Source organism: Erinaceus europaeus, chromosome X (genome assembly GCF_950295315.1).
Source record: "Erinaceus europaeus chromosome X, mEriEur2.1, whole genome shotgun sequence".
Lineage (NCBI taxonomy): Eukaryota > Metazoa > Chordata > Mammalia > Eulipotyphla > Erinaceidae > Erinaceus > Erinaceus europaeus.
The window spans coordinates 89,120,389-89,258,881 of NC_080185.1; the positions used below are offsets into that span (position 1 = coordinate 89,120,389).

At 48.8% G+C, this 138,493-nt stretch overlaps 7 protein-coding genes and 1 pseudogene across 19 annotated transcripts; 4 read left to right on the forward strand and 4 right to left on the reverse strand.

The window, feature by feature from the left end:
- The first annotated feature begins 4,049 nt into the window (after positions 1 to 4,049).
- Positions 4,050 to 24,476, forward strand: PRICKLE3 (prickle planar cell polarity protein 3). The gene is made up of 9 exons (XM_007529422.3): positions 4,050 to 4,204; positions 5,595 to 5,680; positions 9,008 to 9,191; positions 14,754 to 14,867; positions 16,802 to 16,939; positions 18,700 to 18,903; positions 18,992 to 19,178; positions 20,357 to 20,656; positions 23,779 to 24,476. Exons 1-9 carry the CDS (start codon positions 4,163 to 4,165, stop codon positions 24,363 to 24,365), a joined length of 1,842 nt encoding a protein of 613 aa, XP_007529484.1. The 5' UTR covers positions 4,050 to 4,162; the 3' UTR covers positions 24,366 to 24,476.
- Positions 24,477 to 25,220: 744 nt separating this feature from the next.
- Positions 25,221 to 33,385, reverse strand: PLP2 (proteolipid protein 2). Its single transcript, XM_007529420.3, has 5 exons — positions 33,151 to 33,385; positions 27,191 to 27,343; positions 26,974 to 27,069; positions 25,623 to 25,713; positions 25,221 to 25,478 (listed from the first exon to the last, which is right to left on the reverse strand). Exons 1-5 carry the CDS (start codon positions 33,244 to 33,246, stop codon positions 25,456 to 25,458), a joined length of 459 nt encoding a protein of 152 aa, XP_007529482.1. The 5' UTR covers positions 33,247 to 33,385; the 3' UTR covers positions 25,221 to 25,455.
- A 1,415-nt stretch (positions 33,386 to 34,800) lies between these two features.
- LOC132535957 (U2 spliceosomal RNA) lies at positions 34,801 to 34,907 on the reverse strand (annotated as a pseudogene).
- A 3,591-nt stretch (positions 34,908 to 38,498) lies between these two features.
- MAGIX (MAGI family member, X-linked) lies at positions 38,499 to 44,244 on the reverse strand. Of its 5 annotated transcripts, XM_060183608.1 has the most exons (7): positions 43,910 to 44,048; positions 43,597 to 43,823; positions 43,013 to 43,159; positions 41,406 to 41,488; positions 41,094 to 41,321; positions 40,796 to 40,970; positions 38,499 to 39,007 (listed from the first exon to the last, which is right to left on the reverse strand). In XM_060183608.1, exons 3-7 carry the CDS (start codon positions 43,065 to 43,067, stop codon positions 38,697 to 38,699), a joined length of 852 nt encoding a protein of 283 aa, XP_060039591.1. In that variant the 5' UTR covers positions 43,068 to 43,159; positions 43,597 to 43,823; positions 43,910 to 44,048; the 3' UTR covers positions 38,499 to 38,696. The 5 variants fall into 5 exon arrangements, with proteins under 5 accessions (XP_060039591.1, XP_016046446.1, XP_016046447.1 ...); XM_016190960.2 differs by lacking the exon at positions 43,597 to 43,823 and having other exon boundaries at positions 43,824 to 44,244; XM_016190961.2 differs by lacking the exon at positions 43,597 to 43,823 and having other exon boundaries at positions 43,910 to 44,103.
- A 9,632-nt stretch (positions 44,245 to 53,876) lies between these two features.
- Positions 53,877 to 76,879, forward strand: GPKOW (G-patch domain and KOW motifs). 2 transcript variants are annotated; one of them, XM_016190978.2, is made up of 11 exons: positions 53,877 to 54,080; positions 58,417 to 58,565; positions 58,668 to 58,792; positions 65,192 to 65,301; positions 66,487 to 66,697; positions 67,377 to 67,509; positions 69,067 to 69,190; positions 69,428 to 69,554; positions 70,354 to 70,423; positions 75,586 to 75,671; positions 75,760 to 76,879. In XM_016190978.2, the coding sequence occupies exons 1-11, from the start codon at positions 53,905 to 53,907 to the stop codon at positions 75,892 to 75,894; spliced, it is 1,446 nt and encodes a 481-aa protein (XP_016046464.1). In that variant the 5' UTR covers positions 53,877 to 53,904; the 3' UTR covers positions 75,895 to 76,879. The 2 variants fall into 2 exon arrangements, with proteins under 2 accessions (XP_016046464.1, XP_016046465.1); XM_016190979.2 differs by lacking the exon at positions 75,586 to 75,671.
- A 21,660-nt stretch (positions 76,880 to 98,539) lies between these two features.
- WDR45 (WD repeat domain 45) lies at positions 98,540 to 105,345 on the forward strand. Its single transcript, XM_016190973.2, has 11 exons — positions 98,540 to 98,666; positions 100,453 to 100,524; positions 100,655 to 100,729; positions 100,819 to 100,923; positions 101,956 to 102,061; positions 102,160 to 102,254; positions 102,624 to 102,703; positions 104,059 to 104,267; positions 104,352 to 104,453; positions 104,541 to 104,686; positions 104,856 to 105,345. Exons 2-11 carry the CDS (start codon positions 100,470 to 100,472, stop codon positions 104,963 to 104,965), a joined length of 1,083 nt encoding a protein of 360 aa, XP_016046459.1. The 5' UTR covers positions 98,540 to 98,666; positions 100,453 to 100,469; the 3' UTR covers positions 104,966 to 105,345.
- A 310-nt stretch (positions 105,346 to 105,655) lies between these two features.
- Positions 105,656 to 108,773, forward strand: PRAF2 (PRA1 domain family member 2). 2 transcript variants are annotated; one of them, XM_016190974.2, is made up of 4 exons: positions 105,656 to 105,986; positions 107,421 to 107,638; positions 107,993 to 108,139; positions 108,622 to 108,773. In XM_016190974.2, the coding sequence occupies exons 1-3, from the start codon at positions 105,808 to 105,810 to the stop codon at positions 108,130 to 108,132; spliced, it is 537 nt and encodes a 178-aa protein (XP_016046460.1). In that variant the 5' UTR covers positions 105,656 to 105,807; the 3' UTR covers positions 108,133 to 108,139; positions 108,622 to 108,773. The 2 variants fall into 2 exon arrangements, with proteins under 2 accessions (XP_016046460.1, XP_007529478.1); XM_007529416.3 differs by having other exon boundaries at positions 105,657 to 105,986; positions 107,993 to 108,134.
- Positions 108,774 to 109,783: 1,010 nt separating this feature from the next.
- On the reverse strand, positions 109,784 to 131,674 carry CCDC120 (coiled-coil domain containing 120). 7 transcript variants are annotated; one of them, XM_060183611.1, is made up of 13 exons: positions 131,101 to 131,674; positions 124,024 to 124,172; positions 123,321 to 123,350; positions 121,214 to 121,313; positions 120,981 to 121,071; positions 120,591 to 120,724; positions 118,867 to 119,010; positions 116,782 to 117,076; positions 116,419 to 116,481; positions 116,008 to 116,182; positions 115,774 to 115,872; positions 111,274 to 112,185; positions 109,784 to 110,906 (listed from the first exon to the last, which is right to left on the reverse strand). In XM_060183611.1, exons 5-13 carry the CDS (start codon positions 121,027 to 121,029, stop codon positions 110,792 to 110,794), a joined length of 1,986 nt encoding a protein of 661 aa, XP_060039594.1. In that variant the 5' UTR covers positions 121,030 to 121,071; positions 121,214 to 121,313; positions 123,321 to 123,350; positions 124,024 to 124,172; positions 131,101 to 131,674; the 3' UTR covers positions 109,784 to 110,791. The 7 variants fall into 7 exon arrangements, with proteins under 7 accessions (XP_060039594.1, XP_060039595.1, XP_060039593.1 ...); XM_060183612.1 differs by lacking the exon at positions 123,321 to 123,350 and adding an exon at positions 126,119 to 126,316; XM_060183610.1 differs by lacking the exon at positions 123,321 to 123,350.
- Positions 131,675 to 138,493: the final 6,819 nt, after the last annotated feature.

Below are 138,493 nucleotides of genomic sequence, written 5' to 3' on the forward strand. Positions count from 1 at the left end.
GTGTGTTGCCATTTTGTCTGGCTGTGGCCCCTCCCCCACCCCTCCAGACCCCCACCCATTCATGAGCCTTCCGGTATTGTTTGAAGATTTCCCCCTCTCTAAGAAGAACACATATGATCAATTATCTTTCCTTCAATAAACTCCTCAACAACATAATCCACCGGCTCTGATTTTCCTTTTCCATGTTTCTTTGGGGGGGGCAGGGACAGAGGTCAAGGAGAGGGACAGAGCAACAGAAGAGGGGACCAGTTCCTCAGTTTCCTACTCAAATACTTCCTGTTGGTGGCAGTTTGAGTCCGTTCTAGGTGCCCGCCACCAGTTTTAGTATGTGATGATACACCACTGAATACCTTCAGCCATCACAGTCACAGAGAAATAAATTAAGATTTATTCATGTCCCATCTGCAAGGGGGAAGCTCCACAAGTAGTGGAGTAGGCCTTCAGCTGTCTCTCTATCTCCCCCTTGCCCTCTCAATTTATCTGGGTAGACAGTAATAAATAAATAAAGTTTTAAAAAAATGTATTTCCCCACCTGCGGGGGGGGTCACTTCACAGGTGGTGAAGCGGGTCTGCAGGTGTCTATCTTTCTCTCCCCCTCTCTGTCTTCCCCTCCTCTCTCCATTTCTCTCTGTCCTATCCAACAACGAACGACATCAATAACAGCAACAATAATAACTACAACAATAAAACAAGGGCAACAAGAGGGAATAAATAAATAAAATATTTTTAGAAAGATTTATTTATGAATGAGAGGGAGAGAGAACCAGAGCATCATGTGCAATGCCAGGACTCAAATTCTGGATCTCCTGGTAAAAAAAAATTAATATTTATTTCCCCCACATCACCATAAGCCAGAGCTGAGCAGTGCTCTGGTAAAAAAAAAATAATAATATTTAAATTCTGGATCTCATGTCCAGAGCTTTTTCCACTGTGTCACCTCCAGAGCGCTTCTAGGAAATCTTCCTTCTCCACCTCCCCACCCCACCCCACCCCTGCAACCCTTAAGACCCTTTGGTCTCCCACTTTCTGGAAACCGGGAGGCCTCAGAAGCTGTAAGGTGGGAGGCGGGGTGCCAGGGGGCTGGTTCATGCTCTTTAACCCAGTCCAGCTCTCCCCGGGCAAGGAGGGGCGGGAAGTGACAGGGAGGTGCAGAATGGGCGGTCTCTGGAACCAGTGATGAAAGGCCCCGTCTGACCGTCTGACCGCAGTTACAAAAGGTGCCTAATTAGAACCCAGCCGGGCAGGCGCCCCATTGCTGACTCCTAAGCCTGGGGACCCTCTCCTCCCCACCCCCAGGCACAGCGGCGCCAAAAAACATGAAAAGGAGATCCAGCCCTGTTCAGAGAGACTGAGCTAGAGACAGAAAAGTGAGAGCAGAGGAGGAAGGTTGTTTAAGAACATTTTTAAAAAAATCTTCGGGAGTAGGTTCCAGCGCCGGGCTCCCCACCTGCAGGGGAATCGATTCACAGGCGGTGTAGCAGGTCTGCAGGTGTGTATCTTTCTCTCCCCCTCTGTTTTGCCCTCCTCTCTCCATTTCTCTCTGTCCTATCCAATGACAACAACAACAACAATAATAACCACAACAATGATGGAACAACAAGGGCAACAAAAGGAGAAAAAATGGTCTCCAGGAGCAGTGGTTTCCTGGTTCCAGCAATAACCCTGGGGGCAAAAAAAAAAAAAAAAACTTCACTGCCACCAGGTTATCTCTGTGGCTCTCTGCAGCATGACAACGTGACTATTTTTTTCCTTTAAAAAAAATATGGGGAGGGGGTCGGGCGGTGGCACAGTGGGTTACGCAAAGCACAAGGACCAGCGTTAGGATCCCGGTTCGAGCACCCGGCTCCCCACCTGCAGGGGAGTCGCTTCACTGGCGGTGAAGCAGGTCTGCAGGTGTCTGTCTTTCTCTCCCCTTCTCTGTCTTCCTCTCCTCTCTCCATTTCTCTCTGTCCTATCCAACAATGACAACATCAACAATGGCAATAATAATAACCACAACAAGGGTAACAAAAGGGGGGAAAATGGCCTCCAGGAGCGGTGGATTCATGGTGCAGGCACCAAGCCCAGCAATAACCCTGGAGGAAAAAAAAGAAAAAAAAATATGGGGAGTCGGGCGGTAGCGCAGAGGGTTAAGCGCACATGGCGCAAAGCGCAAGGACTGGCTTAAGGGTCCTGGTTCCAGCCCCCAGCTCCCCACCTGCAAGGAAATCACTTCACAGGCGGTGAAGCAGGTCTGCAGGTGTCTATCTTTCTCTCCCCCCTGTCTTCCCCTCCTCTCTCCATTTCTCTCTGTCCTATCCAACAGTGACGACACCAATAACGACTATGATAAAATAACAAGGGCAACAAAAGGGAATAAATAAATAAATATTAAAAAATATGATAGAGACTGAGGAAAATAAGAAGGGGGCTCTGCAGCCTGCTCCACCACTTGTCAAGATTTCTTCCTGCAGGTGGGGACTGGGAGCTTGAACCCAGGTCCTTGCACTCTATCAGGTAGAGTCTATCAGGTGTGTCACCACCTGATCCAAGAAACCATTTGTCAAGGACCAGGAGTGACATGGAGGAAGGCAGCTGGGGGAAGCTCACACGGTAGAGTAGCATTGTCATGAGCAAGGGCCTGGGTTCGAGCCCCCAGACACCGTGTGGGAGCACCTATACAGGAGAAGTTTCATGAGTGGAGGAGAGGTATTATGGCATCTTCCTCTCTGTCTCACTATCTAGGGGGAGAAAGAGTCCACCTTTGTGGTGACCTCACGAAGAAGCCTTCTTAGGGAAACAACCCTAGTGTAAAGAAAGGAAGGGAGAGAGGAATGGAAGTAGAGAGGGAGAAGAAGAAAGAAAAAGAGAGAGAGAAAGTGACAGGAAGGTAGAAAGGAAGGCCAGGGGGTGGTGCACCTAGTTGAGTATACACATTACAGAGCATAAGGACCCAGGTTCGAGCCACCAGCCCCTACCTATAGGGGGGAAGCTTCAGAAGTGGTGAAGCAGTGCTACAGTTGTCTCTCCCTATTTTCCCTTCAATTTATCTCTGTATCCAAAATAAATAAAAGAAAGGAAGGAATGAAGAGGGAAACCAGTACTTTAATACAGACAGCCTATGGGTTCCAGGAAGGGGGAACAACGGATAGAGCCTTGGGAAAAAGTCTTGGGTTAGGGGCCCGGGCAGTAGTGCAGTGGGTTAAGAGCACGTGGCGTGAAGCGTTGGACTCTCAAGCATGAGGTCCTGAGTTCAATCCCCGGCAGCACATGTACCAGAATGATGTCTGGTTCTTTCTCTCCTCCTATCTTTCTCATGAATAAATAAATAAATTCTTTTAAAAAATCATAGGGGGGGTCGGGCGGTGGCGCAGTGGGTTAGGCGCATGTGGCGCTAAGTGCAGGGACCGGCGTAAGCATCCCGGTTCAAGCCCCCGGCTCCCCACCTGCAGGGGAGTCGCTTCACAGGCGGTGAAGCAGGTCTGCAGGTGTCTATCTTTCTCTCCCCTTCTCTGTCTTCCCCTCCTCTCTCCATTTCTCTCTGTCCTATCCAACAACAAATTGCGTCAACAAGGGCAATAATGATAACCACAACGAGGCTACAACAAGGGCAACAAAAGGGGGAAAAAATGGCCTCCAGGAGCGGTGGATTCATGGTGCAGGCACCGAGCCCAGCAATAACCCTGGAGGAGAAAAAAAGAAAAAAAAATCATAGGGCCAGTGAACTAGCTCCCTTGGGCAGTGAGCTGTTTTGCCATGTGCACAACCCAGGTTGAAGCCGGGCCCTTACTGCATTGAGGGAATCTTCCTGGCTGTCTCTTTCACTTTCTCTCTCTCTGCCTCTCCATCTCTCCAAACAAAAACTTTTTAAAATGACAAATACCCAAGCCGTCAGATGTCCTGTGAGAGGCCACATAGCAGGTTTGGAAGAGGGGCTGCTATGCCATCTGATGCCCAGCTTCTGCCCAGGCCACTTTCGAGGCTGCGTGGCCCTCACCTCAAGGCAGGGGGCGCCTTGGTGAGCAGGCTGGCGAGGGCGGGCCTTACTGGGGCGCGCTCCACCCCAGCTGGTGTCAGGTTTACTGAATCCAGTGTACTCCCGAGCCCGGACGTGGGGGCCTGACGGCAGGGAGGACTCCATTGGCCTAAGCCGGTCCCGGCGTTGACCCTGCCCGGCCGCGCCATGTTCGCGCGTGGGTCCCGGCGGCGCCGTTCCGGGAGGGCGGTGAGTGGGGAAATCAAGGCAGGGCACCGGGATAACCAAGACGCTCTTCGCAGAGCTGCTGGGGACCCATCTATCCGAACTTCCCAGAAATGGGGGGTGGGGGCTGGGATTGCTTCGAAACATGTTGATCTGGTGGCCTTCTCCACACACTTTTATCAGCACCCCAGGACTTGGTGCTCCTTGCCTCGCTTGGGAATTATGGGAGGAGGTTCTGTGAACGCAGGGATTGAGTCTTGGGATCCTGGCTTGAGCAGGAACTCCTGAGCCTCTGAGAACTGAAGAGAGGGACCCCCTTTTATGGAGTGTGAGAATACTAGGGGTAGGGGGTGTCAAAGGATTGAGAGCCAGGTTTCTACTGAACCAGAAAGCTTTGAACTCACTAGCTAGGATGAGTTTCCTTCTCTGCCTCTGGGTGTGTTTTTCCAGGCCCGGTCTGGGATTGCTGGTCTAAAGTAGATCTGGAAGATGAGGGACCTATCTTCTTGGGGTAGGGGCTTCTAATAATAATAATAATAATAACTATTATTATTATTATTATGGCGGCTAAGAGTCCTGACTTCGTGGGTTAGGTTCTATATATCATTTGTTTGTTTATTTTATCACAGTACTGCTCAGCTCTGGCTTATGGTGGTACAGGGGATTGAACTTGGGACCCCAGAGCCTCCGGCATTACAGTCTGTTTGCACAAGCATTGTGCAATCTCCCCAGCTCCCATTATTTATTATTTTGATAGAGACAGAAAGATAGAGAGAGAGAAAATGAAAGAGCTCGTATCACCAAAGCCCCTTTCAAGGCAGAGGGGGCCAAGGCTCATGCACATGGCAAAGCAGTCCACTAGCCAAGTGAGCTATTTCACGAGCCCAAAGTGGGGGTTTCTAAAAGACATCTGAGCTTCAGTTGCTTGGGTCTGAGAAGTTAAAGGGAGTGTGTGTGGGGGGGGGGGCAGGGAGCTGGAGGTGGGAGCTTCTGAAAAGAGGGACAAGTTCCTATGGGTATCCCCACGGGACAGAGGGGCCACTCAGACCCCAATCTGTGCAACTGGGGTGCTGCTGGTGGGCCTCCTGAGTGGAGAAAAGGACGAGAGGTGAGGCCTAAGAGAGCACCCCGAGTTCCAGGGGATGTGTCTGTCTGCAGCCTGGAAAGGAGAGAGAGGCTGGTGGGAACTTAAGACCTGCCCAAGAGGAGAATTCCTTGAAAGGGGGGGGGGTGGCCCAGAGGCCCCTCCTCTAGCTCCTGTACCCCTCCCTCGCACTCCCTGGGCCCTGTCCCAGCCTGCCTAGTGCTGCTCCAGCAGAACAGGCCCCAGCCTGTGATGACAGGCCCAGGAGTGGGACAAGTTGGGCGTTAACTTTTCCGGGGCCTCTCTTGCGTCCACACCCCCACACTTCAGCCTCCGGAGGTAGAGGACCCGGACCGTGGCCAGCCCTGCAACTCCTGCCATGAACAATGCCCGGGCTTCCTGCTGCACGGCTGGAGGTAGGTGACCATGCCAAGGCCTCGCCTTCTTGGGTGCCCCGCCCTCAGAGGTAACGCCCAAGGGTTCCAAGGGTTTTGGCCATAGCTCAAGGCTTATGATTTGCAGAGTGGAGTACAGGGAAGAACAGAGCTCAAGCACATCTTGTTACCATGCACAAGGACCTGTGTTCGACCCCCGGCTCCCCACCTGCAGGGGGACACTTCACATCTGCAGGTGTCTCTATCTCCCCCTTCCCTCTCTGTTTCTTTCTGTCTTATTAAATAAAACTAGAAAAGGGGGGAGGGGGAAAATGGGTGCCAAGAGCGGTGGATTCGAAGTGTGAGCACTGAGCCCTAAGGATAATCTTGGTGGCAAGAAAAATAAAAACCGAAAAAAAATAAAATAATTTAAAAAAGAAAATGAACTTCTAGAGCAGTGGCATAGCTTATGGGGAAAGTGTGCTTCTGTGTCAAGTGCACGGCTCAGGTCCTGATGTTCTGTCAATAGTCAATCTTTTTTTCTTCTTAATATTATTTATTTATTTTCCCTTTTGTTGCACTTGTTTTTTATTGTTGTTGTTATTATTGTCGTTATTGGTGTCGTCGTTGTTGGATAGGACAGAGAGGGAGTCAGGCAGTAGCGCAGCAGGTTACACACATGTGGCGCGAAGCTCAAGGACTGGCTAAGGACAGAGAGAAATGGAGAGAGGAGGGGAAGACAGAGAAGGATAGAGAAAGATAGACACCTGCAGACCTGCTTCACTGCCTGTGAAGCGACTCCCCTGCAGGTGGGGAGCCAAGGAGCTTGAACCGGGATCCTTACATAGGTCCTTGCACTTCACACCACATGAGCTTAACCGGCTGCGCTACTGCCTGACTCCCAATAGTAAATCTTTTTAAAAATTATAGAGTCAGTGAAATAGCTCCCTTGAATAGTGAGCTACTTTGCTATATGAGCAACCCAGGTTCGAGCTTGGCCCCCATCACACTGGAGGAAGATTCAGCGCTGTGATCTCTCTCTCTCTCTCCTTACCTCCAGGGTTATCGCTGGGGCTCTGACGAATCCACTGCTCCTGGTGGCCATTTTTTCCATTTTATTGGGTAGGACGGAGAAATTGAGAAGGGAGGGGAAGATAGAGAGGGGGAGAGAAAGATAGACACCTGCAGACCTGCTTCACCACCTGTACGGCATTGCCCCTGCAGATGGGAAGCCAGGGGCTTGAACCAGGACCCTTGTGCAGGTCCTTGAGCTTTGTACTATGTGCACTTAACCAGGTATGCTGCCACTCGACCCCCCATATCTGTCTCTCTCAGCCTCTGTCTTAAAACAAACTCAAGATGATTCTCAGCAAAACTCCCATTGACCAATTCCCAGAACAGTCCCTCCACCCCACCCCACCCCACCCCAGAAATGGTCTCACCAAACTTCTGAGGCCCATCTCTAGGGAGAACTTCCATCTGTTCGCTAAGTACCCCACAATGACCTTTCTTTTCTTTTTTTTAAATTTCTTTATTGGGGAATTAATGGTTTACATTCGACAGTAAATACAATAGTTTGTACAATGACCTTTTTTTTTAAAGAAATTCTGTTTTTAACTTTATTTATTTATTTATTTATTATTGGATAGAGACAGAGAGAAATTGAGAGAGAAGGGGGAGATAGAGAGGAAAAGAGACAGAGAGACACCTGCAGACCTGCTTCACTGCCTGTGAAGTGACTCCCCTGCAGGTGGGGAGCTGGCGGCTTGAACAGAGATCCTGACCAGTCCTTGCGCTTTGCACCACATGCACTTAACCCAATGCACCACCGCCCGACTCCCACAATGACCTTTCTTATTCAGCTCAGAACTCCTCTCACAGACCCAATGCCCTAGCCTCCCTGACACACACACACACACACACACACACACACACACACACACACACACACACACACACACACATATATATATATATATATATATATATATATATATACACGCTGTGGTTTATGGTGATGCAGGGGATTGAACCTGGGACTCTGGAGCCTCGGGCATGAGAGACTCTTTGCATAATCATTATGCTATCTACGCTCATCTTTTTATTTATTTTATTTATATTTATTTATTCCCTTTTTTGCCCTTGTTTTATTGTTATAGTTGTTATTATCGTCATTGTTGGATAGGACAGAGAGAAATGGAGAGAGGAAGGAAAGACAGAGAGGGGGAGAGAAAGATAGACAGACACCTGCAGACCTGCTTCACCACCTGTGAAGCAACTTCCCTGCAGGTGGGGAGCCGGGGGCTCGAACTGGAATCCTTACTCCAGTCCTTGCACTTTGTGCCACCTGCGCTTAACCTGCTGCACTACTGCCCGACTCCCTCATCTTTTTATTTTATTTTTAAGGAACCTTTTCATTTTAAATACATATTGACTTGTTAATGGATTGGTAGAGAGAGAGAGAGAGAGAGAGAAGAAGGAAATGTGAACCAGAGCACATCATTCTGGCACAGGTAATACTGGTACAGACTCAGAACCTCATGCTTTATCCACTGTGTCACCCACTGGGTGGCACTACCACTCATTCCCACTCATTCCTCTCTCTCTCTCTCTCTCTGTGTTTTTGTTGTTGTTGTCATCATTGGAGCTTCACTGTTCCAGGCCAATTTTTTTTTTCAGATAGAGATGCAGAGAGCAAGACGCCTCGGTACCTAAGCTTCCTTTAGCACAGTCATACCCATCCAAGTGAGCTTTCTTGCCAGTTCCTCCCAGCCGGTGCTCTTAACCCAAGACACTTCACAAAACACCACAGACCAAGGCCTAGCACCCCACCCACCCAGGAGCTCAGGACCTCACCGCAGGCTGGAGCCTGTTGCTGGAGAAAGTTCCCTGGAAGCTGTGTGGTAGTGCACCTGTCACCATATACAAGGACTCGGCTTCAAGCCCCAGATCCCCACCTGCAAGGGGGGGTGGTTAACTTCATGATCAGTGAAGCAGTGCTACAGGTGTCTGTCTCCCAGTTTCTCTCTGTCCTATTAAATAAGAAGAAAGGAAGGTTTCCTGGAGATACAGAGGAAAGGACCAAGCTTCATAACCCCAGCCTCAAACTCAGAACAACACCCTCACTTAGCCAGGAGATGGAAGCTTCTACCCCCCAGCTCCAGAGCTAAAAGTCAGGAGACAGGGACATGGCCTTGAGACCCCACAGCCCTACCCCCAGTTCACCGCCTGCCCTCAGCTTTGAGCCCTGTCCTGGCTCAGAGTCCTTTGTCTTTGTGTCACTATCCCGGGTTGGGGATTTCCCTGGGTTGTGGAAGGGTTAGGGTGGGCAAGCCATAAGTGACACCCCCTCCACACTGGCCCCCATAGGAAGATCTGTCAGCACTGCAAGTGCCCAAGGGAGGAGCATGCTGTTCAGTCGGTGCCCCTGGACCTGGAACGCATCATGTGCCGGCTCATCTCAGACTTCCAACGCCACTCCATCTCTGATGACGACTCCGGCTGCGCCTCTGAGGAGTACGCCTGGGTACCACCCGGTCTCAAGCCAGAACAGGTGACCCCAGGCCACCATCCGCTTTGGGATATGCACATACACACATACATACACAAATAAGCACACACATCCACACATCCACACATGTGCATATGTGTGTACAGGTGGGAAACGACATCCAGGACACTCAGGTATGCAGTCACCACACACAGAGGACCTTAAATGGTCACTGTGCCAGTTCCTTCTCCGATGCTACTCCTTCCCTCGGATCTCAGCCCAGAACTTCAGTCATTCACTCATTCATTCACTGATTCAACAAATCAACAGTCATGGAGCATCAATGTGTGTTAGACACTATGCCAGGGTCAGAAGACACAGTAATGACCCAAACACATGGGTGGTGGTGGGAGGGCTATCTGGTGGCTCACCTGGTCGAGCATACATCCAATCATGCATGGTGAGCTGGGTTCGAGTCCTGGGCAATCATATGGGAGCACCTGCAGGGAATGAAAAAGCTTCAAGAGTGGTAAAGGGATGCTGTGGTGTCTCCTTCTCCTCCTCCTCCTCCTCCTTATTCTCCTTCTCCTTCTTCTCCTTCTCTCTCTCTCTCTCTCTCTCTCCATCTCTCTCTCTCTCTCTCTCTCTCTCTCTCTCTCTCTCGCCTTTTGTCCCCAGGGAAGAAAAAAATGAAAACGACTGCTGGGAGTGGTGGAATAGTGTAGGCACGGAGCCTCATGTGATAACCCCGGTGAATAAACACGCACACTATAATATCCACCCAGATGAAAGTTAGCTTCCCAAAGAGAGCAGCCACAACCAACAAACCTTTAAAAGCATGTCTGACGGCATAGAGGCTATGGAATAAACTGCAGGTAGGATGAGAGTGGAAAAAAAGATATGAGAATTACAAATGAGCTGCCCAGGCAAGCCTCTGTGAGAAGCTGATCTTTCAGGCTTCTTCTTTTTTCTTTTTAAGGAAATGCTTATCTTGTTTCTTTTTCTTAAATATTTTATTTATTTATTAATGAGAAAGATAGGAGGAGAAAGAGAAAGAACCAGACATCACTTTGGTACATGTGCAGCCGGGGAGTGAACTCAGGACCTCCTACTTGAGAATCCAATGCTTTATCCACTGTGCCACCTCCTGGAACACATTATTATTTTTTTTATTTAAGAAAGGAGACATTAACAAAACCGTAGGATAGGAGGGGGTACAACTCCACACAAATTCCGCCACCTGATCTCCATATCCCATCCCCTCCCCTGATAGCTTTCCCATTCTCTATCCCTCTGGGAGTATGGACTCAGGGTCGTTGTGGGTTGCAGAAAGCCTTTATTATTTTTTAAAGATTTATTGATTGCTTGATTGATTTTGCCACCTGGGTTATCGCTGGGGCTCGGTATCTACACAAGAACTCCACAGCTTCAAGAAACCATCCCTCTTCCTCTTTCTTCTCCTTCTTCTCCTTCTTCTCCTTCTCTCTCATTTTTTCTTTTGATAAAGGGTGAGACAGAGAAGGGCAAAGAGAGAGACAGAAAGTAGAGATACGGGGAGTCGGGCTGTAGCGCAGCAGGTCAAGCGCAGTTGGCGCAAAGCACAAGGACCGGCATAAGGATCCCAGTTTCAACCCCGGCTCCCCACCTGCAGGGGAGTCGCTTCACAGGCGGTGAAGCAGGTCTGCAGGTGTCTGTCTTTCTCTCCCCCTCTCTGTCTTCCCCTCCTCTCTCCGTTTCTCTCTGTCCTATCCAACAACGACAACAACAATAATAACTACAACAATAAAACAACAAGGGCAACAAAAGGGAATAAATAAAATATTTAAAAAATTTTTTAAAAAAAGTAGAGATACCTGCATCATTGATCCACTACTTGTAAAGCTCCCCCCATACAGATGAGGACCCAGGTCCTTGCACATGTTAACATCTGTGTGACACCACCTAGCCTCAGATTTATGTATTTACTAACCAGAGCACTGCTCAACTCTGGTTTATGATGGTGCTGGGGAATTGAACTTGGGACCTCGGAACCTCAGGCAGGAAAATCTTTTGCAGAACCTTTATGCTATCTCCTCAGCCCTCTGAATATATTTTGAAAGTGGAGATGAGTGAGTTTACTGTGGGCAAGGGCAAGAGAGAGAGAGAGAAAGGAGTCAAAGTTTCCCCCAGCAGGGAGTCGGGCAGTAGCGTACATGGCACAAAGCGCAAGGACCTGCTTAATGATCCCAGTTCAAGCCCCCGGCTCCCCACCTGCAGGGGAGTTGCTTCACAATTGGTGAAGCAGGTCTGCAGGTGTCTGTCTTTCTCTCCCCCTCTCTGTATTCCCCTCCTCTCTCCATTTCTCTCTGTCCTATCTAACAGTGACGACATCAACAATAATAACTACAACAACAATGAAAAACAAGGACAAGAAAAGGGAAAATAAGTATAAAAAATAGAAATAAAAAAATTAAAAAAACAAAAGTTGCCCCCAGCGATGGAGAGATAACTGATTAGGTAAAGGTCAAGGCAGGAGCTTGTTTGAAGGCTCAGAATGTAAATTTGGTTTGGCTAACTGGAATGAGAGACGCTAGTTAGCCAAATGATTGGCCAAGTTGCGTTAACTCCAGGGAGAGGCAACCAGGCTGGAGGTATGTGACTGGGACATGCGAAAACTATTTATAGTCGCAAGGTTAAATGACTTCCAAGGAAGTGAATGTAGACAGAGGGAGGAGGACCAAGGACGAGTCCCAGGACACTCATACAGAGTGATCAGCTAGATGAGCTTAAACCAAAGGAGAGGGGAGCTGGACGATGGTGCAGTGGGTTCAGCGCACATGGTGGAAAGCCCATGGACCAGCATCAGGATCCGGTTTCATGCTGCTGGATCCCCACCTGCAGGGGGTTCCCTTCACAGGCGGTGAAGCAGGTCTGCAGGTGTCTTTCTCTCCCCCTCTCTGTCTTCCCCTCCTCTCTCCATTTCTCTCTGTCCTATCCAACACGTCAATAACAACAACAATAACTACAACAATAAAACAAGGGCAACAAAAGAGAATAAATAAATCTTTAAAAAAAGGGGACAGAGAAGAAACAGTGGAGGGGCCAGGTGGTTTACCTAGTTGAGTACACGTTACATTGCACAAGGACCTGGGTTCTAGTCCCCAGTCCCCACCTGCAGGGGGATAGCTTTGTGAGTGGTGAAGCAGGGCTGCAGGTGTCAAAAAAAGAGAGAAAGGAAACAGCAGATGAAGCAGGAGGAAGACCAGGACTTAATGGCATTCTGAAAGCTGAAAGGAAAAAAGTGTTCCCTGGAAGTAGAAATGTTCAGCTGTGTTCAGGGATGCAGATGCTAAACCCATCAAACTAAATGACTTAAGCATTGTGGGTAGAATTGGTGACCTTGATGAGAATAGCTCTGGAGGAGAGGCAGGTGGACCGGACTGAATCAGAATGATGGGTGGGGGAGTTGGGTGCAGCGGGTTAAGCACACGTGACACAAAGCGCTAGGACCAGCGGAAGGATCCCGCTTCCCAGCTCCCGACCTACCGGAGAGTCACTTCACAGGCAGTGAAGCAGGTCTGCAGGTGTCTGTCTTTCTCTCCCCCTCTCTGTCTTCCCCTCCTCTCTCCATGTCTCTCTGTCCTATCCAACAACAGCAATAATAACTACAACAACAATAAAAAACAACAAGGTCAACAAAAGGGAAATAAATTATTTTTTTTTAAAAAGAATGATGGGTGGACACATAAACAGACAAATTTTTTCATATTTATTTTTTAAACTTTTATTTGATAAAAGACAGAAATTGAGAGGAGAAGGAGAGAGAGAGACCTATAGCACTGCTTCACCCTGCAAGTGGGGTCCAGGGGCTTGGGCCTGGTCCTTACACATAGTAACATGTACACTTAACCAGGTGTGCCACCACCCAGCCCCTATTTATTTAATTCTTAAAGATCGGTTTGTTGAGAGTCCGGCAGTAGCACAGTGGGTTAAGCACACTTGGCGCGAAGCGCAAGGATCACAGTTCCAGCCCCAGGCTCCCCACCTGTAGGGGAGTCGCTTCACAGGCGGTGAAGCAGGTCTGCAGGTGTCTTATCTTTCTCTCCCGCCTCTGTCTTCCCCTCCTCTCTCCATTTCTCTCTGTCCTATCTAACAATGACATCAATAACAACAACAATAACTACAACAACAATAAAAAACAACAAGGACAACAAAAGGGAAAATAAATATATATAGAAAGAGATCGGTTTGTTTATTAAGAAGAGAGAAGAGAGTAGAAAGAAAACCAAAACATCATCTGGTACATGGCATACCTGGAATTGAACTCAGGACCTCATGACTGGCAGTCTGCATGTGCCGCCAACATGGACTGTGCCACCTCCCAGCTGCAATTATTTTTTTTTACTTTTTATTTTATTATCTTTATTTATTGGGTAGAGATAGCCAGAAATTAATAGGGTGATAGAGGTGCAGAGAGACAGAGAGACATCTGCAGCACTACTTCACCACTTGCAAAGCTTTCTTCCTGCAGATGGGGGCTGGGGGCTCGAACATATATGTGTCCTTGCACATTGTAATATATGTGCTCAACCAGGTGCGCCACTACCCGGCCCCTTTGCAATTATTCTTGATTGATTGATTGACTGAGTGACAGAGTGACAGAGACCACAACATCAAAGCTTCTTCCAGTGCGGCAGCAACCGGGCTTGAACCTGGGCCGTGCACATGGCAAAGCAGCACACTGTCCAAGGGAGCTATTTCTGTGAGCCCACATTACTCTTTTGAGGGATTGTACTCTAAAAGGAATAACACAAATGGGGTGCTGGTGGTCCAGGAGGTGGCACAGTGGATAAAGCACTGGACTCTCGAGCATGAAGTCCTGAGTTCAGTCCCTGGCAGCACATGTACCAGAGTGATGTCAGATTCTCTCTCTCCTATCTTTCTCATTAATAAATAAATAAAATCTTTAGGAAAAAAGTGGGGTGGTTTGTAAGGAGTTGAGTGACTGCATGAGGAAAGTCTGAGCATTTTTTTAAAGGATTTATTGATTGGTGAGAGAGTGTGAACTGGCACAGGCAAGCTAGGGATTGAACTGAGGACCTCGTACTTGGGAGTCCAACCCTTTACCCACTATGCCAACTCCAGGGACCACAACTCTGAGTATGTTTGGGAGCCAGCAGAAATAATCCGACATGTCAGAAAGAAATGGGGGGGGAGCCAAAGTTGCCTTCTGAAGATTTCAGCCTTATTTATTTATTTATTGCCACCACAGTTATCTCTGGAACTCAGTGGTGGCACTGTGAATACACTGCTCCCAGCGGCCATTTTCTCCTTTCTCTCTTTTTTTTTTTTCTATTTTAAGTAATAGGACAGAGAGAGAAAAACTGAGAGGGGAGAGGGAAAGAGTAACCTGCAGCACTACTTCACTGCTTGCGAAGCTTCTCCCCTGCAGGTAGGGGGTCAGGATCTCAAACCCAGGTCCTTGCACATGGTAACGTGCACTCAACCAGGTGCTCCACTGCCCAGTGGACCACCCCCCCCCCGCAATAAATTAATGCGCTCAGGGAAACAGGGCCCTGTCATCCTCCTATGCCCTGATTCAAACTCCCAGTCTCAACCGTTTCCTCCACGTCCTGTGCTATCCAGGTATACCAGTTTTTCAGCTGCCTCCCTGAAGACAAGGTCCCGTATGTCAACAGTCTCGGGGAAAAATACCGGATCAAGCAGTTGCTGCACCAGCTGCCCCCACATGACAGTGAGGTGAGGAGAGGGGGAAGTTTGGGTAGGGGGTACAAGCCTGGAAAACACTGGGAAGCTGAAAAGAGGTGGGCAGGGGTTGGTGAAAAACCCACCTGGTGCGTAGCTTTGCCTTGTACACAATCCAGGTTCAAGCCCGGCCCCACCAAATTGAAGGAAGCAGTGGTGCTGTGTGGTATCTTACACACACTTTCTCCCTCTCCCTCTCCCTCTCCCTCTCCCTCTCCCTCTCCTTCTCCCTCTCCCTTCCCCCTCCCCCCTCCTCTCTCTCTCTCTCTCTCTCTCCCTCTCTCTCAAATAATGGGTCTTAGTGGGGGAACTGAAGGTACTTCAGCATGTAGGCTGAGTGCCTTGTTGCACACTGAGCCCAGATTCCAGCTCTGGGGCCCCTTGGCAGTTCCGTGACACCAGGTATGCGCTAGGACTGTGGTATCTGTCCCCTACTCCTCTTGTCTCTCTATCAAAATGAAAAGGTGGCCTGAGGGAGGCCAGGCAGGTGTACACCCAGTTGAGCGCACATATTACCATGGGCAAGGTCCTGAGTTTGAGACCCCACTCCCCATGTGCAGGGGGGAAGCTTCAAGAGTGGTAAAGCAGATATGGAGGTATCTCTCTTTCTCTCCCTCTCTCTATCTCCCCATCTCTCAATTCCTGTCTGTCCTACCAAAAAGGGGGGGGCATGATAAAATTGCTGTCAAGGATGTCCAGCAATGACCCTGGTGGCAATAAAAATAAAGTAAAATGTGGTCCAGAAGGTGGCACAGTGGATAAGCATTAGTCTCTCAAGCATGAGGTCCTAAATTCATGGTACATGGCAACACATGTACCAGAGTGATGTCTGGCTCTTTGTCTCCTTTCTTGTTAATTAATAAATAAAATCACACACACATACACACACACACACACACACACACACACACATTCCCTTTTGTTGCCCTTGTTTTTTTATTCTTGTTGTTATTGATGTCATCATTGTGGAATAGAACAGAGAGAAATGGAGAGAGGAGGGGAAGACAGAGAAGGGGAGAGAAAGATAGACACCTGCAGACCTGCTTCACCGCCTGTGAAGCGACTCCCCTGCAGGTGGGGAGCCAGGGGCTCGTACCGGGATCCTTATGCCAGTCCTTGCGCTTTGCGTCATGTGCGCTTAACCCGCTGCGCTACCACCCGACCCCCAATAAAATCTTTTTAAAAATAAAATAAAATGTTGACCTAATAGGAAAAATTTCCCACATGTGCGATCCCTCTGATGGAAGGGAAAAAAATAACAGTCTAGGGCTAACAAAATAGCTCACTGGATGGATGGTGTGCTGCTTTGCCACATGCATCTACCAGGTTCAAGTCTGGTCTCCACTGCACCGGAGTAAGCTTCCGTGCTGTGGTCTCCTCTGTCTCTGTCTCTGTGTCTCTCTCTGTTTCTTTATTCCCCCTGCCGAAAAAGTCATCCTGTAGCAGTGAAGTTTGGGTGAAGACAAAACATTAATAATAATAAATGTTCATCAGAGAACAAACAGACATGGTGGCCTCATGAAAATTTGAGGCTTCTATTTCAGAAGACACTGTAGACAAACAAAAGAGACAATATCGGGCAGTGAAATAGCCCACTTGAATTGTGTGCTGCTTTTCCATGTGCGTGGCGCAGGTTCAAGCCTGGACCCCACCACACTCACTGAAAGGAAGTTTGCTGCTATGGTCTCTGTCTCTATCTCTCTCTTTCTCAAATAAATAAATAAATAGGCAGAGGCACTGGAGGCAAAGTGAATTGATCAATCGGGCTAGTCCTTTGCCGTGTGCGGATTTCAGGCAGGGAGTGTCAACTCCTTAGTGCCCTATAGGTTAACTTGTGGAGTGTAGATGGAATTGGGGGGGGGGTGGCAGTCACCAAAGGAGGAACCTGGAAAACCCGCTCCCCTACCCTCCCAACCCCCTCCTCAAAGGCTCAGTACTGCACAGCACTGGAAGAAGAGGAGAAGAAAGAGCTCCGGGCCTTTAGCCAACAGCGGAAGCGGGAGAACCTGGGGCGTGGCACCGTGCGCATCTTCCCAGTGACCATCACGGGGGCCATCTGTGAGGAGGTGAGGTCTGGGTGGCTTTTGCCATTTTTTTTTTAACACCAGAGCACTGCTCAGCTCTGGCTTATGGTGGTGTGTAGGATTGAACCTGGGACTTTGGAGCCTCAGGCATGAGAGTCTGTTTGCATAACCATTATGCTATCTTCCCTGCGCCTGGGTGGCTTCTGAAAGTGGCCAGCACTTTTGCTCGAACCCCAGGGGATATGAGCCTGCCACTGAAAGCCTAGTATCTACATGGTGGATAGAATATGATCCCCACAACCCATAGGGCCTGGCAGGGGCACACCCGGTAGAGTGTACACACTGCCATGTCAAGGACCCAAGTTCAAGTTTCCCTGACTCTCACCTGCAGGGGGGAAGCTTCATGAATGGTGGAGTAGTGCTGCCTATGTCTATCTTCCTCTCTCCCTCAGGGAAAAAATAATAGTGGGGCTAGTCAGTGGCTTACTTGGTTGAGCACACATGTTACCATGTACAAGGACCTGGCTTCATACCCCAACTCCCCACCTGCAGAGGGGAAGCTTCATGAACGATGAATAAGTACAGCAGGTGCCTCTCTGTCTTTACCTATCTCCCCATCCCTCTCAATTTCTCTCTGTCCTATTAAATGAAAAAAAACAAAAAAAAAAAAAGGAAAAGAAAGTGGCCACCCGAGTGGTCCAGGAGGCAGCGCAGTGGATAAAGCATTGGATTCTCAACCATGAAGTCCTGAGTTCGATCCCTGGCAGCACATATATCAGAGTGATGTCTGGTTCTTTCTCTCCTCCTATTATTCTCATGAGTAAATAAATAAATTCTTAAAAAAAAAAAAAAGAAAGAAAGAAAATGGCCACCCAAAATGGTAGAGTCAGGCAAGCTCCAAACGCCAATAATAACACTGGTGGCAAAAAAAAAAAAAAGTCTTTAGTGAAATGGTGTCCCACTTCCTCCAGCCCAAAATAACTCACTTGGATAATGCACTGCTTTGCCATGCACAGAGATTCAAGTCTGCATCCCACTGCACTGGAGGAAGTTCTTGTGCTATGGTGTCTTTCTCTGTCATACTCTCTCCCTCTCCTTTGAATGATTGATTGATGATGAGAGAGAGAGAGAGAGAGAGAGGGGACCAAAGCTTCACTCTGGCACATGCAGTCACAGTATGGAATTTGGGACCTCATGCTTGAGAGTCCAACACCTTATCCACTACACCAACTCCAAGACCACTGTCTACCTCTTTCTTTTCTTTTTTGCCTCCAGGGTTATCGCTGGTTCTCGGTGCCTCCATTGCTCCTGGAGGCTATTTTTTCCCTTTTGTTATCCATGTTGTTTGTCGTTGTTGTTGTTGTTACCGTTGTTGTTGCTGCTGTTGTCGTTGTTGGATAAGACAGAGAGAAATGGAAAGAAGAGGGGGAGACAGAGAGGGAGAGAGAAAGATAGACACCTGAAGACCTGCTTCACCGCTTGTGAAGCAACCCCTCTGCAGGTGGGAAGCCGGAAGCTCAAACTGGGATCCTTGTGCTGGTCCTTGCGCTTTGTGCCACGTGCGCTTAACCAGCTGCGCTACCACCCGACCCCCCATCTACCTCTTTCTATATGAAAAAAATTGACTCAGAACAATGAGGCTGGGTCACTTGTCACCCACTTGGAGACAGAGCCTTTCATACTTACCTGGCAAGGGAGATACCATAATCACAAGACAGAGTGTTTTTCAGAGTGGGTACACACACCTCAGGGGACCACTTTCCACCTAATCTGAGTGACTGTGACGTTCTGTCACCTCACAGTGTGGGAAGCAGATTGGAGGCGGGGACATCGCCGTGTTTGCCAGCCGAGCAGGCCTGGGGGCCTGCTGGCATCCGCAATGTTTCGTGTGCACGACCTGCCGGGAGCTGCTAGTGGACCTCATCTACTTCTACCATGCAGGCAAGGTCTACTGTGGCCGCCACCATGCTGAGCGCCTGCGCCCACGCTGCCAAGCCTGTGATGAGGTCGGGGTCCCTCCATCTCTGGGGAGGGCGGGAGCCAGGGAGGCTAGGGGCTGGCCCTCCTGACAGTCATGTGCCCCCTCCCCACCAGATCATCTTCTCCCCGGAGTGCACGGAGGCCGAGGGCCGACACTGGCACATGGGCCACTTCTGCTGCTTTGAGTGTGAGGTGTCATTGGGCGGGCAACGCTATGTCATGCGTCAGAGTCGCCCGCACTGCTGTGCTTGCTACGAGGCCCGACATGCTGAGTACTGTGACGGCTGTGGAGAGCACATTGGTGCGTAAACTGGGGTGGTGGAGGATGGGTGGACAGTTGGGCCATGGGGCCTATCTCCCATTAGACATTTTGAAAATAATGATAGGGGCCAGGTGGTAGCACAAGGATGCAGGTTCAAGCCCTTGCCCCCTACCCCACCTGCAGGGGATAGTTTCATAAATGGTAAGGCAGTATACAGATATCTCTTTACCTCCCTCCCAGCTCTCAATTTCTGTCTCTCCTAGCAAAGAAAAAAAGACAGAAAAGAGGGGGAAAATGGCTGCTGGGAGCAGTGGATTTGCAGTCCCAACAATAAACCCTGATGAAAAAAAAAAAGAAGTTTTTATCTATTTATTTTTCTTTCTTTTTTAAATTTTTAAAAATATTTATTTATTCCCTTTTGTTGCCCTTGTTGATTTATTGTTGTAGTTATTATTGTTGCTTTTACTGATGTCGTCGTTGTTGGGTAGGACAGAGAGAAATGGAGAGAGGAGGGGAAGACAGAGAGGGGGAGGGAAAGATAGACACCTACAGACCTGCTTCACCGCCTGTGAAGCGACTCCCCTGCAGGTGGGGAGCTGGGGGCTCAGACCGGGATCCTTACGCCGGTCCTTGCGCTTTGCACCACCTGCGCTTAACCTGCTGTGCTACCGCCTGACTCCCTTATTTTTCATGAAAGAGAGCCAGAGAAAAGTACAGAGAGAGAGATGTGTCCCAGGAGGCGGCACTGTGGATAGAGTACTGGACTGTGAAGCATGAGGTCCTGAGTTCAATCCCCAGCAGCATATGTGCTAAAGAGATGTCTGGTTTTCTCTCTACTTCTGTCTTTCTCAACAAAGAAAATCTTTTTTTTTTTTTTTTTAGCTTCCAGGGTTATATTGCTGGAGCTTGGTGCTGGGCAGTACAAATCCACTGCTCATGGTGGCCATTTTTTTTCCATTTTATTGCATAGGAGAGAGAAATTGAGGAGGGAGGAAGACCTACTTTGCCACTTGTGAAGTGTTTCTCCTGCAGGTGGAGAGTAGGGGCTCGAACTCGGATCCTTGCACTGGACCCTGCACTTTACTGTGTGTGCTTAGGACCACCCAGCCACCCATAAAGAAGATCTTTTAAAAAAGAAAAGAAATGTAAGAAACCAGAAGGCATGAGGAATGTCTGGGTCTCTACCTCACTTTCCCTTTTCCTGACCTTGCCCACAGGCCTAGACCAGGGCCAGATGTCTTATGAGGGCCAGCACTGGCATGCCTCGGACCGCTGCTTCTGCTGTAGTCGCTGCGGGCGGGCCCTCCTGGGCCGGCCCTTCCTGCCTCGCCGTGGCCTCATCTTCTGCTCCAGGGCCTGCAGCCTGCCATCTGAAACTGCTGCCCCTGAGCCGGGCCGCCGCAGCTGGAGCGCAGGCATGGTCTCTGCACCACTCCACGGACCCACAGCCCCTTTCTCTACCGCAGACGGGGCGTCTGAGACAGCCGCCAAAGGCACCAGTACCGAGCCAGTACCTGGTGAGTTCACCTCCCCAGCAAGGTCACCCCACCCACCCCTGCTTCACCTTGTGCCTCTCTGGCCTCCCGGCCCATTTCAGCTGAGGCTCAGTCCTCAAACAATCCCAGGCCAAGTCTCAATTCAAAGTAGACTATTCCCCGTCATAAAGCCTGCTTCCTTCTGATAGGACCTGTCCCATCTGTTCCCTGTTGGACCCAAGTTTCTCCTTTACCCCAAACCCATAACCTTCCATCCTCTACACCTAGGCCCTTCCTCCTCTTTTTTTGAGATATTTATTTATTTATTTATTTATTTAGGAGAAGGGAAAGCCTGAGCATGATTCCAGTATATGTGATACCAGGGGTCAAACTTGGGACCTGGGAGCCAGGCAGTAGTGCAGCAGTTTAAGTGCATATGGCAGAATGCCCACGGACCGGCATCAGGATCCCGGTTCAAGCCCCCCGGCTCCCCACCTGCAGGGGGTTCGCTTCACAGGCAGTGAAGCAGGTCTGCAGGTGTCTCTTTCTCTCCCCGCTCTGGCTTCCCCTCCTCTCTCCATTTCTCTCTGTCTTATCCAACAACAACAGCAATAACAACAACGATAAACAACAAGGGCAACAAAAGGGTAAAAAATAGTGAAGTTTTAAAAAAAAACGTAGGGAGTTGGGCAGTGGCGCAGCAGTTTAAGCACATGTGGCGCAAAGCGCAAGGACCAACGTAAGGATCCCATTTCAAGCCCCTGGCTCCCCACCTGCAGGAGAATCGCTTCACAAGAGGTGAAGCAAGTCTGCAGTTGTCTCTTTCTCTCCCCCTCTCTGTCTTCCCCTCCTCTCTCCATTTCTGTCCTATCCAAAAACAATAATAACAGCAATAACAACAATAAACAACAAGGGCAACAAAAGGGAAAAATAATCAAGTTTAAAAAATACTTAAAAAAAACACAAAGGGAGTCGGGCTGTAGCGCAGCGGGTTAAGCGCAGGTGGCGCAAAGCACAAGGACCGGCATAAGGATCCCGGTTCGAACCCCGGCTCCCCACCTGCAGGGGAGTCACTTCACAGGCGGTGAAGCAGGTCTGCAGGTGTCTATCTTTCTCTCCTCCTCTCTGTCTTCCCCTCCTCTCTCCATTTCTCTCTGTCCTATCCAACAACGGCAACAACAATAATAACTACAACAATAAAAAAAAAAAAAACAAGGGCAACAAAAGGGAATAAATAAAATAAATATTTTTTAAAAAATTAAAAAAAAAAACTTGGGACATAAAGCCTGAGAAAGCAATGCTGCGTCTACTTCCTGCCTCATTTCCCATTGCCTCATTTCTATCTAGTACCTTCTCAACTTCAGCCCGTCCGGAGCTGCCTGAAAACAGAAGCCACATCCCATACACCTCTCCAATCCAGCTCCTTTGGTTCTAGGGACTTCCCTCTAGCTCTCCCCTTTCCCCCAACCAGTGCCCCGACTCCTCCCCACTTTACAGGCTCACCACTTCCCCTCTCCCCCTAATGCCTCTCCCCACGGTCTTGGTCCTAGTTGGAGAGAGAGGAGATGGAAGGAAAAACCACACACCTTCCCTCTAGAAGGGACAAAATGGATACAGACATAGGCATTCTCTCCATCTCTTTTTAAATAAATTATTATTATTACTATTATTATTTTGGCCTCCAGGGTTATTGCTGGGGCTTGGTGCCTGCACCACGAATCCACTGCCCCCGGAGGCTATTTTTTTCCCTTTTATTGCCCTTGTTTTTTTATTGGTGTTGTGATTATTGTTGTTGCTATTGCTGTCATTGTTGTTGGACAGGACAGATAGAAATGGAGAGGGGAGGATGCCGGCCAGGCTTCCCTGGACTGAAGACCCCACCAATGTGTCCTGGAGCTCCGCTTCCCCAGAGACCCACCCTACTAGGGAAAGAGAGAGGCAGGCTGGGAGTATGGACCGACCAGTCAACGTCCATGTTCAGCGGGGAAACAATTACAGAAGCCAGACCTTCCACTTTCTGCAACCCAGAAGGACCCTGGGTCCATGCTCCCAGAGGGATAGAGAATGGGAAAGCTATTGGGGATGGGATGGGATATGGAGATTGGGTGTCGGGAATGGTGTGGAGTTGTACCCTCCATCCTATGATTTTGTTAATTTCTCCTTTCTTAAATAAATAAAAATAAATTAAAAAAAGAAATGGAGAGGGGAGGGAAAGACAGAGAGGAAGAGAGAACGATAGACACCTGCAGACCTGCTTCATCGCTTGTGAAGCGACTCCCCTGCAGGTGGGGAGCCGGGGGCTTGAACTGGGATCCTTACGCCGGTCCTTGCACTTTGCACCATGGTCCTTAACCCATTGCACTACCGCCCAACCCCCATGTTTGGTTTTAAAATATATATATATAGTAGGTGGAGGTATAGCATAATGGTTATGCAAAGAGACTTTCATGACTGAGGCTCTCAAGCCCGAGGTTCAATCCTCCAAACTGCCACGAGCCAGAGCTGAGCAGTGCTCTGATAATATATATATATATATATGGATATGGAGTCGGGCGGTAGCACAAAGGGTTAAGCTCAGGTGGCGCAAAGTGTAAGTAAGGACCCCAGTTCAAGCCCCCAGCTCCCCACCTGCAGGGGAGTCGCTTCACAAGCGGTGAAGCAGGTCTGCGGGTGTCTTTTTCTCCCCCTCTGTCTTCCCCTCCTCTCTCCATTTCTCTCTGCACTATCCAACAATGACAACAATAATAACTACAAGGGCAACAAAAGGGAATAAGATACATATGTGTGTGTGTGTGTGTATACATATATATTATATATAGAGATAGATATAGAATTTGAGAGGGAAGGGGTAGATAGAAAGAATGAGAAATACCTGCAGCATGGTTTCACCACGTTACCTGCCCACAGGTAAGGACCAGGGCTTGAACCCAGGTCCTTAAGCATGGTTTTGTGTTCTTTCTCTTCTCTCCCTCTCCCCCTCATCTTTATCCCCCCATAATCACTGAGGCTTCACTCCAGGATGACTTTTTCAGGTAGAGAGGATGAGACCAGGGTGTACGGAAGCTTCCTTCAGTGCAATGGGGGTAGGGCTCAAACCTGGGTCTCACAAATATCAAAACAGCACACTATCCAAACTAACTGGTCCTCTTTCCTTCTCTGCCCAGATGCAGGTTCCAAGGAACTTACCCACTTTCTGAGAGGGGCTCCCCACCGCCACTCCATGCCAGAGCTGGGGCTACGAAGCACCCCAGAGTCACCTCCAGGTCAGCCTGACCCAGGCCCAGAAGATGGTGCTTTCGGTCGACAGAGTACCCCACGTGTCAGTTTCCGAGACCCACTGGTGTCAGAGGGAGGTCCTCGAAGGACCCTGAGTGCACCACCAGCCCAGCGCCGCAGGCCACGAAGCCCCCCACCTCGGGGCCCCAGCCGTCGCCACCGCCACCACTGCCACCATCACCACCACCTCCCCCACCACCGCCCCTCAGGCAGACAGCACCACCATCCATGTGACCTGGGGTCAGGGTCAGACTTGGGATCTTGTTCCAGCTCCGCCTCCAGTCCCAGTTCTGACTCCTCAGAGGATGATGGTTTCTTCCTGGGCGAGCGCATCCCGCTTCCCCCACATCTGCGCAGGCCTGCAACTGCTACAGACACCACCGAGACACCCCACTCCCCATCTCCCCAGCTCCCGGAGGCCGTGCGCCAAGGGACACCTCGAAAGGCCAGAGACAAGAACTGCATTGTGGCTTGATGGCGAGACAATCCTGGAGGGCGTGAGGTGGGGGCATTCAAGCCAGTATAGATGATGGTTCCCCCCCTCCCAAGTCATAAATCCTCTTCCTTTGTTATTTGTCTGTCTGTATTACTGTTTCAATATATAGATAGAGAAGGCAAAGAAAGAGGTAGAGAAAGTGAAAGAGACCACAGCATCAAAGTTTCCTTCAATGCTGAGGGGGCCTGGCTGGAACTTGGGTCACGCACATGGCAAAGCATTGCACTAGCCAAGCGAACTATTTCATTGACACTGTATTATTCTAAGATTTATTTAATAGAAAGACAGAACCAGAACACCTTTCTGGCACATTCGATGCCAGAGATCGAACTTGGATCCTCATGCTTGAGTCTAATGCTTTGCCCACTGCTTTTGTGCTGCTTCCTGGGCTACTGTCTGTGTTACTGAAGCTATTTAATATCTGTTGTGAGACAGACTGGACTTCTTTACCCCCTTTCCTAACTGATCCCCCCACCTCCATCTCCTTTTATTGCTTGAGATGTATCCATATGGGGGTAGATAGCATAACGGTTATGCAAAAAGACTCTCATGCCTGGGACTCCAAAATCCCAGGTTCAGTCCCCTGCAATACCATAAGCCAGAGCTGAACAATGCTCTGGTTAAAAAAAGAGAGAGAGAGAAAGAGATGTATCCACACTAGCTCAAAAGATTAACATGGAGACTGTCTCCCTGTGGAGGGAGAAAAAAAAAAGATTAACATGCTCACATAAATTCAAACAATGTATTTTATTACTTAACCTTCCACAGGCCCCCCTCCTCAGGCTGAGCAGGACATAACCTGGGGCCTGGAATCAGAAATTGGAAGTGCTCCTGTTTTGTTTTTTTTTTTTACTAAGATGAGAACACTGCCCAGTGAGGGCTGGTGTCGTCATTTGGTTACTACGGAGGGGAGAGGGACAGAGGGATGTAGATAGTCGTGAAGGCAGCAACACTGGGCATCCTGGAAGACAAGTTTTCCAGAAGAGGCACTTGAACTTGGAAGTGAGAGAGTTTGGAGGTGGGGCAGGGCTAGGAGGCGGAGGTGTGATTTGCTGGCTGTGGAGTTCGCCTACACTGGCCCGTCTGCAGGGTCTGCAAGCAAAAAAGAGACAAGAGGAAGAGCCGGTTGATTCCATTTGCCCATTTGACAGATGAGAATACTGAGGCTTAGAGGACTTACATGGCAGGAAAGACATAGCTACAAATGGGGAGTAGCTGGCATACACACACTCTTACCAGTAGGTGCCGCTGTGTGTCGTTGCTGGCGCAAAGGGAAGGTGAAATAAGCATCATATCCAAAGAGGAATGTAACACCTAGACCAAGTACCTGTGGGGGTGCAGGGGGGGTAATCAAGATGGTCAGTTTACTCAACCCTCCCCACCCCTATCCAGGGATGGTGACTCAAGTCCACATTGGGAAAGCCAAGAGAAACCAGGACAAGGCCAAGAGATAGGACTCTGGTGGGCCAGGAGGTGGCGCAGTGAATAAACCTTGGACTCTCAGGTTCATGCTGAGTTTGATGCCTGGAATCACATGTGCCAGTGATGTTCTGGTTCTCTGGTTCTCTCTCTCTCTCTCTCTCTCTCTCTCTCTCTCTGTCCCTTTCATACATCTTCAAATGGGGAGGGGGCAGGGGTGGTATGTTACATAAAACACTAGACTCTCAAGCATGAAATCTTTTTTTTTCTTTTGCCTCCACGGTTATTGCTGGGGCTCAGTGCCTGCACCATGAATCCACTGCTCCTGGAGGCTATCTTCCCTCTTTTGTTGCCCTTGTTGTTGCAGCCTTGTTGTGGTTATTATTATTGTTGTTGTTGATGTCGTTCGTTGTTGGATAGGACAGAGAGAAATTGAGAGAGGAGGGGAAGACAGAGGAGGAGAGAAAGATAGATACCTGCAGACCTGCTTCACCGCCTGTGAAGCGACTCCCTTGCAGGTGGGGAGCCGGGGGCTCGAACCAGGATCCTTTTGCCTGTCCTTGCACTTTGCGCCACATGCACTTAACCAGCTGTGCTACCGCCTGACCCCCTCAAGCATGAAATCTTGATTTTGATCTTGGCATTGAATGTGCCAGAGTGATTCTCTGCTTCACTGACCAAAGCAATGTATTCTCTCCAGGTGAGTTATTTCACCAGCCCTGATCCTGATGCGGGGTGTCTCTACCCCCACCCCCAATTAATACATACAGAAAACCGGGGGCTGGGCAGTGGCACACCCAGTTAAGCGCACATTATTACCAAACACGAGGACCCAGGTTGGAGCACCCGCTCCCCAACTGCAGGGAGTCCACTTCATGAGCGGTGAAGCAGGTCTGCGGGTGTCTTTATCTCCCTCTATCTCCCCTTCCTCTCAATTTCTCTCTGTCCTATACAGGTTCAAGCCCCCCCCCCTCCAGTCCCCACCTACAGGAGGAAAACTTCAACAGTGGTAAAGCAGTGATGCACGTGTCTCTGTCTCTCTCCCTATCTCCCAACTACACTCTCGCTTTCTGGCGGTCTCTGTCCAAAAACTAAATAATAATCGATCAAAAATTTCAAAAAAAGAAAAAAAATTAAAGACCCCCCTCCCCTTCCTCATGGGCATTACCCCGGCGGCGATCCTGGAGCCGTTTCCACGCTCCACCAGGACAACAATGGAGGTGACCAGGTAGAGGACAGCGGCTATGAAGGAGCGGAGGAAGTCCTGTGTGGTGCAGGGAGAAGGGGGAGGTGAGCGACTGTCCCGCCAGGCCCACTCCACCACCCCCCACAACCACCCATTCCCTTCCCCCCTCCCTTTCTGCCCGCCCCCAGCCCCAGCTCACACTCCAGGGCCAGTGGATGAAGTGCATCTTGGTGTGCCAGTCACACATGTAAATGACATAGAAGACCGTGGCCAGGACCAGCTCCACCACAGACAGGGAGGAGTAGGCGGAGGTGGAGGCACTGAAGCAGATCAGGATCACCAGGCACACTACCTGCAGGCGGGAGGGGGAGGGGGACGGGGCTCAGCCGATGGCTGCACGGCCGTGGGAGGAGGTCTGAAATGGAGGAACTCAGGTGCGTGCAGTGCAGCCAGCGTGGGAGGTAAGGGCCAGACACTGCTGTGGTCTAGCTATCATTAAAAAAAAAAAAAAAGATTCCTTTATTTATCAAAGAGAATGATCACAGGTGATGCCAGGGATTGAAATTTACGACCTCATGCTTGGAAGCCCAACATTTTATCTTCTGTGCTACTTCCTGAGATGTTAGTCTTCTTTAAAAATATATATATATAATTGAGAGTATTGGACTCTCAAGCATGAGGTCCTGAGTTCAATCCCTGGCAGCACATATACCAGAGTGATGTCTGGTTCTCTCTTCTCCTATCTTTCTCATTAATAAATAAAACATATATATATATATATGGAGTTGGGTGGTAGTGATGTGAGTCAAGCACAGGACAGGCACAAGGATCCCGGTTGGTTCGAGCCCCCAGCTCCCCATCTGCAGGGGAGTCGCTTCACAAGCGGTGAATTAGGTCTGCAGGTGTCTATCTTTCTCTCCCCCTCTCTGTCTTCCCCTCCTCTCTCCATTTCTCTCTGTCCTATCCAACGACGACATCAATAATAACTACAACAATAAAACAAGGACAGGAGTCGGGTGGTAGAGCAAGGACCTGCATAAGGATCCCAGTTCAAGCCCCCAGCTCCCCACCTGCAGGGGAGTCACTTCACAGGCGATGAAACAGATCTGCAGGTGTCTGTCTTTCTTTCCCCCTCTCTGTCTTCCCCTCCTCTCAACATTTTTCCCTGTCCTATCCTATATATATATATATATGAAGGACAAAAAGATCCAGAGCTTCAGTCTGGTACAAACAATGCCAGGATTGAACTAGGGACCTCATGTTTGAGGATCCAATGCTTAATCCACTGTGCCACCTCTCTGGTTGATATATTTTGTTTGTTTTTGATTATTGCCATCAAGGTCATCATGGTCTCGGTGCATACATATGAATCCACCATTCCCAGTAACCAACCCTGTCCCTTTATTAAGACAGAGAAATTAAGAGGGATGGGGGAAAAGACAAAAACACCAGCAGTACTGCACTGCTTCACTGCTAGTGAATCTCCCCCCCACAGGTGAGGTCCATGGAGCTGAACCCAGGCCCTTGTACACTGTACTGTGTGTGCTCTACTGGGTGTGCTACTGCCAGGCCCCTAAATATTGTTTGAGGAACAACACAATGGGGCAGGAAGATAGAGTGGCAGTTGAAGAGAACATGCATGCAAGAGATCCCAGGTTTGATCCCCTACACCACCAATAACAGATGAGCAGTGCTTTGGTAATAGTGTAGCAGAGGGAGGAGGGACAGGTGGTGACATACCTGGTAAAGTGTACACATTACTGACCATGGGCAAGGACCCAGGTTCAAGCCCCCAGTCCCCACCTGCAGGGGGGGAAGCTTCAGGAACAGTGAAGCAGGGCTGCAGTTGTCTCTCTCTGTCTCTCTCTCTCTCCCCCTCTTTCCCTCTTCTAACCTCTCAATTTCAATCAGAAGAAAAAATAATAATAAATTATTACTATGCGTGGTGGATTTGTTGTGCAGTCACCAGATTCCAGTGATAGCCCCAGTGGCAGTAACACAAAAATAAGAAATTGGGGCCAGGTGGTAGCACACCTGATTAAGTGCACATATCACCAAGCACAAGGACATGGTTCAAGCCCCCGCTCCCCAGCAGCAGTGGTTCCACAGGTCTGCAGGGGTCTTATCTTTCTTTCCCCCTCTCTATCTCCCTGTCCTTTCTCAATTTCTTGCTATCCTATCTAATAAAAAATTAATCAGGGGAGTGGGGCGGTAGTGCAGCAGGTTAAGCGCAGGTGGCGCAAAGTGCAAGGACCAGCATAAAGATCACGGTTTGAGTCCCCGGCTCCCCACCTGCAGGGGAGTCGCTTCACAAGTGGTGAAGCAGGTCTGCAGTTGTCTTTCTCTCCCCTTCTTCCCCTCCTCTCTTCACTTCTCTCTGTCCTATCCAACAACGACATCTATAACAACAACAATAATAACTACAAGGGCAACAAAAGGGAACAAATAAATATTTAAAAACAAAAGAATTAATCAGAAAAAAAAAAAACGGAACTGGGAGCCATAAATTCGTAGTGCCAGCACTATGCCCCAGTAATAATCTGGTAATAATAAGTAGCAAACTAAAATTTTAGTGTGTTTTTTTTTGCCTTTAAACATCAGATATAGAGACAGTGGGCAGGGGAGACAGAATAATAGTTCTGCAAAAAAACTTTCATTGTGAGTCGGGCGGTAGTGCAGCGGATTAAGCGCAGGTGGTGCGAAGCGCACGGACCGACATAAGGAATAAATAAAATAAATATATTAAAAAAAACTTTCATGCCTGAGGCTCTGAGGTCACAAATTCAATCTCCAGCACCAACATAAACCAGAGTTGAACAGTGTTCCAGTCTCTCTGTTTTTCTCTCAACAATTAAAATAAACACGTTTTTTAAAAAAATAAATAAATAAAACAGAGTAGGAGAGACACCATAACACCACACTGGTAAAGCTTTCCTTGTGTTGTGGTATTCTACGTGGTGTGGAAATTTTTTTTCTAAATATTTATTTATTTATTTCCCTGTTGTTGTCTTTGTTTTATCGTTGGTGTGGTTATTATTGTTGTTGCTATTGATGTCATTGTTGGATAGGACAGAGAGAAATGGAGGGAGGAGGGGCAGACAAAAAGGGGGAGAGAAAGATAGACACCTGCAGACCTGCTTCACTGCTTGTGAGGCGACTCCTCTGCAGGTGGGGAGTCAGGGGTTCAAACCAGGATCCTTACTCTGGTCCTTGTGCTTTGCGCCATGTGTGTTTAACCCTCTGCACTACCGTGGAAGGTTTTTAACCCAGGGCCTCCATCATAACAAAGTTCTGCTCTACCAGGTTATCCATTTACCAACCCCATATATATATAATTTTTTTAAACCACAGCACTGCTCAGCTCTGGCTTATGGTGGTAGCTAAGATTGAACTTGGGACCTTGGAGCCTCGGGGGCATGAGAATCTGTTTGCAAAAACGTTATGCTATCTCCTCTACTCCTAAATAAACATTTTTTAAAAACCCTTTGTAAATCAGAGAGAGAACTTTCATGTCATGCCTGAGGTTCCAAAGTCTCAGGTTCAATCCCCAGCACCACCATAAACCAGCAGAACTCAATACTGCTGGTGGGTTTTTTTTTTAAATATTTATTTATTTATTCCCTTTTTTTGTTACCTTTTTTTTTTTTTGCAGTTATTGATGTCATCTTTGTTGGCTAGGACAGAAAGAAACGGAGAGAGGAGGGGAAGGCAGAGAGGGGGAGAGAAAGATAGACACCTGCAGACCTGCTTCACTGCTTGTGAAGTGACTCCCCTGCAGGTGGGAAGCCAGGCTTGAACCAGTATCCTTAAGCTGGTCCTTAAGTTTGTGCCACATGCGCTTAACCCGCTGCGCTACCGGCTGACTCCCCACTGCTGGTGTTATTTGTTTGTTTGTTTGTTTTTTAGTATTTATTTATTATTTATTCTCTTTTGTTGCCCTTTTTGTAGTTCTGATTGATGTTGTTGTTATTGGCTAGGACAGAGAGAAATGGAGAGAGAAGGGAAAGACAGAGGGGTGAGAGAAAGATAGACACCTGCAGACCTGCTTCACCGTCTGTGAAGGGACTCCCCAGCAGGTGGGGAGCCGGGGGCTCGAACCGGGGTCCTTATGCTGGTCCTTGCGCTTTGCCCCACCTGCACTTAACCTGCTGTGCTACCGCCCAACTCCCTACTGCTGGTGGTTTTAAAGGAGAAAGAATGTTATGAATGTACAAACTATTGTATTTACTGGTGACTGCAAAACATTAATCCCCTAATAAAGGAAAAAATGTAAAAAAAAGGGAAGGTGAAGAATGGGAAGAGGTGGAGAAGGAAGAAAAGAAAAACAAACACAACACCAAAACACGTGCTAATTCGTGTAATCTTCACAATGACGTAGTGAAGTGAGTAGCATATCACTATTTTTATTTTATTTTAGCCACCTAGGTTATCACTTGGGCTGAGTACCTGGTCAACTTCACCATTCCCTGTGGCCAATTTTTCCATTTCCTTTCTTTACTTTTTTTTTTTTGCCTCCAGGGTTATTGCTGGGGCTCAGTGCCTGCACCATGAATCCACTGCTCCTGGAGGCCATTTTTCCCCCTTTTGTTGCCCTTGCTGTTGTAGCCTTACTGTGGTTATTGTTATTGTTGATGTCGTTAGTTGTTGGATAGGACAGAGAGAAATGGAGAGAGGAGGGGAAGACAGAGAGGGGGAGAGAAAGATAGACACCTGCAGACCTGCTTCACCACCTGTGAAACGACTCCACTGCAGGTGGGGAGCTGGGGCTCGAACCGGGATCCTTGCACCGGTCCTTGGCTTTGCGCCACGTGCAGTGCACTTAACCTGCTGCACTACCGCCGGAGCCCCCTTTTTTACTTTTTTTAAGAGCTAGAAAGGGAGGGGGAGAGGTAGGGGAAAAGGGTGAGAGAGAGGGAGAGAGAGGGAGAGAAGGAGAGAGAGGGAGGGAGGGGGTTCTTTAATGTAGTGGGTGGGGGGTCAGGCTCGAACCCAGGTCATGCACATGACAAAACTGAGTATTACCCAGGTGAGCTATTTTCTTTTTAAGGGGAGGGGAGAGGAGGGGAGAGGGGAGGGGAGGGGAGGGGAAGCAGCTGTAGCACTGCCCCACCACTTCTGAAGCTCCTCAACCCCACCATCAAACCCTAGGGCTTGAACCCCGGGCCTCTCACGTGGTAACATATGCTGTGCCACACGGTCAGTACTATTTTATAGGTGAGAAAAGTGAGGCACGGGGAGGTTAAATGACTAGCCCGGAATCACCCCACTAGTATGGCATGCCTTGGGAGCCTCGATGGTGGAGCAGGTAGCTTGGGAGCCTCACGTGGAACCTGTGGTTCCCTGGGGCAACCACTTTGGGAAGCGCTAAGAATGACCCTGGAGAGGCAGGCAGGGCTCAGATAAGGGGGCAGAACCCCTTTCACCAGTGACTCAAAGGCAGGTGGGGAGAGACACAGCAGTTACACAACAGCTCTCAGGCCTGAGGCTCTGAGGTAGCAGGTTCAATCCCCTGCAGCACCAGAAGCCGGAGCTGAACAGTGGGGGGGGTAGTGGGGGGGGAGTAAGAAAAAAGTGATTAGTAAGTAAAATAAAACCAAGGAAAGAAGGAGCTCAACCAATTGAGGTGCAGTCTCTAAGGGAGAGCGGTAACCCCGGAGGAGATCGGGCTAGTTAAGGACCTCCGGGCCCCACCAACGTGAAAGGTGAGGGAAAGCAGCAGGGCGGGACACCCCACCGCGCGCTGGGGGCCCCACCCCAGCAGGCCCCGCCCCTGGGCGCTCGGCCAGCCCGCCCTGCAGCGCTCAGGCCACGCCACGCCCGGCCAAGGGGGGGCACCTCCCAAGCCTTGAGGACCCCTCTGACGGGCCCACCCTTGAGTCCATTCCATTTCCCTCCACGCCCCCCCCCCCCATCTGGGCTTGGGACTCTAGGCGTTGCCCCGTCAACCCGCAGCGCCAGCTCACCTTCTCCAAACTCTCCCGACCCCCCTACGCCCCCGTGTTGGGCCTCCCCCCCACAGCCTCCCGCAGCCGCGCTCCACTAACGAGCGTCCCTCTCCCGCGCCGCCCGCAAACCCGACCCCCACAGGCCTCCCCCCTCAGCCCCGCGTTGACCCGCCGCCACCCGCCCTCGCCCACCCGCCCGGCCCGGTACGCTCACAATCTCGGAGAGCAGGAGCAGCCCCTTTCGGCTGCGCCCAAAGGTGGTGCAGGCGGCCCAGCAGCCGGGGGCCGAGTAGCGCTCAGAGTCCGCCATGGGGAGTGAATCCGAGTCCCTCGTGGAGGGTGGGAGAAGCTCCGAAGATCTGTGGGCTCGCTTGTGAGTTCGAGGACACTGCACGCTCAGTTGTCTAGCCCGCCGTCTGGCCGGGAAGGGGGCCCCCAAGCGAAGGAGGGAGTGAATCACCGTGGAGAAGCGGGCGGGGCCGGAGGGGGGCGGGCCAGGTGGCTGACGCCCCGGAAGCCCCCTGGCCCCGCCCACCGAGGATACTCCCAGCCTAGTGCACAACAGTTCCCCCTATCCCAGCTGAGAGGGCCCCCCTATGTGTAGGGGTGCCAGTCTTAAAAGCCCTGCACCTTGATGGCGAGATCCTTTGCCCTTTGAGATGAAGGCCCCTGGGGCTAGCTACCTCAATTTAGTACCTCAGGGATCCAGCTTTGGGAAAGCGTGACTCAGTTTACCTATGAAATTTAGTCAGCCCATCGCAACGGGCAGAGTCCAGTATGTTGCCAGGATTAAGGCTGTTTGAGATTTTAGAAGTATTTCAGACCTTTTAAAACGTTTCCCCAGTGCATATGGGGGCAATTATTTAAGTATTTATGCATTTTTTTACTTCTTTTTTCTTTCTTTTTTTTTTTTTTCTTATGTTTGTATTTATAAGAGAGAACCAGAGCACCACTCTGGTGCATGTAATACCAGGGATCAAACTCAGAACTTATGCTGGAGAGTCCAATGCCTTATGCACTGTGCCACCGAGATATCTCCTAGGGCTGCCTCAGCATGGCTTCTGTTTTGTTTTGAAGATGTATTTATTGAAGGATGTATTTATTATGTAGAGAGAGGACCAGAGCTATCACTCTGACATGTGCACTGCCAGAATTCAAACTCAAAACCTCATGCTCTTGAGTGTAATGCTTCCTCAGTTGCACTTATTTTCTCCCTCTGCTGCTTGCTATCCGATAGTATATTTCTTAGCACTGTTGCAGCGGTTTCTGCAGCTGTCCTGTTTTAAAAAAACAGCATTTCCTCAATGAAAGGTGTGGTTAAGCAAGGAATGAAAATTGTACCTTTTTAGGTGAGGTCGGGTTTTGTACTCAAAAGATGCTGGAGGTGGGGCTTCATTTCCAGGGCTTTCAGGATTTGGGGTTCCTGGAACAAGGCTCTTAACAACAATGGGAATGAGACTCGGAATGAAGCCAGCAGGACCCGGGCAGCATTCATTAGCAGTCTCAGAACCCTGGGTCTTGCTCTCTGTTCTGCAGTCTTGGGAGAAGTACTGCTTCAAGTGCTGAGTCTGGTTTCCTAAGATCTAAGCAGAGGGAGCTGGTCGCCCTGGAGGTGGTGTCATGGCAAAGGCTGTGGATCCTCACAATCAGGGGGTTCAGGGTTTGGCCTCTGGCCTCACGTGTGTCAGAGTGATGTTCTGCTTCTCTACTATAAATACATCTTGGGGGCGATGGAAAAAAGAATGGGGAAGGAACATGGGTTTATTAATTAGTGGGAGTATGACAGATGCGTGCTCTCCGCCCACCAACCCAGGACCCCTCAAAACCCAACAAAAGACTCCCTTTCTTTCCAGTGAGGCTACTGAGTGATTGGATAGTGGACAGGATGAAATCCACCCTTTCCGATTTATTTATTAAACTGATTAAGAACAGATACTACACTCGATCTTAGCCAAAAGGCCAAAAAACAATTCAGCTTTATTTGTAAGAGTGAGAGGGAAAAAACGAGAGCATCAATCACTGCCACATGTGATGCCGGAGATCAAACTTGGGACTCCAAACCTGAGAGTCTAGCACTTTATCCATTGTGCCACTTCCCAGGCTGCCTGGCACTATCATTTCTTTATTCACTCTTTTGTTTTGTGGCATCTGTCTACCCCCCCACCCTGACACACACACACACACACACACACACACACACACACACACACACCAGCTACACAAGGGCAGGCATCTTGATTGTTTTGCACCCCCCCCCCCAGTATCTGCCCCGAATCAATCACAGAGCATACTTAAACAGCTAATGCTCAATGAATACATGTCAAGTGTGAAGAATTAACAGGACAGGCTTGGACCTCAAGCCCTGATAAAATCTTGCTTTGGCACTCGACCCGGAGCTATCTCTACTCCCTAGGCCACATTTCCCCTCTCCTCTGGAGAATGAACACAGCAGGATGTAGTACCTAGATGGAAACAGATAGTGCCAGCAAAGGTGGCCACAGGGATAAGTCCAAGTAAATGGTAAAGGAAGGGGGGGGGACTGTCATTAGCTTCCTGGGTGTGACTTGGACCAGGCTCTGAGTCAGGGAAAACACAGAAGCCCAGGCCCATATCCTGTACTGCCTCCAGTACTAACTACTTAAGGCTTTATTTTATTTTGTCACCAGTGTTAGCACTGGGGTTTGGTGTCTGCACGACTTATCCACTCCTGGTGGCCATTTTTTTCTCCCATCTAGATAGACGGGGAGATGGGACTGAATGAGATTGGGGAGGTGAAAGAGACAGAGAGTTATGGGGAGACACCACAGCCCTGCTCCCACTATTTTTGAAGCTTCCTTCCCTGCAGGGGCTCCCATGTGGTGGCCCAGTGCTCCAACCCAGGTCCTCACACTGGGCAATGTGTGCACTCTACCGGGTGAGCCACCAGTTTGATACCAAGGCCTAGTCCAGCTTTGTTGTCCTTCTGCCCTGCCCGCAGCCACCTGGTCACTGCAAGTCTGATCCTATCATTCCCCTCACTCCCTCGCCCAGTCCTCCCCATAGGAGTGAGAGCGGCCCATTTTCAGCTCAACCACAGCTTCCTTCTCAGGCTGGGAGGACCTACACCAAGAGTTCAGGATGTGTTGACAGAGGCGGTGACTGGCATTTCTGGTCGCAAGCTAGTGGCTTCAGCAGGGCTACCCAGGTTGCAGTGCCCCCTGACCATATAAGCCCCAGATTTGGGATTCTTCCCGAGATAGCAACAAGTCAGGCCTCTCCTCCAGCTGGGAACGCCCCACGCGGTGGCCTGTGGCCACAAGCCCAGAGGCTGCTTGTCACCATCCCTCGGGAGAAGGGGGCGTGGTCCCCGCGCTCCAACAGCCTTTTTTTAGCTGTCTGGGCTGACTCACACCTTCTGGACTCCTCCCCAAAGGGGGTTGCGGAGGCCCCAGCCGGTGCCCTGAGGGTGGTGGCAGTGCTGTGTGCCAGGGAAAACTGGCCTAGCCGGCAGGAAGTGAAAGACAGCAGACTCCCCAGCAAGGCAGCCACCCAGCTTCGACTCTAGCCTTGCTGTCTGGGGGTCCTCTGTAGAGGGATCAGTAATGCTTGGGCAAGGGTGTGGGTACATTAGAGCAAGCTGTCTCAACCACACACACCCCCAGGACACCCTAGGCCTCCTGTAATCATTACCTTTTAGTCCTGCACACTTCCCAAAATGACTGAAGCGCAGGACTTAGAAATGTGAGGTTCCAAGTTCGATCTCTGGCATTGCATGTTCCAGAAGGATGCCTTGATTCGTGTCTCCTCTCTCTATCTCCCTCTCTCTCTCTCTCTCTCTCTCTCTCTCTCTCCAAACCAGAGCACTGCTCACCTCTGGCTTATAATGATAGTGGGGATTGAACCTCAGAGCCTCAGGCACTAAAGTCTTTTGCAGAACCATTATGCTTATCTCCCCAGCCCAATAAGTAAGTATTAAAAAAATAATAATACCATGAAAAATGATGAATGAAATAGTGGGGGTTGTATTGTTAAATGGGAATCTGGGGAATGTTATGCATGTTCAAACTATTGTATTTACTGTTGAATGTAAAGCATTAATTCCCCAATAAAGAAATAAATTATTAATAATAATAATAATAATAATAAGGCAGCCTAGGAGGTGGTGCAGCTGCTAAAGCCATGGATCTAAAAACAAAAGGTCCTGAGTTTGATCCTTGGTATTGCATGTACCAAAGTGATGCTTTGGTTCTGTCCCCTCTCTCTATCATAAAGAAACAAAACACTCCAAAGCAAAGGGCTCTGGGAAAAGAGGGAGGAAGGGAGTAGAGAGGCTGTGGTGGTCCTGGTGCATGATGGTGGAAAAGGACCTAGAATGCAGGAGAGATTATTTTGCAGGCACCTATCACAGGGAGCTGAGAATCAGTACCTTTGTGTCAACAACTGTCCTGTAGATCATTAACCCCACAATAAAATGATTCAAAAGAAACAAAAAGGGACAGTAGCACAGCGGGTTAAGTGCACATGGCGTGAAGCACAAGGACAGGCAGAAGGATCCTGGTTCGAGCCCCCAGCTCCCCACCTGCAGGGGAGTCGCTTCACAGGCGGTGAAACAGGTCTGCAGGTGTCTATCTTTCTCTCCCCCTCTCTGTCTTCCCCTCCTCTCTCCATTTCTCTCTGTCCTATCTAACAACGATGACATCAATAACAATGACAATAACTTTTTTCTTCTAGCGTTTGCCCTTCTTCCGTAGCCAGTCAACAGAGTCAGGTTGAGCCTGATGTAAAGTTTCGAGACCTCCTTTGAATCTGGAGAGGTGGCAGTCATTGACTATGACAATAACTACAACAATAAAAGAAGGACAACTAAAGGGAATAAATAAATATTATATATATATATATATATATAAAACAAAAGAAACAAAAAAGGGGGAATGAATGAAAGTGGGAGGGGAGAGAAGCTGGAGATGGCTAAAAGAAACAAAATAGGGAGAGAGGGCCAGCAAAATAGCTCACTTGGATAGCACGCCGCTTTGCCATGTGTGTGCCCCAGATTCAAGCCTGACCCTGACCACACTGGAGGGAACTTCAATGTATCTCTCTCTCTATCTCCCTCCCTCCCTCTCTTTCTCTCTCTATCTATCTGTGTGTGTGTATGTATGTTGAGAGGGAAAAATACTTAAAAAAATGGGGGGCTGGGTGATGGCCCACCTGGTTGAGTGCACATGTTACAGTGCACAAGGACCCGGGATTTGAGTCCCCAGTCCCGACTTGCAGGGGGAAAACTTCACAAGTGGTGAAGCAGTGCTACAGGTGTCTCTCTGTCTCTGTCTCTCTCTATATATATACATCTATCTCCCCACTCCCTTTTTGATTTCTCTGTCAATAAATAAACAAATAACTAGAGTGGAGTAGGGGGTAAAGCATGCCTGTCTTGCAGACCCACAAAAGCACAGCCTGCCCACGGGGGAAAGAAACCAGCACTGCAGAATCCGACTACCTCCGCCAAGCCAGATCCACCCAACTCACCCCCCTCTTCGCTGGGGTGGATGGGGGAGCCCCACCCAGCTCGGAGCACCTGGCAAGTCCAGACTGAAACAAACCATTTTATTACCTCCCCCGCCCGAAACACGACGCGCAAGGCTGGCTAGTGTGGGAGGACCGGCCCAGCCGACGGTGAGCGGGCCAGGAGGGGGGGTGGGGCTAAAGGGAAGCGGTCTCCCGAGGAACCCGTCGTGTCCGGGTTGGCCACTGCCCAGCTAGCGCCAGCTGTCGGGTGCCCGCTCAGTGCCTCCGCCTTCCAGCCGCCACCTCGAGAAGCAGCTGCGCGCTCCCCGGGACCCCCAGGGCGCGCGCTAGCCGCTCGTCGCTGGGTACCAGCCAGGGACCCGGAGAACCGGGGATTCTGTCGTCAGGGCCTTCAGTTCCGAGCTCTGCGGGAGGAACTGCGGGGCTGTCCGCAGCCCCTTGTAAGTTAGGTTCCCTCCTGACCTGGGTTTGGGGAATCACGGATGGGGAGTTGGCAAACTGCGAGGGGGAAATGCTGGCGCTGCAAGATCTCTGGACGTCTTGTCTACCCGGATCCGGGCTGTGATCTGGGGATATAGTAGGGCTGCGGGTTAGATCAGGCTGGGGTGTGGGAGACAAGAGTGCTGATACTCTTAAGTGTAAATGACCTGGTGACCCTAAAAGTTACGGGAAGCAGAGCCTGCTTCCTCTTAGAAAAACAAAAGACAAAAAACAAAAACAACAACAAAAAAAAAGACTCTGCAGCCCAGAAAGTGGCTCAGTGGGTAAAGCTTTGGACTCTCAAACATGAGATCTTGAGTTCTATCCCTGGCATCACTTGTTCCAAAGTGGTACTCTGCTGTTCTCATTCTCTCAGTGTGTGTCCGTGTGTCCGTGTGTCCGCGTGTGTGTGTGTGTGTCCCTCTCGTGTAAATAATAGTTACTTTAAAAAATTCAGCCAATCCTCAGCACCACCATAAACCAGAACTGTGCAATGTTCTGGTAAAATAATAATAATAACTATTATTATTATTTAGGACAGGGAAATAATGGTGCTTATGCAAAAAGATTTTCCTGCCTGAGGCTCCAAACTTCCAGGTTCAATCCTCAGTACCACCATAAATCAGAGCTAAGTAGTACTATGGTAAAAACAAAAAAAAAAAAGAGAAAAGAAAAGAAAGAAAGAATAGGAGCCTGGGTGGTGGTGCACGTGGTTAAGTGCATATTTTACAATGTGCAAGGACCAAGGTTCAAGCCCACCTGCAGTGGGAAAGTTTCACGAGTGGTGACGCAGTGCTGCACGTCTCTCTCTCTCTCTCCCTCTCTCTCTCTGTACCTCCCCTTTCTTCTCAATTTCTCTCTGTCCTAGCAAATAAAATAATTTAAAAAAAAAAGAAATTGGAGGGGGGTCAGGCGGTAGCGCAGTAGGTTAAGAGCACATGGCGCAATGCACAAGGACAGTAAGGATCCCAGTTCGAGCCCCCTGCTCCTCAACTGTGGGGGCAGGGTCACCTCACAAGCAGTGAAGCAGGTCTGCAGGTGTCTATCTTTCTCTCCCCCACTCTGTCTCCCTTCCTCTTTCAGTTTCTCTCTGTCCTGTCCAACAACAACGACAGCAACGGCAACAATAAAGACAACAACAAGGGCAACAAAAGGGGGGAAAAATGGCCTCCAGGAGCAGTGGATTCGTGGTGCAGGTACTGAGCCCCAGTAGTAATCCTGGAGGCCAAAAAAAAAAAAAAAAAGGGATCCCGGTGGTGGCGCACCTGGTTGAGCACACATGGTAGAATGCTCAAGGACCCAGGTTCAAGTCCCTGGTCCCCACCTGCAGGGGGAAAGCTTTGCGAGTGGTGAAGCAGTGTTGCAGGTGTCTCTCTGTCTCTCTTCCTCTCTATCCCCTCTTTCCTCATAATTTCTGGCTGTCTCTATCCAATAAATAAATAAATAAAGATAATTTTACAAAAGAGAAAACAGAAATTGGACTAGGGGTGGCACAGTGGAAAAGGGGACTTTAGAGGAGAGCGACCCCCGCAGCCCTGCGTCACCACTCGTGAAGCTTCCCCCCTGCAGGTGGGGACCAGGGCCTTGCACCTGGTCCCTGTACACTGTAACATGTGCACTCAACCAGGGGCACTGCACCCCCACCCGGACTATATATATCTAATTGGGATCACCAGGATGGAATCATCATGCAGGCACCATGCTCCTGCAATAAAACTGGTGGTAGGAAAAAAAAAAAAAAGCAAGAAAGTTCCTTCTGCTTCCAGCTCTACCTTGACCCCTCACAGAAAAGGAGCCCTGCATCCTTACCACTGACACTACCTACTCCTTCCCTTCCTTTCCAGACCCTGAACCCTCCACCTTAGAAAACCCACCATCTCCTTTGGGGGGCCGTGACACCCCCTTAGGTCTTCCAGGGTGGGTCTCAAGAGGCCTTCGGATGACAAGGCGGAGGTGCCTCGAGTGACTTGCTTGAATCCTCTCCATGGCCTCAGCAGGGGTGAGGCCCTGAGTTGACTCTCCGTTGATGTGGAGCACGAGGTCACCAGCCTGCAGGAGGACCAAGCAAAGGGGAGGGAGGGGGTGTTGCAAAAGGGTAGATGGAGAGCACCCCCAAGTGAAGTCCAAGAATAAGGCCAACAACATCAAATGGTGTGTGTGTGTGTGTCTCACCTGCAGGCGCCCACAGCGCTGGGCCGGCCCATCATCCAACAGTCCTCGAATAGCCAGTGGAGCACCCCCAGCTGCACCCCGACTACTACTTAGCGTGAGGCCAAAGCCAGAGGGGCCACGAACTAGTTCCACACAGAACTGACTGGAGTCTGGGGGCAGCTTCGAAGCACGGTGTCCCTTCCCCTGGGTCACTTGGGGCATCCCTGTACAGGGAGCTACCCGACGGTGCTGAAGTGAGGAGAGAAGTGTATGTACATTGCCAGTCTCCTGGGCTTAGACCCTCAATTGGGGGAGGGGAGTGCAAGGTGGTACCTGGGATCCGTTTTCCACCAAAGGGACATTAGGAAGTCGGTTGTCTGTGACCTCGATGTCTGCCGCATCCTGCATGCTAAGAGCTAGAAGGGGGTGGGGGCAGTGGGCAGTGGGCAGTTAACTCCATGAACCTCTCAAGGACCTGCACCCCAAGTTAACACCCTGTCAACATCTCTTGTCTTTGCCTCTAGAATGCAAAGTACTGATGGGCCAGGTGGTGCAAATGGTAGAGTGCACACAATACTGTGAGGAAGGACCTGGGTTTGAGCCTCTGGTCCCCACATGTGGGGGGGGGGGCTTCATGAGTGGTGGAGTAGTGTCCCAGGTGTCTCTCTTACTTTCTCTCTAACCAAGCCTCAATTTCTCTCTACCCTATCTAATAAAAAAAAAGAGGGTGAGGGATCTAGAATACTTATTATGCAAAATGCTTCCATGTCTGAAACACCAGAGGTCCCAGGTTCAACCCCTGTATAACTTTAGGTCAGAAGTGAGCAATGCTCTGGGGAAAGAGGAAGGGGAAGGAGACAGGGAGGGGGAGGGAGAAGAGATAATGGTGGTCGTTGTAATAGGCCTGAGTCCCAGCAATAATAACCCCGGTGGAAATAAAAATATTTTAAAAAATAATTTTAAAATGCAGGGCTGGAGAGATAGCATAATGGTTATCTAAGAAGACTGTATATATAATGTAAGTCTCTGCATAACCACTATGCTATCTAACTCCGCCTTGTAAAAAGGATTTCATGGCCCAGGCGCCAAAGGTTCCAGGTTCAATCCTCCGCATCACCATAAGCCAAAGCCCAGCAGTGCTCTGGCATAAAAATAAAATAAACCCTTCTAAGTCTATTCCCCCCCCCATTGAACTAAATTCATTCCACTTCCTGAACTTCCACACACAAGTATTTGAATAATCACCCCCATCTTTTTTTTTTCTTCCCCTTTCTCTTTTTAGATAGAAGCATAAAGAAAAAGACCATAACACCAAAACTAACTTCAGTACAGTGGGGGCTGAACTTGAATCTGGGTATCACACACGCACAATTCAAATGAGCTGTCACCTCGGTCACATCAACCAACCTCTCCCACTTTTCTCTAATAACACGCAGTCCTCTTCCCTCAAAAAACGCACTCACGCCCACCCTGACGGAGCTATTTGGGAATTCTGCTCAGGATCACTGCAACTCCCGCCCTCTCATTAGCCTATAAACCTCAACAATTGACTGACATTTAGGGCCCCGACCCCACTGCTCAGAGGCCACGCCCCCTGGCTAACAGTTTCGACCTCAAACACCCGCTTCCTCAGGGATGCTATCCCAAGCCTCACCGCAAGGGGGCTCCACTAATCTTCCAACACTCTTCCTTGCTGGTAGCCCCTCCTAGAGGAATATTCTAGAAGAATTCCCTCCCTTCAAGCAGGAATCCCTGCCCCCATGATCCTCCCTCCCAGACCCGCCTTTCCAACAAATGCCTCTCCGACACCACACCCCCTCGTGCCCCGGGGAGGAACGAACTGTCCTGGGCCTGCTAAATTGGAATTCACAGCCAGCCTACCCACCCCCACGCTGCCCCCGGGGTGGGGTGTAAGCCCAAGCCCCAGACCCCTCACGCACATTCTTTGGGGCGCAAGCGCAAGGTAGTGCCAGCTCTGCGCACCAGCGCCGCCATGTCGTTCGCAGCTCGGGCCGCCAGGGGGCGAGCGTCCAGGCGCGCTAGAAGCTGCCGGGCTTTGGGGCCAGAGGGCGGCGGAGGGCTGTGGCCTGTGCGGAGGGGGAAGGGGGAAAGAACAGGTCAGCACCTAACCCAGAGTCCCTGAATGTCACTTGCCACACTCTCTCCCCCCTGACATCCCAAAACCTGGACGTTCCCCTCCAGATCCCTGGAGATCCCCTCCCCAGGTCACCAACTGCCTCTCCCGCCTCCCCACTGCCCTCAGATTATTGCGGGTATAGTCTTAGACCCCCCACTGCCCCCCTACGGTCTCGGAACACCCAATGAACAGCTCAGGAGGTCTCTGACCACTCCCCTCAGAGTCTCCGTCTTCCCCCTACAATTCACAGGGGGACTCGAATCCACCCATGTCCCTATAGAACACGCCCAAGACCCCCAGCCCCCACCCCAGGTGCCTTAGGCAACCCCAATGGCAAATGCCACCCCACTTTCTCCCTTCATATAGCCTCACAGGACCCTGACTCACCCCCACCTCCCCCTGCAATTCGTCATGGATCCTGAGTGTCCCAGGGGTCCCCAGTGACCTCAGCCAGACCCCCTCCTGCGCATCGCCCGGGGCTGACCCCGCAGCTACAGTGCAGGTGTGGATTTTTTCTCCTTTTTTTTAGGGGGGAGGGACGAAGCCCAGCTTGGTCTCGGGGTCGCTGCGCACTTCCGCCACCACTAGGGCACCTGGGCTGCTTTGTTTACCACCTGTTGGAAGGAGAGGTGGGGCGCAGACGGGCGGGGCTGAGGGTGAGCAGGGACGCTCCCACTCCCGTTCCTGGGGCCCCAGATACCTCCTCTGTTCTCCCTCCGGTTGGTGGCTTCCCCCGCGAGCCGCTCCATGACCTGCAAGTGGGGTGGGGGGGGGCGGTGGACTCGAGGCCGCCAAAGACACCCTTGGAGCCCTGGGCGCTGTCACCTGGAGGCCCGCCAAGGTCTGGACGCCAATGAGGCCGGCTGGTCCCGTGAGCAGCGCTAGGCCGGTGCAGTGACCCATCTGGCCTCAGGCCTCGGTTACCACGGGGGTGTGGACCCGAGCTCCTCTTTCCACCCGAAGGCACAGCCAGATCCACGAACTGCTCCCCACCCCACCCTCGCTGTGTGCTGGCCTCTGACAAAGGAAAAGCAGGAATACAAGTCTATGGCCTCCCTCCAATACAGCTTTGGGTAAAATGAGCACCTTCCATTGGTGTGACCTGTGGCCTGAGCCGCTGGAGGGGGGGTTCGGAAAAGTATGGTGAAGTTGGAGGAATGAAAGGGTGCCCTTTGGAGCATCTGGGGGCAGGTGAAATTGCTCACTTGGCGAGTACGCTGCTTTGCCATGTGCACGATGCAGGTTTGAGCCCAACCCTCGCCACACTGAAGGAAGATTCTGTATTGTGGTTTCTTTCATTCTCTGCTTTTTTTTTTTTTTGCCTTCTCTATCTGAGAGAAGGAGAGAAAAGTTTGGAGAATCTGGGATATCATGCTTAGGCATGATAGAGTTGGGGCGGGGGCTTTGCAATGCTCCCAATGGCAGATTGCCTGGAGAGTGGAGGGGCTGCGGGGGGCCTAGATTTGAGGCTTAGAAGAAAGACTTACTACTACTACTACTACTACTACTACTACTACTACTAATAATAATAATAATAATAATAATAGGACCAGAAGGTGGTACAGTGGATAAAGTGTTGGGCTTAAAAGCATGAGGTCCTGAGTTAAAATACTTAGCATCACATGTGCCACAGTCTTCCCATCCCACAATTAAATGTAGATAAATCTTTTTTTTTTTGCCTCCAGGGTTATTGTTGGGGCTCAGGGCCAGCGCTATAAATCCACCACTCCTGGCAGCTATGTCTCCCTCCCCATTTTACTCACTAGGACTGAGAGAAATTGAGACAAGAGGGGAAGATAGGGAGAAAGATAGACACTTGCAGACCTGCTTCAGCCCTGGTGAAGTGGAGCCCCTGTAAGTGGGGAGCGGGGGCTTGAACCCAGATGCTTGTGCAGGTTCTTGTGCTAGATACTATGTGCGCTTAACCAGGTGTGCCACCGCTTGGCCCCCAATAAATTGATCTTAATTTGTAATGTTTTATTTATTAAGTATTTATTTCTTTTCCCTGTTGTTGTCTTATGGTTGTTGTTGATTTTTTTTTTTTTTTTACCTCCAGGGTTATTGCTGAGACTCTGTGCCTGCACTACAAATCCACTATTCTTGGAGGCCATTTTTCCACTTTTGTTGCCCTTGTTGTTTATCGTTATTGTTATTATTGCTGTCGTTGTTGTTGGAAAGGACAGAGAGAAACTGAGAGAGAAGGGGAAGACAGAGAGGGGGAGAGAAAAATAGACACCTGCAGACCTCCTTCATCCCTTGTGAAGTGACCCCCCTGCAGGTGGGGAGCCAGGGGCTCGAACAGGGATGCCTAGCGGGTCCTTGAACTTCCTACCATGTGCGCTTAACCCACTGCGCCACCGCCCAGCCCCCAATCTTAATTTTTTTTAATGTAGCACCAAAGTAAAAGACTCTGTGGTGGGGAGTAGGGTTCAGGTCCTGGAACATGATGTCAGAGGAGGACCTAATGGGGGTTGTATTATGTGGAAAACTGGGAAATGTTGTGCATGTACAAACTATTGGATTTTACTGTCAGCCACTAATCCCCCAATAAAGAATTTACGAAAGAAAAAATGTTACAGCGGGCTGGGGAGGCAGCATAATGGCTGTGCAAAACATTTTCATGCCTGTGGCATCAAAGATCTCAGGTTCAATCCCCAGCACCACCATAGATCAGAGCTGTGCGATACTCTGGTTCCTTCCTTTCTTTCCCGCTACATCTCTCCTTCATTAAAAATAAATAAAATGAGACTTACAATCAATTTTCCCCCTCTCATATTAATTAAATAGTGATTTATATGACTACAATTTAATAGGAGTGTACATAAACACCATTCCCACCATCAAAAGACTGTGTCCCACCCCACTCCCCCACCCCCACCCACCCCCCTCAACCCCCCTTCACACACCGCCGTCCCGCCACCTCTGGAAGCGGAATGGAATGTCCACCCTTCCCCTCGCCACAGGGTTTTTACTCTGGTGCCCTAATCTAGATTTAGTCAGATCCTGCTGTTAGTTTCCCTTTCTGTTCTTCTTTCTCAACTTCTGTTGATGAGTGGGATCATCCCATACTCACCTTTATCTTTCTGACTTAGCTCACTTAACATAATTCCTTCTACTTCCCGTCCGTCCACGAAGGGTCAGAGAAGGTGGGTTCATTGTTCTTAATAGCTGCATAGCATTCCATTGTGTATATATACCACAGCTTTCTCAGCCACTCATCTGTTGTTGGGCACCTGGGTTGCTTCCAGGTTTTAGCTATTATGAATTGTGCTACTATGAACATAGGTGTGCACATATCTTTTTGGTTGGGTGTTATGGAATCCTTGGGGTATATCCCCAAGAGAGGAATTACTGGATCATATGGAAGGTCCATGTCTAGCTTTGTGAGAGTTCTCCAGACTGCTCTCCAGAGAGGCTGGACCAATTTACATTCCCACCAGCAGTGCAGAAGGGTTCCTCTGTCCCCACAGTCTCTCCAGCATTTGTTGCCGCTGTCCTTTTTGATGTATGTCATTCTCACAGGAGTGAGGTGCTATCTCAATGTTGTCTTTATTTGCATTTCTCTGACAATCAGCGACCTGGAGCAATTTTTCATATGCTTGCTAGCCTTTTGGATCTCCTCTGAAGTGAATGTGTTTTCATATCCTCTGCCCATTTTTGTATGGGGTCATTTGCTTTTTTGGTGCTAAGTTTGCTGAGCTCTTTGTATATTTTGGTTATTAGTCTCTAGTCTGATGTATGTCATGTGAAGATCTTCTCCCATTCTGTCAGGGGTCTCTCTGTTTGTGTGATAGTTTCTTTGGCTGTGCAGAAGCTTTTCAATTTGATGTAGTCCCATTGGTTTTATTTCTGCTTTAGCCTTCCTTGCAATTGGATTTGTTTCATCAAAGATGTCCTTGAGGTTTAGGTGGGAAAGTGTTCCACCAATGTTTTCCTCTAAGTATTTAAAGCACAGACTGAGTCTTTTTAATACATAGGCTGAGTCTTTGATATGTTGACTCTCTCAAAAGCCTAGACCAGGGAGAACAGAAGCAACCGGTGACACAGCTATATACAAGATGTTGGGTATTATACAGCAAATCCTAACTAAAGGGACTTTTCAAAGTTAACCCAATTACCAAATAATGTGATGATAACAATAACTATCGATTGTCTTCTTGAACCCTAAGACAGCAGGAACCTCACATTTCCTCTATAGAGCCTATATTTCCCCCAGTCCTGGAACCTCTAGGGTGGGGCACACTTTCCTGCATGCTTCTCTCAATTCATATCAAATAATATTGCATCTGCTGATCCCAACCTAATCAACGCAACGAGTGCCACCTCAGCATGCTTCACTTCAGACTGTGTCCAGTGACTTCAGGTGTGGAATGACAACCCTTCAGCTTCATTACTTGGGTGAGACCTTTCCTTTCATGATATTCTCTAATTCCATTCCAGGTGGTTCCATTCCATTCCTTTCCTAGACCTTTCCTTTCATTCTCTAATTCCATTCCAGGTGGTTGACTTCCTAACAAAGTTGCAAAACCTAGATATAGACCAGGTCCTCTAAGATAGAGTATATGTTCACAAGTATCCATAAACTAGGGCAAAATATATACCTGAAAGCAAAAGTACACAATAGTCTGCAGTGAGTACCCACCAAAACTTCATCTGCACTATTCCAGCCTTAAGGTCCATAATTGTTCAACAATTTGTTTGGCTTTGTATGTTAATTCTCTTTTCAGCCACCAGGTTCCAGATGCCAGCATGATGCCGACCAGACTTCCTTGGACAGACGACCCCACCAATGTGTCCTGGAGCTCCACTTCCCCAGAGACACATCCTACTAGGGAAAGAGAGAGGTAGACTGGGAGTATGGATCGACCAGTCAATGCCCATGTTCAACGGGGAAGCAATTACAGAAGCCAGACCTTCCACCTTCTGCATCCCACAATGACCCTGGGTCCATACTTTCAGAGGGATAGAGAATGGGAAAGCTATCAGGAGAGGGGATGGGCTATGGAGACCGGGTGGTGGGAATTGTGTGGAGTTGTACCCCTCCTATCCTACGGTTTTGTTAATGTCTCCTTTCTTAAATAAATAAATAATTAATTAAAATGTTTTAAATAACTCATTTAAAAAAATGTTACACCGAAATGTGACCACAGAGGTGGCACAGAGGACACAGCTTTGGACTGAGAGACACCTGCAGCACTGCTCCTACCCCCCCCACACACAGAGGTGGGGATGAAGGACTAGAACATGGCAACCTATGTACTCTACCATGTGTCCTAGTGTCCAGCCCTACCAACTGAATATCTGCATCACACACAGAAAGCTCTGTGTTGAAATATACTTTTAAATTAATATTTTACTTATTTATTCATAGGATAGAGACAGAGAATTCAGGAGGGAAGGGGATGATAGAAGAAAAGAGACACTGCAACACTGCTTTAGCACTCATGAAGCTTCCCACCCACTGGTAGGGACTTGGGGCTTGAACCTGGGTAACGTGCACTCAAGGAGGCCGGGCGGTAGCACAGTGGGTTAAGTGAACATGGCACAAAGCACAAGGACCTGCATAAGAATCCAGGTTTCAATTGGCATATCGCACCAAAGTAAAAGACTCTGGGGTGGGTGGGTGGGGAGAATACAGGTCCATGAAGGATGATAAATGACATAGTGGGGGTTGTATTGTTCAATGGGAAACTGGGGAATGTTATGCATGAACAAACTATTGTATTTACTGTTGAATGTAAAACATTAATTCCCCAATAAAGAAATAAATTTAAAAAAAAAAAGAATCCAGGTTTCAGCCCCCGGCTCCCCTCCTGCACGGGAGTCGCTTCACAAGTGGTGAAGCAGGTCTGCAGGTGTCTGTCTTTCTCTCCTCCTCTGTGTCTTCCCCTCCTCTCTCCATTTCTCTCTGTCCTATCCAAGAACAATGACAGCAGTAACAATGATAGTAACAACAACAATGATAAGCCATAAGAGCAACAGAAGGGAAAAGGGAAAAAACGGCCTCCAGGAGCACTGGATTTGTAGTGCAGGCACCGAGCCCCAGCAGTGAGCTTGGAGGAAAAAAAAATGTGCACTCAGCCAGATGCATCACTGTCCAGCCATTAAAATGCATTTTTTAAAATAAATATTTTGTTGGAGAGAGAGAGAGGAGAGAGAGAGTGAGACCAGAGCACTGTTCAGCTCTGGCTTATGGTGGTGCTGGGGATTGAACCTGGGACCTCAAGAGACTCAAGCATTAAAGTCCTTTGCATGACCATTATGCTGTCTCACCAGCCCTGAAATGCACTTCTTCTTTTCTTTTTTTTAAATATAATAATCTTAAGAATGGAAACAGTTTCCAGCTGGGGTACTTCTGAGTCTCTCTGTAGCTACTCTACAGGTGTTGAGTGAAATGGTTGGTAGGAACATGGAGACATTGCTCCAAATCCCCGATCTTTCTTTCTTTCTTTTTTTTTTAAAGACTCTAGGAGTGGGGCTGGGCAGTGGCGCACCTGGTTAAGTGCACAGGTTATAGTGCACAAGGACCCAGATTTGAGCCCCCAGTCCCCACCTGCATGGGGAAAGCTTCATGAGTGGTGAAGCAGGGCTGCAGGTATGTCTCAACCTCTCTCTCTACCCTCTTGATTTCTGGCTGTCTCTATCCAATAAATATATATATATATATATATATATATATATATATATATATATATATATTGCCTCTAGGGTTATCACTGGGGCTCAGCATCTGCACTATGAATCCACTAGTCCTGGAGGCTGTTTTTTCCCTTTTGTTGCCCTTGTTGTTTATCATTGTTCTAATTATTATTGTTGTTGTTATTGCTATCATTGTTATTGTATAGGACAGAGAGAAGTGGAGAGAGAGCGGAAGACAGAGAAGAGGAGAGAAAGACAAGACTCCTGCAGACCTGCTGCACTGCTTGTGGCTTGTGAAGCCACCCCCCTGCAGGTGGGGGCCGGACACTCGAACCGGGATCCTTGTGGCAGTCCTTGAGCTTAGTGCTATGAGCAATTAACCCGCTGCACTACCACCCAGCCCCCACCCAATAATTTAAAAAAAAAAAATGACTCTAGGGTGGTCCAGGAGATGACGTAGTGGATAAAGCATTGGACTCTCAAGCATGAGGTCCTGAGTTCAATCCCTGGCAGCACATGTACCAGGGTGATGTCTGGTTCTCTCTCTCTCCTCCTATATTTCTCATTAAGAAATAAATAAAATCTTTAAAAAATGACTCTAGGAGCTGTCTTTTTTTATTTTTTATTGTTGTTGGATAGGACAGAGAGAAATGGAGAGAGAAGGGGAAGACAGAGAGGGGGAGAGAAAGACAGATACCTGCAGACCTGCTTCACCACTTGTGACTTGACTCCCCTGCAGGTGGGAAGCTGGGGGCTCAAACCGGGATCCCTACGCCGGTCCTTGTTTTGTGCCACATGTGCTTATCCCACTGCACTACCACCCGACTCCCTAAAATATTGTATTTAAAAAATATATTTATTTACTTATTCCCTTTTGTTGCCCTTGTTGTTTTATGGTTGTAGTTATTAATGATGTCCTAGTTGTTGGATAGGACAGAGAGAAAAGGAGAGAGGAGGGGAAGACAGAGAGGGGGAGAGAAAGACAGACACCTGCAGACCTGCTTCACCACTTGTGAAGCGACTTCCCTGCAGGTGGGGAGCCCAGGGCTCGAACCTGGATCCTTAAGCCAGGCCACTGCCCTTTGCGCCACGTGCGCTTAACCCGCTGCACTACTGCCTGACTCCCCAAAATATTGTATTTTACTATTGACTGTAAACCATTAATCCCCCAATAAATAAATTTAAAAAAATGAAAATAAATGCACAGTTCTTCAACAAAGAAGTGGCTAAGGGGGCGTCACCAAACTTCAAGACGTTTCTTTGTTCAAAACTTTTAATTAAAAAAAATTCTTTATTTTTTTTATTGGATAGAGACAGTCAGAAATCGAGAGGGGAAGGGATTGGGTGGTGGCACACCAGGTTAAGTGCACATAGGATTGAATCAGGAAAAGAAGGGGTAACTGTGTATACATGTGGACAGATAGTTGTAGAGAAGATGGTTGGCCCATGTATACAACTTTAGGGGAACTGTGGTGGATTGCAGTGCAGAGAGTGAAGATTCAGAACTCTGGTGTTGGGAATGGTGTGGATTCAAACCCCTGTCGACATGTAATTCCATAATTTAAAAATATAAAACATATAAAAACAACAACGATAAACAACAAGGGGAGCAAAAGGGAAAAAAAAATAGCCTCCAAGAACAGTGCATTGATAGTGCAGGCACCGAGACCCAGCGATAATTCTGGAAGCCAAAAATATAGATAATAATAAAGTAATAATTTTCACAGGGGCCAGGTGGTGGTGCACCTAGTTAAGTGCACACATTGCAGTGTGCAAAGTTGCAAGTTCAAGCTCTGGTCCTCCACTGCAGGGGGAAAACTTCAGCAGTGGTGAAGCAGGGCTGCAGGTGTCTCTCTGTTTCTCTCCCTCTCAATTTCTGTCTCTATCCAATAATTAATGGATAAAAAAAAATTTTTAAGTCATGGGAGTTGGGCTGTAGCGCAGTGGGCTAAGCCCAGGTGGCGCAAAGGATCCCGGTTGGAGCCCCCAGCACCCCACCTGCAGGGGGTTTGTTTCACAAGCGGTGAAGCAGGTCTGCAGGTGTCTATCTTTCTCTCCTCCACTGTCTCCCTCCTCTCTCCATTTCTCTTTGTCCTATCCAACAACGATGACAACAATAATAACTACGACAATAAAACAACAAGGGCAACAAAAGGGAATAAATAAATAAAATAAATATTTCTTTAAAAAAAGTCTTAAAAAATAAGGGGCCAGGCAGTAGCGCAGCGGGTTAAGCGCATATGGCACAAAGTGCAAGGACCAGAGTAAGGATACTGGTTCTATCCCCCCAGGTTCCCCACCAGCAGGGATGTCTCTTTTTCTCTCCCTATCTTCCCTGTCCCTCTCAATTTCAGCCTCTATCCAATAAATAAAATAACTTTTAAAAAATTATCTTTATTTATTGGATGAGCCAGCCAGAAATTGAGAGGAAAGGGGGAGACAGAGATAGAGAGAGACAGAGAGACACTTGCAACACTGCTTCAACACTTGTGAAGCTCTCTCCCTGCAGGTGGGGACGTGGAGCTTAACCTGTGTCCTTGCGCACTGCAACATGGGCACTCAACCAAGTGTGCCGCCACCCGGCCCACAAAATAGCTTTTTTTTTTTTTTACCCCACCCCCTCTCAAAGCACAATGCCTCATCCGTGTGGCCCCTGGGCTACCATAAAACATCTTTAAAAATAATAATTTTCAGGAGTCGGGCTGTAGCACAGCGGGTTTAGTGCAGGTGGCCCAAAGCGCAAGGACCAGCGGAAGAAGCCCGGTTCGAGCCCCAGGATCCCCACATGCAGTGGAGTCACTTCACAAGCGGTGAAGCAGGTCAGCAGGTGTCTATTCTTCTTTCTTTTTAAAGTTTTTTTTCCTATTTATTTATTTATTTATTCCCTTTTGTTGCCCCTGTTGCTCTATTGTTGTTGTTATTAATGTCATCGTTGTTGGATAGGACAGAGAGAAATGGAGAGAGGAGAGGAAGACAGAGAGGGGGAGAGAAAGACAGACACCTGCAGACCTGCTTCACCACTTGTGAAGCGACTCCCCTGCAGGTGGGGAGCCGGGGGCTCGAACCGGGATCCTTACGCTGGTCCTTGCACTTTGCGCCACCTGCACTAAACCCGCTGCGCTACCGCCCGACTCCCAGGTGTCTTCCTCTCCCCCTCTCTGTCTTCCCCTCCTCTCTCCATTTCTCTGTCCTATCCAACAACTACGACATCAATGACAACAACAATAACTACAACAATAAAACAAGGGCAACAAAAAGGGAAAATAAATATATATACATTTTTTAATTGCTAAAAAATAAAATAAAAAGAGAGGGAAAAACAGAAATATGCAATGGGACGTATAAACTCTGAACTTCATGATAAAGACACCAAGGCTTTATCCACTGAGCTACTTCCTGGTCCGCGGCACGCACATATTTTTTGTTTTGTTTTATTTATTTACTTATTTATTCCCTTTTGTTGCCCTTGTTGTTTTATTGTTGTAGTTATTATTGTTGTTGATGTCGTCGTTGTTGGATAGGACAGAGAGAAATGCAGTGAGGAGGGGAAGCCGGCGAGGGGGGGGAGGGAAGCTAGACACCCGCAAACCTGCTTCACCGCCTGTGAAGCGACTCCCCTGCAGGTGGGGAGCCGGGGGCTCGAACCGGGATCCTTCCACTGGTCCTTGGGCTTTGTGCCATGTGCGTTTAACCCGCTGCGCTAGCGCCTGACTCCCCGTATTTTTATTTTTTTCTTAACTGTTTTCCTTATATTTCCCACACAGGTACACACAATAGGCGTTCAATTAATAAATACTTGTCAAATACCGAAGGAACCTATTACAAATTCTGCCGCAGCTCCCAAGCTCAAGAACTGACTTCCGGTAAGCTTGACCCGAGGGCTCTGGCGAGATCGCAGGACAACTGCTTCCCACGGTCGCACATCCGTCTAAGCCCCGCGCCAACGCGTTGTCTTATGGGTAACGTAGTTCTAACAATTGTTATCCGCTCGCCCCCAAACCGAGCCTGAACTCGATTTCCCAGCAGGCTGCGCGACGGCCTGGGAAACGGGGCAAGATGGAGGAGGCTGAGGAGGGTGTTTCGGAGCCGGCGGTACCCTCCTCTGCCCCAATTTCATTTACTTTCAGTCGCACGTCCGCCCGCAGACGACTAGCAGAGTCTGGAGATGGTGCGGGTGCGGCCCTGGAGGAGAAGGACTTTTTGCGAACCGTGGAAGGAAGGGAACTGCACAGGTGAAGTGTCGGGTCTTCCATCTCTAAGGGACTCTTGAGGAGTGGGTGCCGGCGGGAGTCCGAGTTGCTGTCTGTGTTGACAGTGACCTGGCTAGCCTGAAACGTCGCCCGAGGATATTATTGGAGGGAGTTTACAGGCAAAGTGGGGGAACCGGGTCCTGAGGAGTCGGGAGAGACCAGGAAAGTATTTAGGACCCCGATCTGAGAGACGGGAAAGCGAGAATGACTAGTGTCCTAAGCGTTGGGGCTTCTCCGATATGGGCAACTGGTGTGGACTGAACATACTTTGGTTTTAAGTTGAGTTTAGTCAAGAATCAAACAGGGGGCCAGGTGGTGGCGCACCTGGTGAGCGCACACTTTACAGTGCGCAAGGACCCAGGGGGAAAGCTTCACGAGTGATGAAGCAGTGCTGCGGGTGTCTCTCTATCTCTTGTCTCCCCCTGCCCTCTCGATTTTTGGCTGTCTATTCAATAAATAAAGATAATTCCCCCCCCCCCCCAGATAATTTTTTTAAGTGGGGTTGGGCGGTAGCGCAGCGGGTTAAGCGAAGGTGGCACAAAGCACAAGGACTCTCGTAAGGATCCCGGTTCGAGCCCCCGGCTCCCACCTGCAGGGGAGTCGCTTCACAGGTTGTGAAGCAGGTCTGCAGGTGTCTGTCTTTCTCTCTCCCTCTCTGTCTTCCCTTCCTCTCTCCATTTCTCTCTGTCCTATCCAACAATAATGATGTCAATAGAAACGATAATAATAACCACAACAACGATGAAAACAACCAGGGTAACAAAAGGGAAAAAATGGCCTCCAGGAGCAATGGATTCGTTGTACAGGCACCGAGCCCCAGCAATAACGCAGCACGCAAAAAAAAAAAAAAAAAAAGTATTCAATTGAGGACTCAAGTCCAAGAGGAACTTGAATCTGGGAACAGTCTGTATATTATTCTAAGAAAAAAAGATCCAAAGATTGGGATTGGTTGTAGAGTGTATACGACACAGGAGGTTTCACTTCATGCTTAAGGAATTCTACGATCTAGTGACAGTTAAATAATGTTGTTCCTGACTCTGTGATCTCTGCATTTTATTTTATTTTATTTTATTTTATTTACCAGAGCACTGCTCAGCTGTGGCTTATGGTGGTGCGGGGGATTAAACCTGCACCTCGGGCATGAGATTTTCTTTTTTTTTTAAAGATTTTATTTATTTATTTAAATTTATTTATTTACTTGCCCTTGTTGTTTTTCATTGTTGTTGATGTCGTCGTTGTTAGATAGGACAGAGAGAAATGGAGAGAGGAGGGGAAGACAGAGAGGGGGAGAGAAAGACAGACACCTGCAGACCTGCTTCACCGCCTGCGAAGCGACTCCCCACTTGCAGGGGATCCTGGGGCTCAAACCGGGAGCCTTATGCGGGTCCTTGAGCTTTGTGCCACGTTCCCTTAACCTGCTGTGCTACCGCCCGACTCCCAGGCATGAGATTTTCTTTGCATGACCATTATGCTATCTCCCCCACCTGGTAATTTTCTTTTTTAAAATTATCTTTATTGGATAAAGATAGCCAGAAATCTAGAGGGAAGGGGGTGATAGGGAGAGACCAAGAGACAACCTGCAATACTGCTTTACCACATGTACCTTTTTTTCATTTATTGGATAGGGACAGCCGGAAGTTGAGAAAGAAAGGGGTGATAGAAAGGGAGAGAGACAGAGAGACGTCTGCAGCCCTGCTTCACCACTCACAAAGCTTGCCCCTTGCAGCTGGGGACCAGGGGCTCGAACCCGGGTCTTTGTTGCTTTACCACTTGTGAAACATTCCCCCTGCAGGTGAGGACTGGGACCTCGAACCGGTTCCTTATGCGTTGTAGTATATGCGCTCAACCAGGTGCACCACCGACCCGGCCCCTTATTTTCTTTTTTGATCTACCCCATGATCTCCTTTTAGGAACTGGAGGTGTAGTGTTACAGACCTAGGGGTGGGCATCATGAATTTGGTTATTTGCCCCTGACGACTGGTGAAAAGCACGTTTCCAGTCACCATTCCCCTGCTCCTTCACAGAGTCAGGAGTTTTGGGATGTGGCACCTTCACCGAACTCGATGCACTAAGTCCTGACTTCTGGCTCACCCATATGTCCACAGATACAGTGGTTTCCTACTGCTGTTTTTTTCTTTGATATTTTGTTTTATTTATTGGGGGTATTACTGGTTTATAGTCAACAGTAAAATACAGTAGTTTCTCCAACAACGACGACATCAATAATTAACTACAACAATAAAACGACAAGGGCAACAAAAGGGAATAAATAAATAAAATAAATATTAAAAATATATAGTAGTTTGTACATGTGTACTGTTTTTCAGTTTTCTACATAACAATCCCCTCTAGGTCCTCATCTGTTATCATATTCCAGGCCCCTCCCACAACCCCAGAGTCTTTAAATTTGGTGCAATACACTAGGCTGATTTCTTTGACAACTCAGTTTCTCTTTTTTTATTAAATGTTTATTTATTTATTCCCTTTTGTTGCCCTTATTGTTTTCTTGTTGTAGTTATTATTGTTGTCATCATTGTTGGACAGGACAGAGAGAAATGGAGAGAGGAGGGGAAGACAGAGAGAAGGAAGAGAAAGTTAGACACCTGCAGACCTGCTTCACCACATGTGAAGCGACTCCCCTGCAGGTGGGGAGCCAGGGGCTTGAACCAGGGTCCTTGCGCTTTGCGCCACCTGCGCTTAATCCGCTGCGCTACCACCTGACTCCCTCATAGTCTCTTTAATACTGGGAATGAAGCAACTGATGCATATTAGAGGAGGGCAGCGTCAGCTGGCTTGAGGAAGAATCTGGAAAGAATGGGGCTGGGTGGTAGCACACTTGGTGAGCGCACACATCACAATGCACAAGCACCCAGTTTTGAGCCCCTGGTCCCCACCTGCAGGGGGAACCTTTGTGAGTGGTGAAGCAGTGCGGCAGGTGTCTCTCCGTGTCTCTCCCTCTATATTTCCCTTACCCTCTCTATTTCTGGCTGTCTCTATCCAATAAATAAAGATGAGAGAGAGAGAGAGAGAATCAGAAATCCAGGAGGCTGGTCTGGAGCCTGAAGCTGGGAAGAGTTTGGGTTAGAGGTGATTCAAGGGTCAACGGAGAAGTCTTGGAAGTGGTTCCTGAGATACACAGAGTTCAAGACTGAGAACACATTTGTCAGAAACACTGGCAGTTGAGTTGGAGTGGGAATGGGGTGGGTGGGTGGGGATGGGGTGGGTGGGTGGGGAGAATACAGGTTCATGAAGGATGATAAATGACATAGTGGGGGTTGTATTGTTAAATGGGAAACTGGGGAATGTTATGCATGTACAAACTATTGTATTTACTGTTGAATGTAAAACATTAATTCCCCAATAAAGAAATAAATTAAAAAAAAATCTGCTATTAGGATCATAGAAAAAAGGGGAGGCTATATATAAATACAGATAGTTATAGAAGTAATAGTCAGCCTGTATCTTTGAGCTTTGGAAAATGTTTGCAGTTTCCAGTGGAGAGAGTGGGGACACAGAACTCTGGTGGTACAAACAGTGTAGAATTCTGCCCGTTACCTTGTAATTTTGTAAATCAATATTAAGCTGCTAATTAAAATTTAAAAATATATTCTACCACTTAAAAAAAAAAGAGTTGGAGTGGGGAATGGCGAGCCCCTTGGGAGCTTTCTGGCTTTACTGTGTGCGACTCAGGTTTGAGCCTATTTCCCACTGCACTGAGAGAAGCTTTGGTGCTGTGCTGTCTTTACCAAGTTTCCTCCGTATCTCTCTCTCTCTCTCTCTCTCTCACCAAAAATGACAGCCATAGCACTTGTCAAAAATAAAAAAGAGGGAGCCGGGTGGTAGCGCAGCAGGTTAAGCGCACGTGGCGCAAAGCGCAAGGACCAGCGTAAGGATCCTGGTTCGAGCCCCCAGCTCCCCACCTGCAGGGGAGTCGTTTCACAGACGGTGAAGCAGGTCTGCAAGTGTCTGTCTTTCTCTCCCCCTCTCTTGTCTTCCCCTCCTCTCTCCCTTTCTCTCTGTCCTATCCAACAACGATGACATCAACAACAACAGTACCTACAGCAACAGTAAAAAGACAACAAGGGCAACAACAGGGAAAATAAATAATAAAATAAAATTTTTAAAAAAGAGACAGAGTTGGGGTATGTGTGTGTAGAGGGAGGCTCCAAGCAGGGGACTCTGAGAGACACAGCAAGAGAGCCAGACCAGAGACCGTGGGACTGGGGGTATATTGGACTCGTGTCTTGTGTGTTTTCTCTGCATGGACAAATAAGACTCAGAACCTACTGACCGCGCCACTTTTCCAACTTCATCCCAGTGTGAAACCCACAGAAGCCCCCAAGGAGCTTGTGATTCCTCTGATCAAGAATGCCTGTCGTAGGCAGCCAGCAACCCAGGCCCCTGGGGCATCCACAGACACAGAGGTGGATGGGGTCCTGTCACAGGCTGTGAAGGAACTCATTGAAGGTGAGTGCCCACCCTCTGCTTTGTCCCAGCTGAAGAAGCGGGGGTGGAGGTGGAAGGACAGGGTGGGACATTCTCATAACATTCTCACCCATTCTTCCTTAGAATCCAAGAAGTCTCTGGACGAGAGAGAGAACGCGGGTATCGACCCCACACTTGCTATTCCCATGATCCAGAAAGGATGCACTCCCAGCGGGGAATGGGCAGACAAAGAACCCCAGGCTGATACAGTGAGCTGGCCCCTTACCCTCCTGCCCCCGCCTTCCTTTACCCTTTCCGCCAGACTTGTCTCCCTGCATACTGCAGGGAGAGGGGGGGGGAGAGTGTGTGTGTGTGTGTGTGTGTGTGTGTGTGTGTGTGTGTGTACACACACATGCGCTGGAGGCCCACTGCCCATCCTTTCTCTCTCCCTTCCTTTCTGGATGGATTAATGAATGAATCCAGATCCCGAGGCATGAGGAAGTACTTGGATTCCGGCAATTTTTGAACGAGATCAGGAGCAATGGGACAGGAAGTGGGGGACTCTCAGGGCAGACTGCCTGGAGCATGTGAGGGAGGACACCTAGGAGACTTAAGGTAGCTGGAGTGGGCTGAGTGAGGGGAAGAGCGGTGGGTGAGGTCCACAGTGGAAGGGCCAAAACAGATGGCGCCTTGAAGACCACTGGAAGGACATTTGCTCTTACTCTGAAAGAGATGAGAACATGGGGAAGGCTCTGGGCAAACAGGACGCAAGACAAGGTGGCCTCTGGTTGCCGTGACAACAGGCCATCAGGCAAAGGAGGCAGCAGTGAGGTCAGCAGTTCATCCAGAGAGTATGGAGGCTCAGGCCAGGGCGATAGGAGTGACACCTGGAAGGACAAGGAGCCTTGCTTGCCTAATTAATTAATTTGAAACAGAGAGAGCCAGAGCCTCACTCAGGCACATACAGTGCCAAGGATGAAACTCAGGACTTCATGCCTGAGAGTCCAGGACTTTATTCACTACACTGCCTCCAGGGCCCCAACTGAACCCTTTTGTTGAGTCATTTCTGGGGCGGCTGGAATGCTTTAAAGACCTGAGGGAGGGGCTGCGAGATGGAGCTCCTGGGAAGGCATGTACCTTACCATGCATGAGACCCTGGTTCAAGCCCCAGTGCACGGGAGGACTATGGCTCGTCTGGGCCGGGTGAGCTCTGTAGATGGAGTAGTGCTGTGCTGTCTGTCTTCTCTTCCTTTCTTTTTTATTTTTTAAAAATATTTATTTCCTTTTGTTGCCCTTGTTATTGTTGTTGTTATTGATGTCGTTGTTGGACAGGATAGAGAGAAGTGGATAGAGGAGGGGAAGACGGGGACAGAAAGAGAGACACTTGCAGACCTGTTTCAGTGCCTGTGAAGCGACTCCCCTGCAGGTGGGGAGCCGGGGGCTTGAATCGGGATCCTTGTGCCGGTCCTTGCACTTTGCACCATGTGCGCTTAACCTGCTGCGCTTCCGCCCGATCCCTCCTGTCTTTATTTTTTGAAATATTTTCTTTATTCATGAGAAAGATGAGAGCGAGAGAACCAAACATCACTCGGGTACAGAGGGAGAGACAGAGAGACACCTCCAGCACTGCTTTACTACTCACAGAGCTTTCTCCCTGCAAGTGAGGATCAGGGGCTTAAACCAGGGTCCTTGTGCATTTGTAACATGTGCACTCAACTGGGTGCACCACCTGGCATGTGCACGCTCCTCTCCTCCTCCCCGCCTCCCCAGCTCTTTCCCTTCCCCTCTTTTTTTTCATTAATTATTATTATTATTGTTATTATTTTTGCCTCCAAGATTATTGCTGGGGCTCGGTGCCTGCATGATAAATTCATTGCTCCTGGAGGCCATTTTTCCCCTTTTTGTTGCCCTTATGGTTTATTGTTGTTGTTGAATAGGACAGAGAGAAATCGAGAGAGGGGTAGAAAAAGACACCTGCCCATGAAGTGACCCCCCCCACGCAGGTGGGGAGCCGGGGACTCGAAAGGGATCCTTACGCCGGTCCTTGCACTTTGCACCAGGTGCGTTTAACCCGCTGCACTACTGCCCGGCCCCCTTCTCCTCTGTTTTTAATAATGATTTAGGAGACAGAGAAGAAGGAGAAAACCAGAGCATCACTCTGGCAAATGTGATGTCAGGACTCAAAACTGGGAATCACATGTTTGAGATATCAATGCTTTATCCACTGTGCCATGTTCTGGGCCACTTTATTATTGTTGTTGTTGTTATTATTTTGTCACCTCTGGGGTTTCACCACTCGGAGCTAACTTTTTTGGAGACAGGGAGGTGGAGAGGAGAGAGAAAGAGAAGCTCACAGCACTGATGCTTCATACAGTGTGGTGGGGGTCAGACTTGAACTTGAGTCATGCACATGGTAAAGCAGTGTATTGTCCAAGGGAGCTATTTTGCTGGCCCCTACTTCTCTTTCTAAATAAAAAAGGATTTTTTGGGGGTGGGGCTAGGTGGTGGTACACCTGGTTGAACACACATGTTACAGTGTGCAAGGACCCGGAGTCTAAGCCCCAAGTCCCCACCAGCAGGGGGGAAGCTTCACAAGTGGTGAGGGAAGTCTGCAGGTGCCTCTCTTCCCCTCTCTACCTCCCCCTTCCCTCTAGATTCCTCTCTGCTTCTACCCAATCAAGTAAAGTAACTAAAAATATATGTTTTAATTTAAAGATTGTGGGACTAGTGATGGAAGGTGATGAAAGGAGAGGTGTGTACAGATGAAACTCAGAAGAAACTCCCCTTGAGCCCCACTTTTCATGGTGGTTTTGCGGTGTTTCTCTGGGGCCCATTTCTCCTGTACCCTGTTTACTCTTTCAGTGAACTATTCCACGAGCCTTCAGTTGTTCTCTGGCTTCTTTCATTAAAAATTCTGTGGTAGCGCAAAGACTGGTGTAAGGATCCCGGATGGAGCCCCTGGCTCCCCACCTGCAGGGGGGTAGCTTCACAGGCAGTGAAGCAGGTCTGCAGCTGTCTATCTTTCTCTCCCCCTCTCTGTCTTCCCTGCCTCTCTCCATTTCTCTCTGTCTTATCCAACAACAGTGACAGCAATAACAACAACAATAAACAATAAGGGCAACAAAAGGGAAAAATAGCCTCCATGAGCAGTGCATTCCTAGTGTAGGCACTGAGTCCCAGCAGTAACCCTGGAGGCAAACAAATTTCTGTGGTGTTGGGGGGTCAGGTGGTAGCAGGCGGTGACACACCGGGTTAAGCCCACATGCCACAAAGCCCTCGGACTGGGCAAGGATATATAGCATAATGGTTATGCAAAGAGACTCACACCTAAGGCTCTGAAGGCTGAGGTTCAATACTGTAAACAATAAATGAGTACAATAAACCAGAGCTGAGCAGTGCTCTAGTAAGAAAGAGAGGGGCGGGGAGGGAAGGGGGGAAGAGGGAGGAAGGGAAGACTAACTCATTCTCAGTACCCAGAGACCCATGCACCGATTCTGGTTCGAGCCCCTGGCTCCACACTTGCAGGGGGGTCACCTCACAAGTGGTGAAACAGGGCTGCAGGAGTCTCTTATCCTCTCTCCTCCTCTTTCTGTCCTATCCAATAAAATAAAATGAAAAAAGAGGCCTCCAGGAGCAGTGGACTTGTAGTGCAGGCACTGAGCCCCAGCGATAAACCTGGAGGCAAAAAACAAAAAAAAAATCTGTGGTCATGTTTATTTATTTATTTATTTTTAAATATTCATGCATTTATTTATTCCATTTTGTTGCCCTTTTTGTTTTGTGTTGTAGTTATTACTGTTGTTATTGATGTCATTGTAGTTGGATAGGACAGAGAGAAATGGAGAGAGGAGGGGAAGACAGAGAGGGGGAGAGAAAAATAGACACCTGCAGACCTGCTTCACCGCCAGTGAAGCGACTCCCCTGCAGGTGGGGAGTCTGGGCTCAAACCTGGATCCTTATGCAGGTCCTTTTGCTTTGCGCCACCTGCGCTACCGCCCGACTCCCTATTTTTATTTTGAAAGGGCTTTCATTAACTCAGCCATCCTATTGCAGCTTTGGCCTCTTCTAAAATGTTCTCTCAATAGCGTGGCCTTCCTGCATCTCAGATTAGTCACCGTTCCATCCATCCTTCCTTTCACCGCTTTTGAAGTGACCCCCCTGCAGGTGGGGAGCAGAAGTGAACTGGGATCCTTATGCCAGTCCTTGCACTTTGCACCATGTACACTTAACCCACTGCACTGCTGCCCACCCCCCCTTTTTTTTTGCCACCAGGGTTTTTACTGTAGCTAACGCGGTGCCAGCACTGTTGTTCCTGGCGGCCAATTTTTCCATTTTATTGGATAGGGTAGAGCGAAGTTGAGAGAGGAGGGGGAGACACCTGCAGACCTACTTGTGAAGTGTCCCCAGTGCTGGTGGGGAGCCAGGGGCTCAAACCCAGGTCCTTGTGTTTATGCTGTGTGAGCTTAACCAGGTGCACTACCTCCTAGCCCCTTCATATAAAAATCTTAAAGTGTCGTCCTTAATTCACTTAAAAAAAATTATGGGGGGTCGGGCGGTAGTGCAAGCGGTTAAGCACATGTGGCGCAAAGCACAAGGACCAGTGTAAGGAGCCTGATTCAAGCGCCCGGCTCCCCACTTGCAGGGGAGTCACTTCACAAGCCGTGAAGCAAGTCTGCAGGTGTCTTTCTCTCCCCATCTCTGTCTTCCCCTCCTCTTTCCATTTCTCTCTGTCCTATTCCAACAACAACTACATCAATAACAATAACTACAACATTAAAAAACAAGGACAACAAAAGCAATAAATATATAAATAAATATATTAAAAATTATTATTATCTTTTTTTTAAAGTTCTTGTTTCTTTTTTTAATATTTATTCCCTTTTGTTGCCCTTGTTGTTTTATTGTTGTAGTTATTATTGTTGTTGTCGTTGTTGGATAGGACAGAGAGAAATGGAGAGAGGAGGGGAAGACAGAGAGGAGGAGAGAAAGATAGACACCTGCAGACCTGCTTCACCGCCTGTGAAGCGACTCCCCTGCAGGTGGGGAGCCGGGGTTCGAACCGGGATCCTTATGCCGGTCCTTGTGCTTTGCGCCACCTGCGCTTAACCCGCTGCGCTACAGCCCGACTCCCAAAATTATTATCTTTATTTATTGGACAGAGACACCCAGAAGTCTAGGGGGAAGGGGGAAATGGAAAAGGAGAGAGAAAGAGAGAGACCCATACCCCACCCCAGTGCTCCCTTTTCCATCCTTCTGCCTTCCCAGCTTTGTTCTCAAAACTCACCGCTTCCTGAGCCAGGCAGATAACACAACAGGGCCTCAGAGGACTTGTACTCGATCCCCAGGCCCCTAGCACCACTGTGCTAGAGCTGAGAAGTACTCTGGTAGGAGAGAAAAAAACAAACATCCAACTTGATTGTGTGTTAAGCGTGAATTATGTATCCGTACAGCTGTGCTTTATATATACTCCCAAACAGCAGGGGATTCAGTCTGTTTTGTTCAATTTTTCTCCCCCCAGCACCTAGAACAATACCTGACACAGAATACATGCTTTAACGATGTTTACTGATGGCCAGTAAATGAGGAATGGGAAGAGAAGATCAAAACTCACCCCATTGGGGGCTAGGGAGACAGCATCATGGTTCTATAAAAAGCCTTCCATTACTTGAGGCTCCAGGTGTCCCAGGCTCAATTGAGCAGTGCTCTGCTTTCAAAACAAAACAAAATCTCACCCCCTTGAGTGACCTGGGAGTTTGCACACCAAACAACAGAGTGCCAGATTTGCATGTATGAGGTCCTAGATTTAATCCCCCTCATCCAGTATGCCACAGTGATGATGCTCTGGTTGTTTCTCTCTCCCACCTCCCTCTTATTAATAATCAACTGACTCATGCCCCTGGACGAGGTACAGTGGGAAGGGTGTTAGCCTCTCAAACATGAGGTCCCAAGTTCACTCCCTGGTATCGCTGTGCCCAAGCAATGCTCTGATCTCCCCCCCCATTTGTTTTAATTGAATCTTTTTTTTCCAAGTCAATCTTTTTAAAATGTATTTATTTTCAATGACAGAAAGATATACATAGAGAGCAACCAGAGCTCTTCTCATGTCTGGCTTATGGTGGTGCTGAGGATTGAACCTGGGACCTCAAGAGTCTCAGGCATGAAAGTCTTTTGCAGAATCATTATGCTGTCTCCCCAGCCCCCGTCCCCCCCTCCTCTCACCTCTATTAATAAATAGTTAAAAAAAAAACAAGTCACAGGGGCTGGGCGGTAGCGCAGCGGGTTAAGTGCACATGATGCAAAGCGCATGGACTGGCTTAAGGATCCGGGTTTAAACCCCCCGGCTCCCCACCTGCGGGGGTGGGGGCGCTACACAGGCGGTGAAGCAGGTCTGCAGGTGTCTATGTTTCTCTCCCCCTCTGTCTTTTCCTCTCTGTTCTATCCAACAACAATAGCAATGGCAACAATAATAACAAGGGCAACAAAATGCAATAAATGGTCTCCAGGAGCAGTGGATTTGTAGTGCAGGCACCAGTGATAACCCTGGAGGCAAAAACAAACCACCAAAAAGAACAAGTCACCTCTGTGCTGATTGGCTGCATCAAGTAGATGTCCTTCAGAGGACCCAGTAGATGACAAGCCTGACTGTCCTTCCTCTCCCTGGACTATAGAAGCCTGAGGAAGCTGATTACGAGGCAGTCCCCGTGGAGGCCTACGGGCTGGCCATGCTGCGGGGCATGGGCTGGAAACCTGGCGAGGGCATCGGCCGCACCTTCAACCAGTAAGTCCTAGGGTAGGGACAAGGGTACAGGAGACAGGGTAATGAACAACACATTCCTCACTAAGAGCCACCCAGGTGGGGTGAGAGCAAGTGGCAGGCCACGCATAGGACAGTGGTCTCAGTAGTCCGCACCATGTAGCCCAGACATGCTGTGTTACTCCTAGTGATGAAATAGACTCATGGAGCATTTCTCAGATAACATCCCCTTTGTTGAGAGATGTATGGCTGGGCCGGTGAAATAGCTCACTTGGATTTGAGCTCAGCCCTCAAGGAGACTTCAGCGCTGTGGTCTCTTTTTGCTCTCTCCACCTCCCTCTCTGCCTTTCTATTTTTATCCACAAAAAAAAAAAGTTGACCTTCTGGAGGCCAGAATGATGATAGCTCACCTGGTAGCATGCCTGCCTTGTAATATGTGCAGTCCAGAGCCAAGCCCCGGCATCACATAGGCGGTCTTATGGCAACAGAGGAAGCTTTGGTGCTGTGAGGTCTCTCTTCTGTCACTCTGTCTCGCTATCTGAATGAGAAGATGGCCTGGGAGCAGTGAAATTATGCACGTGCAGGGCCCCAGCTCCACACACATAAAAAAAAAAAAAAGCGACTTTCTGGGTCTCAAATACCTCATTTGAACATGGGAATAATATTTCCTAACTGAACTCCCAGGTCACTTAATGTTGCCTACATTAAGTGAAACTATACACACATCTAGCGCTCGCTGTCAGCCCTTGCCCTGGATAAGTCTAGTCTGTAAACATTTGCTGTGATCATACAAGTCTACGATGCAGTCCCTCCTCTGCACCTCTCAGCTCTGGAAAATTCTCAAAACCAAACATGTCATCAGCCTAATGTGTCCTGAATAGACCCTGAGCAGTTCTCTGTTTATCCTGCCTGGTGTGAATAATTGTGTGATTTCCCATGTAGAACCGTTAATGAATATGTTTTGGTTAATGGATCTGCCTCAGATCCCACTGTAGATGCTTTGTTATAGATGGTATATAATGTGTTTTATTAAGCATGTTAAGTTGAACCAAGTAAAAACTCCACTTCTATAAGTTAGAAACAATCCTAATGTGAGATCAGAAAGGATATTCAATATCCCAATAGGATGGGGGGCGGGGAGCGAGCAAGATGGGGTGGGAGACCACTCCATCTCCTCTCCAACAAACTGGCATTCTGTGCTCTCTGCAGAGTGGTGAAGCCCCGTGTCAATGCACTGAGGCCCAAAGGGTTAGGGCTGGGTGCCAATCTGGCCGAGGTCCAGGACCTAGCCCCCCCTGGCTCACAGCGCCTGCTGAAGACAGATGAGCAGGAGAAGGACAAGGAAGACCAGCCCAAAGGACTGGTGCCTGGAGGAGCCGTGCTGGTCCTTTCTGGTCCCCACCGAGGCCTTTATGGGAAGGTCAGGAACCAGGCTGCTTCTGGGGTCCCAGGGAGGAAAGACTGGGGTAAGGGTCAGAGGGAGGAAGAATCACATTCGTGGTACAAAGCCTAGAAGTCTGGCCCTCTGTCTGCATTAGGTAACTCAGGACTACTTGTTGGACCTCTCGCAGCTTCAGTTTACAACTGAAAGGCAGAGAACGTCATAGGCCACATGTACCTGAGGATTAAATAGATTAGCAACCCAGGAGGTGGTACAGTGGATAAGGTGTTGGATTCTCAAGCATGAGGTCCTAAGTTCAGTCCCCGGCGTCACTTGTGCCAGAGTGACGTTCTGCTTCAATCTTCCCCATAACGAAGTCTTTAAAAAATAATTAACGATTTAAATATATCCTGGGCTGGCAAAATAACTCACTTGGATAATGTGGTGTTTTGCCATGTGCCTAACCCAGGGTCAAACCCGCCCTCCCACTGCACTAATGGAAGCTTTGGTGCTGTGGTCTCTTTCCAATTTTCCCCTCTGCCTCTCTGTCTCTACCTAAAAAATGAAAAGGGGAAAACATATATCCAAGTCCCACTGTCTGTTGGGGGCGACAGAGACCCCAGGCCTGTTGGAGGTAAAGGTGTTACTCGGTTTTGTCCTAGTAATAGGGGTGAGATCCACTGAACCCTAACCTCACTTCTCCTCCTCACTGATCTAGGTGGAAGGCCTCGATCCTGACAATGCCCGGGCCATGGTCCGCCTGGCTTCGGGGAGCCGCGTGGTGACGGTTAGTGAGTACTGCCTGAGGCCCATCTCCCAGAAGGAATTTGATAAAAAGTCCTCAGATCCCAGTGAGTGAGCCTCTTAGCTACCTGTGGAAGTGGGAGAAGCATCCTGGCGAGTGGTAGAGTCTGTCTTGGGCAGCGGGTGATAATTGAGACTTGTAGAGGGGGAGGGGAGCAGCTTGCTGGCTGTGTGTAACTTCTATTCTGAGGGGCAGGAAATTAGAACTAGAACAAGGATGAGGGATTTCTTGCGTGTGATTAAAAAAGCTGACCAAGAGGACTGGGGTAGAGAGCATAATGGTTGTGCAAACAGACTCTCATGCCTGAGGTTCCAAAGTCCCAGGTTCAATCCCCTGCACCACCATAAGCCAGAGCTGAGGCAGTGCTCTGGTAAAATAAATAAATATTTTAAAAAGAAAGCTGACCAAGAGACTGGGACTAGAGCTGGGAAGTTGGCTCAAGCCACATGGGTGAAGGCGGGGGAGATAGTGTAATAGTTATGCAAAATACTTTCTTACTGGATTTACATAACTGATGATGGAGGAAGGCTTTCCTGGAGGAGCCTGAGAAAGTTGAGAGGCCAGGAAAGAACATTCTAAGAGCCTAGGAGGTAGTTCAGTGGATAAGGTATTGGACTTTGAACTACAAGTTCCCAAGTTCATTCTCTGGCAGGATGAGACTTTGAGTTTTGCTCTCACCAGTCTCATTATAAACAAATGTTTGTTTTTATTTTTATTTTATTGTTTTTTTTCTTTTCTTTCTTATTTTTATTTTATTGTTATTAGTGGTAGTATTTTTAACCAGAGCACTGTTCAGCTCTGACTTACGGTGGTGCAGGGAATTGAACCAGGGGCTTTGGAGCCTCTGGCATGAGAGCCTGTTTGCATAACCATTGTGCTAGCTACCCTCCGCCACAAACATTTTTTTAAAGGAAAGAATTGGGGCCAGGTGGTGGTGGACCTGGATAAGTGCACATGTTTTACCATGTGCAAGGACCCAGGTTCGAGCCCCCGCTCCCCACATGCTTGGGGGACATTTCATGAGTGGTGAAGTATGTCTGCAGTATGTCTCTTTTTCTCTCTCTATTCCCCCCCCCATTTCTCTCTGTCTTCCCAAAAATAAAAATAGAATTTTGGGGACCGGGTGGTGGCGTACCAGGTTGAAAGTATGTATTACGATGTGCAAGGACCCAGGTTCAAGCCCCCAGTCCCCACCTGCAAAGGGAAAGCTTTGTGAGTGGGGAAGCAGTGCTGCAGGTGTCTCTCTCCCTCTCTACCACCCTCTTGATTTCTGGCTGTCTATCCAATAAATAAAGATTTTAAAAATTTTTAAAAAAAAAGAATATAATTTTAAAAAGTGTAGGGGGTGGAAATGGCCACTGGAAGCTGTGAATTTGTAGCGTCAACAATGAGCCCCGGCAATAACCCTGGTGGCAGGAAAGAAAGGAAATCAGAGAAGGGAGGGAGGGGGGAAAAAGAAAATTTTAACAACCCAGGTTAAAAAACATGCTAATGTAGAACACTCTGGCAGATGGAAAGTTGCCTGAGGCTGAAGTACAGCCTGGGAACAGAGTGAACAAGATTCTGAGTCTCTTCCCTGGTTCTTCCCCACACACTTGAACAGGCCAGGTGAGCAGAAGTTCCTCAGGGGATCAGAACGGAACAGCCACATCGAAGGCCCAGCGGGGTCAGGAACTCCATGTTCGATGGGAGGACACAGAGCGGAAGCGGAAACACCTTCCAGACCGGTGGGACCCTGGATGTCTGGGTAGAGGGGGTGGGGCAAGGTGAAGGGGTGTCAAGAGCTCCTGGCAGTGGGTTAAGACAAATGGCACAGGAGCTCCCAGCGGTCAGACTTAAGGCAAAGCTGGGTGTGGGGAAGCGACAGAGAATGGCACTGAAGGTGGATTTTGCAGCTTTGGCAAAGTCGGGGTGACCTGACTCTGTCTGTGAAGGTCTAAGTGTGGTGTCACCCCCTCCCCCAGACACAGTAGGCCTGCAGCCAAGATGGGACCGGCGGTGGCCACCCACAGTCAGCACTGGTTGCACAGAGACCTCCGAGTGCGGTTTGTAGACAAGCTCCACAAGGGTGGCCGGTATTATAACACCAAGGTAAGAACCCCACATCCTGGGTTCTCCTTCCCCAGGGATTGCTCCTCCTCCCCCCCCCCCCCGTCTGTAGTGTTCTCACTTTTTATTTACTTACTTATTTATAAAATGGAAACACTGACAAGACCATAGGATAAGAGGGGTACAGTTCCCACCACCAGAGCTCCGTATCCCATCCCCTCCACTGGTAGCTTTCCCATTCTCTATCCCTCTGGGAGTATGGACCCAGGGTCATTGTGGGATGCAGAAGGTGGAAGGTCTGGCTTCTGTAATTGCTTCCCCGCTGAACATGGGCATTGACAGGTCAGTCATACTCCCAGCCTGTCTCTCTGCTTCTCCAGTGGGGTGGGGCTCTGGGAAAGCAGGCCTCCAGGACATATTGGTGGGGTTGTCTGCCCAGGGAAGGCTGGTTGGCATCATGGTAGCATATGGAGCCTAGTAGCTGAAAAAGACTTAACATTATAAAGCCATACAAATTGTTGACTAATCATGAACCTAAAGGCTGGAATATTGCAGAGGAATATTTGGGGTCTCTGTTTTGGAAATAGTAGGTCTATTTTAGGTATATTCTAAAAGGCCCATGACTTGATTAGTTTTTGCCTGAGCCTGACATCTGATATGCAGGTGGACCCAAGTTATTGTCTGGGGAGATGATGTCATGGCTGGAAAAGGAACAGAAAGCTGGATCAGGGAAAAGAGTAGCTCCCAAATATGGGAAAAGTATATAAGTATTATTGACTGTAAACCCCATCGATTTGATCTGGAGCCCAGTGTTCTCATTTCTCCCTCATCCTCTGCCCAGATGACCATCGAAGACGTCCTGAGCCCAAGTACTTGTGTATGTAAGACGGATGAAGGCCGGATCTTGGAAGGTAAGGCTGGGGGTTGGCCCCGGAGTCTTTATTCATGAGACCGATGAAAAGGTTGCTCAACTGGTAGAACACTGAGCCTCCATACCTGAAGTGGCCAGTTCAGTCCTTGGCACCCCACATTACTAAAGTGATGCTCTGGAAGCAACCTGAGGGGCTGGGTGGTGGCGTACCTGGTTGAGCGTATGTTACCATGCGAAAGGACCCAGGTTCGAGCCCCTGGAGCCCCACCTGCATGGGAAAAGCTTCACGAATGGTGAAGCAGTGCCACAGGTGCCTCTCCCTCTCTCTCTCACCCCTCCTCCCTCCTCTCAACTTCTGGCTGTCTGCCCAATATGCAAATAAATAAAAAGAAATTTGAAAAAAGAAGAATAACTTGGGGGGACGGTGGCACACCCCGTTAAGCGTACATAGTACTAAGTTCAAGGACCCGAGCAAGGATCTGGGTTCGAACTCCGACTCTCTACCTGCAGGGGGCACGCTTCATGAGTAGTGAAGCAGATCTTCATGTGTCTATCTTTCTCCCTCTCTATCTCTCCTCCTCTCAGTTTCTCTCTGTCCTATCGAATAAAATGGAAAAAAAATGTCCACCAGGACCAGTGGATTTGTAGTGGCAGCACTGAACCCCAGCAATAACCCTGGAGGCAAAAAGAAAAACATAGAAAAGAAAGGAAAAAGTAACTTAGGGCTAATGAAATAACTCATTTGGTGATTTTTAAAAGAATTTATTTATAAAAAGGAAATACTGACAAAAACCATAGGATAAGAGGGGTACAACTCCACACAGTTCCCACCACCAAAACTCCATATCCCATCCCCTCCCCTGATAGCTTTCCTATTCTTTATTCCTCTGGAAGTATGGACCACCAGGGCCATTATGGGGTACAGAAGGTGGAAGGTCTGGCTTCTGTCATTGCTTCCCCGCTGAACACTGGCAGGTCGATTCATACACCCTGCCTGTTTCTCCTTCCCTAGCGGGGCGGGGTTCTGGGAAAGCAGGGGCTCCAGGACACATTGGTGGGGTCTTTTTTTTTTTTTGCCTCCAGGGTTATTGCTGGGGCTCGGTGCCTGCTCTACAAATCCACTGCTCCTGGAGGCCATTTTTCCCATTTTGTTGCCCTTGTTATTGCTATTGTTGTTATAACTGTTGTTGTTGGATAGGACAGAAATCCAGAGAGAGGGGGAAGACAGAGGGGGAGAGAAAAATAGACACTTGTAGACCTGCTTCACCACCTGTGAAGCGACCCCCCTGCAGGTGGGGAGCTGGGGACTCGAACCAAGATCCTTAGGCTGGTCCTTGCACTTCGTGTCATGCCTGTTTAACCTGCTGCACTACTGCCCAGCCCCTGGTGAACTGTTTCACTATGTGCATAACCCAGATTGACTGAATCTTCTATGCTGTGGTCTCTTTGTGCTCCTCTCTCTCTCTCTCTCCTCTTAAAAGAAAGAGAAAATGTTAAAAAAGAAAAAAAAACAACAGTTCAAGTGCCCAATCCCCATCTGCAATGGGGAAGTTTCACACGTGGTGCAGCAGGGCAGGTGTTGCTCTCTCTTTCTATCTCCCTCTCCCCCTTTCAATTTCATTCTGTCTTTATCAAAAGGAAAGACGGGAGGGAAGAGTGAAGGAAAATTGAAAAATGGTTCAGGGGCCAGGCGGTAGTACACCTGGTTGAGTGCACACTTTACAATGTGCAAGGACCCAGGGTCAGTCCCCTGGTCCCCACCTGTTGGGGTACAGCTTCATGAGTGGTGAACAGGGCTGCAGGTGTCTCTCTCTCTCTCTCTCTCTCTCTCTCTCTGTCTACCCCTCCCTCTCAATTTCTCTGTCTATGTCCAATAATAATAAGAAAAAAAAATGGTTCAATACCCAGCATCACCATAAGCCAGAGCTGAGCTCTGGTTCATGTCCTCTGTCTGTATTTCTAAATAAAAAAATCAATAAAATATTGTATTTTATTTTATTTTATTTTAATTAGAGAGATGCAGAAAGACACAGAAAGAAATACTAGAACACAGATTTCCAGACGGTGGCACACCGGGTTAAGCACACACAGTACGAAGTACAAAGATCCCAGTTCAAGTCCCTAGCTCCCCACCTGCACGGTGGTCACTTCACAAGTGGTGAAGCAGGTCTGCAGGTGTCTCTCCCTCTGTATCTTCCCCCCCCCCCTCAATTTCTCTCCTATCAAAAAAAAAAAAGAAATACTAGAACACTGCTCAGCTCTGGTTTGTGGTGGTGTGAGGATTGAACCTGGGACTTTGGAGCCTCAGACATGAGTCTCTTTGTGTTTTTATTTTTAACTGTGAATGCAAGTTTTTATTGGCCATATATACAATTTAAGCTATTAAACTTTGTACAATATTTACTGTTGTTGTAGTTTAGTCGTTAATTGTTGTTATTAATGTCATCATTGTTAAATAGGACAGAGAGAAATGGAGAGAGGAGGAGAAGACGGGGGGTGGGGGGGAGAAAGATAGACACCTGCAGACCTGCTCCACCGCCTATGAAGCGACTCCTCTGCAGGTGAGGAGCCAGGGGCTTGAACCGGGATACTTACAGTGGTCCTTTGCGCTTTGCGCCAGTGCGCTTAACCTGCTGCACTGCCAGCTGACTCCCACATGACTCTTTGCATAACCATTATGCTATCTCCTCCACCATTTTATATATATATATATATACACATATATATATATATACACACACATATATATACACATATATATATTTTATTTTTTTTAACAAGAAAGAAAATTTTTAAAATGGCCACTAGGAAAGTTGGATTCATCATGTAGGCATTGAGCCCCAGGAATAACTCTGGTGGTAATACAAAAATAATTATGTTGAATGTAAAACATTAATTCCCCAGTAAAGAAATAAAAATAAATAAATAACATAAAAGAATGTTGTCTTGAAGTCAGGAAGTAGCTCTACTGGTTAAGTGCAGGTGGCACAAAGCGCAAGGACCAGCGTAAAGATCCCAGTTCAAGTCCCTGGCTCCCCACTTGCAGGGGAGTCGCTTCACAAGCGGTGAAGCAGGTCTACAGGTATCTATCTTTCTCTCCCCCTCTCTGTTTTCCCTTCCTCTCTCCATTTCTCTCTGTCCTATCCAACAACTATGACAAAAATAATAACTACAAAAATAAAATAAAAAACAAGGGCAACAAAAGGAAATAAGTAAGTAAAGTTTAAAGAAAAAAAGAATGTTGTCTCAGGTCAGAAACTTTGTTCTACACAAAGACTGGGGGGTGGGGGGTGGGGGCTGGACAGAGCTCATCTTTATTTTCAGTTCCTAGCAACCTCTAACAGAACCTTAAAAGCTTTAGTGGAATGTTTCCTTTTCATAAAAAAAAAATTTATCCTGGTTTGAGCCCCCAGTTCCCCACCTGCAGGGTAGTCGCTTCACAGGCAGTGAAGCAGGTCTGCAGGTGTCTATCTTTCTCTCCCCCTCTCTGTCTTCCCCTCCCCTCTCAATTTCTCTCTGTCTTATCCAACAACGACAACAATAATAGTAACACGAACAATCATAGTAACAACAACACCGATAAATAACAAGGGCAACAAAAGGGGGGAATGGCCTCCAGGAGCGGTGGATTTGTGGTGCTGGCACCGAGCCCCAGCGATAACCCTGGAGGCAAAAAAAAAGAAAACATAATAAATAAATAAATAAATATTTAAAGAAAATTTTAAAAAGCTTCAATGGTGGCGATTATGTAAGCCTCACTTTCTCACTTTCCCCACCCGTGAAATCAGCATGGGAATGATTTGTTTCTCCTCCTCATGACAGGTGTCTTGTGTGTCATGCTCCCAGTGTGGGGCAGGACTTTCTCGCATGTCTGTTAGCACCACCACCATTACCGCCGTACAAGCCTCCCTTCCTCCTAGTTAGAGCTACAAACTAATCTGTCAGTTTCCTCACCTGGTCAGTGGTTATCAGTCACCCCTCCCCCGTCAGCAGGGCGCAGAGGGACTACAGGGAATGTAAGAAAGGCCATTCTTTTTATTTTATTTTCATTTATTTGAACATTCATTTATTTTTAAAATTAATGATTTTTGCTTGTTGGATAGAGGCAGCCAGAAATTGGAAGGGAGGGTGGTAGAGAAGAAGAGAGACGGAGACGCCTACAGTACTGATTCACCACTCACAAAAGTTTCCCCCACAGGTAGGGATCAGGGGCTCAAACCTTGGTCCTTGTGCATTATGACACGTGCACTCAACCAGGTGCGCCGCCACCCAGCCCCCTATATTCATTTATTTATGAGCAAGATATGAGGAGAGTGAAAGCAAACCAGATATCCCACTGTGCATATGCCGTTGGGGATTGAACTCAGTACCTCATGCTTGAGAATCCAGTATTTTATCCGCTGTGCTCCCTGCTGGACACTGCTGATTTTTTTAAAATTTTATTTATTTATTTTTATTTGTCCCCACCCCTTTTGTTGCCCTTGTCATTGTAGTTGTTATTGTTGTTGTTGTTGTCATTGTTGGATAGGACAGAGAGAAACGGAGAGTGGAGGGGAAGACAGAGGGGGAGAGAAAGATAGACACCTGCAGACCTGCTTCACCACTCGTGAAGTGATCCTCTGCAGGTGGGGAGCCGGGGGCTTGAACCGGGATCCTTACCCTGGTCCTTGCGCCACCTGCGCTTAACCTGCTGCACTATCACCGGGCCCCCTAAAAATATTTCCTTTGTTTTATTTCAATAAGAGAAAGAAAGATACAGAGAGAGACCAGAGCACTTCTCAGTCTGGTTTATGGTGGTGCAGGGGATTGAACCTAGGACCATGAAGCCTCAGGCATGGAAGACATTTTCATAACCATTATGCTGTTTTCCCTGACCCTTATTATTATTATTATTATTTTACCAGAACACTGCTCAGTTCTGGCTTATGGTGCTGCTGGGGATTGAACCTAGGACCTCAGAGCCTCAGGCTTGAAAGGCTTTTGCATAACCATTATGCTGTCTCCCCAGCTCCTGATTTTTTTTTAAGAGAACACCTCAACTTTTATGGTAATATAAGGAATTGAACCTGGGACCCCTTGACCTCAGGCATGAGGGTCTATGAAGCTATTGTTGGTGCTATCTCCCCGGCCCAGAAAAGGCCCTTGTAACGGGCCCTTGGCCAGACCCTATTTAGATGTCACTGCCCACTTCTCATCCTACAGGACTTAGGGAAGACATGCTTGAGACACTGATCCCCAAGGTGGAGGGCAACCGGGTGATGGTGGTGCTAGGACCCAAGGCTGGAAGGGTAAGTTCCGGACACGGGACTGGGGGGGGGGGTGGGGGAGGCATAGCGGGAGTGTCCCAGGGTCTGAGTCCACCCTCTCCAACTCTAGGTGGGACGACTGTTGGACCAAGACAGAGAGCGGAGCCGGGCTCTTGTGCAACTGCGGAGAGAGAACCAGGTGTTGGAACTTCACTATGACGCAGTCTGCCAGTACGTGGGCCCCAGCGACTCGGAGGAAGACTGAGCTGGGGACCCAGACCCCTGGCACTAGTCCTGCACAGCATGGAAAGCCAGCCTGCACACAAGTGGAGAGGGGGTCATGGTTCCTTCCCTCCATTCTTGGCACTTTTAGAGTTGACCCAGAAGCCAGACAAGAACCAAACTCCATATTCCCCAGAGATTAGTCTGTAATAATAATAGTAAATAAAACTGGAAAACATTTCAAATGCCGAACTTCAAAAATATGCTTTAACATACTGGGCTGAACCGTTGACGTGAATAGAGATGGGGGCTATTCCATTTGTGAACTTTGTCACCACACTTGGGCTTCAGGAAAAGTGAAAGGAACCATCCCCTCACAAGCTCATCCGCAGGACATGTGAGAAAGGCCAGGAGGGGGCGCAGTAGATCAGGCTTTGGACTCAGAAGCAGGACTTGCCAAGTTTCATCCCTTGCATGGTATATGCTAGAGCGATGTCCTGGTCCTCTCTCTCCCTTTCCCCTCCTCCCTCTCTCATAAATAAATCTTAAAAGAGAGAGAGAATATATCAGCTATGAAATACACGCTGTAAAGCTGTAAAGTCTGGAATACCACAACACTGACCAACCTGCTGAGCAAGATTCATAGCTGTGACATAGCTTTTACTCAGTCCAGAGCAGACACTCAGAAGGAGCTGGGAGGTTGACGGAGGGCCAGCACACACATGGATTATGTTGACACTGTTTTCCAGAGGAGCCAGTTCATGTCTGGAACCTCCATTTTCAGTTAAAACTTTGACTTACAGGGGGGTAAAAATAAAAAAGTTTTAGGGCTTGGGAAAGAACATAATGGTTCTACAAAAAAAGGACTTCCATGCCTGAGGCTCAGGTTCAGCCGCCAATACCACCATCAGCTAGAACTGAGCAGTACTCTGGCAAAAAAAAAAAAAAAAAAAAAAAGTTTGTCCATCTCGGGTTGATCTAGGTAACTATATTCTGTTTTTTATTTTGTATTAAATATTTGTTTATTACCTTCTGTTGCCCTTGTTTTATTGTTGTAGTTATTATTGTTGGATAGACAAGAGAGAAATCGAAAGAGGAGGGGAAGACGGGAGAGAAAGACAGACACCTGCAGACCTGCTTTACCGCCTGTGAAGCGACTCCCTTGCAGGTGGGGAGCCGGGGACTCAAACCGGGATCCTTACGCTGGTCCTTGTGCTTTGCAACACCTGCACTTAACCCGCTGTGCTACCGCACAACTCTTTAATTTTTTATTATTTATTTTGGATAGAAACAAATTGAGAGGGAAGGGGAGATAGAGAGGGCGAGAGACAGAGAGATACCTGCAGCCCTGCTTCTCCACTCATGAAATTTCACCCCTATAGGTGCCTTAAACCTGGGTCCTTGTGCTCCGTAATATGTATGCTCAACTAGGTGCACCACCACCTGACCCCCTTTTTATTTTTTATTAGTGACTGAACAGTGTTTTGCAGAAATGTTAAGATTCCAGGGGTATACTTTCACACCACACGTGGTGTGTGTCACTGCAAACTCCCCCAGACTTTTCTGTGTTCGTCCCCCGTCCCCCTCCTACCCCATGCATAACTGTTAGGGGTCTGCTTAGGGAGACAACCCCTCCTACACCCTGCATCTAGCCAGGAGAAGAAAAAGGGGCCGGAAGTGTCTCCTATACTGATACTCCCTACCTACCTGGTGTCAAGGCCATGAAATCCAGATGTGAGCACCTGAAGACTACAGCACTTTGCCTGGGGACCTGCCTTACCCAGAGGCTCAGGACCCCTTTATTTGTTTATTGGGTAGAGACAGCCAGAAATTGAGAGGAAGGGGAAGATAGAGAGGAACAGAGACAGATGCCTGCAGTACCGCTTCACCACTCGCAAAGCTCTCCCCCCTGCAGGGGGGACCTGGGTCCTTGTGCATTGTACAATGTTGGCTCAACTAGGTGCGCTAGCACCCGGCCCCCTCTCTATTTCTCTCTTTACCTTCCCCTTCCCACTCAATTTCTCTCTGTCTTTATCCAAAATAAATAAATCTCAGTAAAAAAAATAGGGGTTGGGCGGTGGCACACCTAGTTGAAGGCACGTTACCATGCACTAGGACCTAGGTCCAAGCCCTCAGTCCCTAACTGCAGGGGGTGGAAGGAAGCTGAACAAGCATTGAAGCAGGTCTGAGGGTCTCCCTACCTCTCTCCCTCTCTCCCTCTCCCTCCCTCTTCCCCTTTCCCTCTCTCCGATATCCTCTCAATTTCTCTGTCCTATCCAATAAAAGAAAAATAGATGGAAGGAACAAACACTCGCATGATCCAGGAGATGGCACAGTGAATAAATCATTGGTTCTCAAGTATGAGGTTGTGAGTTCAACCTCCAGCATTTCATGTGTCAGGGTGATGCTCCAGTTCATGTTCTCTCTCTAATAAACAAACTTGGCCTGGGGAGGTTGTGTAATAGTTATGCAACAGACATGAGGTCCCAGGTTCAATCCCCAGCCTCAGCATAAGTCAGAGCTGAACAGTGCTCTAGTAAATAAATGATTTTAAATAAATAAAAACTTGCATCTCTTTCTTCCTTTCTTTCTCTCTTTATTTCTCTGTCTCTTTCTCTTTATTTCTCTCTTTCTTTCTTTCTTGCTTTCTTTCTTTTTCTTTCTTCACCAGAACACTGCTCAGCTCTGGTTTATAGTGATATTAGCTCGGCATTGAACCTGGGATTTCAGGCAGGAACATCTTGTTATGCTATTGCTAGTACTCTTCCCCCAGGCCCTCCATTTTTCTTTCTAGCTGAAGAGTGTCAGGAAGTCCAGGAGGTGGCGCAGTGCATAAAGTATTGGACTCAAGCACGAGATCCAGCTCTGATGCCTGAGTGATATGATATTCTCCCCCCTTTCTCTTCTCTCTCTCTCTCTCCCTCTCTCTCTCTCTGTCAATAATAAGTCAGGGGGAAGAAGGAAGGAAGATAAAAAGAGGAGATAGCATAATGGTTATGCAAATAGACTCACCTGCCTGAGGCACCCACATCCTAAGTTCAGTCTGTACCATCATAACCCAGAGCTGAGCAGTGCTCTGGTAGAGAGAGAGAGGCCAGGTGGTGGCATACCTGGTTAAACACACATCACAGTATGCAAGGACCCAGGTTCAAGTCCCTGGTCCCCACCTGTAGTGGAAAAGCTTTACAAGTGGTGAAGCAGTGCTGTAGACGTCTCTGTCTCTTTCCCTCTCTATCTCCCCCTCCCCTCTCAATTTCTCTCTGTCTCTATCCAATAATAAAATTAGAGAGAGAGTATTGCATCAAAGTAAAGAACTCTGGGGTGGTGGGGAGTGTTCCTGTCCTGGAACATGATGGTGGAGGAGGACTTAGATGGGGGCTTAGAGTGTTATGTGGAAAACCGAGAAATATGCATGTACCAATTACTGGATTTTAACTGTCTACGGTAAACCATTAGTCCCCCCAATAAAGAAAAAAAAACGAAGAAAGAAAGAAAAGATGACTGAGAGCAGTGAAGTTCTGGCCACCCCCACCATGAACAAAAGCAAATCTGTAGTGACCTAATTGATATGAACAAAACATTCCATCCAACAAATGCAGAACCGATACTGTTCCCAGACCAGCTGGAAACATTTAGCCAACAAGCAAGGCTGAGAACTCTGGCTAGTTGATAAGCAAGGTTTTGATAGAATACACCAGAATGTTATTTTATAGATAGCAAAAGCAAGAGTAACACTAGTGCTGGCCTCCCGCAAGTGTCCCACAGGATGACAATGAAACTAAGAGAGATAGATTACTGCCCACAACAACAACAAAAAAAGATGGGGGCAGGGGGAACTATAGCAGTCTTGGGCAGTGGCACACTCAGTAGAGCTCATGTTACAGTGCACAAGGACCTGGGTTCAAGTCCCCGGTCCTCACTTGCAGAAGGCAACTTCATGAACTATGAAGCAATGTTGCAGGTGTCTCTCTCCTTTCTTTTAGAGTTTTTTGGGAGTCAGGCGGTAGCGCAGCGGGTTAAGCGCATGTGGCAAAGTGCAAGGACCAGCGTAAGGACCCTGGTTCGAGCCCCTGGATCCCCATCTGCAGGGGAGTCGCTTCACAGGTGGTGAAGTGGGTCTGCAGGTGTCTGTCTTTCTCTCCCCCTCTCTGTCTTCCCCTCCTCTCTCCATTTCTCTCTGTCCTATCCAACAACAACATCGATCATAACTACAACAATAAAAAAACAACAAGGGCAACAAAAGGGAATAAATAATAGTTTTTAAGTTTTTTAAATTATCTTTATTGATTGGATAGAGACAGCCATAAATCAAGAGGGAAGGGGGTGATAGAGAGGAAGAGAGATAGCCTGCAGCCCTGCTTCACCATTCACAAAGCTTTCCCCCTAGAGGTGGGGACTGGGGGCTCAAACCCAGGTCCTTCCACACTGTAATGGGTGCGCTCAGCCAGGTGTGCCACCACCCGACCCCTCTTTAAGAGTTTTTATTTTATTTTATTTATTTTTGGATAAAGACAGAGATCAAGAGAGGGAGAGAGAGATCCCTGCAACACTGCTTCACCCCTTGTGAAGCTCCCCCCTCCTGCTGCATGTGGGGAGTGGGGGCTTGAACTGTATGCACTGTGACATGTGCGCTCAATCAGGTGCGCCACTACCTGGTCTCTCTCTCTCCCTTTCTATCTCGCTCTTCTCTCTAAATTTCTCTCTGTCCCTATCAAAAATCAAGAAAGAAAACTTAAAAACAAATAAACAAAACTCCAAGCCCCTATAGTGGAGAAGCTAGATTCCTGACACACTAGTCTGTTGCTAGCCTGTGGCCATGTCCCCAGGAGTAATCAGGCAGAAAACCCCCGACCTCAGCAGAACCTGGAGGTGGTGAGAAATTCTCTGGGGACTGCTTCTCAGGAAGATAGAAAGTAAAACAGTAACGGGACACGGCCTTGGCAGTGGACACTTCCCAAGCCTCCCATCCTCTCAGGATCGGGGAGGATCCCAGGCTCCTCCAGAATCCACAGCCATCGGTGGGACTGCCTTGTAGATAGAGTCAAGGTCTTCAGGGCCCCTTCTGCCCATCGCCATTGTTCCAACTGCCCCGGGTCTCCCTATGGCCTCTTTTTTCACTAAGATACAGAGGCGCTATTTTGTTAGTTGAATTGGTGGCTGCTGGCAAAATGGCCCTTCTGTCTAACCTGAAATTAGGAGTTGGGCAGTGGTGCAGTCGGTAGAGTGCACATGTTATAATGTGGGAGGACCTGGGTTAAAGCCCCTGGTTTCCACCTGCAGGAAGGAAGCTTCACCAGCAGTGGAGAAGTACTGCAGGTGTCCTATCTATCTGTCTAGAAAAAAGAAAGGAAGAGGAAGAATACCATTGGGAGAAGTGGAGTTGCCATACAGGCACAAAGCCCCAGCAAAATGTTAAAATTAAATTAAATTTTAAAAAGAGGTAGATAACATAATGGTTATGCAAACAGATTCTCATGTCAGAGGCTACAAGTTCCCAGGCTCAATCCCCCATACCATCTTAAGCCAGAGCTGAGCAGTGCTCTGGTTAAAAGTAAATAAATAATAAATAAACAAACAAATAAACAATAAATTTTAGGAGCTCAGTGGTGCAATCAGTTTTCACGTGGCACTTATACAACAATAATTTTTTTGTACATAAACACCATTCCCACCACCAAAATACTGTGTCCCATCCCCTCCCCCACCCCACCCCTGCCCCATGAAGCTGAACAGGTGCCCTACTACAAATTTAGTCAGATCCTGCTTTGAACAAATAATGAATTTTTAACAACAATAAATTTTTAAAAGATGGGAGAGGGTTATGGGACAGTATAATAGTTCTGCAAAGACATTCATGCCTGAGGCTCTGAGGTCCCAGGTTCATTCCCACCGTAAGCCAGAACTGAGCAGTGTTCTGGTCTTTCTCTGTGTATTATTAAATAGACTTTCTTTTTGAAAATATATTTTACCTGGGAACCAATTACAGAAACTAGACCTTCCACCATCTGCACCCCATATTGACCCTGGGTCCATACTTCCAGAGGGATAAAGAATAGGAAAGCTGGGGGTCGGGTGGTAGCACAGTGGGTTAAGTGCGTGTGGCACAAAGCTCAAGGACCAGCAGAAGGATCCCGTTTTGAGCCCCGGCTCCCCACCTGCAGGGGAGTCAGTGAAGCAGGTCTGCAGGTGTCTGTCTTTCTCTCCCCCTCTCTGTCTTCCCCTCCTCTCTCCATTTCTCTCTGTGCTATCCAACAACAATGACATAAATAACAATGACAATAATAACCACAACAATGGTAAAACAACCAGGGTAACAAAAGGGAAAAAATGGCCTCCAGGCGCAGTGGATTCGTAGTGCAGGCACTGAGCCCCAGCAATAACCCTGGAGGCAAAAAAAAAAAAGGAAAGCTATCAGGGGAGGGGATGGGATACAGAGTTCTGGTGGTGAGAATTGTGTGGAGTTGTACCCCTCTTATCCTATGGTTTTTGTCAGTGTTTCCTTTTTATAAATAAAAATTTAAGAAAAAGAAAATGTGGGAGACGGTTGGTAGCGCAGCGGGTTAAACGCACGTGGCGCAGGACCGGAGTAAGGATCCTGGTTTCAGCCCCCGGTTCCCCACCTGCAGGGGAGTCCCTTCACAGGCAGTGAAGCAGGTCTGCAGGTGTCTATCTTTCTCTCTCCCCTCTGTCTTCCCCTCCTCTCTCCATTTCTCTCTGTCCTATCCAACTACAACAACATCAATAACAACAATAATAACTACAACAATAAAACAACAAGAGCAACAAAAGGGAAAATATTTTTTAAAAAAGTTAAAAAAAATAAAGCATATTTTATTAGGTTTTTTTATTTTTTTAGACTTCTTTTTTCTTAACCAGAGCACTGCTCAGCTCTGGCATATGGTGTTGCTGGGGTTTGAACCTGGAACCTCAGAGCCTCAGGTATGAGAGTCTTGCAAAACCACTATGCTATCTTCCTAGCATAAAATTGTTCAAAAATGGAATTAGCATATTGCACCAAAGTAAAAGATTCTGGGGTGGGGGGTAGGGAGAATACAGATCCAAGAAGGATGACAGACGACCTAGTGGGGGTTGTATTGTTATATGGAAGACTGGGAAATGTTATGCATGTACAAACTATTGTATTTACTGTTGACTGTAAAACATTCATTCCCCAATAAAAAGAAAAGAAAAGAAATTGTTCAAAAACATTTTTTGCCTTCAGGGTTATTGCTGAGGGCAACGTCTTATGGGGGTCCACAAGGGGGTCTATTTTGTTGTTCCAAGAAGAAAAAAGGGGAAAAATGAGTATAGCCACAGGCCCTTTGGAATAAAACTAAAATATGCCTACTAGCTATCTACAAAATGGAGACCCTCCCCAACTCTTCATCTGCACTATTCCAGCCTTTAGGTTCATGATTAGTCAACAATTTGGCTTTATATGATAACTCTCTTTTGAGCTACCAGGTTCCAGATGCTAGTATAATGCCAAACAGATTTCCTTGGACAGACAGTCCCATCAATGTGTCCTGGAGCTCCGATTCCAATTCCCCAGAACCCCGCCCCACTAGGGAAAGAGAGAGACAGGCTGGGAGTATGGATCGACCTGTCAACACCCATGTTCAGCGAGGAAGCAATTACAGAAGCCAGACCTTCCACCTTCTGCATCCCACAATGACCTTGGGTCCATACTTCCAGAGTGTTAAAGAATGGGAAAGCTATCAGAGAAGGGGATGGGTTATGGAGATCTGGTGGTGGGAATTGTGTGGAGTTGTACCTTTCTTATCCTATGGTTTTGTCAGTGTTTCCTTATTTATTTATTTATTTATTTCCTTTTTGTTACCCTGGTTGTTTTACCATTGTTGTGGTTATTATTATCGTTCTTATTGATGTTGTTGTTGTTGGATAGGACAGAGAGAAATGGAGAGAGGAGGAGAAGATAGGGAAGAGAAAGATAGACACCTGCAGACCTGTTTCACCACTTGTGAAGCGACTCCCCTGCAGGTGGGGAGCGGGGTCTCAAACCCGGATCCTCACGCTGGTCCTTGTGCTTTGCACCACATGCACTTAACCCACTGTGCTACCACCCGCCTCCCCAGTGTTTCATATGTATATATTAAAAAAACTCTTGGGTGTGGTCCGGGAGGTGGCGCACTGGTTAAGGCACTGGACTCTGGAGCATGAGGTCCTGAGTTCAATTCCCGGAAGCACATGTACCAGGGTGATGTCTGGTTCTTTCTCTCTCTCCTATCTTTCTTGTTAATAAATAAATAAAATCTTTTTAAAAAAGTCTTGGGTTGCTGGGTAGTGGCACACCCAGTTAAGCATGCCTAATACCAAGCTCAAGGATCCAGGTTCAAGCCCCCACTCCCCATGTGCAAAGGGGTCTGTCTGCTTCACAAGTGTTGAAGTAGGTCTGCAGGTGTCTTTATCTAACTCCCCATCCTCTCTCAATTTCTTTCTGTCCTATCTAACAACAACAAATTAGAAAAAAAAGAGAAAGAAAGAAAGAAAGAAAGAGCGAGCCACTGGGAGTAGTGGATTTATATTGCCAGCATCAAACCCCAGCAATAACCTTGGTGACAATAAAATAAATAAATAAATAAATAAATAAATAAATAAATAAATAACCAGGTGGTGGCCCAACTGGTTGAGTGCACAGGTTGCCTTGAACAAGGACCCAGGCTCAAACCCCTGGCCCCCACTTGCAGGAGAGACACTTCATCAGCAGTGAAGCTGGTCTGCAAGTGTCTCTCTTTCTCCCTTTCTCCCCTTTCCCTCTTAAATTCTCTGTCTCTATCAAATAAATAAATTTTTAAAATATTTAAAATAGCAATAAATAAGCCCTGTAGGCTGGGGAGACAGCATAATGGTTATGCTAAAACATTCATGCCTGAGGCTCTGGGGACTCAGGTTCAACCATGATAAGCCAGAGCTGAGCTGTGCTCTGGTCTCTCTCTCTCTCTCTCTATCTGTTTTGTTCCATCTGTATTTCTCTCCCATTAAAATAAAATAAATTAAATATTTAAAAAGTCATTACACAAGATGTTGTTTTCAAAGTATATAAACAGATTATGGGGTTGGGTGTTGGCATACCTGGTTGAGAGAATATGTTAACCGTGTACAAGGACCCGGGTTCAAGTCCCCAGCACACACCTGCAGAGGGGAAGCTTTGTGAGTGGTGAAGGAAGACTACAAGTCTCTCTCTCTCTTAAATAAAGTAATTACAAAAGAAATTGTAAAGACTTTCTTATAAAGTTTGGCCAGAAAAAGATATGTTGTCAGAAACAAAAGTAATTGGCCTTTTTCTAAGACTACTTAATGGGATTTTGCATTAATAGGTATTAATGTATCCAAATGAGTGTCATGTTGTTAAGCAGTAGAATTTTTTTTTTAAATTTTTTAAATATTTATTTTATTTATTTATTCCCTTTTGTTGCCCTTGTTGTTTTATTGTTGAAGTTATTATTGTTTTTGTCGTTGTTGGATAGGACAGAGAGAAATGGAGAGAGGAGGGGAAGACAGAGAGGAGGAGAGAAAGATAGACACCTGCAGACCTGCTTCACAGCCTGTGAAGCGACTCCCCTGCAGGTGGGGAGCCGGGGTTCGAACCGGGATCCTTATGCCGGTCCTTGTGCTTTGCGCCACCTGCGCTTAACCCGCTGCGCTACAGCCCGACTCCCAAGCAGTAGAATTTTTTAAGTGGAACAAAAGTACTGCCATCATTTCCTTTGTTTTATAAGAGAAACCGAACAGGATGGTTGATTTAATGTTGCTAGTTTGCATCTATTATAATAGCATTTTGTTTGGCCCATAACCTCAAAAATAATGAGATTTGAAGAGCATTCCATTAAAATATTGATGATGCAACTAAAAAAAAAAGATTTTCTTATAAAGAAATTCTAGGGGGAGTTGGGCAGTAGTACAGTTGGTTAAGCGCAGGCGGCACAAAACGCAAGGATGGGCATGAGGGTCCCGGTTCGAGCTCCCGGCTCCCCACCTGCAGGGGAGTCGATTCACAAGCAGTGAAGCAGGTCTGCCAGTGTCTATCTTTCTCTCCCCCTCTCTGTCTCCCCCTCCTCTCTCCATTTCTCTCTGTCCTACCAAACAACAACGACATCAATAACAACAACAATAATAAATACAACAATAATAAAAAAGAAATTCTAGGGAGTCAGGCGGTAGAGCAGCGGGTAAAGCGCAGGTGGCACAAAGCGCAAGGACCGGCGTAAGGATCCTCGTTCGAGCCCCCGGCTCCCCACCTGCAGGGGAGTCACTTCACAGGTGGTAAAACAGGTCTGCAGGTATCTATCTCTCTCCCCTTCTCTGTCTTCCCCTCCTCACTCCATTTCTCTCTGTCCTATCCAACAATGATGACATCAATAACAACAACAATAAACTACAACAATAAAACAATGAGGGCAACAAAAGTGAATAAATGAATAAATATTTTTAAAAAAGAAATTCTACCCAGGGTGTGGGTAGATAGCATAATGGTTATGCAAACAGACTCTCATACCTGAGGCTCCAAAGTCCCAGGTTCAATGCCTGCACCACCATAAACCAGAGCTGCACAGTGCTCTGGTAAAAAAAAAGAAAGAAAGAAAGAAAGAAAGAAAGAAAGAAAGAAAGAAAGAAAGAAAGAAAGAAAGAGAAATTCTACCCTGAGCCTGAATGCCTGGACACAGCTATTGTAACAACTTCAAATAACTGTCTTATAAATGATTTTGGAGACCACAGCAGATAATGCTTGAAATTTATACTGTTGTTACTTTACTGATAACTTTATCTGTTCCCAGGGCAGTCTGATGATTGAAAATGACCTCCAATTTGTATTTCTTTTCTATTTTTTTTTGCCTCCATGGTATTGCTAGGTCTCCGTGCCTGAACTACAAATCCACTGCTCCTGGGGCCATTTTGTTGCCCTTATTATTGTCATTATTATTACTGTTGTCATTGCTGTTGTTGTTGGATAGGACAGAGAGAAATGGAGAGAGGAGGGGAGGTGAGAGGAGGAGAGAAAGATAGACACCTGCAAATCTTCTTCACCGCGTGTGAAGCGACTCCCCTGCAGGTGGGGAGCCAGGGTCTCAAACTGGGATCCTTACCCTGGTCCTTGTGCTTTGTGCCATGTGTGCTTAACCTGCTGCTATACCACTCGAGCCCCCTTCGGCCCCTCCTATTTAAAAAAATATTTTGTTTATTTATTCATTTGATAGAGACAGAGAAAATTGAAAGGGGTGGGGAGGATAGCGAAGAAGAGAGACAGCCCTGCATCACTGCTTCACCATTTGTAAAGCTTTCCCCTTGCAGGTGGGGACTGGGGGATTGAACCTTGGTCCTTGTGCACTGTAAAATGTGCATTCAACCAGGTGCACTACAACCCAGGCCCTTCTATTTCTTTTCCAACTTTGCCAAAAAGATTTTCTAGTATTGCTTGTATCAGCTACAGCCAGGGAATACCTCCAAAAACACTTTGAGGCGCAAAGCGCAAGGACCGGTATAAAGGTATCCATTCAAGTCCCTGGCTCTCCACCTGCAGGGCAGTCACTTCACAGGCGGTGAAGCAGGTCTGCAGGTGTCTATCTTTCTCTCCCCCTTTGTATTCCCCACCTCTCTTGATTTCTCTCTGTCTTTTTTTTTTTTTTAAAGATTTTATTTATTTATTAATGAGAAAGATAGGAGGAGAGAAAGAACCAGACATCACTCTGGCACATGTGCTGCTGGGGATCGAACTCAGAACCTCATGCTTGAGAGTCCAAAGCCTTATCACTACACCACCTCCCAGACCACGATTTCTCTCTGTCTTATCTAACAACAACGACATCAACAACAACAACAACAATAAAAAATGAAAAAAACAAGGGCAACAAAAACACTTTGAGATCTCTTGTCCTGAGGCATTTATTTGCCATACTCACTGATTCCTGGATTTCTTCAAGTTGACTCCAGTCAGCGCCTGGTAATGGGACATCTGGTACAGCACACATGTTGCCATGTGCAAGGGCAAAACCCCTGGCACTGAAGCAGTGCTACAGGTCTGTCTCTCTCTCTCCCAACTTTTGTTTAAATTATATGTTATGGGGACCGGGTGGTAGCGCAGCTGGTAAGCACACGTAGTGAGAAGCACTAAGACTAGTGTAAGGTCTCCATTCGAGCCCCCGGCTCCCCACCTGCAGGGGGGGTCGCTTCACAGGCGGTGAAGCAGGTCTGCAGGTAACTATCTTTCTCTCCTCCTCTCTGTCTTCCCCTCTTCTCTGCCCTATCCAACAACATTGACATCAATAACAACAATAATAACCACAACGAGAAGACAACAAGGGCAATACAAGTAAAAAAAAAAAAAAAGCTTCCAGGAGCAGTGCATTCGTAGTGCAGGCACCAAGCCCCAGCAATAACCCTGGAGGAAAAATTATATTATTTATTTATTTATTATTGAGATAGAACTTGAGGGGGGGGGAGGAGGTAGAGAGGGAAAGAGACAGAAAAACACCTGCAGTTCTGCTTCACCACTTGTGAAGCTTTCCCCCTGTAGGTGGGGACCAGAGGCTTGAACCTGGGTCCTTGAGCATTATAATGTGTAAGCTTAACCAGGTGCACCAATCCTTGGTCTCAGGTATCTCTATCCCTCTCCTTTTCTTTCTTTCTTTCTTTTTTTTACCTTCAGGGTTATCACTGGGGCTCAGTGCCAGCAATAGGAGTCCATTGCTCCTGAAGGCTATTTTTCCCATTTTTTAAAAAATATTTATTTATTATTTCCTTTTGTTGCCCTCATTGTTTTATTGTTGTAGTTCTTATTGTTATTGATGTAGTTGTTGTTGGACAAAGAGAAATGGAGAGAGGAGGGGAAGACAGAGAGGGGGAGAGAAAGACAGACACCTGCCGACCTGCTTCACCGCCTGTGAAGCGACTCCCCTGCAGGTGGGGAGCCGGGGGCTCCAACCGGGATCCTTACACCAGTTCTTGCACTTTGTGCCACCTGTGTTTAACCTGCTGGGCTACTGCCCGACTCCCTAGACTTCCTATTATTCCCATTTTGTTGACCTGGTTGTTGCCCTTTTTTGTGGTTGTTATTGTTATTGCTGTTATAGCTGTTGTTGGATAGGACCGAGAGAAATCCAGACAGGAGGGGAAGACAGAGAGGAGGAGAGAAAGATAGACACCCGCATACCTGCTTCACTGCTTGCAAAGAAAGCCCTGCAGGTGAGGAGCTGGGGGCTAGAACTGAGGGATCCTTACACTGGTCCTTGAGTTTTGCGCCATGTGCGCTTAACCCGCTCCGCTACTGCCCAGCCCCCTCTTTTTTTTCTAGTGTATTGCTTTATTTCCTTTATTATTAGTGTTTTTTAACTTTTATTTATAAAAAGGAAACACTGACAAAACCATAGGATAAGAAAGGTACAACTCCACACAATTCCCACCACCAGAACTCCATATCCCATCCCCTCCCCTGATAGCTTTCCTATTCCTTATCCCTCTGGGAGTATGAACCCAGGGTCATTATGGGATGCAGAAGGTGGAAGGTCTGGCTTCTGTAATTGCTTCCCCACTGCCCAGTGAAGTCAGGGTGGCATCATGGTAGCATTTGGAAAGTGGTGGCTGAAAAAGAGTTAAGATATAAAGCAGAGGGCTGGGGAGATAGCATAATGGTTATGCAAAGAGATTCTCATGCCTGAGGCACCAAAGGTCCCAGGTTCAATCCCCAGCACCACCATAACCCAGAGCTGAGCCGTGCTCTGGTTAAAAAAAAAAAAAAAAAAAAAAAGATATAAAGCAGAGGGAACCAGGCGGTAGCATAGTGGGTTAAGTGCACATGGTGCAAAGCGCAAGGATTGGGGTAAGGATCGAGCCCTTGGCTCTCCACCTGCAGAAGGGTCGCTTTACAGGTGGTGAAGCATGTCTGCAGGTGTCTATCCTTCTCCGCCCCTCTCTGTATTCCCCTCCTCTCTCTCCATTTCTCTCTGTCCTATCCTATATAACAACAAGGACAGCAGTAACAACAACAATAAATACAACAATAAGCAACAAGGGCAACAAAAAGGGGGAAAATGGCTTCCAGGAGCAGTGGATACATCCAAGCCCCAGCAATTACTCTGGAGGAAAAAAATTGAAAAAAAAAGATATAAAACAGAACAAATTTTTGACTAATCGTGAACTTAAAGGCAAGAATATTGCAGATTAGACAACAATGAGATACCACTTCACTCCTGTGAGAATGTCATACATCAGAAAAGGTAACAGCAGCAAATGCTGGAGAGGGTGTGGAACCCTCCTGCACTGCTGGTGGGAATGTCAATTGGTCCAGCCTCTGTGGAGAACAGTCTGGAGAACTCTCAGAAGGCTAGAAATGGACCTACCCTATGATCCTGCAATTCCTCTCCTGGGGATATATCCTAAGAAACCCAACACACTCATCCAAAAAGACCTGTGTACACATATGTTCTTGGTAGCACAATTTGTAATAGCCAAAACCTGGAAGCAACCCAGGTGTCCAACAACAGATGAGTGGCTGAGCAAGTTGTGGTATATATATACAATAGAATACTACTCAGCTATAAAAAATGGTGACCTCACTGTTTTCAGCCAATCTTGGATGGGCCTTGAAAAATTCATGTTAAGTGAAATAAGTCAGAAACAGAAGGATGAATATGGGATGATCTCACTCTCAGGCAGAAGTTGAAAAACAAGATCAGCAAAGAAAACACAAGTAGAACCTGAACTGGAATTGGCATATTGCACCAAAGTAAAAGACTCTGGGGTGGGTGAGTGGGGAGAATACAGATCCAAGAAGGATGACAGAGGACCTAGTGGGGGTTGTATTGTTATATGGAAAACTGGGAAATGTTATGCATGTACAAACTATTGTATTTACTGTCAAGTGTAAAACATTAATTCCCCAATATAGAAATAAAAAAAAAGAATACTGAAGATGAAGATTTAGGGTCTCTAATTTGGAAATAGCTAGTAGGTCTGTTTTAGGTATATTCCAAGGGGTCCATGACTTTAGTAGTTTTTGCCTGACCCTGGCTTCTAATATGCAGGTGGACCCAAGTTATTGTCTGGGGAGATGGTGTTATAGTTGGAAAAGGGGCTAGAAAGCTGGATCAGGGAAGAGAGTAGCTCCCAAATATGGGAAAGGTATATAAATAGTTAACTGTAAACCCCACTGATTTGATCTGATCCGGGAGCCATATTCAGCACAGGAGCCTATGTAACCTCTGCATCCCTGTAGGTCTGAGTTGGCATTCTGTAGTCATAGCTAGGAACATTCCAGGCTGCACTAATTTCAGGACCCATCTTCCTCGGGTAGTGGGTAGAGTATATTATCCAACCTCCCTTCGGTGGATGGAACAGTCCCTACCATTGTTGATTACTGAGGGCCAGGTCCTAGAGGGGCCCATAGAGGGGTCCATTATGTTGTTCCTGATGGAGATTACCAGAGACAATGGTGAAAGGAATCTGTTAGAGGTCTCTAGGCCCATCGTGTCTGTGTGGGAATCCCAGGACTCCTTGACTTGCGCTCCAGATGATAGGGTGACCTGGTAGTAACTAAAGAGTCATCATTAAAGTGTGCCAGTCTTTTACACCCTTATTCAGCTTTTGTAGTCCTTACTTTGACAAGGTTAGCTTTGGAGTGACTGAGAGATGTGTAATATGAAGTAGGTGAGATATTTCCATTTTTCTATACTTGATAGGATAGAGAGCCACGTGCGCTTAACCTGCTGCACTACCACCTGACTCCCATATATTTTTTTTATCAGAGCACTTTTTTATCAGGAAATTGAACCTGGAACCTCTGTTGCCTTAGGCATGAAAGTCTTTGCATAACCATTATGCTATTTCCCGTGTGTGTGTGTGTGTGTGTGTGTGTGTGTGTGTGTGTGTGTGTATGTTTATGTAGCTCCTTGGAAAGAATCCAGGGGCTCATCCATGTATACTACTGCTGAACAGACTCTATAGCTCAATTGTTCATTTTATTTTATTTTTAATTATCTTTTTAAAAAATATTTATTTATTTTAGTTGCCCTTATTGTTTTATTGTTGTAGTTATTATTGGCGTAGTTGTTGTTGGATAGGACAGAGAGAAATGGAGAGAGCAAGGGAAGACAGAGGGGGAAAGAAAGATAGACACCTGCAGACCTGCTTCACCGCCTGTGAAACGACTCCCCTGCAGGTGGGGAGCCGGGGCTCGAACCGGGATCCTTACGCCAATCCTTTTGCTTTGCGCCACCTGCGCTTAACCCACTGCGCCACCACCTAACTCCCTAATTATCTTTATTTAGGTGGCTGGGCAGTACTGCAGCGGGTTAAGTGCACATGGCACAAAGCTCAAGGACTGGCGTAGGGATCCCAGTTCAAGCCCCCGGCTTCCCACCTGCAAGGGGGTTGAGTCACGCAGTGTCTGTCTTTCTCTCCCCCTCTCTGTCTTCCCCTCCTCTCTTGATTTCTCTCCTATCCAAAAACGGCAGCAATGGCAACAATAATAACAACAACAACAATAAACAACAAGGGCAACAAAAAGGGCAAATAAGATGGCTGCCAAGAGCAGTGGATTCGTAGTTCAGGCACCAAGCCCCAGCAATAACCTTGGAGGCAAAAAAAAAAAAACCCAAAACATATATATATATATATATATTATTGGATAGAGACAGCCAGAAATCGAGAGGGAAGGGGGAGACAGAGAGACACCTGCAACACTGCTTAACCACTTGCAAAGCTTTCCCCCTGCAGATGGGGAAGGGGGGTTCAAACTGGGTCTTTGTGCATTGTAATAAGTGCACTCAACCAGGTTTGCCACCACCTGGCCCTGCTCACTTTATTTTTATTTGGGGCGCTGTCACAGTAGCAGACACAGAAGTGATGCCTGCCTTGTGAAGATGATAATTCATCTGGCGGAGTGCAGCCTGAAAGATGAGGGAGAGAGAGAAGCCAAAGTGACTTCAATTAAATAGGATCTAAGACATGAGGAGGTAGAAACATGAAGAAAAAAAAGTGGGGGCTGGGTGATGGTACACCTGATTGAACATACACATTACTATGTGCAAGGAAGCAGGTTTGAGAGCTAGGGAGACAATAATGATGGCTCTGAGGTCCCAGGTTCAGTCCGCAGCACCAACATAAGCCACAGCTGAGCTGTGCTCTGGGATGGGTCCCTCTCTCTCTCTCTCTCTCTCTCTCATTACAAATAAATAATTGGAGGGGGTTGGCCAGTGGCACACCAGGTTAAGCATACATAGTAGGAAGCACAAGGATCTGCTCAAGAATCCTGGTTCGAGCCCCCAGCTCCCCACCTGCAGGGGAGTTGCTTCACAGTGAAGCAGGTCTGCAGGTGTCTCTCTCCCTCTCTATCTCCCCCTCCTCTTTCAATCTCTCTCTGTCCTATCCAATAAAAATGAAAAAAAAAAAAAAAAGGCTGCCCGGAGCCATGGATTCATAGTGCATAGAGCTCCAGTGATAACCCTGGAGGCAAAAAAAAAAAAAAAAAAAGTGTGAGGGTGGTCTGGAAGGTGGTGCAATGGATAAAGCACTGGATTCTCAAGCATGAGGTTCCGAGTTCAATCCATAGCAGCACATGTATCAATCAGAGTGATGTCTGGTTCTTTCCCTCTCTCCTCCTATCTTTCTTTCTTTTTTTTAAAAAAAATATTCTTTGCTTATTTATGAGAAAGACAGGAGGAGAGAGAAAGAACCAGACATCACTCTGGCACATGTGCTGCCCGGGATCGAACTCAGGACCTCATGCTTGAGATTCCAAAGCTTTATCACTGCACCACCTCCCAGACCACAACCTCCTATCTTTCTTATAAATAAATAAGATCTTTAAAAAAACTTTAAAAAATAATAAGGGTGGGGTAGATAGCATAATGGTTATGCAAGAGACTTTCATGCCTAAGGCTCCAAAGTCCCAGGTTCAATCACCCACACCACTACAAATCAGAGCTCAGCACTGCTCTGGTAAAATAAAAAAGATAATGTATAAATATCTCTCTCTCTCTGTCTTACTTTTAGTGTGTACATTTGTGTTGAAGGACAGAAATCCTTTCTAATTAAAGAAATTTTATACCTAAAAAGATAATAAATAACATAAATAAATATATATTTTTAAAAAGACCCAGGTTCAAGCGCCTACCCTCTACCTGCAGAGGGGATACTTCCTGAGAAGTGAAACAGGTCTGCAGGTGTTTACCATTATCTCCTGCTCTGTCTTTTTCTACCCTGTCAATTTCTTTATATCCTATCAAGTAAAAATATGACCAAAAAATAAGGAAAAATGGTCTCCTGGGAGCCGGGTGGTGGCTCATCTGGTTGAGCGCACATGATACAATGTGCAAGGACCCAGGTCTGAGGCCCCAGTCCCCACCTGCAAGGGGAAAGCTTTGCAAGTGGTGGCAGAGTTCTGCAGATATTTCTCTGTCTCTCACCCTCTCTATCCTTCCCTTCCCTCTCGATTTCTGATTGTCTCTATCCAATAAGTAAATTTTTAAATGGCCACCTGGAGTGGTGGATTCATAGAGCTGTCACCAAACACCAGCAATATCCCTGATGACAATAAAAAAGGGGGGAAGTCGTGCGGTAGCGCAGTGGGTTAAGTGCATGTGGCACGAAGCCATGGAGTAAGGATCCCGGTTTGAGCCCCCAGCTCCCCACCTGCAGGGGACTCGCTTCACAGGCGGTGAAGTAGGTCTGTAAGGTGTCTTTCTCTCTCCCTCTGTCTCCCCTCCTCTCTCTATTTCTCTGTCCTATCTAACAACAATGACAGCAATAACAACAATAATAATCACCACCACAACAATAAAAAAAGAGCAACAAAAAGGGAAAATAAATAAATATTTTTAAAAAAGGAAAGAGGGGCTGGGTGGTGTCGCACCTGGTTGAATGAACATGTTATAATGCACAAGGACCTGGGTTTGAGCCCCCAAGCCCCACCTGCAGGGGGAAAGTTTTACGAAGTGGTGAAACAGGGTTGTAGGTGTCTCTGTCTTTCTCTCTCGATCACCCCTTCCCTCTCAATTTCTTTTTCTATTTATTTATTTATTCCCTTTTGTTGCACTTGTTGTTTTATTGTTGTAGTTATTATTGTTGTTATATATAGTTATTTATTTATTGGATAGAGGCAGCCAGAAATCAAGAGGGAAGTGGGTCATAGAGAGGAAGAGAGACAGAAAGACACCTACAGCTCTGCTTCACCACTTGCAAAGCTTTCCCCCTGCAGGTGGGGTGTGTGTGTGTGTGTGTGTGTGTGTATGTGTGTGTGTGTGTATTACTATAATGTGTGCACTTAACCAGGTGTGCCACCACCCAGCCCCAAATTCTTACATTTTTAGGTGAATTTATTAAAGAATCGAACCAAGGGAGAGAGGAATAAAACCAGATCACTTGGATGGTGTGGTGCATTGCCATGTGGGCAAACCAGGTTCAGATCCAGGCCCCACCACAGTGAAGGGCTCTTTGGTGTTTTACACTCTTAACCCTTCCCTCTATCTAAAGAAGAGGAGGGGGAGACTGGGAGGAGGTGGGAGAGGAAAGGGAGAATAACCATCAAATTGAGAACCTAAGCCCAGCTGGAATTCCAACCCCGGAATAGTCCTCACATGACTGAGAGAATTGATCCAAAGATCATGTCCTGGTGCAGTGATTTGATATACCCGGTATACACAAAGAGAAGTGACAACCAGCATCTAAGGAATTCTACAGCATAGTCCGCAGTTAACATTATTCATGGCTTAGTGTTATCTCTGCATCAAAGCAACCAAGCAAGGCCATTTTACTTTTCTTGGTAACACATTAACTCTTCTTCTGGGAACTGGGGGAAGGGCATCTCTGTGTCTTTGATTTTAGAACAAGTCTCAGGTTTCTGTGCCTGGCCCCTCCCCTCCTCCCCCACCTTCATAGAGCCAGAAAGTTCTGTCTTCACAGAAGCAGACTCACTGACTTCCAGATTTTGGCTCACATGGGCTGACAAAATATCTCACCTGGATATTATGTTTGTTATGTGTCAATCTATTTCTATTTGCTATGTTTCCCTCTCCACTCCACTCCACTCTCTCTGCCCGTGTCTGTTTCTATCTGAAGAAGTCATCCCAGAGCAGTGAAGCTCCAGTGATGACCAGGAAAAAAAAAGAACTGTGGCTTATGCATATGTCCAAGAGAAGATGGTGGTTTCAGGATGGATTTCATTCACATTAAAATTTTTTATATATATGAAAGATACAGAGATGGGTAGACTAGAGTGTGGCTCACCTCTGACGTATGAGGGGCTGAAACTCGGACTTTAGAACCTCAGGCATTAAAGTTTTTTGCATAACCATTATGTTATCTCCCCAGCCCCTTCACTGTTTTTTTTTTTCCCTCCAGGGTTATTGCTGGGCCTTGGTGCTTGCACTACTAATCCAATGCTCCTCCAGCCATTTTTTTATAATACAGATAGAAATTGAGAGGGATGGGGAAGATAGAGGAGAAAGACAGACAACTGCAGACCTGCTTCACCGCTTATCTGGATCCTTGTGTGGGTCCTTATGTTTCATACTATGGGCGATTAACTCGGTGCACCACCATTTGGGATCCTTGTGTGGGTCCTTATGTTTCATACTATGGGCGATTAACTCGGTGCACCACCATTTGGCCCCCTTCACTATTTTTTTAATTTGTTTTTCCCTTTTGTTGCCCTTGTTGTTTTTCATTGTTGTTGTAGTTATTATTGTTGTTATTGATGTCCTCGTTGTTAGATAGGACAGAGAGAAATGGAGAGAGGAGGGGAAGACAGAGAGGGAGGAGAGAAAGATAGACACCTGCAGACCTGCTTCACCGCCTATGAAGCGACTCCCCTGCAGGTAGGGAGCCGGGGCCTCGAACCGGGAACCTTAGGCCGATCCTTGCACTCTGCACCACATGCACTTAACCCGCTGTGCTACCGCCTGACTCCTTATTTTTTTCTTTCTTCAGCATTTAAAAGGGAAACTTCCAGAGATACATAGAATTGGGCTGGGAAGATAGCATGATGCTTATGAAAAAAGAATTTCAGACCTGAGGCACCAAAGCTCCCAGATTCAAAATCCAGTACAGCCATAAACTATACTCTGTTAAAACAAGCAAAGAGCCAGCACTGAATCTGCCATGTGCATTACCAGGTTACAGGCCGGCTCCCACCACAATGAAGGAAGCTTTGGTCCTGTGGTCTCTTTTATCCTCTCCTCACTCTTGCTCCTCTATCCTAAAAAAAAAAATTTAAAAAAGGGGCTGTGGGGACAGCAGAACAGTTATATTAAAAGAATTTCATGCTTGAGACTTCAAAGTCCCAGGTTCAGTTCTCTACACCACCATAAGTAAGAACTGAGCAGTGCTCTGATCTATCTCTCTATCTCTCTCATTAATGTAAAAACAAATTATATATATTTAAAAAGAAAAATAAACTAATGGGATATTTTTCCCTCGGGAAGGGTGGGAAGATAGGGGGTGAAGAAGGGTCCTAGTGCATGATGGCAGAAAAGGACCTAAGTTAGGGATGACAGTGTCTTGCAGACATTTATGACAGGGAGATGAGAAATTGTGCCCAGTGGTTCTGGAGGTGGCACAGTGGATAAAGCACTGGACTCTTATACATGAGGTCCTGAGTTCAATCCCCGGCAGCACATGTACCAAAGTGATATCTGGCTCTTTCTCTCTCTCCTCCTATCTTTCTCATTAATAAATAAATACAATTAAAAAAAGAAAGTGTGCCCACGTATCAACAAATGTACTGTAAACCATTAATCATCCAATAAAAAGATAAAAACAAATACATAATAGGATTTCTCTGCATGATTTCAGAAAAAAAAAACACTACGAAAATGTTTAATTATCTTAAAAAATTAAAGTTGAATAAAGCATATTTCCTGGACAGGCTTGGAGGTGATGTAGTGACGAGAGCGATGGATGTAACTACGAGGTCCTGAGTTCCATATGCGGCATTGCATGTGCCAGAATTATACTCTGGTTCTCTGCTCTATCACTGATACATGGAAAAAAATTTTTTAAAAAGGCCTTTAGAAATATATTTATTTCCAGGGTCTGGGAGGTGGCACAATGAATAAACACTTCAACCCTCAAGCATGAAGTCCCGGGTTCACTTTCTGGAATGACATGTGCCTGATGGATGCTCTGGTTCTTTCTCAGCAAGTATATCTCTACAAAATTATGTCACTATGTACATAATTTGTGTAATTCCCCCCCAACCCAGTAAACATTCATACCCCTTACCATCGGAAACATTTTTTCCTTTATAAATAAAACAAAGCAGCTAGATGGGTAGAAAAAGAAAATCCTATTACTAGCCTTTTGGAATGGATTCAGGGAGAGATTCAGCTGTCAAAACTTTCAGGCTCAGCTCTGACTCCAAGCGCCTCAGGGGCCTTTCTGGAGGTTGAGTGGATTACTGAAACTGACAGGGCGGCCACTCTAGCCCACTGGGAGGTCCAAGTCTTGTTAGCCTAAAGGTCAAGGCCTCCGGCTCCACTGAGCAGCCTGGATCTGGGGATCCCCGGCCCATTTCCACTTGGGGAGAAGAATCCTCCGTTTCAGTCGGCCTCAATTCCCTTTGATAGCCTTCGCAGAGCCCCCTACGCTCCCCAGGTTCATTCTTACAAAGGTGCCGGCATCGTAATACCCCAAAGCCCGGCATTTTCCGGTGCCGCGAGTCACTTCCGGCCCCTATCTCCCTCCCCCGGAAGTGATACCTGATGTAAACACTGGAGCCGGGCCTTGAAGCCCGGGAGGTCTGAGAGCCGGGCCGCGGGCGGCGCCGACAGCAGGGTTCAGGATCAGGGACGCGTGGGCGATCAGGTCGGTTGCAGGCGGCAGGAGCTGGGGCAGGATACTATGGTTGGTGGGAGCCTGGGGACGGATGGGTGAGGGAGGGCCCTTTGAGCAAAGGGTCTAGGTGGAAGTGGCACGCAGAAGGTGGGGTATTGGATCAGGGACCATGGGTGGGTGCTGGTGTTGGAGACAGTACCGAGGTGGTCCTATGCTTGAGGAAGTCAACTGTGGGGGTTCAACACGCCGGTGCAGGATAACTGAGTGGTGCAGATCTTTGGACTGTGGTTCCAAAAAAAGGGCTTGGCAGGTGGAACTGGCTGGAGAATGGGTCTTCCCGGAAGTGAGGTGGTTCAAGGAGGCTAGTGGGGGAGGTTTGGACTTGTGGGAGCTGGGAAGGGGGTGTGTCTAGGCAAATATCTTGTGAGGGGGGAGGGTTGAAGGAAGTATGGGCTCTCTCATGTTGGAATCTTGGGGCCCAGGACAGCTGGCATGAGGATTTGAGATGTCACACTTAGAATGTTTGTCCCAGGTGCTGTGTGTCCCTGGGCAAGTATCTTGAGGAAGTAGGGTTTCCCAGGGAGAGGAAGAAGGGTCCAGAAGACTCCTTCTTAGAGGCATGGGATTCCTGGCTGGAGCTTCAAGCATGCCCTCGTTGGAATTAGGACAGCAGGGCACAATGAGAAGGGAATATTCCAGGGGTTGGGCGTTGACTTGCTAGAGTTTTAAGGGCCCCTGAGGATCTGGGGTAATGTCTAAGCTGGTCCTGGTTGGGCAGAGGTTAGTACAACATGCCAAGGGGGGAGGGTTCTGGAGGCAGACATGCAAACTCACAGGGACTCAGGAAGCCTGGAGGGAGGGAAGGTATGTGAGGGCCCTAGGCTGGTAGAACAGGCTGGGAGGGTCAGAAGGGTATGAAAGGGTGTAGGAAGTGACACAATACAAGTGTGCACTCTCAATCATGACTTCCCAAGTTTGATCCCAGCATCCCATGTGACAGAGTGATGGTCTGGTTCTCTTTTAAATAAATAAGCAGTGCTAGGGAGACGACACAGTGATTATGCAAAGAGCCTTTCATGTCTGAGGTACCAAAGGTCCCAGGTTCAGTTCCCAGCACCACTATAAGCCAGAGCTGAGCAGTGTTCTGGTAAAAACAAAGCAAAACAAAATGGTGGTCTGGGAGGTGGCACAGTGGAAAAAGCACTGGACTCTCAAGAATGAAGTCCTGAGTTCATTCTCCAGCAGCACCTGTACCAGATTGATTTCTGGTTCTTCTCTCTCTCTCTCTCTCTTATCTTTGTTTTTAATAAATAAATAAAACAGAAAAATCTACAGTTTAAACAAACAAACAAAAAATTAAATTATTAAAGAATCATGAGGGTTCACAGGTGGTTTCAGGGCTAGATCAAGAAAATGCAGGAAGAGGCGAGGGTCCCAGCCCCTGTAGACTTGAAGGTAATAAGTGGATTTGGATGGTTCCAGATCTTGTTGGACTGTGGGACCAGGCTTGACTGGGAGTGGGGGCAAGCAGTGAGTGAAACTCCAAAGGCTATGGAGAAGGTAGGGATCCAGGTGGGGGGTGTGGCCTGGACTTAGGGTTAGCTGAGTGTGACAAGATGGGGAGTTTGGGGAGTGGGGGAGCTGAGAGTGAAGACTGTAGGCCTATCCCCATGGCTTGGTTGCCATTGAAGTCCTGCTGGGGACTGCTCATTTGCAGAGTGGGAGTAGGAATCCCATGTTAGTTGGGACCAGGAGTTTTCAAATTCATAGGCTGACCCCCTGGCCTCTTTACAACTCTACCCCTACTTGTGTCCAGGTCAGCAGTCCTGGACCATGAGTCAGCAACCACTTCGAGGAGTGACCAGCCTACGGTTCAACCAAGACCAAAGTGAGAGAGGCTCCTACCCCTCCCCCACCAGGAGGAGAGGAAGGGTGGGTGAGGAAGGCCAGGAGTGGGTGTTGTACACCCTTTGAAGCAAACCCAGAATCCTTCTCTTCCCTGCACCCCCTACCTCTAGGCTGTTTTTGCTGTGCCATGGAAACAGGTGTGCGTATCTACAATGTGGAGCCACTGATGGAGAAGGGGCATCTGGGTGAGCAGTCGGTACGGGCGGGGCTGTGTCCAGAAGGGATGGTCAGGGCATTGTCTCCTGCCTCCACTGACACCCTTGTCCTTCTCCAGACCATGAGCAGGTGGGTAGCATGGGCCTGGTGGAGATGCTACATCGCTCTAACCTGCTGGCCCTGGTGGGCGGTGGCAGCAGCCCCAAGTTCTCAGAGATCTCAGGTAAGTGGCCTTGTTATCATCATCATCATCATCATTGTCCTACCAACTTTCTTGAATTCCTGGCCTCCCAGATGCACTGGCAGGCAAAGATGTCAGAGCACCTTGGTGTTGCACTGTGAGGCCTGGAAGTCATGGACTGGAGAACCCAGACTTGTCTCCATTTAACAATGATGGATTTGGTGCCTCCAGTAGGACATGGCCTTGCCCGCAGCATGCTTCCTGGAAGCACTCTGTGCTTGTGCTGAGCACTTGTCGTGACCTATTTGCTCCTCAAAGCAACCCCACTGTGTTAGGAAGCAAACCTTGTCCTTATTTTGTCCAAATGGGGAAATAGACACAGAGAGAGAGGTTCAGTGGCTTCTCCAAAGGGTGACCTCACCAGTAGGATGAAAAATTGAAGTCTAAGGTGCTGTCACTCGCCTTCAGCCTTAAGCACATTTTGCCTTAGGGTTTTTGTTGATCCAACCCCCCCCCCACTAGGACCCTTCCTGAGGCTCCCTGGGGCCCCTCCTGGAGATCGATCGCCTGGGGGTGTGGACTAGGTGGGACCCTGGAGGCCCAGGATTGTGGCCTTACCCACTTGGTTGCCCATGAATCAGAGAGCTTCTTGTTCAGTTACTCAACCCCTCCCTTCAAGACTTAGTTTCTTCATCTGTCAATGATCATAACAGTTCTAGAACCAATTGTGTCCTTGCTTTGAGACTGAAGGCAGAGAGAGAGAAAGAGAGAGAGATCACAACGCTGAAGCTTCCTTCAATTCAGTGGGAGCTAGGCTTGAATCTCTGTGTGTGTGTGTGTGTGTGTGTGTGTGTGTGTGTGTGTGTGTCTAAGCAGCTAGAACCTATTTTTAGGAATTCCATACACAGCTGCTTGTGTGGCCTAAGGCTTGAGTTGGGCAGTGGGTTGAGGTTGATGTCTTGGGAGAGCAGGTTGGGATGGGATAGGGGTGGGAGGGTGGGTTTAGTTTCCCCAGGGCTCCCTCTCCCCCTCAACCTTGCCCCCCCCCCAACAATACACCCACCTGCCCAGCAGTGCTGATCTGGGATGATGCCCGGGAGGGCAAGGACTCCAAGGACAAGCTGGTGCTCGAGTTTACCTTCACCAAGTCTGTGTTGGCTGTCCGCATGCGCCATGACAAGTAAGCCCAAGCAGGAGGTCTGGGGTGGAGGGAATGGAGAGGTACAAGACCCCACGTGGGGCCCCTGCCCGGGGACCTTATGGCTGCGCTGCCCACAGGATCGTCATCGTGCTGAGGAACCGCATCTACGTCTACTCCTTCCCGGACAATCCTCGGAAGCTGTTTGAGTTTGATACCCGAGACAACCCCAAGGGTGAGAGGGCCCAGATCCGCAGTGAATAAATATCTGGATCAAGGAGGCAGTGAAAGGCGTCAATTCTGTCTGTCCATCCTTGACTCGCCCCCTCTCCCCCGCCCTGTGTCCTGGAGGGTAGAGTACAAACACAGCTAGTAGGGACATGGGTGGTGTATCCAGGACCTCCCTCCCCCGCCTCCACCCCAGGAATCTGCCTTGTGGATGGGGAGCACAGCTCTGGGCTCAGAGGCCCAGAGGCATCACAGAAGGTCCAGGGCAGGCCCTTACTCTATGCTATGGACTCCAAGACCTTGCCTGAGCCACTGTCTGTTCCCTACCTCCCCTGACCCAGCCTTTCTACCCCCTCCCTTCACCCTGACATTCCAGGACTCTGCGATCTGTGTCCCAGCCTGGAGAAGCAATTGTTAGTGTTCCCGGGACACAAGTGTGGGAGCCTGCAGCTTGTGGTGAGCAGCCCGGGGTGGGGGGGGGACAGCTGTCCACAGGAACTCATGGCCGGTGCCTTCAGTACTGTCTATAAGCATATATATACAGAGCAGGGTGGGGGAGATGGCATAATGGTTAGGCAAAAGACTCTCATGCCTGAGGTTCCAAAGTCCAGAGTTTAATCCCCTGTACCATCATCAGCAGAGCTGAGAGCTCTGGTAAAAAGAGAGAGAGAGAAGGAAAGAAAGAGTGGGGAGCCAGGCAGTGACACACCGGTTAAACACACATAGTACTAGGTGCAAGGAGCCCCAGAAGGACCTGGGTTTGAGCCCCTACCCCCCACCTGCAGCAGGGGCACTTCACAAGTGGTGAAGCGAGTCTGCAGATATCTTATCTTTCTCTCTCCTCTATTTCCCTGTCCTATCTCAGTTTCTCTCTGTCCTAGCCAATAAAATGGGGGGGGGGATGGCCACCAGGAGTGGTGGATTTGTCATGCAGGCACTGAGCCTTATCTATAACCCTAGAGTCAAAAAAAAAAGAAAAAGAAAAAGAAGGGAGGAGGGGAAGGAGGGCAAGCGATTGAGCTGGATGAAAGTACACTCAATCAAGTGTACACAGTACCATGTGTGAAGACTGGGCTTTGAGCTCACCTACAGAGGAGACACTTCATAATTGTTGAAGCAGTCCTGCAGGTGTGTCTCTCCCCCCACCTCCCCTCCCCATCTCAAGTTCTATCTGTCCTAGCAAATTAAAAAAAATTGAATGAATGAATGAAAGAAAGAAAAACTGGCTGTTAAGAGCAGGCACTGAGCCCCTGATGATAACCCTGGTGGCAACAGGGAGAGAGAGAGAAAGAGAAAGATAGAGGCCTGGGGATAGTTACACATCTGCTTTTTTAAAAATTATCTTTATTGGACAGAGACAGCCAGAAATTGAGAGGGTAGTGGAGATAGAGAGGGAGAGAGAAAGAGAGACACCTGCAGCACTGCTTCACCACTTGCAAAGCTTTCCCCTGCAGGTGGGAACCGGGGGCTCAAACCCGCACATCTGCTTATGTGTACACGTTACCATGTGCAAGGATCCTGGTTTAAGCCCCCTGGTCCCCACCCGCAGAGGGAGGAGGAGGCTTTACAAGTGGTAAAGCAGTGATGTAGATTTCTCTCTTTCTCCCTCCCCTTCGATGTCTATCTTTATCTAAAATAAACCAATAAATAAATGAAAAAAAAAAAAAATGGAGAGAGAGAGATCACAGCATCAAAGCTTCCTTCAAGGCAGTGGCTAGCAGGCTTGAACCTGGGTTGTGCACATGGCAAAGCAGCACACCAGCCGAGCGAGCTATTTTGCCGGCCCTCAGAAACTACATGTTCCTCTGCAGGACCTGGCCAGCACAAAGCCTGGCACTTCCTCAGCTCCATTCACTATCAACGCCCATCAGAGCGATGTGGCCTGTGTGTCCCTAAACCAGCCTGGCACTGTAGTGGCCTCGGCCTCCCAGAAGGGCACCCTAATTCGCCTTTTTGACACCCAGTCCAAGGAGAAGCTGGTGGAGCTGCGGCGGGGCACTGACCCGGCCACCCTCTACTGGTGAGCACAAGGTAGGCTTGATGGGCTAGTGAGCCTGAGGGGGGGTGGCATGCCGGCCTCACTGGTGTGCGCTCTGTCTTCTAGCATCAACTTCAGCCATGACTCCTCCTTCCTATGCGCTTCCAGTGACAAGGGCACTGTTCACATCTTTGCTCTCAAGGATACCCGCCTAAACCGACGTTCAGCGTGAGTATACCAGCCCCCTCTTGCCTTGCCTTGCCCTGCCCTCCACCCCCACCCTTGGCATCTGGGCTCAGCCAGCATTGCCCACAGGCTGGCTCGTGTTGGCAAAGTGGGACCTATGATCGGGCAGTATGTGGACTCGCAGTGGAGCCTAGCCAGCTTCACCGTGCCGGCCGAGTCTGCATGCATCTGTGCCTTCGGGCGAAACACTTCCAAGAATGTCAACTCTGTCATCGGTGAGTGGGCATCACCCTCATTTGAGAGTACGGCCAGCAAGTCGGACTCACAAAGGATTCCCGGGCACGGGAGGCCAGAGGGAGCTAGAATGACTGGCTGGCACAGAGGTAGAATCCTGGGCCAGCCGTGGCCTTGGACCCTTTCACCGACACTCCCTCCTTCTTCCAGCCATCTGCGTGGATGGAACCTTCCACAAGTATGTCTTCACCCCGGATGGGAACTGCAACAGAGAGGCTTTCGATGTGTACCTTGACATCTGTGACGACGATGACTTTTAAGGAACCCTGAGGGCTGTGTTAGGAACCTGCTGCTGTTGACTGCAGAGCCTTGGCGCAGGGAAGGCTGGGAGTGCTGTGGCAGTCCCAAGCAGCCAGCATTAATGCCAGCCGGTGCCCGCTTCCCGCTCACTGCTCACTCAGCAGAGCAGTGTCTCAGCAGCTCACTTCCCCTAAAGCACTTTTGGATGGCTGTGCCCAGAAGGTCAGGCCAGCCCAGGAAGGCATGAGTCCCTGGGGTTTTAACCTGGAAAAGAACCCCCTACCCCTTGATCTCCTAGGGACCCAGGGGGAGCACCCTAATCCAGTCTGCGGGGATTTAAAAAAACCTCAGAAAGAGATACTCTCGTGTGATGAAATCAAATAAAGGATACTTAAAGAGAGATTCACGATTGGACCTGCGTGGCCCCCCACAGGCCTTCCTGTAAACAAGGGGTGACATCCCTTGCCCCATGTCTTGCAGGCAGGAGAAATCCTCAGGTTCTGGTGATGGTTCCTGTTTCTTTTCTCTGCTTATCCTCCAAGCTTTTCGCTGCTTGGAGGCTCCAACTGCCAGAACCGTTCTCCCAGGCGCCCCCGCTCGGGGGCGCACGGCAATGCCTCGCCCAACCGCGGGGGAGGGGATTTCCCAGCAGCCCCTGTTGTTGCGTAGTGCTGACGTAATTTGCATATTGGGTTCTTCTTGCTGCGAGTCTTCTGCGTACTTCACTTCGGCGCTGAGGCGAGTGAGGTTCGCAGTGTCGCGCGGCTCCAGACTCCATTTCCCAGTGTCCCCTGCGGAGGCACAGGGTATAACGGTTGTTGTAGTCCCGCTGCTCTGCCAGCTGGTCCAGCTACACGGGAGGATGTCGGAGGTGCAGCTGCCGCCTATCCGCACCCTGGACGACTTCGCTCTGGGGTCCGCGCGTCTGGCTGCCCCGGACCCCTGCGACCCGCAGCGATGGTGCCACCGAGTGATCAACAACCTCCTCTACTACCAGACCAATTACCTTCTCTGCTTCATCTTCAGTCTGGCGCTGACCGGGTGAGGGAGGAAGGAAGGTGTCGGTGGGAAAAGGACTCCGTGGGGAATGGGGTGGCGGCCGCGAGGGGGGTCTCAAGGTCCCGAAAGGGGCAGCTTTATGCGGGTGTGTGTAAGGCCCGGAATGGCGTATTCAGTAGAAATGAAAAACCTAGAGTTATGGGAAGGAGGTATTTGAAGGCAAGGGGAATCTGTTTTTTTTTTTTTTTTTTTTGAGGGGGGGGGTGTCTTGTGGGAAAGCGCCTGGCTGGATCAGGTGGGAGAAAGTGTGAAACCAAAGGGAAAAGTGTGGGCTGGGGTTGGGAATAGAAGTAGGACACAAGTAAGTCTAGGGTGGTGGAGAGATGGAACTTGGATAAAGCGACTCGGGGACTCAGCACCCAGATTCTGGAATATGGTCAAGTTGAAGGGGTGGAGGCTAGGCACTTGGAGTGAGGGTGCAGGGGCGGGGGGTGGGCTAGATATGACAGGAAGGAGCAAGAGGCAGGTGGGGATCTTAAGCCAGGAGGGATGGAGAATTTGGAGGGACTGGGCCAGGGCTGGGAGTCAAGAATAGGATCAAGAGCCAGGAATAGGTTATTATAGTAATGGAGGTAGGGAAATAGGAACCCGGAGGGGAAATTTCCAAGGGAGGAAATGCAGAGGGTGGGTGTCCTATAAGGGCTTTGAACATCGGGAATGAACATGTATGGGGACAGATCTGGAAGAGGGGTCTACAAAGGGGGTTGGGGAAGAGTTACAAATTGGGGTGGGAGTAGAGTCAGAAGGAAAGACCAGGAAAAGTCTGGAAGCCTGAGGCGCTAGAGAGATTGCAGGGGCCTGAACTGGGAGCTCACAGGTAGATAGGGCCATAACATAGACAAGAAATGAGGGTCAAAACATTAATACCCCAATAAAGAAATAAAAAGCAAAGAAATGAGAGTCCATAGGGCCGGTGGAATAGTTCTCTTGAATTATGGCTCTGCCATGTAAGTGACCCAGGTTTGAGCCCAGACCCTACTGCACTGAAGGAAGCTTCAGGGATGAGGTCTCTTTCCCTTTTTCTCTGCTTTTTCTGTCTAATTTTTAAGGGGGCAGGTGGTGGCATACTTGATTGAGAACACACATTACAGTGTGCAAGGATCCAAGTTCAAGCTCCTGGTCAGTCCCCACCTGTAGGCAGGAAGCTGCATGAGCCAGGAAACAGTGCTGCAGGTGTCTCTCTATCTCCCTATTCCCTTCTAGTTCATCTCTATCTCTATTCAAAATAAAAACAAGGATAAAGCCTTTTAAAATTTTTTTTAAAAAAAGAAAGGCAGGTCTGTGAGGAGGGTAGTGCATTGGTCCTGGGACTCAGCCGCCTAGGAGATGAGACGTGTAGAGACAGGAGCTAAGAGTAGCCAAACAGCAGGCAGTGGCCTCTCCCCACCTGCCCAGCCAGCTTTATTGTCCTTGTAGGTATGTGAGCCCACTGCACACCCTCCTGAGCACACTGGTGGTGGCGGTGGCCCTGGGCACGCTGGTGTGGGCAGCTGAGACTCGTCCATTCGTGCGCCGCTGCCGCCGCAGCCACCCTGCTGCCTGCCTGGCCGCAGTGCTGGCCTTCGGCTTTCTGGTCCTTTGGGCCACTGGCGGCACCCTCACCTTTCTGTTTGCCATCGCTGGGCCCGTGCTCTGTGAGTCTCCTTTTCCCTGGAGATAACTGGGGGGTTGGGTGGGGGGGAGAGTCCAGGACTGGGGTGAGGTACCCTGTGGTTGTGGCCACATCCCTTTTGCAGAGTCTTTCCTGGCTTCCCTTGCTTCTGGGAACACCTTTCTTCCCACCACCCTTGCGGGCATCCACCTGTGCTAAATGCCTTCCTCAGGCCACATCCCTGATCTGTTTGACCTCCCTGATCATGCCCTTGAGTGTTGCTTGGCTACAGGCTGCTCCTCTGCCTCACACTCCAGTTCCTTGTGGGCCCCACGGGCAGGAAGGTGCTGTGCCAGCCCATCCGCCCCACGCCAGTGCCTCTCTGCTTTGCCCACAGTGATCCTTATCCATGCCTCGCTGCGTCTACGCAACCTGAAGAACAAGATCGAGAACAAGATTGAGAGCATTGGACTCAAGCGTACTCCGATGGGGCTGCTGCTAGAGGCACTGGGCCAGGAGCAGGAGGCTGGATCCTAGGGGTCTGGTATCTGTGCCCGAGTCCCCCCCCCAAACACACCTGTACCTGGAAGCCAGAGCCCTGCCCAAACCCTTCCAGTAGGAGTGCCCCCCAATCTGCACAATCTAAAACAGCATGACTTCTGAGACCCTACCTGAAGGTCCCCAACTGTTCATTCCTGGCCCATTACTAGGAGACCAGAATCTTTACCAGCACTAGAGTGCTAAAGTCACCCATGTCCACCCTCCAAAGCTGAGGCTTGGGGTCCAGAGCATCTGTGACCCAGAAGCCTTCCATCCCCAACCCCAATCTCCTGTGCCTGGGGCCAAGACATTCCCTAGTTTGTACCCTGGACCAAGCTGTCCCGGACCCCTGCTCTAGCTCTGAATTCAGGTCAAGGCATTGCCAAATCTTGAACACAAGACCCAGCCATCACCAGCCCCCTGTATCCTGACAGTTGAGTTGATGTCAACGTTCACTTGTCTCACTTCTTCTCTCCCACTCTCCAGCTCTGCTTAGATTCCTGCTTCCCACCCTCACACCCCAAATCCCAAGTGGCCGGGACCAAGAGGTGGGACAGGACATGACGGAGGAGGAGACGGCCTGAGGCATGGGCCCTGCATCATTGTTGCCGCAACAATAAAGGTTCTTGCATTGCTCATGCTTGTCTGGACCTCTTGAGATGTCTGTCTTGTGCTCATGCTGGTGGGCTTCTGTCCACTGTGGGCTGGGGTGGTCTCAGGCCAGTCCTGATCTCTCCTCTGGAGCAGCTCTGCTGCACAAGGTGTTCTGTCAAGCACTGCCATGTTTTCTACCATTTACCATGACACTGGGATTAACTAGGGGGTCTTGTTACAGGTTGGCTAGAAGCTGAAGCGCTTTGGGCAATGTCACAAAGTGGCACCAAAATGGATGATATTTGTCATGAATTGTTTACAGTATATATATATTTTTTTCTTTTTTTTTTTTTTGTCACCAAGAGTTAACCCTAGAGCTCAGTACCTGCATGACTACTTCCCCTGGTCTTTTTAAAAAATATTTAGTTATTCCCTTTTGCTGCCCTTGTTGTTTTATTGTTGTAGTTATTGATGTCGTCCTTGTTGGATAAGACAGAGAGAAGAGGGGAAGACAGGGGGAGAGAGAGACACCTGCAGACCTGCTTCACCACTTGTGAAGCGACTCTCCTGCAGCTGGGGAGCCGGGGGCTCAAACCCAGATCCTTACACCAGTCCTGGAGCTTTGCACCACCTGCACTTAACCCAATGTGCTACCACCCGACTCCCATGTTTGTTTTTTTTTTAAATAAGAGGGTAAAAGACAAGAGATAGGGAGGGAAAGAGGGGAGTAGACCTGTAGCACTGTTCATGAAGCTTCCCCCTATAGATGAGGACCCAAAGCATGGACCCGGGTCTTTGATCATGGTAATGTGACAGCTCTACCAGGCTGACCCCTACTGTATTCTCTTCTTAAGAGAGAGACAGCAAGTGAAAGAGACGACAGCACCGAAGCTTCCTTCAACGTGGTACAGACCGGGGTGAACTTTGGCTGCACATATGGCAAAGCACTATTCAAATGAGCTGTTTTGCCAGCCGTGTTTTCTTTTCTGTAAAAGCTTTATCATCTGGTCTTTACTAAAAGGTGTGCAAAGTGGATACAGAAGCGGCACATGAGTTCAGTTTACACATTTATTGTAGAAATCCCCCTCCAGTGTGGGTGCTGTATCAGGTCCCAATTCAATACAAAAAGAAAAGTTTAGAACACCAGGTAAGGGGGGGTGGGATAGGGGCCCCGTGACTCCAGAAAGTCACAGATAGGGATCATAGAAAACACAGCCTGTGGTTTTGTCTAAAAAGTGGTGGGTGGGAGGAGAGCCCAGGAAGGCGTGGCCTAACTCATGGGCAGATGTCACCTGAGGATTTTGCCATCATTCATGACATGCCAGGTTCTACCTCTGCACCATCCTGGGACACAACACACCCCCAGCCCTGCCCTTTGGTCCTCCTGTGGGGGCCTCCTGACTCAGGATCATTGGGGCAGAGCCATCTCTCCCCTGGGGGCAGAGATAGCGGGCACAGATAGGCAGACAGGGGTGTTGGCTCCTTCAGGTACCCCTGGGGGGTGGGGTGGGAAAATGAACCTCACCCCCAACCCCTGGTTTTAGTCCTTCCATATGTGGGTAGAAATCCCACCTCCCTAGGAACTAACTGCCTGCCCTGGTGGGGGTGGCAGTGGGTTCTCCTAGCTGCCCCCAAGGTAGGGTTCCGAGATCCCTGTGTGGTCCACTGTGTGGAGGGGCCTCCCAGACGGTAGTGGGCTGGGCACGGGGACAGGAATGAGCCCAGCCAGCAGGAGAAGATGACAATTTCCCTTTTATAAAATGCCTTGTTTTGGGGAGAGAGACAGGGAATACCTAAATCACAACTGTAAACAGAAATGAAGGGGTTTGGAGTCCCCGTGACAGTGCCCCCTCCCTCTTGTACACTAGCTGAGGGCCCCCAGTCTCCAGTGCAGTGAGAGAAGACACGGGGTGCCAGACACCTTTGTGGGCCCTGGGAAAGCCGGGGTCCAGGAAGATCATGTTAGTATGCCCTAGGGCTCATCAGGGTCAGCTGTGTACGCACCCTGGACTGAAGTCCCACCTAGGCCAGTGACCAGGTGAACTATGTATGTGTGGAGGGGTCAGACCAGTGTCCCTGGGGCTTGGGGGTCAGAACTGGAAGACTGTTCCCCCTCTAGCGTCAGGTCACTTAATCGAGCGCTCAGCTCCGAGGGGTACAGGAAGTCCGCGTAGTATCTTTGGAAGGGGGTGCAGGAATCCGGAGGCCAGGGTGGGAAGACAGCAGAGAGAGACAGACAAGACACAGGAAAGAGAGAGAGAAGAAAGCTCGGTTAAAGCGGTGGAGGCTGGCCTGATTCGGCTCCTTCAGGCTTACAAGCAGAGGGTGAGTGGCCACAGGCAGGAGGAGGTGGGGGGCCGTGACTGTCCCTTCCTCCCCACCCCTGCTGGCATGCATTATAGCGCAGACTCGCGCCTGCTCCAGGCCTGCTGGTGTGAGGACCTGGACGCCCCTCCTTTCGGAGTCCACTGCCTGATGGCGAGCTGGCCAATATGACACCTGCATTGGGAGACCCCGCCCCATCAGTAAAAGCACCCCCCATACCTGCCGGAGACAGGGGGTGCCGTGAAGCTCCGTGAGTGCGGGAGTGGCGCCTGGTTGGGGGGCCCGTAGAGCGCCTGGCCCACCTCATAGCAGCGAGACTGGAGAAAGGGCGGGTGGGGGGGACCCATGTGGGGGAGCACAGGTCGGCGCTGGGGCCCCGAGGCCAGTCCGGAGTTCCTGATGTACCAGTCTCGCAGCCCCTCCAGTGCAAGGTTCTTGTGGCCACTCCGCTCCCCAGCTGGGGGGATGCGAGTAGGCGGGGGCAGCCACAGCATAGGGTTGGGGTGCCCCTCCAGGCCCTCAGCAGCCTCCAGGGGTAGAGCGCAGGGCTTGGGGCGCACAGCCCGGGCGTGGGCATCTTTGCTGCGAAGCAGGGGGCTGCTCCCCTCTGCTGCGTACACCGGTGGCCCGGGGAGCATGGCGAGGAGCCCATCCCGGCGGGGGAGGGGTCCCGGGACCTCCGTGGCAGGCAGCAGGTCCCCCCAGCCGGCCCCGCTACCTCCGCGGGGCAGGCCCCGGTCCAGGGCGTAGTCCAAGATAAAGTCCCCATACATGGGTGGCAGCCGGGGACCCCCACGGGAGGCAGGGGCGGCTGAGCTGGGCCGGGCAGCCCGGGGAGGGTCTGGGGGGCCAGTGGTGCGGGAGGAGAAGGCTGGGGCTGGTGGGGGGCGTTCGTACAGCACCTCGCTGCTCTTGCAGACCGGGGGGCCTGGGGCAGGGGGAGCTAGGGGTGCAGGCGGAGAGCCAGCTCCCCCACCAGTTGCTCGGTCCACCAGCAGGGCCTCAGAGCTATTGCTGCGGCGGGTGCGGGCGGCAAAGAGGGATGTGCGGTCAGAAACGGGTTCGGCCCGGGGGAAGCCCATCTGAGAGTCCTGGCTGCCAGACCACTGGCGGGAATGGAGACCTTCGGTTCTGGGGACACAAAGGAGGGGGGGTGATGGGTGTGGGTCAGAATCATCAGGCAGGCTGGCTGCGTACCGCCCCCCCCCAACCTCTTCTTTATTTCCATGTCTCCAAAATGCAGCCAGCACTAGACTGGCATGTGGCTAAAGGCTACAGCTAATGGCCTGAGAAAGCCATCAGGATTCTGTCCCTGACTGAGGGGACCGAAGACTGGAAGGGTTTGGGGCAGGGATGGGGGGGGCGGTTTGCACCAGTTAAGCACACCATGCTCAAAGATTCCAGTTTGAGTCCCTCCTCCCAACTTGCAGAGGGCACACTTCATGAGCAGTGAAGTAGGTCTGCAGGTCTCTCTCTCTCTCTCCCTTTCTATCCCTTCTTAATTTCTGTTCTATCCAGTGTATATATATATGTGTATATATATATATATATATATATATATATATATATATATATATATATACATATATATATATGAGAAAATATGGCCACCAGGAGAGGTAAGTTCAGAGTGCTGACACCAAGCTCTAGCAATAACCCTGGTGGCAAAAAGAAAGAGGGAGTCGGGTGGTAGTGCAGCAGGTTAAGAGCAGGTGGAGCAAAGCTCAAGGATCGGTGTAAGGATCCCAGTTCAAGCCCCCCGGCTCCCCACCTGCAGGGGAGTTGCTTCACAAGCGGTGAAGCAGGTCTGCAGGTGTCTATCTTTCTCTCCCCTCTCTCTCTGTCTTCCCCTCCTCTCTCCATTTCTCTCTGTCCTATCCAACAACAACGATAACTACAACAATAAAACAACAACAAGGGCAACAAAAGGGACTAAATAAATAAATATTTAAAACAGAAAGAAAGGAAGAGTATAGGAAAGCTTCCCTGGAAGGGACACAGTGGCTAGAGCACTGGCCTTTCAAACATGAGCTCCTGAGGCCATTTCCTGACACTGCATGTGCCAGAGTGGTGCTCTGCTTCTTTCTAACCAATAAATGAATCTTATGGGAGGAAAAAGATTTTAAAAAACACAGAAAAGGGGGCCAGGCGGTAGCATACCAGGTTAAGTGCACATAGTACAAAAGCGCAAGGACCCTGGTTCGAGCCCCTGGCTCCCCATCTGCGGGGGTGGTGGTGGTGTCACTTCACAGGTGGTGAAGCAGGTCTATAGGTGTCTGTCTTTCTCTCCTCTCTATCTTCCCTCCCCTCCCAACTTCTCTCTGTCCTATATTTAAAAAAAAAGGCCTCCAGGAGCAGTGGATTTGTAGTGCAGGCACCAAAAACCAAAAACAAACAAACAAATCACAGAAAATATATAGGGAGTGGGTGCCTGGAGCCATTAGCTACTAACAATGTGTGTCCTGGATTGGAGAGAAGATACCAGCATGGGTGAGGGCTCTTAATATATCATGCCCCCTTGGCTAGATACAGAATTAAGACTATTGAACTTTCTGTCCCTCTGTGTGGCTGAACTACCCCCCAGAAATGATCCTCCCAACAGCTGCCACTCGGGTTGTAATAGTCGCAATGGCTTTGCTTCTGTTTTGCTTCTGGGGTGGGGGCAGCAGGCATATTTGTCATACAGGAGGGCTGGGGAGACAGAATAACGGTTCTGCAAAAGACTTCCATGTCTGAAGCTCCAAGGGCCCAGGTTCAACCCTCAGATCCACCATAAGCCAGAGCTGAGTAGCGCTCTGGTCTTTCTCTCTGTATCTCCTTCTCTCTCTCATTAAAGTAAAAATCAAATACTTCATATCTATTAATAAATACGTATCTTTAAAAATAAGTCATACAGAGGCAGACTGGAGGTGGAGCAGTAGTAGAAGCATTGGGAGTCTCAAGCCTGAGCTCCCGAGTTTGATCACCAACACTGTATGTGCCAAAGTGATGCTCTGGCTTTCTCTGCCCTTCCCCAGCCACATTAATAAATAAATAAAGATTTTTAAAAAGTACAGCACAGTGACTGTGGATGGAGTGTTGAGGATCATTAAAAATGAGGCCCCAAATTCAATCCCCTCTCACTGCATGCTCTGGTTCTGTCTCCTCCTCACTCTAAATAAATAAATAAATAAATACCTTCCCCCACACCCACAAAAAAAAAAGCAGCACAGAGTTACAAGCACAGGCTTTTGAATCAAAGCAGCATGGATTTAAATGCCAGGTCCTGGGTTTGCAGAAAGGTCACTTCAAGGGCTGGGGAGACAGCTTAATTAATATGCAAAAGATTTTCATGCCTGAGGTTCTGGGGCCCCAGGATCAATTCCTAGCAACACCATAAACCCAAGCTGAGCAGTGCTTTGGTGAAGGAACATGATTCATTTCACATGGCCTAGGAGGTTTTGCAGTAGAAAAAATATTGAACTACGATGGTGGGGTGGGGTAGACAGCATAATGGTAATGCAAAGAGACTGTCATGGCTGAGGCTCCAAAGTCCCAGGTTCAATCCCCCGCACCACCATAAGCCAGAGCTCAGCAGTGCTCTGGTAATATATATATATGACTCTCAGGTGTGAGGTCTTGAGTTTGATCCCTGGAATTACATGTGCCAGAGTGATGCTTTGGTTCCCTCTTTTCTCTCCATCTATTTGTCATTAATAAGTACATAAATATTTAAAAAATAAGGGGGGGGCAGGTGGTGGTGCACCGGGTGGAACACATATAGTTAAGCACACATAGGAGCCCTGAGGGACCTGGGTTTGAGCTCCCGCTCCGCCACCTGCAGTGGGATGTTTCACAAGTAAACCCGGTCTGCAGGTATCTCTGTCTCTCTCTGTCTCTCTCACCTATCAACTTCTCTCTGTCCTATCAAATGAAATAGAAAGAGAAAAACAGTAATCACAGTAAGCGGTGGGTTCTTAGTGCCAGCACCAAGCCCCAGTGATAACTCTGGAGGTAATAATAATAATAATAATAATAGGGGCTGGGCAGTGATACACCTGGTTAAGCACATACAGTATGAAGCGCAAGGATCTGGGTTTCATCCCCTGCTCCCCACCTGCAAGGGGGATGCTTCACAGGCAGTGAAGCAGGTCTATAGGTGTCTTTTCTCTCTCCCTATCTTCTCCTCCTCTTTCAATTTCTCTCTGTCCTATCCAATAAAATGGCAATAAACAAACAAAAATAGATTTGCATGCCTAAGGTCCTTGGCTCAAGCCCCCACACCACAAGCCAGAGCTGAGCAGTGCTCTAGTAAAATAAAATAAATCAAAGTCAGTTAAGCTTCTTGTGCTGCTGTTTTCTCATCTATGAAATGGGAATGATCATGGCACTCGCCTCTTGGGGATCATATTCAGTGAACTGATCCCGCATGAAGTACTAACTCCTAGCTGGCAGGAGGTGTTCGGTGCATGTGACTCAGCACTTGGGGCTGCAGTGGCTTCTAAGGGCGAATGCTACTGTGCTGGCCTCACAAAGGAGCAGACCCAGGTTCGGGAAAAGAGCAATGTCTAGGTTCACAGGAAGGCCTACATTCAAACCTTGTCTGTTCCTAAGCCCCACCTCCTTCTCTGCCCAGACAACTCCAGTTCAGCTGCAAGCCCAGCCTCTGCACCCCATTATTTGAGAACGCTCTCCCCCCACCACCTCAGTTAGGACTGCCCACCCTCAGCCTCTCCTTACTTGCAGAGCTGGGGACCAGCACCCCGAGTGAGGACAGGGGTGGCAGGCACGCTTCTTCCTTCAAAGCTGGAGGCACTCCTAGGCAGTGAGCGTGTGGGGCTAGGCAGAAAGATGGAAAGGGGCAGGCGCAGGCAGGGGGCTGGTTAGAGAGCCCAGCCGCCAGCGGCTGCCATCCAGCCCAGGCTCTGGAGCCACTCTTGGACACTGCAGAGGGGAGGAAGGTCCCAGTCTCACCTGGTCGGGCTGGCAACAGAGTTCCGCCGGCTCTTCAAGTCCCCATAAAGATCTGAAGGAGGTGGTTTCCACGGGGTCCGCCGCTCAGGGCTGCCTCCAGACACTGCCCGGAGCTGGTCCCAGGCCTTGGGTGGTGAGGGGCGCTCAGCCAAAGGAAAACAGCCCCGGGGTTCCTCTGGGAGGGAGATGGTTGGGGGAAGACTCTGTGAGATGGACCCCACTGGGTGCTGGCAAAGCAGAGGGCAGGGGCTGAGAGGTGGGGTGGGGCAGGGTTCAGAGGAGGAGCTAAGGGGGGGGGAGGAGAAGGCACTGGGACCCCACAGGTATGGGTAAAGGTAGCTGGAGAAGAAGGGGAGGACTGAGTATGGATGGGTGGGGTGGGGTGGGGGACTCTGAGGACAGGCGCCTCACCATTGTCGTGGCTGGCTCCGGACTCTGAGAGGGAGCTGCTCTCTGAGTGCAGAACTACGTCCTCTATGGGCGAGAGGGGGTAGACCTCAGCTGGTCAGCACCAAGCCCAGGAGTTATCCCCTCACACCCCAGAACTGTTCCCCTCCCAGGGGTGCCCCTGTACCTGAATCCAGGACCCTCACATGTTTGATTCCTCACCTTCTGGTGCCTTGAAGGGGGGAGGGGTCTGTTCCCAGTGGCCCCACCTTTTCCAGGAGCGAGTTTATCCCAACACTTTGCCCTGGCTGGGTCCTTTAAATTCTGCCTGCTACCCACTTCTGATTAGCCATCCTCCTTGCTGGCGGGATGAGAGCCCCAGCTCACCTTGACTGAGCTGGGCCAGGCGCGGACCCAGGCAGACTCCCTGGGCGCTCAGGACTGGGCCCGTGGACAGCGGCAGGGGCTGTGGTGGGGAGAGCACTGGGAGGCCCAGGTGGGCCCGGAAGTTCCGGAGCTGTTCCTCCAGCTCGTGGAGCTTCCGCAGAGCATCAGCTTGGACCTGGCGGCGCCGCCTGCGCTGTTCAGTGCTCAGCTCTGGGGCTGAGGCCAGGCGGCGGGCGGCCGTTGCAATCTGCTGCTGCACAGACACTTCCCGTTCCAGGGCCTCGAGAGCCAGCTCCTGCGGGGCCCGCCCCAGAGAGTGTGAGAGACTGCTGAGCACAAGGACCAGGCCCAGGATATATTTGGCTCCACTGCGGCTGGGACCTACTCTTCCTGGGTGAAGCCTCTCTACTCCCCTCTACTCCCCCCCCCCGGGGGGGGGGAATTTGTTCCCTGGAGCCTGTCTTACATAATTAGGGGGCTGGGCCTAGTCAGCTTCCAGGGTGTTAAGAGACAGCGACCTCCTGGCACCCAGAACATCCTCCTTCAAGCCCATCCCTTTCCTTCCTTCATCTGGACAGAGAGAAATTGAGAAGGGTAGTGGAGATAGTAATGCAGAGAGAAAGAGAGACACCTGCAGCACTATTTCACAGTTTGTGAAACTTTTCTCCTACAGGTAAGGATAGGGGGCTTGAACCTAGGTCCTTACACATGGTAACATATGTGCTGAACCGGCTCCCTTTCCCTCCTTTCTACAGAGACAGAGAAGCAGAGAGAGATAAAGAGACCACAGCACCAAAGCTTTCTTCAGTGTGGCAGGGACTGGGCTCAAACCTGGGTCGTGCACATGGCAAAGGGATGCAGTATCCAAGTGAGCTATTTCTTTGCCCCCCCCCCCCACCCCTTTTGTTGCTGGGATGTCACTGCTGGAGTTAACAACTTGGTTCGGCTGAAGGGGGGACAGACCAGCGGGTGGCTCATCCAGGAAAGCACACAAATTACTACAAGGAATGACCTGGGTTCTAGCCCCAGGGCACAACATGGCACACAGGCGTGCCTGAGGGGAAGCTTCACAAGCAGTCCTGTGGTATCTCTTCTCTTCTGTCTCTTTCTCTTTCAACTTCTTTTTTAAATTTTTAAAAAAATATTTATTTACATTTATTTATTTTCCCTTTTGTTGCCCTTGTTGTTTAACATTGTTGTGGTTATTGATGTCATTGTTATTGGATAGGACAGAGAGAAATGGAGAGAGGAGGGGAAGACAGAGAGGGGGAGAGAAAGATAGACACACCTGCAGACCTGCTTCACCGCCTGTGAAGCGACTCCCCCTGCAGGTGGGGAGCCGGGGCTCGAACCGGGATCCTTGCTGGTCCTTGTGCTTTGTGCCACGTACGCTTAACGCGCTGTGCCACCGCCCTACTCTCTCTTTCAACTTCTATCTAACGAGGGAAACAAACAGCCACCAAGAGCAGTGGAGTTGTGCAGGCATGAAGCCCCAGTGATAACCTGATGGGGGAAAAGAAAAGAAAGAGAGAGAGAGAGAGAAGAAAAAATAGGGCGGAGGAAACAGCATAATGTTTATGTAAACAGACTCTCATGCCTGAGACTCCCAGGTCCCAAATTCAAGGTTCAGCAACACCATAAGCCAGAGATGAGCAGTGCTCTGGTACAAAAAAACAAACAAACAGTGGTCCGGGAGGTGGCACAGTGGTAAGGCTTTGGACTCTCAAGCATGAGATCACGAGTTCGATCCTCGGCAGCCCATGTGCCAGAGTGATGTCTGGTTCTTTCTCTCTGTCCCCCTATCTTTCTCATAATAAATAAAATCTTAAACTAAAACAAACAAACAAACAAAAACAATAAAAAAAACCACCACATCACTGAAGCTTTCTCCAGCACACTGGGCTAAGCAAGCAGCCCCCTTCCCAGATGAGCCACCCTGCCGGCCCAAGCCGGTCCCTTTTCTCCTTAGCCTCCCCATCCTCTGCCTGGTAGCCCCCTCCCCCCACTGTGCCCAAAGCTTGGCCAGACACCTCTTCCCCCATATCAGCCCCACCCCCATCTTACTCTCTACAACCATATGCTCACCTCAGAGGGACACAGGGAGTGATGTGATGGTGGGTTGGGGTGCAGCGGAGGGTAGGCTCGGGTTACGGGGGGCTGTCTGCGGACCAGGTGGGGTCGTTCACCAGGCTCTAGTGGGCATTCAGGGGGCAACCGGCCAGTCAACTCCTGAGGTAGGGCAGGGGTCAGAGAAGGTTAGCTGCAGGAACAGGGCAAAGCAGTGGTGACCCCCAGGGGCTACAGAAGGCCTATGGGGAGGCCCAGTTTGCTTGGTATCCTGTGTCTGCCAGCTCCCTCACTCTTGTTTGAACCACTGCCAGGATGATGTATGGCACAGACTCAGCCCCCCCCCCAACCCAAGACCCGAATCCCAGAGACAGTGTGCGGGAAACCCAGGGAGTCCAGCTCTGCAGCTGGGCACTTCCTTTTCTGTGGGAAGGCCACACAATCTCTACACAGAGACCTCACTGTTCCTGGCAAAGCCCAGGGCTGCATGCTCTAGTTGACATGATCATCTCTGGCAATGAACCATGAAGAGGTTACAGGAATCACCCTATTGGCTCAGGTCATGTTTGACTGTCGGACTGTGGAAACAGTGTGGTCTGGTAGGTGGCGCAGTGAATAAAACACCAGATTCTCAGGGCCAGGTGGTGGTGCACCTGGTTAAGTACACAAGGACCCAGGTTCAAGCCCCTGGTCCCCACCTGCAGGGGGAAAGCTTCACGAGTGGTGAAGCAGGGCTGCAGGCGTCTCTCTGTCTCTCTCCCCTCTCTACCTCCCCCTTCCTTCTCAATTTCTCTCTGTCTCTACTGAATAATAAATAAAAATATTTTTTTTTAAAACCCACCAGACTCTCAAGCATGAGGTCCTGAGTTCAAATCCTAGCATCACAAGTGCCATATTGATGCTCTGGTTCTCTCTCCCTCTTTTTCATTAATAGATTTAAAAAATCTTTAGGGCAGGGGAGATAGCATAACGGTTATGCAAAGAGCTCACGCTCCAAAATCCCAGGTTCAATCCCTCGCACGATCATAAACCAGAGCTGAGCAGTGCTCTGGTGTTTCTGTCTTTTTTTCTCTGTATCTTTCATTAAAAAAATAAAATATTGTGGTCCGGGAGGTGGTGCAGTAGATAAAGCATCGGACTCTCAAGCATGAGGTCCTGAGTTCAATCCCCAGCAGCACATGTACCAGAGTGATATCTGGCTCTTTCTCTCTCCTCCTATGTTTCTCATTAATAAATAAATAAATAACATCTTTAAAAAATAAAAAAATAAAATATTATTTATTTATTTATTTTGCTGAGGTTTTCTGGATTTCCAATGGTTGCTATCAGATAAATAGACAGATAGACAGGCCTGCAGCACTGCTTCACTGCTCTAAAAACTTTGCCCCTGTAGGTGAGGGGTGGGGGCTTGAAATGTGTCCTTGAGCATTATTTTATTACTATCTTTATTTATTTATTGGATAGAGACAGCTAGAAATTGATATCGAGGGGGTGATAGAGAGGAAGAGAGACAGAGGGACACCTGCAGCCCTGCTTCACCACTCACAAAGCTTTCCCCCTGCAGGAGGGGGCTGGGAGTTTGAGCCTGGGTCCTTGTGCACTGTAACATGTGCGGTCAACCAGGTGTGCCACCACCCGGACTGTCTAAGATGAGTTTCAAGGTGCTCAAGGGTGACAGGGAATCCACAGCAACTGCCACCCCTTCCTCCCCCCAGCCCTGCACCCAACAGGCAGGCCCTTACCGCCTCCTGGAGACAGACTTTGCGTAGCTCCTGAAGTTTCAGGCTCAGGGCTTCCTGAAGGGCCTGCTGGCGGTCAAGCAGCCCCCGGAGACGTTCTGACTTCACCTGCGGGGCAGGCTCTCCAAACAGGGCCGCTGGACAGAGAAGGAGAAAGAGCTGATGGGACAGGGAGCTGCAGGGCCACTGGACACCGAGCCTCCCTGTGCAGGTGGTGGTGACTCATAACCAGGGAGGAGGGTGGGGGTAGACAGCATAATGCAAGGAGACTCTCATGCCTGAGGCTCCGAAGTCCTTGGTTCAACCCTCCCTGAACCACCATAAGCTAGAGCAGATCAGTGCTCTGGTAAAAAAAAAAAAAAAAAAGACAGCTGGACAGAAAGAGCCACCTACCTGGGGCATTGAAGGTGGGAGAACTGATCAGTTGACCTTTGACTTCCATCCTGGTGCTGTCAAGATGCCGGAACTGACAGCTGTACAAGGCCTGGCAGTAGGGCACAAAAGCCATTAAGGAAGACTGTTTTGGGGTCCCCTCACCCCATCTCACCCCCCACGCCATCAGGGAAGAAGGGGTGCCTGGACCCCATCCCCCTACTTCATCAGCCCTCTTAGCTGGGCCATGGTACCTGGGTTCTCTTCCCATTGAGTGGGAGCACAGCAAGTGGGGAGACAGGCAGCCTTACAATGCCTCCTCAGAGGCCCATGGTCTGCAGTTGGAAGTCTCACCTGGGGAGGGAGGAAGAAACCTTTGTGTGGCATCAACTGACTGTGGTCAGTTAGTTACAAGCACCTGGGTACCTGGAACCTTCTGTGCTACACTGACTCTTTATCTTCTTTCTTTCAACCAAACTTCCTTCCCTCTACCGTCCGTCCCTCCCTCCCTTCCTCCCTCCCTCCCTCCCTTCCTTCTTGTCACCTTTTTGTCACCAGGTAACCTGCATGTTTCCACTGACCCAGGAGGCCATCTTTTTGGCAGAGGGTGAGAAACAGAGAGAGAACGAGAAGAGAGAGAAGAGGAGAGGCACCTGCAGCACTGCTCCGCCATGTGTAAAGCCCCCCCAATCTTCACAATACCTCCCCCCATGACAGAGGCTCTATGAAGGTGTGAGGGGAGGTGGAATGAAACCAGAGGCCCACAGCTAAGCACAGAGCCCAGGCTCTTGCCCCTCTGCATCCCCCCCCCAGTCTGGGCAGCTCTGAGACCCCCAATTTCTCAAGAGAGCCCCAGTCCCAGTTCTCTGATATTCTGTACTGGCCCCTCACAACTACTATTGGACAAGTGACAGGAACTGTTATCTGCTTGCTTTGTGTCTGTATCTGCATCTCCGGATGTTCTGAAGGCCTCTGTGAGGAGCAAGGAGGGAACAGAGGTAGGGGTGAAGCACAGCCCCGCTGGCCTCTCTCCGTTTGGATTCCAGCCTATTCCTGTGCCCAGCGCAGCTAGCTCATAGCAGGTCTCCTGTCTCCTTCCCTGCGCCCTCAACCCCTGGCTGGCTGCCAGCCCTGTCCCTGTCCAGTCTCTGGAGTTTGTCCCCTCCTTCCTTCCCACATCATTCTCAGTCCCCAACTGGGCAGCCCAGTGACATCAGTGCCCACCACCTGGCCTGACCTCAGTGGAAGGTGGCTGGGAGTGAGTTAGTGCCCACCCCACTCACTAGGAAGGTCTGTAGCCTTCCCTGCCCCAACTTTCCTGCACCTCAAAGGGACCGTCAGCTCTTCCTGGTGCACCTGTTCTTTCATCAGGACTGGCCCCACAGTCCCAAACTGGGCTGCCTAGAGCTTCCCTACCTGGGAACTCCCGGAACTCCCAGCATCCTGGAAGTCAACATCAGGTCCAGGTAGGAACCCCGACTCCACCCTGTCTGTGTGACCTCAAGAACATAGCTCAGGCCTGAGTCATAGGGTCACTGGGCAGGGTGGACACGGGGTCAGTGCACCACGCCCCCACACCCACCTCCCAAACCTCCGCTTGACTGTCCTTTCTATATTAGCCTCCTGGAGCAGGGGTTGGGGGGGCTGCCCCTTCCACACCAGAAGGCAGAGCCTAGCACATCCACAGGACAGTCACGGGGTGTCCCCCTGGCCCAAAATGAACTACAGCAGCAGAAGTGACGAGGTCCCCCCCACACACACACCCAGAGGCGCACCCAGCAGGTTTTTCAGGTCTGGCCTTCTGACACCAGAGCTGAGAGAAATTCCTGGCTGTAATGACTGTTTACAACTCAGATACCTCACCTGGGTGGCTCCCCTGAACCCTCAGTGCGACCCCATTTCCATACATTTGCCAGCATCTGAGCGATTCCGATCTCCTATCTAGACCTGTTCCCAGCACTGTCCCACCCCACCCCCACCACTCTAGGTGAACAAGTGTGTGTGTGTGGGGGGGTAGTCAGGCAAGTACCAGGAAGCAGTTACTCAATAGCCTGGTCTGGACTTTCCTGGGGGGTTGTTGGGCCCCAGGTGGAGGGTTGCATCTGGCAGGGAAGAAGAAGAGAAGAGGAGAGGAGGAGGAGGACTTCTCTTTTCTCCCATTTGGCAGGGAATCACCCCCCCTACCCAACCCCCTCTACCCATTTTGGGGTTTCTCTTTATCGATTCGGGTCCTCTTTCCTCACTGAAGCCCCTGCAGGAACCTGGCTCTCCTTCCCTTAGCAGGGAACTTAGGACTGTGCTCATGCCCCACCCCAGTCCCCAAGACCAATGGTCCCCTGGCCCCATGTCCCCTGTGCTTACCACAGCCAGTGACGTGCTGCTACAGGGTGGCTTCAGGTAATTCAAAAAAAAAAAAAAAAAAAAAGGAAGGAAGGAAGAAAAGAAAAAAGAAAAGAAAAAAAGAGTTGTCTTAAGCAGCAGGCCTGCTTCAGCTGGGAGCAAGGAGCAGTAGTGGGGAGCTCAGTGCCTGCCCAGGCCGCCTCCCACAGGCAGTGGCCCAGCCTACCTGGCAGGACAGGACTGGGCGGCCCTGTGCCTTTTAACCCTTGCCTGCCTGCATCACAGCACACAACAGCCTTACAAGGGCACCCTGTGTGTGTGTGTGTGTGTGGGGGGTCAAGGCCCCTCAGTAGCCAGAACTCACACCAGTACTTAGCAGAGAAAGAGCTGGGAGAGGGCTGAGGGCAATGGAAGACGAGACCCCTCTCCTGCAGCCCAAATCCCCAGGTGAGACCCTGCCCACCCCCCTATCTCACCTGGAGGCGGGGGGGGGGGTGAGGGCTTGCTAAGCAGACAAGAGGCACCCCCTGTCTCTTGGCAGTCATATTACCTGGCCCTTATGGACAGAGGAAGAAGCAGAGGAGGGTGTGGGGGGCCACACCCAACCACCAGGGCAGGCAGGTCCTCGAGAGGGGCTGGGTGCTTTGCTAAGGGGCCATCAGTCCTCCAGACCCGACCACCAGAAGAAATCATCCCAACGAACACCCCTCCCCCCTTTACACACCTGGACGAATGGGCCGCTCTGGGCCCCTCATATGGAGCGAGATGTGCAGGCTGTTGCAAGGCAGTGAAAGGGCGGTGAGTAGGAACCTGGAGCCGGACGTGTGGACTCAGAGAGTTGGGTCCTGGCTTGGGGGCAGATGGAAGCCACTCCTGCAGGGACAGGAAGGGGGGGAGTGGCTTGTGCTGCTTCTTCATACCCAGGTGGGCTCTCCCTCATGACTCCCTCTGGGTGACAGGGGGGTAGTGGCTTTTGGCTAGCTGAAACAGAGGGGCTAGGTTCCTACAAAGCCCTCTTTCCCTGCCTGGGAGCAGTGATACCCTGCTACCCTGCACACATCCTGTGCTTCGTTTGAGACCATCTGCTCTGAGACCTCAGAATCGGAGTGGCCACCAGCCTAGCTAGGCCCCAACAAAGGGCAGAGTGAGGAGAGCTCCTTCCTGAGGGCGAGGACAGGACAGGACAGGACAGGACGAGGACGAGGATGAGGACGAGGGTGAGGGCAAGCGGCCCACCTTTCTTCCCAGCGTGAGATTTCCGGCAGGGGACACAAAGGTCCCTTTCATCAGCCCCCTGCCCCCCCTCACTGGCCCAGGCTGGAGGTAGGCAGCTGGGTGTTGGTGGGGAGTGTCCCTGAGTCAGGTTCTGGTGGGCCACCAAGAATGCCAGGAAGAGAGACTCAGAGAGGGGCTGGGACATTCAAGGGTGGCTACGGAGCTCCAGTGACTGAGAAAGGTAGTTCAAAGGGCAGAGGAAGTCATTCATGCCACATTACTAATGACTGCTAATGACAACAATAAAACAGCCACCCAGAGGTGGACTGGTGTGGGGTGAGGGTGGGGGGAAGGAGGGGAGTGCAGGGAAGGGATATAGACTTCTTATTTATTTATTTATTCATTGGATAAAGACAGCCAGAAATCGAGAGAGAACAGCGTGACAGAGAGGGAGAAACACAGAGAGACACCGACAGCACGACTTCACCACTTGCAAAGCTTTCTCCCTGCTGGTGGGGACCAGGGGCTTAAACCTGGGTCCTTGCACACTGTAACCTGTGCGTTCAATCAGGTGTGCCACCACCCGGCCCCTCTGGACTTCTTTTAAAAACATATTTCTTGTGGTCTGGGAGGTGGCGCAGTGGATAAAAGCACTGGATTCTCAAGTTATGACGTCCCGAGTTCATTCCCCCGGCAGCACATGTACCCGAGTGACGTCTGGTTCTTTCTCTCTCGCTCTCCTTCTATCTTTCTCATTAAGAAATAAATAATTAAAAAAACACATTTCTTTACTGAATAGAGACAGAAATCAATAGGGAATGAGGAGATGGGGGGGGAGGCACCTTCAGACCTGCTTCCCCCTGCAGGTGGGGCCCGGGGCTTGCCCGGTGTATGGCAGTGGGTGTGCTCAACCAGGTCCACCACCATCTGATCCTGGACTTTTATTTTAATTTTTTAAAATTATCTTTATTTATGTATTGAATAGAGACTGCAGAAAGCTATAAGGAAGGGGGTGATAGAGAGGGAGAGAGACACACACAGGGAGAGAGAGACACCTGCAACACTGCTTCACCACTCTCAAAGCCTTCCCCTGAAGATGGGGGCGGCCGGGGGCTTGAACCTAGATCCTTGCACTTGTGTGTACTCAACCTAAGCCCTGGCCTTTTTTTTTTTTTTAAAGATTTATTATTTGTTAGTGTGTGAGAGAGCAGAGAGAGGGAGGGAGAGGAAGAGGGAGGAGGGAGAGAGAGGGAGGGAGGGGAGAGAGAAAGAGATTGAGAGAGAGAAAGAGAGATTGAGAGAGAGATTGAAAGAGAGAGAGAGACACCAGGGATTGAACTCAGGAACCCTCACACTTGGGAGTCTAACGCTTTATCCACTGTGATACCTCCCTGACCTCAAGCAGACTTCTTGGGCCAGGGAGAGATTGAGGCACAGTCATCCACACCTGTCACTGTTCTGGTCTGGAATTCCTAACAGTCTGGATGGTAGTCAGCCTTGGGTGCCCAGTCCTCATGGAGAGCCGGCAAGTACCCAGCTAGGTCTGGGGCCCAACCCCACTCCACCACTGACTGGCGGTATGACGGCTTGGCTAAGTCACACACCTCCCTGTGCCTCCACGGCTTCATCTGAGAAATGGAGCTGGTAATAGCGAGGGGAGTCTCCCGGGGCTGTGGGGCAGGACTTGAACAGACACACTGAGAGTTGGCTCTGGCCAGCACCTGGCCTGCAGCTGTCACGGATACAAGCATCCTCCCAATCCATACTCAGAAATCAAAGGGTGGGGCCGGGTGGTGGCGCACCTAAGAGAACACACTTGTCATGATCAAGGACTCCAGTTCAAGCCCCTGGTCCCCCCCACCTGTGGGGAGGGTCTTCATGAGCAGTGGAGCAGCCCCAGGAATAACCCCGGTGACAAGGAAAAACAAAACAAAAAAAAAATGGAAATAAAGAAAAAGCAAAGAGTCATGGTTTCCTCTCTCTTTCTCTCTCTCTCTCTCTCTCTCTGCTCAGCTCTGGCTTATAGTGGTGTGGGGGATTGAACTTGGGACTTTGGAGCCTCTAGGATGGCAGTATCTTTGCATACCATCATGCTATCTCCCCTACCCTCAGTGTCCTTTTCTTTCTTTTTTAAAATATTTATTTATTTATTTCCTTTTTTGTTGCCCTTGTTTTTAATTGTTGTTGTAGTTATTATTGTTGTGATGATGTTGTTGTTGGATAGGACAGAGAGAAATGGAGAGAGGAGGGGAAGACGGAGAGGAGGAGAGAAAGATAGACATCCGCAGACTTACTTCACCGCCTGTGAAGCAACTCCCCTGCAGGTGGGGAGCCGGGGGCTCAAACTGGGATCCTCATGCTGGTCCCTGCGCTTTGCGCCACGTGCGCTTAACCCGCTGCGCTACCGCCCGACTCCCCCAGTGTCCTTTTCTAAAAAGGACTTGTACTCTTCAGTCTCCAAACCCTTCCTACATGCTACGTAGATCCAGAGCCCCTTCCGACTTGTCAAACTATTCATGTTCGAAATAGCTACCCCCCTCCCAAGTTACTAGGCGTCTCCATAAACAACAGTGCAGGGACTGGGTCAGGGAAAGAGAGCATAGTGGTCATGCAAGAGTTTTCAAGCCTGAGACTCCGAAGTTCCAGGTTCAATCCCCAATACCACTAGGAACCAGAGTTGAGCAGTGCTCTGGAAAAAATAATAATAATGAAGGCAAAAGCTAAATGCACTCAGACATATTATCTGGACTGGCACTACCCAAGCAGAGGAACTAAATGAATTGAGGTAGCTTTTTCCACTGGGGTATGTGTGTGGGGGGGATGGTAGAGCATCACTCTGGCACATGCACTGCGGGGAATGAAGTCAAGATGTCATGCTTGTGAGTCCAACACTTTAACCATTGGACCACCTCTCAGGATGTGGCTTTAGGTAACACTGATGAGACAGAGCTGGTGTGTTCCACTTTCAGCTTTCCTCACTCACCAGGCAGAACACAAGGACTTAGAAGTCACAGAACATGGTGCCCTCACTCTCACACTTCTGGCCAACACTCAAGACAAAAACCAGAATAGACTGGAACACATTTTCTCCATAAGAGAGCCTGAACTTGCACTAGGTGAACTTTCCCTCCTCACTCTGTAAAATGCACACACAAAATACCTTCAGGGCACTTGGTATCCTTCTCTTTCATTCTTTTCTTTTTAAATATTTATTGATTTATTTTCCCTTTTGTTGCCCTTTTTTGGTAGTTACAATTGTTGTTGTACTTGGTATCTTTCACTGAATAATCAGAACTCAACCTCTCTCTCTCTGAACTCAGCTACCAAATAGACTGGGTGAGTGAGGGATGTCTGTGTGGATACTCCGAAGTCTGAAGTTTGGGCACAGAGAGGGGGGGACAGCATAATGGTTCTGCAAAAGGTTTTCCTGCCTGAGGCTCTGAGTTCCCAGGTTCAATCTCCAGCAACAACAGAAGCCAGTGCTGAGCAGTGCTCTGGTAAAACAACAACAGGGGAGTTGGGCGGTAGCTCAGCGGGTTAAGTGCAGGTAGCGTGAAGCACAAGGACCAGCATAAGGATCCTGGTTCGAGCCCCCAGCTCCCTACCTACAGGGGAGTCGTTTCACAGGCAGTGAAGCAGGTCTGCAGGTGTCTTATCTTTCTCTCCCCCTCTGTCTTCCCCTCCTCTCTCCATTTTTCTCTGTCCTATTTAACAACGACGACAACAATAATAACTACAATAGCAATAAAAACAACAAGGACAACAAAAGGGAAAATAAATTAATTAATTAAAAAACATAATAATAATAGGGTCTAGGAGGTGGAACAGTAAGGTTCTGAACTTGGAACCTGAGGTTCTGAGTTCCATCCCTGACACTGCAAGTGTCAGAGTGATGCTCTGATTCTATCTTGTGTTAATAAACCTGGGGCTTTGGAGCCTCAGGCATGAGAATCTATTTGCATAACCATTATACTATCTCCCTTGCCCTAAAATAGGTAAATTTTCAATGTGTGTGTGTGTGGGGGGGGGATTGACATAACTCACACGAATAGTGTGCTACTTTGCCATGTGTGTGACCCAGGTTCAAGCCCAGTCTCCACTGCTAGATTTAGGACACTTCAGTGCTGTGGTCTCCTCCTCCCTCTCTCCAGCAACACAAAAATGATGGGTCTGGTATCTTTCAGAATTCAGATTCTCCAGTCAATGAGAAATGCAGATTCATAACGTTAAGTGAGTAAGTAACACATTACTTCCCTGCTCTCCAAATTCTCCTTGTCCATCCTCGGGAACAAGCAGACTTAGACAGCAAGGGCACCGGGCATCATTACTGCGGCTTTATTCTGACCACTGTGCAGGCCTGATGCCAATAGCCCAGCCCCAACCACAGACCTGCCCTGCAGAGGTGGGAGGGAGTCAGTGCCAGATCCTTCGAGCTCACTGTGAGCGAGGAGGCCACACACTCCTACCCCCCCATCCCAATCCCACCAAATCCTAAAAACCTTTCACCAGATGCAAACGGACTCTTTTCAAGCCAGGAAAGCAGGGATCATGCAGCCAGGGTGGAGACCAGAAGATGGGGGCGACATGGCCTAGAAAAATCACACTCCACCTCCCACCCCACCCCACCCAGTCCCTTCTTTCCCTGACAAGGGGCAGCCCCCAACCTCGCTGGGCTGGAAACATGACCCAGACCTAGCAGACTCACAGAGAGTCACTGAATAATTTAGGGTGTGCTTTCACACTTGGGGGTGTGGGGGGGGGAGGCACACAGGAACAGTTCCATGTTCTCCTGGGGCAGGGAGAGAAGTGCCAGCTCTGGGTCACAAAGGAACACCCTTTTCACTGGCTACCCAGGCTGAATGCACTTGCATTGTTAGGGATGAACCTCAGACCTCAGGCTGGAATGGGTACAGCAACGTGTCCACGTGTACAGCCAGCCAGCAGGTGGCGCAGTGGGTAAGGTGTTGAACCCTCAAAACCTGAGGTCCCCGGTTTGATCCCTGGCCTTGCATGTGCCGGAGTTATGTTCCAGTTCTCCCTCATTAATAAATAAAAATCTGAAGGAGGAAGAAGGAGGAAGGAGGGGAGGGGAGGAGGAGAAGGAAGGAAGGAAGGAAGGAAGGGAGGAAGAAAGAAGAAGAATCTGGCGAAACAGCTCATTTGGATAGTGTGCTGCTTTGCCATGTGCACCCTCCAGGTTCGAGTCCAGCCCCCACCACACTGAAGGAAGCTACAATCTTGTAGTCTCTTCACTATCTCTTTGCCTCTCTGTCTCTATCTGAAAAAAAGAGACCGTTTTATGTCTAGAGACAGGATGCAACGGAATTCCCCTTGTCCTTGTGAACTCAGCGGTGATGGAATGAGTGTTAGGAAGAAATATGGGTGAACAGGTTGGAGGGGTCTGGTGAAATGTCCAGTGGGTGGTCAGTGGGCAGAATGGAAGGAAGGGGACAGGAAGGAGTATAAAGATACTCCAAGGGCCCAAGGGCAGGGGTAGACAGCATAATGGTTATGTGAAGAGACTCTCATGCCTGAGGCTCTGAAGTCCCGGGTTCAATCCTCTGCACCACCATAAAGTGGAGATGAGACTCTGAGCCTCTGGCCACTGGGAAGAGTGAAGCTCAGGAAAAGAGTCAGAGAAAATTAAGGGATAGGGATGGGGGAAGACAGTATAATGGCTATGCGGAAACTCATGCCTGAGGCTTGGGGTCCCAGGTTCAATCTCCTGCACCAGCATAAGCCAGAGCTGGAGTGCTTTGGTTAAAAAAAAATAGCAGACAGCATGGGGCAGACAAAAGGGAAGAGTGACCAGTATTTTTTTAAAAAAATATGTCAGAAGATAGGTATGGAGAACCAGCAAGACAGACAACTATCAGTGGGAGAGAGCGGGAAGATGGCAGGTGAAGGAACAGGAAAAGACCAGGACAGAATCAGGACAGTGTGGAACAAGATAAGACGGGCGGGGGGGGGGGGGGGGGGGGGGAGGGGCGACAGGGGGAAGACAGGAGACTCTGAAGGCAGAGAGCTAGAAGTCAAGGAATGGAGCTGGGTGACTGTGAGACTGGGGTGGGAAGAAAGTATAGAAATCTGGACAAGCCCCGGATCAGATAGAGGCTTGGTGGACGGGGCATGGCTGGAAGGGTTTCAGAGGCTGGTTAGAAGTTGAAGGTAACGACAGGTCAAGCACCAGGACAGAAAACGGGGTGATGGGGCAAGGCACGAGGAGCTTTAGATGTGGGTTCCAGATAAGGATCCTTAAAAGAGAACTGGGCTGGACGGAGTAAGGGGTCAGGGTTGGGTTTAAGGGCGGGGACGGACAAAACAAGGATTGAGGATTAACCCAGGTTGAAGATGGGGGATGGTTAAATCTGGGGTTCAAAGGGAGGTGCGAGGGGTGGGGTGGGGGGCTAGAAAGGCTGGGATTGGCGGTGGGCCAAGCTTCCCTCGGGTTGGGCAGTGGTCGAGAGAGTGAGCCCAGCGGGGTCAGAGGTCGCGGTGCGCACGCAGGTGCAGGTCCATCCCCCGCCCCTCTGCGGCCCTCCCCCGCCCAGTCTCCCCGAGGGCTCCCCAGGAGGGCGTTACTTACCTGCGGCGCCCAACCCGCGGGCGTCGGCGAAGAGGTGCAGGGCCGGATGCCTCGCGGGAGCGCCCCTCCCTGGTTGCCCGGCCCCCCTCCCCAGCGAGCTCGAGAGCTTGCAGCTACTCGCCGTCCGCGCCCTGCCGCGCGCCGCCTGCAGCCGCGCGACGGTTCGCCTCGGGGGGCGGGACGCGGGGCTCCAGCCGGGGAGCAGAGGGATGCCAGCCCGGCCGCTGGGGGTACACTCGGCCCCCCACCTTTAACTCGGCGCGGCGCAGTCTCAGAGGCACGGCCACCTTGGCTGCTGAGCGCGAGCCCGAGGGGAAGGGGAAGGGGGAGGACGGAGACGGGGGCGGGGCGCGAGACCCCAGCGGCGGCGGAGACGCAGCGCGCAGGCGCCAGCTCGGGTCTTCTATTTTCCTGCTCTGGGAGCGCCCGGAGCCGGGCGGCTGGGAGCGCTTGCGCACAAGGTTCCTTGCTTCCTCGAGGGCGGCGGCGAGCTCCCGGGATGAGGCCACGCCCACTGAGTGACCAGCCCTGCGCGCCTCACCCAAAGTCCGGGGACTGCTCCCCCCCCATGGCCTCCCCCAATAATGCCCCACTTCGCGTGTTCTCAGCCACTACCACGTCTCTAAACTTCCCCCACTACCCTCTTGCCACCCTTTCCTGGCACCCCAAACCACCGTCCACCACCACTCCCCAAACTGTGTCCCTACACAATTGCCCGCTGGTCTCAAGCAGTGTCTCTACTCCAAAGCAATAATTAAAAGAGAAACACCCTTCGCTGACCTCTAAGCTATACCCAAGCCACGCTTTATTCACCCTAACGATGGGGCTGACAGCCTAAAATGGAGTCTGTTGCGCTAACTTGTGCGTGTCCTGTCACTCACACTTCTGACGGCGAGCTGGACTTCTCAGGGAGAAAGACAAACGACAAAGGGTCACATTCAGCCTACGTTTCAAGGCTGCCCCCCGACGAAATTCGCCCCCCCCAATCCTGCAGGCGCCAGACATGACGAATGTGGCAACCGCCCAAGAATGTGCTGAGAGAGAACCAAGGTCTTGTTATCAATGGACAGACACCTGCATCCATTGCCCGCCTTTCACCACCCCCCCCCCCCATATACATCCTTAAAAACCCAATGTATCCTTAACTCTCTCACTCTCTTGCTTTGGGTCCCTCTTCTCCCTTTGGTAACTGTTAACTTTCTGTCTACCACCCTACCTGCCCTATTACCTAGTCCTCAATTATCCTCTAACATCAATGCTCCCCAGAACGTGTTTCCTGGATCCCCAAATATACTTTGTTTTTACCAGAGTGCTGCTTAACTTCCGTGCCTCAGGCATTAAAGGCTTATTTATTTATTTATTTTTGCATGACTGTTATACTATCTCCCCAGGCTACTCCATTTACTTTGAATTTCAACCTCTGGACCACCTTCCAGCATCCCCCCAGCTGCATCGTCAATGACCCCAAGCTTTACTCCCAACCTGGTGTGCAAATCATAACACACTGTGTGGTGAAGTATGATAGTACTGAGACAGAATAATGGTTCTGCAAAAGACTTTCATGCCTGAGACTATAAGGTCTGAAGTTTACTCCCCAGCACCACCATAAACCAGAGCTGATCAGTGCTCTGATCTCTCTGTATATTTCTTTCATTCAAAATAATGCAATAAAACATTTAAAAGAAATAAAATAATAATAGGGTTGGTGAAATAGCTCTCTTGTATCGTGTACTGCTTTGTCATGTGCACAACCCATGTTTGAACCCAGCTCCCACAGTATTAGAGGAAGCTATGGTGCTGTGTTCTCTCTCTCTCTCTCTCTCTCTCTCTCTCCCTTTCTGTCTATATCTAAAAACAAACAGAAAAGCATGCATGATAGGTTTTTTATATTTATTTTCCCTTTTGTTGCCCTTGTTGTTTTTTATTGTTGTTATAGTTATTATTGTTGTTGACTAGGACAGAGAGAAATGGAGAGAGGAGGGGAATACAGAGAGGGGGAGAGAAAGATAGACACCTGCAGACCTGCTTCACCGCCCGTGAAGCGACTCCCCTGCAGGTGGGGAGCCGGGGGCTCGAACTGGGATTCTTACACCGGTCCTTGTGCTTTGCACCAAGTGCGCTTAACCCGCTGCGCTACCTCCCAACTCCCCATAATAGCTTTTAGTACATTTGCCAAAGTGTCTGACAATCAGCGTAAGACCATTCCATGCCAATTAAATCTCTCACGCCCAACTATAGTTAGTCCCCAGTCCCCTAGTCCCAGGCAACTATTAATCTAATGTTTGTCTCTCTAGCTTTAATTTCTCTGGACATTTCATTCCAATGCAAGATGTGGATTTGGAGTGTTTGGCTTCTTTCACCTAGGATGCTGTTTTTTCCCAAAGCTCAGTCATCCCATATAACATGTATTAGGGTTTTGTTCCTTTTATCAACGCACAGTACCACATTCAAAGATCTTTGGAGCTGGGTAGTGATGCACCCCGTTGAGTGCACGTGTTACCATGAACAAAGATTGGGGTTCAAGCTCCTGGTCCCCACCTGCAAGGCGGGGGGAGCTTCACAAGTGGTGAAGCAGTGCTGTAGGTGTTTGTCTCCTCTATCTTCCCCTTCCCTTTCGTTTTCTCTGTTTCTATCCAATAAATAAATAAACACAAAACTGCTTTAACTGCTCCTCAAAATCATCCATCAAAAGCTCCCCAACTGTAACTCATGGTAGCCCTCTGACATGCAGACCTCAAATCCATTCAGTAAACTGCATCCCAGTGTAATGGTTCTGCAAAAAGGATTTTCCTACCTGAGGATCCTAAGTCCTAGGTTTAAACCAAGCCACCAACATAAGCCAGAGCTGTGTAGTAATAAAATAAAATAAAAATAAAATAAAATAAAATGGAATGGAATGAAATAAAATAGTTATCCGGGAGGTGGCACAGTGGATCAAGCATTGGATTCTCAACCATGAGGTCCTGAGCTCGATCCCCGGCAGCACATGTAACAGAGTGATGTCTGCTTCTTTCTCTTCTCCTATATTTCTCATTAATAAATAAATAAAATAATAATAATAAACTGCATCCCACACCACAGCCAGTAGCTCTTAGCTGTATCCCCAAACCATTCTACTGAACGTCAAACTTCATCACCAATTTACCCTTCCAGAGTCTCACATTCAACCTTAACTACCTTTGCCTCTACTCCTTTTCTCCAAGATTCATTTTTCTTTTTTATCTTAATTTTTTTGTTCTTTTTAAAAAATATTTGTTTATTCCCTGTTGTTGCCCTTTTTGTTTTATTGTTGTAGTTATTGTTATTGTTATTGATGTTGTCGTTGTTGGATAGGACAGAGAGAAATGGAGAGAGGAATGGAAGACAGAGAGGGAGAGAGAAAGATAGACACCTGCAGACCTGCCTCACCGCTTGTGAAGTGACTCCCCTGCAGGTGGGGAGCCGGGGGCTCAAACCGGGTTCCTTAGGCGGATCCTTGCGTTTTGCGCCACGTGTGCTTAACCCACTGCGCTACTGCCTGACTCCCTATTTATTTTATTTTAAGAGAGATAGAATATACCAGAGCATTGCTCGGCTCTGGCATATGGTGGTGCTGGGGATTGAACCTGGGATGTCAGAGAACCATTATGCCATATCCCGACCCCTCTTTTATTTTTTTATGTTTTTATTTTGATTATTAATAATAATAGTTTCTCTTATTATTGCCAGAGCACTATGCAGCTCTGATTTACAGTAGTACAAGGGATTGAATCTGGGACTTTGGAGACTCAGGAATGTTTATTTTATTTTATTTTATTTTTTATTGGGGAATTAATGTTTTACATTCAACAGTACGTACAATAGTTTGTACATGCATAACATTCCCCAGTTTCCCATATAACAATACAACCCCCACTAGGTCCTCTGAATCCTTCTTGGACCTGTATTCTCCTCCCCACCCACCTCAGAGTCTTTTACTTTGGTGCAATACGGCAATTCCAGTTCAGGTTCTACTTGTGTTTTCTTTTCTTTTTTCTTTTTTTTTTTTTCCCCACCGCCCAATCCCCATATCCCACCCCCTCCCCCGATAGCTTTCCCATTCTCTATCCCTCTGGGAGCATGGACCCAGGGTCATTGAGGGTTGCAGAAGGTAGAAGGTCTGGCTTCTGTAATTGCTTCCTCGCTGAACATGGGCGTTGACTGGTCGGTCCATACTCCCAGTCTGCCTCTCTCTTTCCCTAGTAGGATGGGTCTCTGGGGAAGCTGAGCTCCAGGACACATTGGTGGTGTCTTCAATCCAGGGAAGTCTGGCCGGCATCCTGATGACACCTGGAACCTGGTGACTGAAAAGAGAGTTAACATACAAAGCCAAACAAATTGTTGAGCAATCATGGACCCAAAGCTTGGAAAAGTGGAGAGGAAGTATTAGGGAGGTACTCACTGCAAACTCTAGTATACTTCTGCTTTCTTACTTTGGTGCCATACTCCAAACTCAGTCATTTTCTGCTTTGCCTTTCTACTTCTTTTTTTTTTTTTTTTACATGCATAACGTTCCCCAGATTCCCATTTAGCAATACAACCCCCACTATTTCATTCATCATTTTTCATGGACCTGTATTCTCCCCACCCACCCACCCAACCCAGAGTCTTTTACTTTGGTATAATACTCCAATTCCATTTCAGGTTCGACTTGTGTTTTCTTTTCTGATCTTGTTTTTCAACTTCGGCCTGAAAGTGAGATCATCCCATATTCATCCTTCTGTTTCTGACTTATTTCACTTAACATGAATTTTTCAAGGTCCATCCAAGATCGGCTGAAAACGGTGAAGTCACCATTTTTTACAGGTGAGTAGTATTCCATTGTGTATGTATACCACAACTTGCTCAGCCACTCATCTGTTGTTGGACACCTGGGTTGCTTCCAGGTTTTGGCTATTACAAATTGTGCTGCCAAGAACATATGTGTACACAGGTCTTTTTGGATGGATATGTTGGGTTCCTTAGGATATATCACCAGAAGGAATTGCAGGATCATAGGGGAGGTCCATTTCTAACCTTCTGAGAGTTCTCCAGACTGTTCTCCACAGAGGTTGGACCAATTGACATTCCCACCAGCAGTGCAGGAGGGTTCCTTTGACCCCACACCCTCTTCAGCATTTGCTACTGTTACCTTTTCTGATGTATGACATTCTCACAGGAGTGAAGTAGTATCTCATTGTTGTCTTTATTTGCATTTCTCTGACAATCAGAGACTTGGAGCATTTTTTCATGTGTTTCTTGGCCTTTGGGGTCTCTTCTGTGGTGAATGTTCTGTCCATGTCCTCCCCCCATTTTTGGATGGGGTTATTTGTTGTCTTGTTGTTGAGTTTGGCAAGCTCTTTATATATGTTGGTTATTAAACTCTTGTCTGATGTATGGCATGTAAAGATCTTCTCCCATTCTGTGAGGGGTCTCTTGGTTTGGGTAGTGGTTTCTTTTGCTGTGCAGAAGCTTTTTAATTTGATGTAGTCCCATAGGTTTATACTTGTCTTAGTCTTCTTTGTAATTGGATTCGTTTCATTGAAGATGTCTTTAAAATCTATACAGAAAAGAGTTCTGTCAATATTTTCTTCTAAGTATCTGATAGTTTGTGTTCTAACATCCAAGTCCTTGGTCCACTTGGAATTTACTTTTGTATTTGGTGAAATACAGTGGTTCAGTTTCATTCTTCTGCATGTTTCAACCCATTGTTTCCAACACCATTTGTTGAAGAGACTCTAGTTTCCCCATTTAATAGTCTGAGCCCCTTTGTCAAAGATTAGATGTCCATAGGTTATTTTATTTTTTATTATCTTTATTTATTTATTGGATAGAGACAGTCAGAAATCAAGTGGAAGGGAGAGACAGAGAGGGGAAGAGACAGAAAGACACATTCAATCCTGCTTTACCACTCGCAAAGCTTTCCCCCTGCATGTGGGTACTGGGGGCTTGAACCTGAGTCCTTGCGCATTGCAACACGAGAAGGCATGTTTATTTTATTTTTAATCAGAAAGATATAAACAAAGACAGAAACCAGACCAGTCCTCAGCTCTCTTTTGAGGTGGTGCTGATGGTTGAACCTGGGACTGCTGTTATATGCTTCCCCTGTGTATCTCCCCAGCTCCTCACTCTACTCTCAAATGGATCTTGAACTTCCAGGAATATTCTCAAGGTATCTTTTCTTTTTTTAAAAAATAATTTTATTATTTTTTTAATCTTTATTTTTATTTATTGGATAGAGACAGAAATCAAGAGGGGAGGGGGAGATAAAGAGGGAGAGAGACAGAGAGACACCTGCAGCCCTGCTTCACCACTTGTGAAGATTTCCCCACACAGGTGGCGACTGGGGGGCTCAAACTTGGGTCCTTCTGGATTGTGACATATACACTCAACCAGGTGAACCACCACCCGGCCCCTCAAAGTATCTTTCAATTATACTACACACACACACCCCAGAAAATCAATGATGCCCAACACTAACTCCAAACTGCTCCCAGCAATAATAAACTTGACCCCTGAGATTCCCCTTCCAGGAGGCCCAACTCATTCTCTAAGTACTTCTTAACTGTTTTCCGTTAGTCTCAGAGTAGAAGTCTCAAAACCATATCCCAGTAGCCACCATGCCTACCCCTACCTTAAATTAAGTGTAACCACTTTTACCAAACATCTGCCAACCCTTTCCAAACAAACAGTCCTAAAACCATCTTCCTAGAACACCCAGTGACACTCAAAACTGACCTAAAGTAGCCTCCAAAGGATGTATACACATCCCCCAATTATTTTCCCACTATCTCTCAACTACACATCCAAACTACCCTCGAGTAACCCTCCATTACAATTAAATCTTCCTTTTGGTAACTCTAATTTCACCCAAACACTTTCCAGTGACCCCCTAATTGTCCTTCAAATTGCCCTTAATCTCCAAGCATACACATAAGTTCCTATAGTAATCCTCACATCTACTCACAAGTCAGGTGAATTAGATTCCTGTGACTACTGCAAAAAAAAAAAAAAAATCACAAACATGGTAACATAAAACAAGAAATGTATTCGTTCACAGTTTTGGGCTAGAAGACTGAATAAAGGCATCAGCAGGGCCATACTCCAAGAGGTTCTAGGGGAGAATATGTGGACTCTTTCCGATTTTGTGGTTGCCAACATTCCATGGCTTGTGGTCACATCATTGCAATATCTACCTCTACCTCTGTGGTCATTACCTTATCCTTTTTAGTCTTTCAAATCTGCACTGCCTTCTTTTTAGAAGAACACATTCAACTACAATTATTATTATTTTAAAAGTTGTCATTAATAGTTTCTTACAAGATTGTCAGATTACAAAGCATAGTTCCACACCAAACACACCACCAAAGTTCTGTATCCCCACCCTTCCATCTGC

Excerpts from the sequence above, each read along its gene's own strand:
- MAGIX (XM_016190960.2), bottom strand. The coding sequence starts at position 44,112 with ATGGGTCACTGCACCGGCCTAGCGCTGCTCACGGGACCAGCCGGCCTC. Across the intron at positions 43,160-43,823 it reads CCCACCTCTCCTTCCAACAG|GCCACAGCCCTCCGCCGCCC; the intron begins GTGGTAAACAAA and ends CCCTCCGCACAG. Across the intron at positions 39,008-40,795 it reads ACGGCCCCCCAAAGGAGATG|ATCACAGCCCGGATCCGGGT; the intron begins GTGGGTTTTCTA and ends CTATATCCCCAG.
- PRAF2 (XM_016190974.2), top strand. The coding sequence starts at position 105,808 with ATGTCGGAGGTGCAGCTGCCGCCTATCCGCACCCTGGACGACTTCGCT. Across the intron at positions 105,987-107,420 it reads TTCAGTCTGGCGCTGACCGG|GTATGTGAGCCCACTGCACA; the intron begins GTGAGGGAGGAA and ends TTGTCCTTGTAG. Across the intron at positions 107,639-107,992 it reads CATCGCTGGGCCCGTGCTCT|TGATCCTTATCCATGCCTCG; the intron begins GTGAGTCTCCTT and ends CTTTGCCCACAG.
- CCDC120 (XM_060183610.1), bottom strand. The coding sequence starts at position 121,029 with ATGGAAGTCAAAGGTCAACTGATCAGTTCTCCCACCTTCAATGCCCCA. Across the intron at positions 116,482-116,781 it reads CCTGGCCCAGCTCAGTCAAG|AGGACGTAGTTCTGCACTCA; the intron begins GTGAGCTGGGGC and ends TCTCGCCCATAG. Across the intron at positions 110,907-111,273 it reads GCACCCCCTGTCTCCGGCAG|ATACTACGCGGACTTCCTGT; the intron begins GTATGGGGGGTG and ends CCCCTTCCAAAG.
- PRICKLE3 (XM_007529422.3), top strand. The coding sequence starts at position 4,163 with ATGTTCGCGCGTGGGTCCCGGCGGCGCCGTTCCGGGAGGGCG. Across the intron at positions 5,681-9,007 it reads TTCCTGCTGCACGGCTGGAG|GAAGATCTGTCAGCACTGCA; the intron begins GTAGGTGACCAT and ends TGGCCCCCATAG. Across the intron at positions 16,940-18,699 it reads CGGGGGCCATCTGTGAGGAG|TGTGGGAAGCAGATTGGAGG; the intron begins GTGAGGTCTGGG and ends GTCACCTCACAG.
- GPKOW (XM_016190978.2), top strand. The coding sequence starts at position 53,905 with ATGGAGGAGGCTGAGGAGGGTGTTTCGGAGCCGGCGGTACCCTCCTCT. Across the intron at positions 67,510-69,066 it reads TAAAAAGTCCTCAGATCCCA|GCCAGGTGAGCAGAAGTTCC; the intron begins GTGAGTGAGCCT and ends ACACTTGAACAG. Across the intron at positions 69,191-69,427 it reads CGGAAACACCTTCCAGACCG|ACACAGTAGGCCTGCAGCCA; the intron begins GTGGGACCCTGG and ends CCCCTCCCCCAG.
- PLP2 (XM_007529420.3), bottom strand. The coding sequence starts at position 33,246 with ATGGCGGACTCTGAGCGCTACTCGGCCCCCGGCTGCTGGGCCGCCTGC. Across the intron at positions 27,344-33,150 it reads TGCTCCTGCTCTCCGAGATT|GTAGTGTGCCTGGTGATCCT; the intron begins GTGAGCGTACCG and ends TCCCGCCTGCAG. Across the intron at positions 25,714-26,973 it reads GCTCCAGGATCGCCGCCGGG|GTACTTGGTCTAGGTGTTAC; the intron begins GTAATGCCCATG and ends GCACCCCCACAG.
- WDR45 (XM_016190973.2), top strand. The coding sequence starts at position 100,470 with ATGAGTCAGCAACCACTTCGAGGAGTGACCAGCCTACGGTTCAACCAA. Across the intron at positions 100,924-101,955 it reads CAAGTTCTCAGAGATCTCAG|TGCTGATCTGGGATGATGCC; the intron begins GTAAGTGGCCTT and ends CCTGCCCAGCAG. Across the intron at positions 102,255-102,623 it reads TACCCGAGACAACCCCAAGG|GACTCTGCGATCTGTGTCCC; the intron begins GTGAGAGGGCCC and ends CTGACATTCCAG.